Here is a 144,179-nt window from a genome sequence, read left to right as displayed (position 1 = left end):
TTTCTCCAGCTAACCCTTCCGTTCCCGTGCCTTCCCCATCTCTGCCTCATTTCCTCACGGCGCGGTCAGCACGCTCCGGTTCGCGGTTTGCACGCATGCGCGATCCCCTCACTGTGCGCACGTGTTCCCGTTCCCTGGTGTCCCATCAGGGGACTCACGCCCCTCAGCGTAGCTCCGTTTCCCTACCTGGTTCCTCCGCTCCTTCTCCCTCTCACACTCCCCAGCCGAGCACCTCCTCTGCGATGCTTCCCCCACGCTCTGGTTCTCGCGTACCTGTGTTACAGAGGGCACGCGCACTCGCTCTACTTACCAACCCTCCCCAGGCACTGGCTCCGCCCCCCGTAGGTTGCAGGCTATTCCCCTAGATTACCTCCCTGTCTCCTCCCCTGCTCTCATACAACTATCCCTGCAAGCTCCCAGACAAACCCCTGCTCCACCCCTTCCTGCTATTTGTCTTCCCTTCTTAATAACCCCAGTCTGTCATCTCATTCCTTGCTCTGCATAGCTTCCTGTAGCTCCTGTGTGTGCAGTGTCTATGCCTAGCTCCCTTGTCTGTTTCAGCACTGGTTCCTGTCCCTGCCCGTTTGGATTCCCTTGGTTTGAACTTGAACTCTGCTTTGGACTTTGACTACGCTGCCTTCTCCTGCCCTTGTACCCTGGCTTTCGGACATCACTACGCTGCTCTCTCCAATCCCTGGACTCTGACTCTTGGACAACACCTTCCGACCTCTGGCGCCCCGGACTCAGCAAGTATAACATTAACCCTTACTCACCAGGCCCGGCAACGCAACTACCACACTCCGGGCATGCCCTCACTGCTGTGGGTGCATGTTATACCCTTACCCACCTGAGTACTGGGGACTGGCCAGGTCTGCGGGCATATAGGCGTTACATCACCCATTTTGACCATAGCAGCAATTTTGTCCATTTTGCCATTCTGAGTAAATGCAGTATGAAAGATGCGTGCAAGAAGGATGTTTGTGCAGTTGCTCCTAGCAGAAATTAGCCCCCACCAATTCTCACAAATAGCTGACCCTTAAATTATGTGACGTATTGAGACATAAGCCATTTTCCTTATCTGCAGAAATGTTTAATGTTATTGTAGGAGGACGTGCGCAGAGGTATGCAAGGGAGACTTGTTAAGGTGAAATTAAATAAGGCTTTTATTGTACCTGTCGCTTTAAATACAGCAAAAAACAACATAAGAGAAATAGTGAGCCAAACAAAACCTGCTCCACTTTGGCATATATGTATCCTTATATTCCAGCCCTTTTAACTGGGTGGCAACCCAAGCTATTCATCAGCCCAAGTCATATAGATATAGATATATATAGATATATATACACATGTGCTGTGTGTCTGGCATTGATAGCTAAGTGTAAACAGAGGAGTGGTGAGGCTGGGCTGCTGCACAGTGATGACAGGGCTCCCATGCGCCTACAGTACTCCCGTTTTTAATTACAATCAGCTGGTTCTTGATTATGCACACAGGTGGGTGATGGGTATATATGTTTTCCTTGGGCAGTGTTCTCCAGCACGCCCCTGAGGAAGGTCCTATACAGGACCGAAACGTTGGATTTATATGTGCCTGCTTTTTTTCAAATACACTTTTGCAATATACCTTGAGTGCTGTTTTTTGTCTCCTTGGTTGGTGTGGCAAGACGGCCTGTAGCCGAGGTCAGGGAACAGTCCACACGTGCAGTTTCAGGATAAATGAAAACGTTCAGTGGCTTTATTTCTCCACAGCAACATAACATGCGGGTACACTGTCCCTTTAAGCAAATAAATCCTGCTCCACGTTGGGAGAAAACTGACTAACACAGCAGTCCTAGCTAGCAGGCTGGCTGGCTAAACCATACCCAAACCGTAAGAGTCTTTTTAAGCAGTCATGCAAACAAATGAAAGAAATCTTACCTTGGCTGCAGTAAGTAGTGTGCTGTATCCTTCTGGCTAGCAGCACATCTATCCATGTGCTCTCATCTCAGACAGACAGCTACTGCTGGTAACAAGATCCTTATCTACCTTGCTGGCTCTCAGGTGTCAGCTTACATCCTAATTAGCTAGCTTCCACCTGAGTTAACCCTTATGAGTGCTGGATGAAGCACTCAGACATATGTTTCCCAGGCATAACTGATAGGGGTTGACTTCACCCTGTCACAGTGGGACACCTGGTTTCCTGTCATTTTTGTTGAACAAGCACCTATTTCTTTGGAGCCTTTGAAGTGCCTGCTATTATCTTTATATATATTGTGACAAACAGCTTACTCCGGGGCTCCGCTGCTTGTCCGGGACGGTTAGAACACGGTCTTTTGGGGTAGGTTAAATGAGGAGGCGTCACGTACTGTTCCTTTAAACAGGCTGTGCCTGGTTTATTCAGTCCCAGGCACTGAGACTGCCACAGTGCATACAACAAAACACATCAAAACAAAAGCTGCTCACCTGAGCGATAACTTAACTTAGATTTCCCTAACTCAGGGTGGAAGTGGCTTTTCCACTTTCCAACAACAAAACAAGGTACTTTTGCAGAGTTAGCCAAATGAACAGAACAATTGAACCTGTGTGGGGAAGGGGCTTCTCCCCACTGTGTTCAGCAGCCTTCCAGGCTCTGGAGAAGAGACAAGAGCAAACAGGAAATCAGTCTTACATACCTGATTTCTAATTAGCATGACAGGTGACAGAAATCCCTCAGTTCCAGCGCTTGCCCAAAACTGTGGGATGGAGTGCATGTATTATAAGGCTGCACTCCCAGGCCAGACAGGATAGAAACTGTTCAGTATCCTGGGAGCCCTATATATGGAATTTATTACCATCCCCTGGTTTCTGTCACATATCCTCCCCCCCAGCTCAGACCCTGAGGGATGAGCGACCATGGATATTAGGGAGTGCATCCTTGACAACCCGTCAGCATTGCCATGTTTGTGCCCTGACCTGTGTTCCACAGAAAATTTAAAGGGTTGTAGGCTTAGGAACCACCTGGTCACTCTAGCATTCTTTTCCCTGTTTTGACACATCCAGGTAAGGGGTGCATGATCTGTGACCAACCGGAATTTTCTCCCCAACAGGTAGTATTTGAGCGTCTCTACAGCCCACTTTATTGCGAGACACTCTTTCTCTACTATGGAGTAATTTTTCTCCTGGGGATTTAGTTTCCTACTTAAATAAAGGATGGGGTGTTCCTCCCCTTGAGACTCCTGGGAGAGTACCGCCCCCAGCCCTACCTCAGATGCGTCGGTTTGGACTACGAACTCTTTGGAGAAGTCAGGTGTGACCAACACTGGTTGGGCACAGAGAGCTTCTTTCAGGCTTCTAAAGGCCTGTTCGGTTTCGGGGGACCACTTTACCATAAGTGGTCCTCTTGCTTTTGTGAGGTCGGTTAGTGGGGTTGCCTTAGTCGCAAAATTGGGAATAAACCTTCTATAGTACCCAATTAACCCCAAAAAGGTCCTTACTTGTTTTTTTGTAACTGGCCTTGGCCAACCTTGTATCGCCTCCACTTTGAGTGTTTGGGGTTTGAGTAAACCTCTGCCAATAGAATACCCCAGATACTTGGCCTCCTCCAGACCAATGGTGCATTTAGCGGGGTTAGCAGTTAGTCCAGCAGACCGAACTGCGTCGAGCACAGCTTGGACCTTTGGAAGGTGGGATTGCCAATCTTCACTATGGATTACCACATCATCCAGGTAGGCAGCAGCATACCGAGCATGTGGTTTTAAAATTTTATCCATCATTCTTTGGAATGTGGCGGGAGCTCCATGTAAGCCAAAAGGCAGCACCCTATACTGAAAGAGGCCGTCTGGGGTTGAGAAGGCTGTCTTTTCTTTTGCCCTTTCTGTGAGGGGAACCTGCCAGTACCCTTTTGTTAGGTCTAGGGTTGTGAGATATCGGGCTTTGCCCAGTCTCTCTACAAGTTCATCTACCCTGGGCATAGGGTAAGTATCAAATTTTGACACCGCGTTTAGTTTCCAGTAGTCATTACAAAACCTTGTTGTACCATCTGGCTTTGGGACTAAGACTATAGGGCTGTTCCACCCACTTTGGGATTCCTCAATTACGCCTAGTTTTAGCATTTTTTTAACCTCTAAACTTATAGCCTCTCTTTTGGCCTCTGGGATTCGGTACGGTTTAAGGTTAACTCGGACCCCCGGTTCAGAGACTAGGTCATGTTCAATTACGCTAGTTCTACCTGGCTGTGTAGAGAAGATTTCTTTGTTTCTGCTCACTAAATTCTGAACCTCTTGTTTCTGATGAACAGACAGGGTTTCAGCTATGCTAACCTCTGGGTCAGTTTCTTGACTCTCTGACGGACCTGGGGTTACTAGGGTTGACAAGACTTCTCTATCTTTCCAGGGCTTGAGTAGGTTTATATGGTAAATTTGCTCAGGTTTCCTCCTACCTGGCTGTCTTACCTTATAATTTACTTCTCCCACTCTTTCCAAGACCTCATATGGCCCATGCCATTTAGCAAGGAATTTACTTTCCACGGTGGGAACCAGAACTAGTACCCTATCACCTGGAAAAAAAATTCTGACCCTAGCACCCTTATTATACGTATTCCTCTGTGCTTCTTGAGCTTTCTCCATGTGTTCCCTCACTATGGGTAGGACTGCAGCAATGCGGTCCTGCATCTGGGCAACATGCTCTATTACACTTCTGTAAGGGGTAACCTCGTGTTCCCAAGTCTCTTTGGCTATATCCAGTAAGCCCCTTGGGTGTCGGCCATACAATAGTTCAAACGGGGAGAAGCCTGTGGATGATTGGGGAACTTCCCTAATGGCAAATAACAGGTACGGTAACAAACAATCCCAGTTTTTCCCATCTTTATCGACCGCCCGCCGTAACATGCTCTTTAAGGTTTTATTGAACCTTTCCACTAAACCATCTGTTTGTGGATGATAGACTGAGGTTCTGAGATGCTTGATTTTTAGGAGTTTACATAACTCTTTTGTTACTTGGGACATAAACGGTGTTCCCTGGTCAGATAGAATCTCTTTAGGAATTCCAACCCGGGAAAACAGAACTACTAACTCTTTTGCTATGTTTTTGGCCGAGGTGCTACGTAGGGGAACTGCCTCCGGATATCGGGTGGCATAATCTAATATTACCAATATATGCTGATGTCCCCTAGCAGACTTTATTAGGGGTCCTACTAGATCCATAGCAATCCGGTCAAATGGTACCTCTATTATGGGAAGGGGTACCAATGGGCTGCGGTACGCCTTGAACGGGGCGGTGATCTGACATGCTGGGCATGAGGAACAATAATTCGTAATTTCTGCCAGAACCCCAGGCCAATAGAAGCTTCGGAGAACCTTTTCTTTTGTCTTTTCCACCCCTAGGTGTCCCCCCAATGGATGACTATGTGCGAGGTGTAACACTACATTACGGAATGTCCGTGGTACCAACAATTGTTTAGTTGTAACTGATTTTCTTTTATCAACCCGATATACTAGGTCGTTCTCTACCTCGAAGTAGGGGTAAGCAAGCGACCTATCTGGTTGGCCAAGAGTACTATTCAGGTCCCGTATATTTCCCCTTGCTACCTCTAATGTGGGGTCCTCCCACTGGGCCTTCTTAAAACTCCCAGGACTGACCTCTAGGTCAGCGAGGGTCTTATCCGGTTCTGGGGTGGTAAGTGTCTGATCAACATCCTGATTTGGGGTATTCCCTACCAAAGTAGTGATGGGGAAGGGAATTTTACAGCACTCCTCCTTTTCCCCCTTCTTATTTGGGCCCTCGTCAACCTCCATTTCTGAAAACGGGAAAGGATTTATTTCTTCTAATACTTCGTTATGGTCCGCTATTGAACTCTGGGCGCTATTCTGAGCGGGGGACCACATTTTTAGAAAATGGGGAAAGTCGGTCCCTATTAACACATCATGTGCCAGTTTGGGTACAATACCCACCTTGAAATCTAAAGAACCAAACTCTGTTTCAAAAAAAACATCAACAGTGGAATATTCATGATTATCCCCATGTATACAACAAATTGCCATTCTTTGTGAACTGTTTCCCTGTTTCTTCTTAATGGGCAAGAGGTATTCGGACACTAGTGTGACCATGCTCCCAGAGTCCAGAAGTGCCCGAACCCTCCTACCATTAACCTTTACAAATGCCCACAGATGGTTATTCAAGGGGTCCTCTGGGCTAGGGCGCATACATTGGGACAACAGCGAATAAGGTTCCACGCTGTTGCATTGCATGGGCTCATCATTTAGTGGGCAGATTTTTGCTGTGTGGCCCCTCTCATGACAATTTACACATTTAGGTACATAGTCTGTGTCCCACTTAGAGCCTTTTCCCGGCTCCCCATGTTGGCTATTGCCCTTAGTGTGCGAACCACTGTTGCTGGTGCTGCGTGAAGGTGGTCGCCGCTCTTCAGCTCTCCTTAACCCCGGTACCCTTTTACCGTCTCTGGAAGAGTCCTGGAACCTCGGGTAGTGGGGTTGCTCCACGACTGGGGGTTGCGGGTGCTCTCCTGCTGCATTGTACCTTTCTACGAGGGCCACAAGCTCATCCGCATTGTGGGGGTCACTCCGACTGACCCAATGGCGTAAGGCAGAGGGAAGTTTCCTCAAGAACTGGTCCATGACCAACCGTTCCACGATGTGGCTTGCTGAGTTGATCTCGGGTTGTAGCCACTTCCGGGCGAGGTGGATGAGGTCATACATCTGGCTTCGGGTGGCTTTATCCATCGTGAAGGACCATGCGTGAAACCTTTGGGCGCGAACAGCCGTGGTTACGCCGAGGCGGGCGAGGATCTCGAACTTCAATTTTGCATAGACGTTAGCTTCGGCTGGCTCTAGATCAAAGTAAGCCTTCTGGGGTTCGCCGCTTAGGAAGGGTGCGATTAGACCAGCCCACTCAGCTTCTGGCCATCCCTCTCTCTGTGCCGTGCGTTCAAACGTGAGAAGATAGGCTTCCACATCATCCGAGGGTCCCATCTTCTGAAGGTAGTGGCTTGCCCTTGTCATTTTCGGAACTGGGGCTGCCGCTGCCAGTGGAAGGTTACTGATAGTCCCCCTCAGGATCTCGAGTTCCTGCTGTAAGCCCTGAGCGAACCGCTGTTGCTCCTCTCTCAGCAAGCGGTTTGTCTCTTGCTGGTTTGCATTCGCCTGTTGCAGGGCTTCATTCGCGTCTTTCTGGACAGCGACATTGCGTACCAGCGCACTCACCACGTCTTCCATCTTGTTTGGAGAGAGAGAAAAAAAACTTTTTTTTTTTTTCTTTTTTTTTTAAAGTTCTTTAACCCCCAGACCTTTTAGTGTTCTGCCCGCATTCTCCACCATATGTGACAAACAGCTTACTCCGGGGCTCCGCTGCTTGTCCGGGACGGTTAGAACACGGTCTTTTGGGGTAGGTTAAATGAGGAGGCGTCACGTACTGTTCCTTTAAACAGGCTGTGCCTGGTTTATTCAGTCCCAGGCACTGAGACTGCCACAGTGCATACAACAAAACACATCAAAACAAAAGCTGCTCACCTGAGCGATAACTTAACTTAGATTTCCCTAACTCAGGGTGGAAGTGGCTTTTCCACTTTCCAACAACAAAACAAGGTACTTTTGCAGAGTTAGCCAAATGAACAGAACAATTGAACCTGTGTGGGGAAGGGGCTTCTCCCCACTGTGTTCAGCAGCCTTCCAGGCTCTGGAGAAGAGACAAGAGCAAACAGGAAATCAGTCTTACATACCTGATTTCTAATTAGCATGACAGGTGACAGAAATCCCTCAGTTCCAGCGCTTGCCCAAAACTGTGGGATGGAGTGCATGTATTATAAGGCTGCACTCCCAGGCCAGACAGGATAGAAACTGTTCAGTATCCTGGGAGCCCTATATATGGAATTTATTACCATCCCCTGGTTTCTGTCACAATATATATATATATTTTCCAATGACTGTTGTATATATATATATATATATATATATATATATATATATATATATATATATATATAAAATATATATATATATACACATATACAACAGTCATTGGAAAATAAAGTCTTATCTGTTTGCTGGGTTGCTGCCTTTTCTCCGGATAATCAGCATCCCGGTTTAGTAGTCTTATTTGTCAGCTCCAGACATCTGTGTTCTCTCGCTCAGTCTCACCTGGGAGACTCAGGAACCTCTGCTCTGTTTCCTAGTTCAGCTCACATGTGAGCTAAGGAGCCTCACTTCCTGTCTCAGAGGCAGGCTTTTTCTAACACCTCTAATCAGCCAGGTGCTGGTCAATTAACCAGTACACTGCTGGATTAGAGACAAGTTTTCTGAACAGTTATATATATATATATAATATATATATATATATATATATATATATATATATATATATATATATATAAACTCTATTGGTCACTACAAGGCCCTAGTCATAAAGAGGAGTACCAAGTAAGCGTAATGTTCTTTAGAGAACAAAAGGAGGGATTTGTTAGGAACAGTAGGTAAGGCCAGAAGCTGCATTTGTGTTAAACCATCCATTTTGTCTGTAATGGCCTGCTAAGATTATATAGTCAGCCTTTTGCTGAAAAATAATTTCTTATGTATTCAGCTTCTGCCAAAATACATTTCCTCTTTCCTTGCTAAGATACTTTTTGTGTTGTCAGCTTCCTGCTGTTTTGGTCAGTAAACAATGGAATAGTTCTCTGAGAGAGGCAGAATCACCTCACAGAGTTGCTAGAGAAATTCAGGTTATTTTGATAACATAGACAATGAAAAGGTTATGTATTTCAGACAATGCCTGTATTGGGAGAATTACGCCCTGAGATCATTCCACTAATATGTCCTGCCCATAAATCACACCTCTAATCTAAATCACGCCCAGGTTACACCTAAGTTACGCCTCTAACCAAACCTTTCTTTTTTCTGTATAAAAATCTTTAAACTATGCTTAATAAATGAGACAAAGGAATTTGAAACCTGGCTTGTGTTTTGTTTCGTTTCCTTCGTTTCCCGGGCCCGTACGTTCTACCAGATTGGAGATCAACAGTGCCAGGGCGTGGTGCCAAAGCTTCTCGGGGAGTCTGCAGCAGTGTGGTGCTGTGTGTGTGTCCAGTCACAGAAGCCTCCAACCCTTTTAGTAGGGCAAGGTTCCTTCAGTCACTACTCTCTCATTGCTGTGTATTGATGCTCTGTCACTACTCTTATTACTGTATATTGATGCTCTGTCACTACTCTCTCATTGCTGTGTATTGATGCTCTGTCACTACTCTTATTACTGTGTATTGATGCTCTATCACTACTCTCTCATTACTGTGTATTAATGCTCTATCACTACTCTCTCATTTCTGCGGATTGATGCTCTCTGCCACACCTGTGCCTCACTGCCACACCTGTGCCTCACTGCCACACCTGTGGGTTTTACCCTTAAATGCCGGATTATTACTAGGAGCATGAGTGGGCTTTTTTCTCCTGATCTATTTTCTAGGGCCGCGTCCATAGTCCGTGTGACATTGCGGTGCAAACAAAAGGCCATACCTCAATGGAGGCCATAGACGCGCGCAGACAAAATAATTTGATTTTGTTGCGCGATGGCCGGGTCACGTGAGTGTTCCAGCCAATGAGGGCGAACCGCTCGCGTAACTTCACGAGCATGCCTCCCCCTTCCCGTCGGCCACGGATCGCCTGTGGGGTAGGCGCGCATGACGCCACGCGCTCCGTCGCACACTCGCGGCTACTATATCCACGGCCTAAGACAGAATCAAGACATATTGCACTATATTCTTTTTTCTTCCACATATATTACGGGAGATCATCTACTGCACTGGTGCACTACAATGAAGCATTGAATTGAGATTTAAATTTACTCATCTGTAAGGTTTCCTTTGGAGTGTGTGTGTGTGTGTGTGTGTGTGTGTGTGTATGTGTATATATATATATATATATATATATATATATATATATATATATATATATAATCAAAAAATAAATAGATGATACCGTTCTGTGGCTAACGAAATGCTTTTATTTGTGCGAGCTTTCGAGATACACTGATCTCTTCTTCCGGCGATGTTACAATGAATGTAACATCGCCGGAAGAAGAGATCAGTGTATCTCGAAAGCTCGCACAAATAAAAGCATTTCGTTAGCCACAGAACGGTATCATCTATTTATTTTTTGATTATTGAAGCTCGGCTAACACGGTACTGATACATATATATATATATATATATATATGTATATTCATATCTATATCTATACACATAATATTTGTATGTAGCTATATATATTTTGTTTCTGATGCTTTTAATCTCTGAATTTTATTGCTTTCTATGCATTTTATCCTCAGCTGTATAGATGTCTATGTTTCTGTAGCAGCTTCTAAAAAAAAAAAAAAAAAAACACACACACACTTTTGTGGGCATGTACCAGAAGTGACGTCACGGACTGGCTTCAAGCCCGGGTGAGCAGAACAGTTTCCTCTTCCGGGTTTGTTTTAGTTTTACGGTGCTTGTGGTTCGAGGTCCCTTGAGCCGGTTGTAGGATCGGCTCCGGTGAGGATGCTGTCCCCGGGGGGAGCGGAGGGAGAGATTGAGGTGCAGGGGGTGGCCGGGGAGCTGGAGGAGGAGCATGAGGTTCCACAGATGGAAGGAGCCGGGGATAGCGTGCTGGAATATGGAACGTGCCTGGTTTCTGACCGCTACCTTCTGTACAGGTAAGAGGAGCGCAGAGAGACACCCGGTTAAAGAGAGTACAGACCAGGGGTGCGGTGGTAATAGAGAGAATACGGGCGGAAAGTGGGGAGAAGTGAAGGAGCAGCGATATATAGTAATGAGAGGGGAGAACAGCATTGATACACAGTAATGAGAGTAATGAAAAACCACTGATACACAGTAATGAGAGTAATGAAAAACCACTGATACACAGTAATGAGAGTAATGAAAAACCACTGATACACAGTAATGAGAGTAATGAAAAACCACTGATACACAGTAATGAGAGTAATGAAAAACCACTGATACACAGTAACGAGAGTAATGAAAAACCACTGATACACAGTAACGAGAGTAATGAAAAACCACTGATACACAGTAATAAGAGTAATGAAAAACCACTGATACACAGTAATGAGAGTAATGAAAAACCACTGATACACAGTAACGAGAGTAATGAAAAAGAGCACTGATACACAGTAATGAGTAATGAAAAAGAGCACTGATGCACAGTAATGAGAGTTATGAAAAAGAGCATTGATCCACTGTAATGAGAGAGAAGTGTCAGATTATAAGTAATGAGAGAGGAGTAACAATGAGCATCAATGCACAGTAATGAGAGGATAATGACCGAGAGCATCGATGGTAATGAGTAGTGACAGGGAGCATCAGTAATGATAGATCAATGACCGAGAGCATCGATACACAGTAATGAGAGTAATGAAAAAGAGCATTGATACACAGTAATGAGAGCATTGATTAAGTAATAATCCCAGAAAAACAGGGCATTACTGGCCAATGATAAACTGTGCTGAGGGCATTATTACTATTATAGGCTAAATGTAGGCCTTATTTCATAAGACACTTTTGTATAGTTATATAGATTTTTTTTAAATAAAATGGTAAATACATTAAAGCACCTCCTATATACACTTACACTGCAGCTATCTGTATCCACACACTGCCGTCCCCTTGGTGTACACACTGCAGCTGTACGCACACACACAAACTCTGCAGCTGTGCACGCGCACACACAAACTGCCGCTGCGCACACACAAACTGCAGCTGCGCACACACAAACTGCAGCTGCGCACACACAAACTGCAGCTGCGCACACGCAAACTGCAGCTGCGCACACGCAAACTCTGCAGCTGCGCGCACGCAAACTGCAGCTGCGCGCGCGCAAACTGCAGCTGCGCGCGCGCAAACTGCAGCTGCGCGCGCGCAAACTGCAGCTGCGCGCGCGCAAACTGCAGCTGCGCGCGCGCAAACTGCAGCTGCGCGCGCGCAAACTGCAGCTGCGCGCGCGCAAACTGCAGCTGCGCGCGCGCACGCGCAAACTCTGCAGCTGCGCACGCGCACGCGCAAACTCTGCAGCTGCGCACGCGCACGCGCAAACTCTGCAGCTGCGCACGCGCAAACTCTGCCGCCGCGGACGCGCAAACCCTGCAGCCGCGCGCGTGCCCAAGCTCCAAACTCTGCAACTGTGTGGGCGCACAAACTCTGCTGCTGCGCGCGCATGTTGAGCTGCTGTGTCCGGTGCTGAGCTCTGTGCAGAGAGGGAGGGGGAGGAGTCACTGCCTGGCTGCTGCTTCCTGACCAATCCTCTGCCCTGTCTCAGAGCTGTTCTGACAAAGGACAAGCTAATTGGCTAGAAATAAAAACTTGGCAAGCAGCCACAAATTCCGGGCATAACTGAATGGTTAAAATTCAGGGCATTATTCAATCAGAGAGCAGAGATTTAAATAATGCCCAGAATTTTACAGATTTAGCCTATAGTACACAGTAATGAGAGAGGAGTAACAAAGAGCATTGATACACAGTAATGATAGATCAATGACTGAGAGCATTGATACACAGTAATGATAGATCAATGATTGAGAGCATTAATACACAGTAATGATAGATCAATGACTGAGAGCATTGATACACAGTAATGATAGATCAATGACTGAGAGCATTGATACACAGTAATGATAGATCAATGATTGAGAGCATTGATACACAGTAATGATAGATCAATGACTGAGAGCATTGATACACAGTAATGAGAACATTGATACAGTAATGAGAGAGCAGTGACAGAGACCATTGATACACAGTAATGAGAGGCGTGATGGAGTAATTTGGTGTGAAAGAGAGCCGGGCCTGATACTAGTGGTGCAGGGGGTGTTACATTTTTACATTATGTTTGTAGGTTGCTCTCATATATACAGCAACACGAAACTCAAAAAGTAGTTTCTCCACTCCTGGCTGACAGCGATATGGTGTAGATTACGAATTCAGTTATGACAAAGGACAGCGGTGCGCGAGCCAGCGCACAAACGGGGAGCGGTGTGCGAGCTGGGCGCACAAACGAGGAGCGGTGCGCGAGCCGGCGCACAAACGGGGAGCGGTGTGCGAGCCGGGCGCACAAACGAGCGGTGCGCGAGCCGGCGCACAAACGAGGAGCGGTGCGCGAGCCGGCGCACAAACGAGGAGCGGTGCGCGAGCCGGCGCACAAACGGGGAGCGGTGCACGGATGACCATATGTGAATTACCAGTGATGTGGGAATGTAATCTGTTTTGTTATGTAGCACTAACTGTACGAGGAGCTACGCATTCTGCAAATTTTGCAGGCACAATGAATCCCTGCCCAGAGGGGCCGGCAATCTAACTTATGGTGCCTGAGATACCGGGAGGTGTGACTTGCCCAGGTCAGAAGGAGCTGACATTGGGATTCAAACTGGGTTCACCCACCTAAAATGAGTCACTAGTGTGCGAGATACTGGCGAGCAAAGGAGAGACCGAGCTTGCATGGGTGGAGAGCGAGATCAAAATCAAAAGGGAGGCAGAGCTAAGTTAACAGTAATAAGAGAGAGCAAAATGTGAGAACATGACTTGCCGTGTATGAAAGGCTGGAGATAGGCATGTGACGGACTGGAGACTGACCATGCTTCTTCTAACTAAAATTCCTATATACAGGGATAGGAAAGAATGGGCTGATGTCACACCAGTACCGCAAGACGATGGGCCCAACCCAGTGGTCCAAATTATTTACAGTGAAAAGTGTAAGTTTTGTTAAATCCAGAACGCTATTTAGAGCATGTGCACACATTCACTGTTGCTTTGTATCACAGCATGTTACATTGAGTAATGTCTTTATAAAAGCCCTGCATGCATCTGAGAGGAGTTTAATCCGATAGTATATTTGCATTTTATTACCTCTAGGCCTGAGTTGAAAGAGCACACTTTTTTTTTCACCCTAAGGACATTTAATTATTTTAAGTGATTTTTATTTATTTGTTTTTAACTTAAGCTCAATGTTGCATCTTCTTTGCACCTGCTGACTGAATATTCAGTTCCTCCTCAGCAATTGTTCTATTGCTGTTATCAGCAATTTGTTTATGGGTAACACCTACAGATGTATCTCCGACATGAATAGAAATGTCTAATTTATGTTGAATGGCAATACCATCTTGCAGCCACCCTGATCCCTTACCACAGGGGTGCTCAACTCCAGTCCTCAATCAGGGGCACAGTCAAAGACTGACCCACCTGTGCTGAAGCAGGGATCTCCTGAAAACCTGACCTGTCGGGGGGGCTGGCTTGAGAACTGAAGTTGAGCACCCCTGCCTTACCACATACTGTAACTAAAAGTGATATTCCTTCTCCAGTCCGAGACACGTATGATTATTTCCGGGCGGTGCTTCAGCGAGATGAAAGGAGCGAGAGGGCTTTTAAACTGACGACCGATGCCATTGAGCTGAACGCTGCGAACTACACTGTATGGTGAGTAGCAATCATTACCATTCAGTGCTGCCTACTTCTCTAGTAAATGGTTTAAGGTACCGGTTCCTTTTGTTACACGTTACAAGGAAAGATTAAAGGAGCTTAATATGTGTTGTTTAGGTGAGGGATATGATTTGACCTCTCAGTGAAATGGTTAAATTATGCAACCACTGTTAAAACTGGAATTGAATGTGTTGCATGTCTGAGTGCTTTCAATTCACTGTAGCTATAGTGTGTGTTGCTTTGACGAACGTAAGGGCTTGTTGCCTGAATTAGTGACGACATGAGCATCCTGATGTCTTGTCTGATTCTGTCTGTGACTTAGGCTGCGATTATAGCGATAGTGACGTCACACTGCGGTCGCTGGAAAAATCAAATTGACTTCCAGCGATCGCGACCAAGCCGTCGCGTCGCTCCTACTATAAGCGCACCCGACGGCGACAACACATTTGTTTTGTCACCGTTGCCGGCAGTATAAGCGCAGCCTTCTTATTCCATCTTCCCATCACTGGTCATTCCCTTATAACTCAATAATAAATATTTTCTATGTAATTATAATACTGTATTTTAAACATTTTAGTTTATAATCGCCTATTACTGGCGTTGTATTTTAGGCATTACCGTAGAGTACTTCTGAAGTCATTGCAAAAAGACATACAGGAAGAAATGAACTACATCACCGCAATCATTGAGGAGCAGCCAAAAAACTACCAAGTCTGGTAAGAGTACGAGACCCATTCCCATGGCAGCAGTGATGGCACTTTCTTAGCAACTTCGAGTTACAGGTGTAGCTTCCTGAGATCACACAAACCAAAAGCAGGGACATGTATAAGGTGTTAAATCTAGGTTACCAAATAACAATGATGAGAAGCCTTTCCGAGTGCTATTTCAATCGTTTGAATTGTTTATTTAAATATGTACGGAGAAAGCAAAACACACGTTGAAGGTTTGGTGGGTATTAGAAATCCCAAACCTATTTCAAATGCAGTATCTATAGTTGTCTTATTATTCATAGCTGCTTGGCTGCATCTTGCAATATCAGCACATGGCTACGGTATTCTTGTGAACGAAGTTATACAGTTTTGACTGTTGTTTTGTTTAATGACTGCTACTGACCTCTAAATCAGCGGTGCGCAAACTGGGGGGCGCAAGATTATGTAGGGCGGCACGGGCTGCGTGCGGGGAAACCTGGGGGCGGGCAGAGCTGTGCACGGGCGGCCAGAAGCTCCGTGCAGAGGCTGCTTCCAGTTCCCTGCTGTGTCTGCCTGCAGGGGGCGGGGCCTTGCTGCGGGGTCTTCCCTGCACATAGACAAGCCCTCCACCTCCTGTCTGTTACCCGCCCGTTTTCAGCAGCACATGGGGGGACCTGAGCAGGCTTAGTTACTTCCTCCCTCCCCCCACCCACTGTGTGTCTGTGTGTGTCTGTGTGTGTCTGTGTGTGTCTGTGTGTGTGTGTATAGGGACTGCTGTGTGTGTGTTGGTTGTGATTGTGTGTGTGTGTGTGTGTGTGTGTGTGTGCTGTGCCTGTTGGTTGTCTGTCTTTGTGTTGTGATTGTGTGTGGGTGTTGTGATTGAGTGTTGTGTGTGTTGGTTGTGTGTGTTGTGATTGTGTGGGTGTTGTGATTGAAAGCAGCGGTGCACAAACTGAGGGGGGGGGGGGCGCCCCGGGCGCAAGATTATTTAGGCGGGGCGCTTGCGGCAAAACCTGGGTGCGCCGGCGGGCGGCCAAACAGAATAGTGCAGGTGGGGCCATGTGATTCGGAGGTATGGGGGAGGAGCACGCCCAGCGCTGTGATGTCAAATGCCCCTCCTTCCGGTGTCTGCCCTACAATAGCGCTGTGTTCCTGCTCTCCTCCGCTGGCAACCTGCTTCACTGCGATCCTCTGCAAGTGAAAGGGTAGGCTGCCACTATATCAATCATACTATGAATGTACAGAAATAATGTAAAAAAAAGTGTAAACACTTCCCCGCTCGTGCTTGCAAAATTATGCAGGACACTCTGTGCTCATGCTTGGAGAGTTGGTGATGTCACCGCTCTCAGCGGCAGGGTGGACGCAGCATAATTTTGCAAGAGCGAGCTGTTGAAGTATGTAAGTATTTAGGCAGCGCTTATAGTGCCGGCGACGCAACGTCGCCCGAAAACAAATGCATTGTCGCTGCCGCCGCCGCGTGCGCTTATAGTAAGCGTGGCAACGCGATTTTTTTTGAAGCCGGCAATGTTTGATTTTTCAGGGGCTGTCGCCTTATGTGACAGCCCCTGAACCAATCAATGGCCTGGTCGCCCATGCCGTCGCCGCAAAGCGAAATACATCTTTCGCTAGCGGCAACGGGTGCAGTCGCGGGCACTATATGCGCGACCTTAAACATATTTGTATTCACATTGTATACCGTTTAATAAAGTGTTTTTTTTCATGTGATTTTGATTACATCAGGCAGGGGGGGCCCGATAAATTTCATGGATAAAAAGGGGGGCTCGGAATAAAAAGTTTGCTCACCCCTGATCTAAATGATTCTCAAATGTTGTGCAGAACAACAAAGTTAAATTGGTTGTCTCCATGTTCTTGAGTTAGTCTGATAACATTTTTCCTATTTGGGATAGAACAACTTTGCAACTTGTGGGGATCTTTTAGCAACACAAGGTTGACATTTTAAATCCAAACCTCCTGTAACCATGGACTTGTCTCTTACCATAATCAGACTGTTATATCTTCGACTCCATGACTTTGTGATATTGCCCTGTGTGGTTTTGGCCAGTAAAAGTTGAAAATGACTAGATCGGTAATACAGAGCACAGCCTGAGAAATAACCCATTCACAATGAAACACTTATAGGAAAACTCAACTTTACCATCTCTAGGCATCATAGGAGAGTGTTGGTGGAGATGCTGAAGGATCCTTCCCAAGAGTTAGAGTTTGTTGCGGACATTCTAAGCCAGGATGCGAAGAACTATCATGCCTGGCAGCACAGACAGTGGGTTATTCAGGTATCCACTCAATCTGCAATTGACACACTATGATTCTAGGGCTGTATCTTTAAAGTACGGTAATGCCTCATGGAGAGACCATATTTTGATCTGTGCTCTAGCACCGGTTGTTGCAGAACTCGCTATGCAGCTGAGTGTGTATACTTGGGGAGGTAAGAGTACTCCTGACTTGGAAATGTGTATTTTTGTGCAGGGTTGATGTTACTGCCTTTTTGAAGCAGGTTAACCCTGTCCAAATCCCATTGTCGGCTCTCTTTGTGCCCTTGGGCAAGTTGCTCCCTGTGCCTAGGCCTCAAAATTAGATTATAAGATCTATGAGGAAGGGACACGTTGTGCCTGCACAATTCTGCATACAGCGCTGTGTACTTTGCTGCTTGGTAACACTTTTCACTTCAATGGGCTCATTGTGTATGGTACTTCTATTGTCTTTTGACAAGAGATGTGCCAACTACTCCAAATTTGTTTCGCTCAAAGTTTAGAAAAAGTTTGATTGGATTTGTATTTTATTTTTTAGCCGGCCACATTTTAAATGTAACAGTTGAAGCGAAATTTTAAATACAAATGTCGAATTTCACTAGATCAGAATATCCTGGAATATGGAGTGCTGGAAAGAAACACATTCCAGACTGCGTAGATATTTACTTACAAACTTTTTACGACGTTATATATTTAGACGTCGGACACAAATGGCACATTTTGCCGGGTTCGCAAAAAGTTTGTACTCCAAGTGTAGGAAATGGTGCACCAGTTTATTCTGTTATCACTCTCAATAAATATCACCTCTAGTCTTATTCTGTAGAACAGCAAGCTCACCGCCACATCTTTAGCCGTGTGTTATTCTGGCACATGGTATTGCACCTACTCTTTGAGCTTCTGACCTAAAAGACTTCACAGAGATGCGATCTTTTTCGCTGGCTACTGTTTCACTGCCAACACAATATCATCATAACAACATCATAACTCCGGATAACACATTTTCCATACATGTGTTCAAGCAGTATTGCTGGCACAGTATTTCACTATATAAATATCACAGTATATTGTGCTATAAGTTCAAATGGTATAGATGACCGTTTTTCAGGAATAAAATACAACCTTTTTAATAATACAACTTTTTTCATATAACAATTACAGTATAGCGCACGGTACGCAGCACATAGGAATGTTACAGACACTGTCCCTGCCCAGATGAGATTACAATCTATGTTTTTGGTGCCTGGGGCACAGGGAGATAAAGTGACTTGCCCAAGGTCACAAGGAGCTGAGACTGGATATTTATCCAGACTCCCTTGATTGAAACTCACTCTTTACAGGGTCAGTGTCTTTACTCACTGAGCCACGCCTTCCTTTTTACAGTACTTTCTTCATATGTAACATCTGTACACTGATTGTGTAGTATTTGTTAAACACACTAGCATGTGGTGTAGTCTGGACAGTGCAATGCAGCTACACTTTTTTTTTTTTTTTTTTTTTCCTTGTTCACATTTTTAACTTGTTTCAAGATTATTCAAATTGTTCTGCTTTTGATCTTCTGCAGGAGTTCAATTTGTGGGATGGTGAACTGCAGTTTGTCGACCTGTTGCTAGCAAGGGACGTCCGAAACAACTCCGCCTGGAACCAAAGACACTTCATTATTTCCAATACAGGTGGATACCACAGTCCCAAGATTCTAGAAAGAGAGGTCCAGTAAGTGAGGCAATTCCGCTCATAATTTATGTCACAGCCTAAGGCTGAGGCAATAAACGTTTGGAATACTTATAGAAATGATTGGTATGTTTCAAATGGCTTATTATCGGAAGGAATTTGAACAAATGCTATGAAAGCAGGACCCCTGGTTCAGTAACCCTTTTGGACTTAAGTTTGTATCATACAGCTCATGACTGTAGCATTGAGGGTCACATTGACTAAGCTATTCTGTAAGATGCGTTGTGTTTTTTTTTGTTTTTTGTATATGGGGGTGGGGGGTTACATAAACAAAATAAAAACACAACACAGCAAATTGCAGTTCTTTCAATAAATTTTACCGTTTGTTTCAGCTCTAACACATGTCCTTTGAGCTTTATTAGAAAGTACAGTAATAAGCATTGTGGCTGTTTGCTACTAAATAAAGAAAATTAAATAAAGAAGATGGTCTCTACACCTTTGCTGTTAATGAAAACAAATTGAAACATTAACATATCCTACCTTGTCTCCCTTAACTTCTTTATATCTCTGCTTTGTACAGGTAATTATAGTTCGTCATGCTGACCCATAGATCTTTATCGTCCATAGACCAATGTGTCTTTTTATCCCTACATCAGTAAATCGTCCATTCATGCCTGTTGTTCATGTTTAGCTCCTTATGTTAATCCCTCTCGGGGCCCCTGATAGAATGTCGAGCCTTGGATTCCCAGTCCTGCTTTCTCCTGTCCTTCTGCTAGGATGTCTTTTGCTCTCTCCAGTCTATTATCTCTGCGTCTATTCTTCTATTTAAACCTGCTTTCGGTATCTAGAGGTCGTTTGTTGCACCAAAACGAATGCATTGGTCGGTCTATTTTCGGAGTTAGTTTTGAGACACTTCTCCCATTCCTCCCAAGATGTTTTTGACCGATCTGAAAATAGTCAGGATCATTTCTTGACCAATTTTGCTCTCAACCCCTCATGTCCTATAATGGCATCCAGTCGGTCTATCTTGAAAACTTCAATCAATTTTGATTCTAGTGTAGGTATTATTGGGGATCTGTTATTTATATAAAGGGAGGTTATATATTTCCTTGCTGCCATTAGTATGGTGTCTGATTATAGGTATCTTTGTATCCTTAGAGCCTTGTAATAGAAGCAGGAAGCCGATAGGGTGTCTTCCGGTGTAAGCACTGTAAGATGCCTTCTAACACCAGAAAACACCCTATCGCCTATTCACTTGAACAGACTGTAAGGTGCCGGAAAGGTGTCTTGTGGAAGAGCATCGCTTGGTAAACATGGGCCTTCATTGTCTATGGTAATGCATATTACAGAAATAGTATTTCAATGTGAATGTACAGGGTCACAGCACAATAACTATAGATGTATATGATTGTTTTTGTTTTTTTAGCTAAATAATACTGGAGACTGAACTTTGTTATGCATCTATGCTTATTTGAATATTTTGTGAAAATAAATGGATAATACGAGTGCATTAATAAACAGAGAATGCAAGTTGGATTTTTTGGAAAGAGTAACAGCTCATGAAAGAAATGTAGTGATTCATAATGAATAGGCCAATTATCAATAAATGGTGTGATGAACAATAGAATTTAACTGGATTAAAATTATCATGTATTTATAAGGTGCCAACATATTTCTCAGCAAAGCTGAACGGGTGAAAAACTGTATTATAGAAAATGTCACTTTCAAATACTCCTACAAAAGTGGCTGAAAGGAACATATAACCTTTAAATTTTTCCACCCCCTATTCCCACAAACAAAATAAACGATTGCTTATTGTGGTTGCTTGGCGTGCTTAATAAAGCATGATTACTAATTCATCCTTTTTTTTCTTTCTTTTTTTTAATTGGCATTTAACATTGATTTATTTGGCCTACTAGGTATTCATTGGAAATTATCAAAGTGGCTCCTCATAACGAAAGTGGCTGGAACTACCTACGAGGGTAAGAAATGTTTGGCTCTTACATAGTTTTATGTTCTTACAGGCTTATTCTATATTTGCCAATTGGGCTGTTTTCAGCTGAAAAGCAGCCTGATTGTCGTTATAGCATTAGCTCCATAGAGATGCGTTTTGTACTGAATACTTTTACACGTTGGCGTGACTCGCAATGAGGGACTTTGCATACACCTTGGGCTGAGTCCATGGTGTGGGAGACCGCACTGAGGCGTCCGCATGCGGCGGGATCAGATTGCCTTAAGGCAGTGATCGCGCCCATAGACCATGCGGGCGGAGACAGGAGGGGGCGTGTGTTGCGCAAGGAATCAGTTGAGACGAACCAGCTCCATGACGCCCATAGGAATGCCCCCCCACGGCCCGTCCACCATGGCCAGAGAAAGCACCCGCTTTCCCGCAGGCTCCGAACGGGCGAATGCACCTTGGCCCGGGTCTTATTTTCATGCAAACTTTCTTCTCGATCCCCCAGCTACTTTTGACTGTTGTTTGCCATCTTCTGCTTCTTATTTTGCATTCACTCGGCTGATTCTCCATTATAAACACACGATTAGTTTATTTTCGTATGTATGATACCTTGGGTGTGCTTGCCATTTTTCAGTGTTTAATGGCCATTCAAGAGTCACTTTTTTATTTTTTGTAAACTTGTTTATTTAAATTTTTCTGTATAAAAGGTAGGGGATGGGATACAGAACGAGAAGCGAGTTTCGCGTTACTTTTAGTTTACATACATTTGGATACATGCCTATGTAATACATTTGATGGGGTAGACATTTAACGACATCACTGTTAGGACAGCGTATAAAATAACTAATATAATAAATCAACTAATAAGACTGGGTGAGGGGAAAAGAAAAAATGTAATTGCTTTTAGAATATTTATCCACATGCTAGCAGATAATAAATGCGTAGTAATAATCATACCTTCGTAGAATATGGAATACCCTCCGGATCCGCCACGATGTTTTATACGAGTTCAGGACCAATTGCACTGATATTACTTCAAGAGTTATACTTTTATTTGTTAATTTGTGGGTTTTTACGACTCCCCTACTGGGTTCCCCCAGTAAGATATCTATTTCCTATATAAATTCTCCATGGTTCCCATACATTTAAGAATGTCTGGACTGTGTCATTCTGTATCCCCGTCAAAAAAAATTCCGCCATAAGACAGACCCTCCATAGTCTCACTTTCACTGCATCTAGGGCTGGCTGTTGTTCCTGTTTCCAGGCCTTGGCTATTTCACATCTGGCGGCGGTACACGGGTCACTTTTAATTAACAATACCGGCCATTACACTTTAGTGGATAGAACACGTATAGAGTGATGTTGATTATGCTATTGTCATAGTAACATATCATATCTTGTATATATTTCAAACTGTCTGTGTGTCTCACTATGCACGGCCAAACTATAAGACCTAGAACAACCAAACTTGGAAGGATTTCTTTATGTATCAAAATAAGGTGAACTGTCATGGTTTGGATCCTCTGCAACACTCCAAAGGGGGTGTTGGCGTTATTACAATTTCTCAAGCAAATCAGCCACTGGGTCTATCTTGTAGGCTATATATCTGGCTCGTGACATCCTACTGAGAGTCAGATAGGTATAAAGTTTACACGGAAAGCAGATGAAGAAAGAGAAGAAATCAGTGGGCACATGAGGAGAAAGTAAGAATGCAGGAGACGGAGAGAGAGGCAGAAAGAATTGGGGACATCGGACATTGGGGTATTAAAGGAAAGTGATGGGGATGAGAGACGGAAGGAAGAAGGGGGTCTGGGAGGGATAGGGCTGGGATAGGGGAGGGGGGTCGGATAGGGGAGCGGGGTCGGATAGGGGAGGGGGGTCGGGTGGGATAGGGGAGGGGGATAGGGGAGGGGGGTCGGGGTGGGATAGGGGAGGGGGGTCGGGGTGGGATAGGGGGGGGGGTCGGGGAGGGACGAAGTTTGTTTCTTAGTCCCCGGCGTTGATCGGGAATTCTTTCAGCTAGTGTGATAGCTAATCAACAATCTGATTGTTTAAATATCAACATAAATAGCTTCCTAGTGCCAAGAGCTATAAAGCGTTAAAGCAATTACCCTGTTCATTGGGCAAAACACTTGTGTACTAATTAGGTAATTTATACATGCAGGACAAACAAAATCTTTTTTTTTTTTCTTAGCTGTTAAAATGTATTTATATTGGATAACTTAACTTACAGACCATGTTGCCTAACTAACTATTTTGTGCCATGCATGTCTTCAGAGAAAAAGTGTTTTTAGGTATCAAATATTTTCAGCTGGTCTATAATGATCCACTTAATGCGCCAGTACTGACTAAAATGAGCATGCGTAAGTAGTTTGATTTGGGAGTTGCCACTTGAGTGCTTGCAGCAAGTTGTTGATCACCTCCTAACTGTACTGTACCCAAGGACATACAGTACCGGGAAATATACCCCTGAGTGTATCCTTCCAACATGTGTGCAAAAACCTTTACTGCAGCCCCTGCTCTGTGATCTGGTAACAACCGTATATGGGATATTCCAAATAAATAGCACGTGGTTTAGAAGCCATGTCATACATTTCCCTTCCCTTTTTTTTTTTTTGGTTTCAGGATACTGCAGGACAGGGGCATGTCCGACCACCCCAACCTTTTGAAGCAGATTCGGGCCTTACAGCAGACACACAGTTCTCCATACCTCATTGCCTTCCTTGTGGACATCTACGAGGACATGTTGGAGAAGAAATGTCAGAATGTTGAAGACACATTAAACCAGGCACTGGAGGTTGACTTTTTTTCATTTTTTTTTATTTAGAGCAGTGGTTTTGGTTTTCAAGTATGTGAAAAGTTGGGGGCTTGGGGGTCAGGGGATGGGAAAATGAAAAGGGATACCCAACCAGTTAGTAAATATGGCCCTACATTTTTTTCCTAAGCGGTGTGAAGCTGCAAATGGTCCATAAGGTGGCTTACAGCTTTGCACTGATTAGGAAATATGGGCCATCATTTTGTCAGAGGCGGGCCTAATCCTTATTCAAAGATGGCTACCACTACTTAATGACTGCGAGCTAATTGGTAAAGTCATTACTTTGTCCGCAGCCATCTGTTTTTTGTGTTCACATCTGAGATGGATAAAGTTTAGCAAGCACAAGTGTCTAACATTGGCAGTTCCTCGTGTAGGACCAGCACCTCTATATTTAAAATAATCCTTTTACACCAAACGTTTTCTCATTCTGCTTTAAAACACAACTGTCCAGTTGGTCATGCACGGGCGAATGTTTCCCCTGATCCTATTTAAACACTGTTGGGAATCTTAAAGATACTTGGATATTAATTACATAATTACTGCATTTGTTAATCACATCTGTGTTTGCCAATGTCAGAATTCTTTAGTTGCATATTTTGTTTATACAGAGGTGATCACCTAATTCTACTGAACCTTTATCTGAGCTATTCTGTGTATAAATATAATCAGAATCTGTATGCCAATTTAGCACGTCCTCAAACTCACAGAAGCTGTTTGTTCTAAGTGTCGGGCGTTACAAGTAGGAGTTGCACAATGGAAGTCTTATCAAAATTAAGTCATTGAAACACAGCTGACAAAGTTTTAATTCATAAGTGGAATATGTAGAGCTTAGTAAAAGATGGTGCTCAAAATCACATGTGAACCCTGTATACAACATGTGTGAAACGTTCACATAAATCCTGGGTGCTTTAGTAGTTGTCCACAATGAAAACAGTCCATATATAAGGATAGCACAGAGGAATAAGCGCCTAGTGGTGTTCGTCTGGTACCCACAGGATATGGCACAATATAAAATCCTCTACACAATATGAAATGGCTTAGTGACGGGAGAACAAGGTAACTTGACTCTGAGCTTAAGCACATTAGCTGTCAGCCTCCCTCATAGGACAATCAAGTAACTCCAGGTCGTGCAATCCGTAAACGGTGATGATCAGGAAGAAAGGTGTGAAACCGGAGCGCAGCCAAAAAAATTCAAAGATCCAGGGCAACTCCAAATAATTGGTTTATTATAAAGCCCAGATGGAAAACACACCTACGTGTTTCGTGCGCAAGCACTTTAACAAGGTGTCTTGATAAGTGGATTATGCCATTATAGAAATAGAATTCCTTTCCCTAAGCCTCTAGTGCAGGGGTGGCCAACTCCAGTCCTCAAGGGCCACCAACAGGTCAGGTTTTCAGGATATCCCTGCTTCAGCACAGTTGGCTCAATCAGTGGCTCAGGGTTATCCTTAAAACCTGACCTTTTGGTGGCCCTTGAAGACTGGAGTTGGTCACCCCTGCTCTAGAGCCTCTGCTTTGCTCCATCATGATATATCCCAGACCAGAGAAAGTACAGTAAATGGCTTACACAATGGCTCACCATGAGATACCCCCTTACATTCGTTGGTGGGATGTGTACGGATATGAAATGGGGACAACGAAATGTGTGGCAGTTGGCCAGTTTAAAGGCAGGTTTTTTGCTTCTTCAATGTCCTGTTTCTTTCTCCCTGATCACAGCTCTGCGACATCCTCGCCACAGAAAAGGACACGATAAGAAAAGCGTATTGGCGATACATAAGCCGGTCTTTACAAACAAAGTACGGCACAAGCAGCACACAGGAAGAGGAGCCAATGAGTGTGCAAGATGAACAGCGGGAATAATACGAAGAGGAGTTTTTCACTTAACATTTTTCTTTGATTTATTTTCCACCCGCCAGTAAAAAAAAAAAACTAAAACGGAAAAGCGCTATCCATCTATTGTTCAAATCTCGCAGGTCAATGTTGTGCTTGAGCAGCTTGAAATGCTATCTGTAAGATCTTTTCATTGTAACACTTGGGACAACAGCGATACAACCAAAGGAACATGTCTTATTATTCCACTATCTGTTTCATCATAGCTGGGAGGAGGTTGGCAAAATGGCTAGACAGAAGATGTGATTCCTTTTTGTATGAATAAATGTATCCATGTAATATAGCAAATAATAATATAACTTGTGAGCATATTCACGTCAGTCAGATCTGCAACCCTGCGTTTCCCCATCTCTTGGCATACAATGCTTTCACTGCAGCCAGGGATTCTGGGTAATGCCATGCAAATGAGCACTGTCACCTCTCGCTTCAAACCCATTTTAACATGGACCCCTGTAAAAATCCATGGAATATGGATTTTATCTCTCTTGCTGCTCGAAAGCAATGCAGGCAGCAAAGTGGTTAATAAGGGGACACTGGGTGTTAATGGTTACGCAAAGATGTCTAAATTAACCACATCAAGGGCTCTTAGCAGATTCATTAGGCGGTGTAGATCCTTTTGGGCATCGATGGCGTTAAGGTGGTCCAGCTTTCATGATAATTGGAACGTGTCTGCTCATTGTTCAATATACTCCTATTTAACACATTGGTAAAATAAGTCCACGTCTGAAACACATAACAAGGAACAATTGACTTTTTACAGCACTTAACTTCTGTTCCTATTATCCTGCCCTCTAAAAAGAAGCTTTACCTACTTGGTTAGTCACTGCACATAACAGGCTTTAAATCACAGATAGTGAAGGAATTGGCTGCCTAATACATTGTAACATTACAACTGAAAGATAACTTTGTAACTGAAATAGTAACTGTTTTCTTGCAATAAAAAAAATGTAGAAATGTTGAAATGTTCTATTTCTGTTTTATTTAAGGTCGGGACAAATTGTCTGAATTATTGATATACCTTCACAAAAATAGGCCATTGAGAATTTGCAGTGCAAGCTTGTATCAAAATGTTCTGCTGCTCATTTTTGGGGTTGGGTTGGAGGATAGGAAGACATTGAGAATGTGTGTGGGAGGTTGGGTGCGTATATACTGTGTTCAGGAAAAAAGGGGCCCTTTTTGTTTTTCATCATATCTTCTATATTTGTCGCCCAATGTCCATGAAAATGTGCACAATTTTAAGTCTGCTATATAGATTAACACTAACACTATGCTTTTTATATAATGTAGACAATAAACTGATAACTAAATTGATGTCACTAAATTGTGACGGTGCTCATCGCTAACCAAGAGGCCGACCTGCAGGGCTTAGGCAGGAGGCATGGAAACTTACCACAGGCCTAGGGATTGAGTCTTGATCGAGGAGAATATCCAGGTCACAAGCCAAGGTTGGGGCATGGTTCCAAGATCTGGACAGGAGGTAAACGGGGTCCTAGTACAGACAGGGGTTCAGCAAAGCGTAGCATACCAGGCGGGATCCAGGAGCAGAAGCTGGTTACACCACCCTGGTTGAGGGTGGAATGAAGCCACTTCGGGCCTTCTTGGCTGAGAGCGAAATTCTCAGACGTCCGTCATATTGGTAGAGGCAAGGAGTTCAGGGATGTGTTGGTGCCGAAGAATCCGCCGTCGTGGCCGTTCCCCTGACATGTATTATGTCAACGTCACAAATACACTGTGGATGGTTCATGTTCATTAAACAATGAATACTTTTTTCCTTTGTAGCTAAAAATGTTTTAAAATATTGTAATCTAAACAAACGGTAAGATTACTAGATTTAGATTGAGTCTAAAGTGTGTGTTCAATATTTCCTCCTGCTGAAACGCACACCCGAGATCGCCACTGTCTGCATAATCTATAATGTGTTGATCCAGCTGCTCCCACTCCTGAATGATACATTGTTTTACAAAAAAAAAAGTCAGTCCTCCTAGGGACCATCCTTTATCAGGAAACATTTTCTGTAAGTGTTTGGGACCATATAGTATTCATTATCATGCTGTTGCTTCTGATAAGATGTATTGATAGCATTCACATGGACTTGTGGTTTCTTTATTGCATAAGATCAACATTTCAGTCCCTGTGTGGACCTTTTGTCAAGATACAGACAATATAAACCCTTGGCAAATTATACAAACTATTTGTAGTGCTACTCCTACAAGTGCCCAAGTGTTAGTGTATCAAGAAAATATTATATAGTGCTAAAAATAAATGATAGATATGAAACAACAGTGTTAACAAATATTTAAAGTGAAAATAGAAATTTAATCTCAGCTGGTGCAGCACTAATAATTTACCCTCCACACGGTAAAAGCAAAGTTCAGATAAATGCCAAAATAGTGCGCTCCTCGCTGGTGTGAATGACAAACAGAAACTCACATTTAACGCAGAAAAGGGACAACGTAAAAAAAAAAAAGAAAGGTGACGAGAAGAAAACAGAACGAATAGTGCAATATGTCTAAATGTGATATACTGTATTTGCTTAACATCCAATGGTCTCATTCACATGCTCCAAGATCTTTTAGGCTATGTATAACTTCTGGCAACTCTATTCCCAGCTCTCTCACTTCAGACTGCGTCCATGGACGGGCAGACCCTGCGTAGGCATGCGCACGCTGACCGATGAAACTGACCATTTTAAGAATAATTTAATTAAAAAGGTAAACGGATTAAATCGATCAAATAGAAAGCAACTAAAATCTATATCAATATTCAAGCCTAAGGGAGCTAAAGTGTTCATGGCATGAATCCATTGTGTCTCTGTCAGACACACCAGCGAGGAGCGCACTATTGTGGAACTTATAATAAATCCTTGGAGTCTGGGCTACAAAATATATTTTATACACTATTCACTTCTCTCTATCTTGACGAAGGTCCACTCCAGGGACCGAAACGTTGATCTTCTGTAACAACAAGGTAACACTGATCACAAGTCCATGTGAGTGCCAAAAATGCATCTTTACATACTATGCCAGCTGTTTTCTGGAACCATGTGCACCCGTGGCCAGGGCCGCCGACAGATTTCCTGGGACCCCCCACTGTGGTGGTGGCTTTGTGAGCCCCTTCCCCAACCCTTTCACACACTCTTGAGCCACCTCTTCTATTCCCTCTGCCCTACCTCCTTCTTGCACCCCTCTCTTCGCTATCACTTTTATTACCCCCCTCTCATTCAATCCCGCTTCCTCTCATGAACGGGCCCCAGCTCTCCCTCAGCTGCAGGCCTCTTCCTCACCTCTGTCCCACGCCGAGCTTCCGACGCTGACGGGCCTCTCTGACATCAGCGCGTCGGAAGTAAGCTTGGCACAGCTTCCGGTGTGTGCCGCCATGAGGGAGATCAGGTGTGCACTGACATCGGACGCTTGGTGTGGGACTGAGTGAGGAAGAGGCCTGCAGCTGAGGGAGAGCCAGGGCCCTGCCTCAAGAGGACCGGCAGCCGTGCTGACCAGAGGTCGGGCCCAACTTGCAGCGCGGCCGGTCGAGCCCCCCACAGACACCATGCCCAGCCTGACCATCAAGTCTGTATATTTTATATGTATTGGAGGGTGTATTTTTATATATATTTGGGGGGGGGGGAGGTAATTGTTATATGAATTGAGGGGTGGGCATAATGTTTATATTTATTGTGCAGGGGTAGTATATATATATATATATATATATATATATATATATATATATATGTATATGTATGTATGTATATGTATGTCTATATATGTATGTATATATGTATATATATATATATATGTATATATATATGTATCCATGTAATATATATTATAATATATATATATATATATATATATATATATATTTTGGGGGCCCGGACATAACTGTAGTATTTTCATTGAAGGTTCCAGTAGCTACGTCATTCTGACGCACTGTGCTTAGCGCCTCCCTCCCTCCCCCTCCCTCCCCCCCCTCCGAACGCGGACTATAATCGGGATTTTCTCTCTCTGCTTCAGGATATCAGAGTGCTGCACACAGCAGCCACTCTGATATGAACCTCTAGCTGGTCACAGTCCAACTCCACACTCCTTCCCAGAGTGTCTCTCAGATGGCCCTCTCTACACTCCTTCCCAGAGTGGACTTCAGATGCACTGATGAGCAGTGTTCCTTATATACCCTTTGGTGGCTATCCTTTAACATTGAGCAAGGCAGCCAGCCAAGAGAAACAGTGCCTGGGGCTCAGACCTGATAACTGATTAATTTAACTAATCCCCTACCTTTGTGCTGATCTATTTCTATGGAGAGCTTCAACTGAGTGAATTACTTAGTCTTTCTCCCTAGAAATTACAGTAATAGTGGAATATCTAATTTACTTTCTTGCATGTTAATTCCATCACCACACAATACCAGGTATTTAATCTTGGAGGAATGACTAACAGGCTTAAAATACAGACATAAAGTAATTATGTAAATGACAGGACTTATAATTACAGCTAGCCCAGATCACATCACAGAACAATGTTGATTCACTGGGGAATTGCATTTACAGGGAATCAAGAATACAGGCTTTGAAATACATTCCCTGTTCTCCCCCAGATATTAAATTACATTTGTCTGAAATAAGCCTTACATAGCTTTCCAAGTTACATGGATTTAGAGGTAAATAGCTGGGATTTCACTTTATTAGGTCCCCCAACTACCCCTACCATCACAGTGAGAAGCTGTAACCACAGAAGTTTCTCATACATGTTTTAATGCTTAAAAGAATTACTAGAATGTGCACTCACATTCTAAAAGTTTTTATTGATTCGAATTCCTTCTCTGTTATTAGGGGGTCAGGTGGTTTAATGTATGTATTTGGGAGGTGGGGTGGTTAGTATGTATGTATTTGAGGGGGTTGTATGTATTTATTTATTTTTATTGGTATTTGGGGAGTGGGTTTTTTTGGTATGTATTTTGTGTGTGGGCGGTAGGGGGATAGTGTGTGTGTGTGTGTTTCCGTGGGAAGAGAATGTGTGAGGAGGGGGGATGGAGGAAGTGAGATTGAGTAAGAGTGGGGTAATTCATGAGAGGAGAGGGGGTAAGAGTAAGACGGAGGGGAGAGAAATACATTGGAAGAGAGGGGGCTCACAAGGTGTGTAATTGAGGGTCTCACAAGACCCCCGACACGGGGGGAGGATAGGGTCCAGTCGTAACTCTAGTCCTGGGCCTCGGGAAACCTGTCTGCAGCCCCGAGGGAGAATACATAGTGGATTTCTTGACGTATGGATTCCACCTTTTTCTTGAAATAGTCAGCAAAGTCCTGAGATGAAATGGAGGAAGAAAAACCAGGTAGCACATAGTGGTTTTAGTAGGAAGTCAAAGACAGAGAAGAGATGGCGTGGGTTAGACGTGTGCGTGTTGAATAGTGAAGAAAAGTAATTTTGTTTAGCCTGGGAAAAGGCAGAGTTGAACAGGATAGCATACATTTGTAGTGAAGGAAGGTTGCGGGATTTCCTCTAGAGGTGTTCAGAGTAACGAGTGCAGGAACGCAGCATGCGTTTGTGGCAATTTAGTCAGGGTCTGGGGTTAGAATGGCGAGAACGGCAGAAAGAAAGAGGGGCAGCTAGATCGAGAGGAGGATAGGGCAGAGTTGTAGTTCCTGACCAGGTTGTCAGAATCTGGAGAGGAGCTGCAAGGAGAGGGAGGAGCGTAAAGTGGAATCAAAAGCTGGTAGGTTAATAGAGCACAGGTCTCAGATATGAGGGGGAGGTGGAGAAGGGGCGAAGAGAGAGAGAGAATGAGATGAGATGAGCAGAGATGAAAGGGGAAAATGGAGAAATCCGGGAGAAAAGGTTTGTGAAAACCAGGTCTAGATAGTGGCCATCCTTGTGGGTGCTGACAGCGGCTCATTAGTGACGGCCAAAATAAGAGGTTAGAGAGCTAAAGTGGGAGGCGCAAGGGAGAGAGAGGTCTTCAGTATGGCAGTTAAAGTCCCCAAGGAGAAAAACAGGGGAGTCGGAGGAGAAAGGAGAGCCAGGATTCAAAGTGAGACAGACTGAAGGGGGCCGAGTAGAGGTAGGAGGGCAATAAATGACCGCCACATGAATAGGAAGAGAAAAAAGCTGGACAGTGTGATCCTCAAAGGGGGGAGAAGAAAGAGGGAGGAATAGGAAGGGTTCGGTAACGGCAGATAGAGAGAAGGAGCCCCACACCTCCACTCCTGCCATCAGGGCACGGAGTGTGGGAAAAAAGAAAGGCCGCCATAAGAGAGGGCAGCTTCCAGTGCAGAGTCAGACTGAGTGAGCCAGGTCCCAGTTATAGCAAAGAGGAGCAGAGAGTGAGAGATAAAGAAATCATGCACAGAGAGGCACTTGTTAGAAAGGGAGCGAGCATTCCAAAGGGCACAGGAGAAAGGGAGAGAGGAGGGAGGGTGGCAGGGGATGGGAATGAGGTTAGAGGGGTTGACACCAGAAGGAGTAGAAGTTACAAGTGGGAGGACAGGTCGAGAGCATGTAGAAATAAGGCAGGGACCAGGGCTGGGAAGAGATATCCTCAGAAGCAAGGAGGAGAAGCATGGAAAGAAAGAGAATGTGTTGGGAGGATTTAGAAGGGGGTGTCTTAGTGCAGGGGGTATAGCTGTGTAGTGTCAGAGGGCACAGGAAGCAAAAGGGGTTCATGTGAACTGAGAATTGCAGAAGGAAGGAGATGGAAATATATGAATGGAGTTAGAGGAATAATGAGGCTGGAAAGATGTTTAGTTTGATAAGAAGTGAGGTTAGAGCAAATATAAATAGTATATGAGGCATTGCAGTGATAGTAGTGATAGTTTTGTGTTAAGAGGTGAGTGAGGACTGGGTAGTGAACAATACGTAAGGATAAGGATGAAGTGGAAGTTGTGTGAAGTGCAATTTATGAGTGGAGGCGCTCTAGAGCAGGGGTGCTAAAGTTTCCTACCTGCGACCTCCTTTCTCCTCTCCCCTTCGGCTCGCGCCCTCCCCCCCTCCCCTGCATGGCTCCGGCGTCATTTGCAGCTGGGTTGCCATGGAGACGCTCCGCTGGAAGGTAATTTAAAGTAAGAAAAAGGTTACGGAGGCCTCACGCGATCCCCGGCATTAATTTTAAATGCTTTCGGGGAAGCACAGGGCCTCTGTAACAGCCGTGCCCCCCCCCCCCCCAAAAAAAACTTTATGCACCCCTGCTCTAGAGTGAAGAGAGCGGCATATTCTTAAGTCTATGATAGAAAGTGTCCTGCTTTCCAGCACAGTTCAAATCCAGAATTCAGGGTCAGAAAGTGTCCTGTTGTCCACTGAGTCCACTCCTGTTGAACTCTATACTGCATGCCACTTAAAAGGGCCACTTTAAAGATGGGCTTCTTTACATGTAGGCTGCTCCCCTAGTCTGTCCCTGCTGAAGCTATATAGGTCTAAGTCACTTGACTCAACTAAGTTCTGCCCAGACAACTCAATTAGCACGTGAGGCACAGAAGACAAATGTTATTATGATTTAAAGGGATCACGTACATGTGTATAATTATCACATTATCAAGTGGATATTATTCACCATACATTATAATCATATTACATCATATTACATCATAATCATGTTGGAGCGCCATTTTATATAGGGTGTTGTGTCGAGATAATCTAAAGCTGCGGCCAGGCAGGGAGCAGTCGCACTGGCGCTCGTGCGCTGCGCCCTGCTCGGCCGGGCGATTTGTGGCCGACTAGGTGCACGCTCGTCTGGGGGTGCGGTCACGGAGCGACGTGGGCGAACCGCTCACGTGACGCACTTGCGAGCGGCAAATGTAATGTTGCTTGCTCTACAAGCAGCTAAGCGCCGCGCATGCGCTCGCTCACGCTGGCCACACACATTGCAACAATGTGTTCCATCGCGGCCAGCATGCGCGCACCCGCCCGCTCAGCGCCACCCTGGACAAGGCCTTATTGTAATGCCAGAGGCACAGGGGGGATAAAGTGACTTGCCCAAGGTCACACGCTGACAGTGGCATTTGAACACTGGCTTTACCTACTTCTACGGCAGTGACATTATTTATCACTAAACTACTTCTTCAGTTTACTGATGATTTCCTTATTCTTGTAATACTAATGTGTGAATTCTTTATCCTTTTGTTATATTATTATGTCACTATATTTCTACACATGCATATCTGAATATACAGGCAGTCCTCATTTTACAATGGTTCGCTTTACAACGAATGGCTTATACAACGCTCTGCAATGCATACCTATGTTCATTTTTACAACGCCAAAACGGCTTATCCAACGCTTTGCAAAGTTGTTTATGTGTAAATAATATATATATATAATATATTATACTATATAATATATTATTATATTTTGTTATATTATATATATATATATATATATATATATATATATATATATATATATATATATAATACAGTATAAACACTATATAATGTATGTGTGTGCTGCGTATCTTATTGCGTGCATAAAATATTTGGTGTATTTTAGTGTTAAAAATGCCTTCAGGAACGGAACCTTTCATTTAAACAGTGTTCCTATGGGAAAACGTGTTTCGCTTTAAGACGTTTCGCTATCCAACGCCATTTTGAGTAACACATTGTGTCGGATAACCGAGGACTGCCTGTATATGTAAAGAGAGACACACGTGACAGGACAAAAATTAAAGAGAAAGGGGAGAAAGAGAAAAATACGCTCCAAAGCAGTAGAGGGCGCCTAAGATTTTGTATGTAGTTGTGAATGAACATGAGGATATTTCCACAGCATGTCCCTGTGTTACTCTGACACAGGATGTTATTAATGAGACGGGAATAGTGTCAGCTGGAGAGGGAATCTTAAAGAGAAGAGACAGCTAGAAACACGGATAGTGTGATAGATTATGTAAGCAGGCGAGGCAGGAAACCCCAAACACGAACATATAATGAGAATAAGAGGAGAATAGCAGCTCATGAAACCACATGAGGAAGACAATGCTTTGCATGGCTTCAGCTTCACTCACTGCCCTGCTGTAGACAGGAGCAAGGGGGAGAGGGACTAAGCTGCAAGGGTAAGTCACAAGACGTGTGTGTGTGTGTGTGTGTGTGTGTGTGTGTGTGTGTGTGTGTGTGTGTGTGTGTGTGTGTGTGTGTGTGTGTGTGTGTGTGTGTGTGTGTGTGTGTGTATGTATGTATATATATATATATATATATATATATATATATGTATATACAAGGGCTTATTGTAAAGCGACATTAACAAGTATCATGGATTGGAGCAGGTTGCCCCCCAAAATCTATTTCATGTACAGCATTTGTTTAGTGTACAGCACATGTTGCACTGGCAGTGGGAGCTAGTAATCCTCTGGGGGGTTTATTTCATAAGACAATGGGAAGTTATCTGGCTTGTGTGATATGTATTCAAAATATGCGTGCAACCAAAAAACAAGCTGTCTTGTATAATTCATTACATTGCACTTGTACCCACCAATAATGGAATGGTTTCATAACATAAAGATATATTAACTATCCTAGCATAATGCTTCTGTGTATCCAGGTGAGAACTTCTTTTCAAAAGAAATAGCCACCTCCTGATATTTCGAAGGCCTGACTTTTGCAAATTCGGTGCCCTGTACGACATCAGTCTATTACAGCCTCCTCACATGTCCCTTCCGCCCCCTGCGTTGGCCTGTCCCCTCCGTGCCCCGCCCTGCGTCTGCCTGTCCCCTCTGCGCCCCGCCCTGCGTGTCTCACCCCCCAATCGTGTCTCACCCCCCCTAACGTGTGTCTCACCCCCCCAATCGTGTCTCACCCCCCCTAACGTGTGTCTCACCCCCCAATCGTGTCTCACCCCCCCCAATCGTGTGTCACCCCCCAATCGTGTCACCCCCCCAATCGTGTGTCACCCCCCCAATCGTGTGTCACCCCCCCAATCGTGTGTCACCCCCCCAATCGTGTGTCACCCCCCAATCGTGTGTCACCCCCCCAATCGTGTGTCACCCCCCCAATCGTGTGTCACCCCCCCAATCGTGTGTCACCCCCCCAATCGTGTGTCACCCCCCCAATCGTGTGTCACCCCCCCAATCGTGTGTCACCCCCCCCAATCGTGTGTCACCCCCCCCAATCGTGTGTCACCCCCCCAATCGTGTGTCACCCCCCCAATCGTGTGTCACCCCCCCAATCGTGTGTCACCCCCCCAATCGTGTGTCACCCCCCCCAATCGTGTGTCACCCCCCCAATCGTGTGTCACCCCCCCAATCGTGTGTCACCCCCCCAATCGTGTGTCACCCCCCCAATCGTGTGTCACCCCCCCAATCGTGTGTCACCCCCCCAATCGTGTGTCACCCCCCCAATCGTGTGTCACCCCCCCAATCGTGTGTCACCCCCCCAATCGTGTGTCACCCCCCCAATCGTGTCTCACCCCCCCAATCGTGTCTCACCCCCCCAATCGTGTGTCTCACCCCCCCAATCGTGTGTCTCACCCCCCCAATCGTGTGTCTCACCCCCCCAATCGTGTGTCTCACCCCCCCAATCGTGTGTCTCACCCCCCAATCGTGTGTCTCACCCCCCCAATCGTGTGTCTCACCCCCCCAATCGTGTGTCTCACCCCCCCCCCAATCGTGTGTCTCACCCCCCCCAATCGTGTCTCACCCCCCCCAATCGTGTGTCTCGCCCCCCCAATCGTGTGTCTCGCCCCCCCAATCGTGTGTCTCGCCCCCCCAATCGTGTGTCTCGCCCCCCCAATCGTGTGTCTCGCCCCCCCAATCGTGTGTCTCGCCCCCCCAATCGTGTGTCTCGCCCCCCCAATCGTGTGTCTCGCCCCCCCAATCGTGTGTCTCGCCCCCCCAATCGTGTGTCTCGCCCCCCCAATCGTGTGTCTCGCCCCCCCAATCGTGTGTCTCGCCCCCCCAATCGTGTGTCTCGCCCCCCCAATCGTGTGTCTCGCCCCCCCAATCGTGTGTCTCGCCCCCCCCAATCGTGTGTCTCGCCCCCCCCAATCGTGTGTCTCGCCCCCCCCAATCGTGTGTCTCGCCCCCCCCAATCGTGTGTCTCGCCCCCCCAATCGTGTGTCTCGCCCCCCCAATCGTGTGTCTCGCCCCCCCAATCGTGTGTCTCGCCCCCCCAATCGTGTGTCTCGCCCCCCCAATCGTGTGTCTCGCCCCCCCAATCGTGTGTCTCGCCCCCCCAATCGTGTGTCTCGCCCCCCCAATCGTGTGTCTCGCCCCCCCAATCGTGTGTCTCGCCCCCCCAATCGTGTGTCTCGCCCCCCCAATCGTGTCTCGCCCCCCCAATCGTGTGTCTCGCCCCCCCAATCGTGTCTCGCCCCCCCAATCGTGTGTCTCGCCCCCCCAATCGTGTGTCTCGCCCCCCCAATCGTGTGTCTCGCCCCCCCAATCGTGTGTCTCGCCCCCCCAATCGTGTGTCTCGCCCCCCCCCAATCGTGTGTCTCGCCCCCCCCAATCGTGTGTCTCGCCCCCCCCAATCGTGTGTCTCGCCCCCCCAATCGTGTGTCTCGCCCCCCCAATCGTGTGTCTCGCCCCCCCCAATCGTGTGTCTCGCCCCCCCCCAATCGTGTGTCTCGCCCCCCCCCAATCGTGTGTCTCGCCCCCCCCAATCGTGTGTCTCGCCCCCCCCCCAATCGTGTGTCTCGCCCCCCCCCAATCGTGTGTCTCGCCCCCCCCAATCGTGTGTCTCGCCCCCCCCAATCGTGTGTCTCGCCCCCCCCCAATCGTGTGTCTCGCCCCCCCAATCGTGTCTCGCCCCCCCAATCGTGTGTCTCGCCCCCCCAATCGTGTGTCTCGCCCCCCCAATCGTGTGTCTCGCCCCCCCCCAATCGTGTGTCTCGCCCCCCCCAATCGTGTGTCTCGCCAGCCCCAATCGTGTGTCTCGCCCCCCCAATCGTGTGTCTCGCCCCCCCAATCGTGTGTCTCGCCCCCCCAATCGTGTCTCGCCCCCCCAATCGTGTGTCTCGCCCCCCCCAATCGTGTGTCTCGCCCCCCCCAATCGTGTGTCTCGCCCCCCCAATCGTGTGTCTCGCCCCCCCCAATCTTGTGTCTCGCCCCCCCAATCGTGTGTCTCGCCCCCCCCAATCGTGTGTCTCGCCCCCCCCAATCGTGTGTCTCGCCCCCCCCAATCGTGTGTCTCGCCCCCCCCCAATCGTGTGTCTCGCCCCCCCAATCGTGTGTCTCGCCCCCCCCCAATCGTGTGTCTCGCCCCCCCCCAATCGTGTGTCCCGCCCCCCCCCCCCAATCGTGTGTCTCTTCTCCCCCCCCCCGACTGATTTAATTTTTAAATAAGAAACACATGTAGGATACTGCATCCAGACCGAAGACAACTTCCAGATTTGTTCTCATCCATCACTTAAAATGTAAAATGCATCCAGTGCATTTCAATGCTATATGTATATTTCAAAATGGCTGCATTCTCCTGAAAAAAAATCCCTTAGTGGCTGGTAGCCGTGCCAGGTAAATAGAGACCTTTATGCATACTTTGTTGTTCTATGGAATGAATAAATCCACTTTTGTTTTTAATTTCATTCTTGCCAGTGCCTGTATTTTGTGTATTTCTCTGCAAAAATAATCGACTTTCAACAGGAGAGATCACTGCTACACTGCAGTAGTGATGGCCTAATTAGTACAGGTACAGAGGGAGTCACTGTGCAAATATACACAAAGGCTTATATTAAAGTGACATTAAGTATAATGAATGGTAGCTTAACCTGTAAAATCATCTAGACTTTCTCCTGAAGTGTTATAGCTATTACACCAGGGGTGGCCAACTCCAGTCCTCAAGTGTCACCAATATGTCAGGTTTTAAGGCTATCCCTGCTTCAGTACACATGGCTTAATTAGTGACTCAGTTGTTGACTGAGCATCCTGTGCTGAAGCAGGGATAACCTTACAACCTGACCTGTTGGTGGCTCTTGAGGACTTGAGTTGGCCACTTCTGTACTACACTAATGAAACAATATCAACTTCCAAGCACCCTATAATGTGGTGTTCTTGGCCAAAAAGAGGCATTTCTCTGAAAGTTCTGATTTCAAAGAATGACATTATTGAAGTCTGAGACCACTGGTTATAACAATAGTGAGACTGTCTCCTCTAAAAAGTGAACTTATTTTAAGAATATTTTCTATTTCCAACATAAGCTTAAAAACATCCTAAATTGAATTAACATCAGAATGGTCAAAGTCGTAAATAATGGAGAGCATGCGGCGAGCTGCTGTTTCAGTCCCGTATGTGTGTTTGTGTTTTAGGATGTTACATGGTCTCCAAGGCAAAGCAGGATGGAAAGAAAACATCATGGCAGCAGAAAAGGTGGCAGCGTGAATTGTCTTCTGATGGTCCTGCTTCTGCTCCTCCTCACGGTCGTGTTCATTAATGTCATCCTCTACGTTTACCTTGACCATGTCTACGTGTCATCGAGATTCGGCCTCGTGAGTTCCAGTGTTTGTCCCCAGGGCTACTTCAAGATGGGAGTCATGAAGAATTGTACTCCCTGGCTGTCCTGTGAGGCCATCAAAAAGGAAGTCCGAAAACTGAAGCTCGTGGGTGAAGGAGTCGTTAAAAAGGTCCGTTCTTGCAAACTTATGAAACCACTCGTTCTTTCCCTCAGATATACACCAACTGGGGTGGGGGCCTGTGTCCACCGCCCCTGTATTGGAATGAAACTGTTCAGACAACACGAAGCGCATGTGTCTTTTGAGGCAACAATGCTTTATAGGAATATAGTTGTGAAGTCACACAATCTGTCCGTTTAGTGACCCTCGGTTCGGAGGACCCCAGATAACCCACAGATAGTATAGTACACACACAGGATCCTGACGTGTAGCTAGTGCTGCATTAGTGTCCCACAATGTCCTAAATACTATCCCTTTGCCGGCACGGCGGTGGAGCTCGTTGATGTAGTAAGGAGAGTTATAGTTGCAGGCCTGTACTTTAAAAAGGTATAGTTGACATGAGATATTTGTGTGTACATAAAAGGTACCGCAGGTTTGTAGGGCGATCCTCTGGACTCTTTTTCATCCACAGTACTCACTGTACCAGACCCTCTTGTTTGGCGGGATAGCACTACCGCACTCCCTGCTAGGGCACTTCTAGTCATTCCTCAGTCTGGAGATGGAATGCTCCGACACCACACTGTCCGTCTGCCTGGGGCTGGGATTTCTTCCCAGTTTCCCCTCTGCAGCAGCTCTGACACATTCACTTACATCCAGACCCATATTTTCCTCTTGATTTCTCCTCTTGTGTGTCATCCTTCTGATACCCAATCATAAGAACCCTGTAACGGGTTCAGTCAATGCCCAGTGTGGCCAGTCCATCACTCCGTAGACATTCCTGAAAGGAGGGTTACACTTAGGCTGCGCTTATAGAGCCGGCGACGTGACCGATGACGTCGCCATTGCGAAAGTTGTAATCCGGTTTGGAGACGTCGCTGGCTACAATGGGAGTGAAGATCAGCAAGGGGGGAGGCAGAGGGGCGTAGACAAGAGCAAGGGGGAAGGCAGAGGGGCTATGTGATTGGCTTAGAGGCAGTCACATGGGGAGACAGTCTCTGCAAAATCAAATTCTAGTAATTACAAGGATTTTGGTAGCGCCATCGCTCCGTCGCGTCCACTATAAGCACACGCGACGGCATCAATGCAATTCGCCGGCACTATAAGCGCAGTCTTACATAGCTGTGGTAACTAATTGTTTTCTTGCAAACTGCAATCTGCACTGTTCATTTTATTTTGATTTCCCCTTACACTTGTGTTAATGAATTAAAACAGGGCCTTCCGGAACGGGTCCCTTTGTTCCTCAGGTATTTATGTTGCACTAAATGGGAGCTGGGATCAGCCTTTGCTCTGGCACTCAACCGAGAGCCACACTGCATTGGAAGATGATGTCCCAACTCGATATCCGTGTCTCCACAGCCTTATGCTTTTGTTTTATCCCAAATATCTTGGGAACTGGAGGGCCTCTGGAGATCAGCGGACCACGGATTGGGGGGGATTATGGGGGTGGGGATTGCTACTTCAAAACCATTCGGTCCTGCACTTTCTTATACATTTGATTGATTTTATTAGGATTATTAATTATCTATAACTATCATTTCAAGGGAGATTTTATTTTTCCTCAGTCACAATATAAGACATTTTTGGGTTTAATGTCAGTTATCAGAATCTGGTTGTTAATTATAGTTACACAGTCATAAATGCAGGAGGTAGTTCGCCCCTCTCCGCTGTCCAAGTAAGCAGGTTTTCTTTTCATGCAGCTGGTTGCGACAGGTTCAATGCCAGGTTCATCCTTCCCCTAATTATAGAGGTAAATATGGATTTTAACCAGTTAGTGTTAGGGCCTGCGATATTATGGTCATGCCTTGAAAGTGGCTCGCAGGCTTATACGCTTTGGCCAAAGGGTTTACTAAATTACCCTTTTTTTCAAGATATATATATATGTGTATATATATATATATATATATATATATATATATATATATATATATATATATATATATATATATGTGTGTATGTATTTCACTGTGTATTTTTGTCACATTGGATGTTGCTCTGGACATCTTTGTTTCTTGTTTTAGGTAGTTCATATATTTAGCTTTTCCTTGGTTTTACAGATAATACAGGTATCTACAGACATCTAAATGTCTTCAAAGTTTTTATATAACCATTACATCCATGCAGAATTTAATGTTGTTCCATTAATCCGTTCCATTGTGTTGCAACCTTCAAAGAGCATTTTGTTTTCTCCATGAACAATCCAAATAATAACACCCTATGCAGTGCTATCTGGTTGTTGTTGAGTTTTGCTCTTTTTTTTATCGCAGGTATTCCTGTCTGAGTGGAAAGAAATGAAAGTTGCAGTTTCTCAGCTCACGTCGCCAGCCCTGCGAGATGACTTCCTTCACGGGTTACGAATGCTCCAGTCCCTGCAGAGCAGACACGTGGTGACACTTCTTGGTTATTGTGAGGAAAATGACAGTATACTGACTGAATACCACCCACTGGGATCCCTGAGAGACTTGGATAAAACCTTCGGTCTCCCCAAGTACCAAAGCTTCAACACTTGGCAGAATCGCTTTAGGCTTGCAATAGACTATGTGAACATCATCAACTATCTGCACAATAGCCCCCAGGGTACCTTGGTCATGTGTGATTCCAATGACTTGAACAAGGTGCTGTCACAGTACCTGCTGACAAGTGACTTCCGTGTGGTGGCCAATGATCTGGACGCCTTGCCTGTAGTGGATCACGATACAGGCATTTTGGTCAAGTGTGGCCAAAGAGAAATTGTAGGGCCATTTGTTGCTCCTGAACAACGGTGGCCCCATGGGCCCGATGTGGAGTTTGCAGATGACCTCATGCCCCTGTACGACGAGAAGACTGACATCTGGAAGATCCCCGCCGTGACGGATCACCTCCTGGGTCATGTGGAAGGCAGTGACATCGTCAGGTTCCATCTGTTTGACATCCACTCGGAGTGTGGGAAAAAGAACTCCTCTGACAGGCCCTCTGCTCAGACAGTGTTGGACACTTACAGAAGGGTCCTGGCATTGCTGGTGAAAGAGATGGCTGGGTCTGAAACAAGAGACATGCTGTGAAATTATTGCGGGGGGACTGTATATATTGAAAAGTAAAAGGAACGTACAATTCTTACAAAGCTGTTTTTTAGGATTCCGGTTATTTTCACCTCTGGCCCAACAACAAATGTAGAAAGACTGTATGCTAATATTTATTGTTCTTCTTAAGAGTGAACTTGGGTAGGAAAACACGTAAATCCCTGCAGAAATAATGCACTAAGTGTTGAAAATAAATAAAAACACAGCATGCTCCTGCTATTGCTCCACTTAGGTTCTTAATGTTGATTGTAGCAAGGTTGCTACTTTTTTTTTTACAATTTGTGTATTTGGCAGAATTTTGATTTCTTGTGCATGTAGAAATAGTCTTTTTTTTAACGGACCATTGTGAGTCTTTGTATGTTGGCTCTGAAGACTTCGCAAGTCTCTTTTTTTGTATACTGGCATACCCCGCTATACGGACCTTCACTTTACTGACTCGTGAGTACGGACATATTTACAATAGCACCATTCCCCTGTCTCCGTACGCTCGCTTCGCAAGTACAGACACTTACTCAGCCCTACAGACCGCCGTAGTTGTGATGCGCTGATTCCCCTCGCCCAATTGGAAAATGGCAGCTCACGCATGCGCCTGTGAGTAGGACACAGGAACGTCCTGAACAGCGGCAGCTCGCGCATGCGCCTGTGAGTAAGACACAGGCACATCCTTGAACAGCAATAGCGGCTCCTTACCTCTACCGAAGCGAAAAAAGGTAGTGCTTCACTTTAAGTACATTTTCGCTTTACATACATGCTCTGGACCCATTGCGTACGTTAATGCTGGGTATGCCTGTAAGTCTTTGTATATACATTTAAAGAAGAGTCTGGCTACCTCTTGCATTTATGACTGTGTAACTATAATTAACAACAAGAGTCTATTTTAGAGCAGGGGTGTGCAAACTTTTCTGTTTGCGCCCCACCCTTACCCACTTCCTGGCATGGGTGGCGTTGGGTTGCCATGACACTGCGTCGCCGTAGAGCAGGTAAGAGAGTTACAGAGGCCTTGTATGCTCCCCCAGCATTTAATTTAAATGTTGTGGAGAAAAGTACAGGACCTTTGTAAGCGCCGCGCCCCTCCCCCCCAGAAAATCTTGCGCGCTCCCCAGTTTGCACAATTCTGTTTTAGAGGCTTTGTTATTCGATGTTATGTATGTTATGTACATATGTTATGTATGTATGTTACGTGAAGAACTTTCATAGCAGCCTATTGAAAAGTATCTGAATCTGTAATGATATTTAGCTAACTCCAAGACAAATATGGTTTTTGTAACTATTTTCAATTTTATGTGGTAAGTAGGGATTTTTTTTTTCTTTTTTCTGCTGTTTGGTTGTAAACTTTACAATTGTATTTGACAAATACTTTCTGTGTGATATAGTTTGTGTTACTAACTTGTATCAAATAATGATTTTTTTTTTTTTTTTTTTGCTACTTGTACTATGTTTTTATTAAAATGATTGAATGTGGATTTCACAATACCACTTAAAGGAAATACACTTTTGCATTTTTTTTTTTAAAATAGATGCAGCAGTTGCTTCCCTTTAAGGAAATGTAATTACCTAAGCTGTCGATCGATCCGTTTACCTGTGGTCGATCGGCAAAGATCCCTCTTCCCAGGACTGACACTACGGTCGCCTATTTGGAAAGAGGAAGTGCTGTGCTTTTGTAAATGGTTGCTATAGCAACCCAAGGACGGTTAATACATTAAAACTCCTCCAAAAGCGGATAAAGAGTGGGGAGGGAAATAAACACAGTAACTATCATCTAATACTATTCATCTGATTAAAAAAAACAGGGTTTGGCTGTTTTGCTGCTGTATTTATTGGTGGTGGTGCGATAGATTTATTTCACAGACAAAATTAAATCTGTCCTAAACAGTTTGATACAATCAATAATACCCATAATAAAGCAGCAACAATTATCATTAAAAAAAGAAAATGTATGCGGTGAAACATTTTTTTTTTTTTTTTTTTTTAAAGCTTAGACAAATTAAAGCGATTTAAGCACTTTTTAATGTCTCCTTTTATTCAGTATGAGAATTAAAATAATAAAATAACATTATTAGTTGGAAAACTACTGGTTCCAATGGCAGGCTCTGTGCTGACATGAAAGTCTGAAATATACATGTGGATATCTTAAGTATGCTATATAACTGGCTATTTTCTTTCTGTACTGTCAAAAGGATGTTATGATTGAGAGCAGTAAATCACAATCATATCCTAAGGAATTAGTAAATGTTATTTCACATTTGCATAACATACCCTCTAACTGTAACTATTTAGCAGTTACTGTGCATGGGTTTGTCATGTACCTATTAACCCTTTGAGTGCCAGAGAGACCTCGGCGCGAACACCTGATCCGTTTCGTACACCTGATCCGTTACGTCCTCCATTAAGATTGCATGTGCAGCGCTGAACGCGATCTCTTCTAGCAAACGGGCAAAACGCCCATGATGTGCCAGACCTCCTGATGGGGGAAGCAATGTCATTGGGCATGCAAAGGTTTCAATCCAGCGATACCTATTTCTGCTAGTGGTTCAGACGCCGAGCCTTCAGCTAATGAAAGCAGCTGGGGTTGGATGGCTGACACAGTTACATAGTAGATGAAGTTGGAAAAAGACATATGTACATCAGCTTCAACCTATGCTAAATTTAGACGACAGATACTTTATCCTATATTCGTACCTATAGTATATTGATCCGGAGGAAGGCAAACAAAAAAACCCAGTGAAATTTCATCTGATCTCATAAGGGCAAAAATAAATTCCTTCTTGACTCCAAATATTGTCAATCAGATTGCTCCCTGGATCAACATCCTTCCCATGTTTACTTATTAGTTATATCCCTGTATACCTTTCTAAAAAGATGTATTTCTAACGATGAGCTAGAGAGGAGTAATTTTATTACCATTACTATTATTTATGTGTGTATATATATATATATATATATATATATATATATATATATATATTTCCATTTGCTATATATATATATATATATACACTTTTTTTTATTGGCAATATGATTTTTGTGTATAGTAAATTGCTTACGTTACAGTGCCTTCTAAGGAGGTATCACTTGCTTGAAAGCTAGTTTATCCCACACTGTAGCATATAAAGTGAGCCAATTTTCCTTTTCCAAATGTTGGAGGGTCTGACTTACACATGAATGAAAATCGTTTGGTTATACCCCAAATAAGATCAGCAGATACCAGAAACCAAAGTTGGTTAATGGCTGCAATTTCTTCCTGTTGGTAATGAGACCCAAACTCTGTCAACTAAAGCTGCGCGTATAGTGCCCGGGACGGGTGACGTCGCCGTCGCCGCTAGCGAAAATTATATTTTGTTTTGCAGCAGCGTCGCGGGCGTACTGGCATTTGCTTGGTTCAGGGGTTGTCACATGAGGCGACAGCCCTTGAAAAATTAAATATTGTCAGCTACCAAAATTTGCGACGCGACGTCGCATTGTTGCCGTCGCGCTTACTATAAGTGCACGCGGCGGTGACAATGCATTTGTTTTTGGGCGACGTCGCCCGTCGCGGGCACTATACGCACGGCCTAAGGAACATTGCCTACTCGCTGTATTGTACTTGTGAATGCTGAAAAGTTTAGACTTCCTCAAAAATCCATGTTCATAATATCTGATTGTCCTTCATAAAAGGTGGTTAAAGAATAAGGTGTGAGTGACCCTCTATAATAAAGCTACCCCACTTCTAAGAGGTGAGGTGCCAAACTGGGGTGCTTCTACAGAGCCAAAGAGTGAAATCCCTTCTATAACTTAACCTTTTTTAAACAGCTGGAGATTAAAGGGGACATTCTATATCAAGGGAGGCCAACTCCAGTCCTCAAGGGCCACCAATTGGTGAGGTTTTCAGGATGTCCCTGCTTCAGCACAGGTGGCTCAGTCACAATGACTGAGCCACCTGTGCTGAAGCAGGGATATCCTGAAGACCTGTTGACAGCCCTTGAGTACTGGAACTGGTCACCCCTGTTCTATATAATCTGAAGCGTCTGTTGAGATTTAAAAACATTTTTAATGGGGATATTCAAACTAATGCGACTGCTTCGGACTATATTGAAGATGGGCCTTAGTGGTATTGTTTTGTTAAGTGTTTGTTTCTTTCTCCATATTGATGTTTGGTGAACATTTGGAAAGGCAGGAAGCTGAAAGCTCTTAGCCCGCGCTTATAGTGCTGGCGACGCGACTGATGACATCACCCGTTGCCACCCGTGAAACTTCTAATTTAACTTTCAGCGACGGGGTCATTGATTGGTTCAGAGACAGTCACATGTGCCGACAGTCTCTGAAAAATCAAATTTCCCCGGCTTCCAAATTTTTGGTCGCACTAGCGCTTACTATAAGCGCTTGCGACGGAGTCCATTGTTTTGTTTTGGAGCGACATTGTGTCGCCGTCACGGGCACTATAAGCGCAGCCTTAGGAAGGTTGCTGAACATTGCAGATTATTGGGACACATGCTTGAAGAAAAGCCTGAAACTGAAGCATGGTTCTCAGGGCAACAAGATCCACCCAGAATCACTGAGAAATAGCAAACCCCGAAATCTGCTTAAAATAGTTAATTAACATTCTGCCGTTAAAAATATTTACTTTTATATATATATATATATTTTTTTTTTTAAGTGGTTTAAAGTCTACAGGAATAATACATATTTGTTATTAAGCTGTTGCTGGTGCTAAAACATATAATCCATTCAATGAACTCCAGTGGACCTGTATCAAGATGACACAATTTGCTCCGTGAAGCTGAGCAAACATTTTCATTTGCAATGTTTTATTTGAGTGGTAATAAGTCACGAAAGCAGAGGATTTGCATATCGCAAAGATAAATGATAAGTATGCCATTTACAGGGGTAAATGTTAAATCCATTATAATCTAGTGTAGAGCAACCCCGCCTACCAAGGAGCAATCCAAACGGGCCATTTAAAAAAAATGTATTTAACATTTTTTTTCCCCCATAGGTTTGAGGCAGGAAGTCTCTGGAGCTGAACCCATTAATTTCAGCTCTGGGGTCCCCCTGCTTCTCAAGATACAGACCTCTGCTGGTGCTGCCAGTATCTCCTGCAAGTTTAAACCGCCAACATTATGTGGGTCAATAGGAAGCCACACCAGATGACATCACAGCTTCCTATTGACCCGCAGGACGCGGGCGCTTTGAAAACCAGCCATTATATGAACCCCACCTAGCGAGCAGGAGCAGCTAGTTAGTAACTTCAGAAGCAGGGAGCCCCCGGATCTGTAATTAATGAGGGTTGGAGACACCTTGCTTCATCCTATGTAAAATAGGGGGTAACGACCCACTTGAATTGCCGCTCTTCGCCAGAAACAATGAAAGTACCTAAACTTCTCAGGAATAGTGCAGCACATATAATGCTAAGCACCTTCATACATTGATGCAAACTGGCAAAATAGGAAGCTGACATCATACTAGCAAACCAAAGACTGTTGAAGCTTGTCCCTGGGAGTAAAGATCAAGAGAGCCAGCTTTCCTATTAACGCGAGCATCCCTTAGTGACTCAAGCTATAGTTAAACAGATTAGCACCACATGAAACATACTATCCAGCTGTAATGGCGCATTTATACTGTTTTTGTAATACGTTGTCCATAAAAACTGTTGATTTGCTTTAAATCCTGTGCCTGCGTGTGTTTGATTGCTCCAAGGCCATGCAATATTTCACCTGTCGCTTCTTGTCATGAAAAAGAAAAATTAAACTCCTCTTAATTTTGAATGTGTTGATTAACCCATCCTAGCAGCTTTTAACCCTGGTATCCGCCCACCAATTCATCTGCAGTTCCCAATTCACTACTTAGCACACAGTTAAAAAGAGAAACGTATATTCTGGATTTGTGTACTGGTATTACACTACCTGGCTGATAAATTAGAGCCTAGTGGTAATTGTATGGCATTCATGATTTTGTTTCAACAAAATTACCCAGCACATACAGTAAGGGACAAGGTCAGCTAATTTTTAAATATATAAAAATATATATATAATTTCTATATGTTCCTAGTTTTTGCTTAATGAAATATTTTAAGATGTAAATTATAGAACTATAATTCTTACTAAAGTTACTAAAGTCTTCTGGCTGCGAACTGGAGTGAAACCAGTGTCAAAAACATCATTACATTTATCAAACATATTGATAAATCTGGTGCAATTAATTTACAGTTGTTTTCCCCCAGCCTTTAGCAAACAACCCCCAAGACTACATCTGAACCTGCCAGTTGTAATGAGCTAAATTGTCACTCAATTTGTGAAAACACTGCATTGCTGAACCCTAGAAATTATAGTATTTGTAAAGCATATCGCATATTTTTAGTGCAAACCATCGCAAATGGCTTATTTAATCACTGCTATTAAAATGTAAATAGCTATATAGCATCTTTCAGACTGGAAGCCCTAGCATGATGTAATCGGTTGTGCGCTGATTGGCTGGCTTCGCACCCCACCCATGGTCTGCCTGCATTGTTATTGGCTGCTAGGTATAGGAGGAGCACCGGCTGCTGCAGGGCAGCGCTGATCCTGTTTCTGCCTCTAGGGAGGAGAGGAGGGCTGTAGTAGTATTAAGACACAGACAGAGAGTACAAATACTGTACAATTTACAGTGAGGAACAATATTAGGGGCAGTGGATGTGTAAGAAAAGAGGTGTCCCTAGTTTGGGAAGGACCTATAGAGACAAGGGACCGGGAGGTAAATAATATAAAGGGGTTGAAGAGCTGGAAAGGAGGAGGCAAATACAGGGATACATAGTGTGCTGGAAGAGGCAATATAGAAAGGGAGCGGGGCTCCAGATAGGAAAGGGGGAAAAAAGAGGGCTTGAGGTGGAAATAAAAAATACCGTGCAGGGACAGGGTTGGAGGTAATCCCAGAGGAGGCACACTGATTAACCGTGGGGTAAAATAACCAGGAGGATTACAAAGTGACAGGGGAAGAGGCGGTGGTGAGAGGAGAGCTGGCAACACTTGTCTCAGGAAAGCCCTGGAAAGCGGAGAGGAAGTCAGAAAACGGAGGGGGAGGAGGAGAAAGAGGTGGAAGCGAAACAGCAACAACGGAAAGGAAAGCAGAGGCGGCGGCGGCGGCAGCACTGTCCGGAGGATGGGGTTGGCCTGGCCCTCCTGCACCATTGTTTCTTGCTTCTTCTCCCTGGGATCTGCCCTGAGTCTCATCCTGCTGGCCAGCTGCACCAACTCCTCCATCAGCACCGAGCTGCAGGCAGAGCGTAAGTCCACAGCAGGACAGCACTGTGCTGCAGGTGGGGCAGCTTGTCCTGGCCTGAGAAGAGGGGCCACCTCTCTCCCCAAGTAAAGGACAAGTGGGACACCTTTTTTTAAGTAGTAAGAGACGAGTGGGGTGCGCAGGATCGCTGCTTTGTTTTTTAACATGTATACTTGGTTCTTTTTCAAGAAATGTTTTCTTATTGTCAGACCTTTTTTTATTGGCTGTCATTGGAGTATAAATACTGAAGGAATCCGTAAATGAGGTGCTGGGAGGTTTGCCCTCATTGATCAACAGGTGTAGAGATGGTCTTGATGTCAAGAACACCACCGCTTAATACACCACTTAATACATTTCATTCACTGCTTGCACTTGATATTAAAACTATTCCCTTTTATCTCTGGGTTCCTGAAGTTCCCTCACCATCCCTCAATATGTCAGTGGAATATTTAGGCAGGTCTCACTTTCATCCCACTTTAATTGATGGCAGGTTTAATACTGTGTACAGTATTAAGCCTCCCATCAATTAAAGTGTACGGTATGTTGGAATATATAAGGAAGGTCTAATAATTAAAATGGTCAAGTGATGTCTTGTACCATGTTGGCATCTTTTTATCCCATGGATTTTCTAGCATGTTATGGGGACATACTCTGTCTGTTGTGTTACTTTGAAGGATATTCTATAAATGTGCCGTAAGTAAGGTTGAAAAGTAAAGTGAGCCACTGTAACGTTGGCACAAGTATTTCTTCCTTAATTGATGAATCTTATCAAGTCTGATTTTTAGTTGGTGACCACATGCTTGCATATTAATAGGAATTTGCTTTCTACAATGGAAGTGGTTTATATCTTGTAGACATGGAAGGGTTATTTGTAAGTTTAGGTGGTGTGAAAAAAAACAGTAATGTAAAAGTCTGGAAAGTATCATGTTAGGATACTTAAGTATTCATCTATTATTATTATTTTTGTTTGTACAATATATGGTGTTATTTTTATTAATGGTGTGTGTTTTAAAAAAAAAATTTTTTTTTAAAGTCTCCCAATACAAAGCCGGTTCAAGTACCAGGCCCTTGGATATCAGAAAAAATATATACTTTTAAAAATTGTTAGTGCTTTGTTTTTGACACTTAAATACAAAAAATAACTACTCAGTGAACTGTAAAAATAAAATCTAAAACTGTAGTCTTGACAAGTTTGTGCACGAACCCATGTGTTCGAGAATTAGAATTATATATAATTTTACAGTTCACGAGTTGTTGTTTTTTTTTTTTTTTATTATTTAAGTGTCAAAAACAAAGCACTAACAATTTTTAAAATTATATATATATATTTTTTTCTTATAACCACGGGCCTGGTACTTGAACCAACTTTATATTTGGGACACTTCAAAAAATAATACTTGAAGGCCAGATCCTCAAAAGGGTGCTAACCTTTATCACACCTTTACTTTCAGTCACATGGATGGGAGTTTAGATGTGCTGAAGCTTGCCACCCTTTAGTGGGCATAGGCTAAAGTCTGTATAACAAAGCATTCTGTAAACTACAGTATAATCTGTAACCTTTTCCCTCATGTTTATAAATGCATATCTGAGTTATTGGTTTCTAAACACTTCTGTTGATCCTTCTAGTGTCCCCTGTGTATGCAAAATAGCATTACAAAACCATACTGGGATTGTGGCTGAGGTAAAATGCCAACCTAAAGCAGGTGTACGTTAAAGGGACGTTTCCATGGAGGGGGTTATGTTTAGTTGTATTACTAGGTTGGAAGGAGGGCGTATCTGGAGCTGAACCTCATTAATGTCCGCTCCGGGGATCCTCTACTTCCCAAGATACATACATTTGGGTTATGCAGGTAGTAGCCCGACTGGGCGAGTAATTTGGCATTTTAAGGATCAAGCAGGCCAATAGGAAGCCACAATGAGTCCCCCGCATGAGATACCGGCAGCACCTGCCAAGGTAGGTATCTTGGGAAGCAGAGGTTCCCCGGAGATGACATTAACGCGGTTCAGCTGCGGAGACCCTGTGCTTTCCACCTAGGGGAGATTCCCTCTTGCTCTTTACAAAGCTTTGACACATGAAGTTCTGCATATGACCACAGCATACAGTATGACCACAGTATGGGCAATATACTTGGTTGTTTTTAGGGAAGTTAAATTGGCTGCCATCTAGACACTGCCAATAAGTTTTTCTAAGTGTCAGGATATGAAATCTGTGCTGCAGATAAGCTAGAGTGGAAATCCTCTGTGCTGCCCTGCAGTGCTTATTGTATGGAGAAGGGAAACTGAGAGGGGCAGAGAGATACACCACAGGCTGAATGCAAAACATCATCCCACAGTGCAGGGGGCACAAACTTTTTTTTTTTTTTCTTTGCGCCCCCGCCCCTCTTACCTTCTCACAGGCATCGGTGGCGTCATTTGACGTGACGTCGCATTGCCATTTGACGCCGTGCCGCCAGACACTGGTTGAGCAGGTAAGAGGGAATTATTCCTCTCGCGCTCCTCCCAGCATTTAATTAAATTGTGGGGAAGAGTGTGGGGCCCTCTAAGTGTTGACGCCCCCCAGAAAATCTCACTCCCTCCCCCCCCCCCCCCCCCCCAGTTTGCGCACCCCTGCCTTAGAAAGATTATTGTGGTAAAGCAGTTGGGCTTTTCACTTCTTTGTTCACGCTATAAAATGCAACCTATCTGCTGATCTTAAATGCATTGCAAGTTTCTCCTTCAGCAAAGGGCCTTATTCTATAAAGTCTGAAGTTACCGTTAAGACATTTGTTGGCAAAAATCCCCATTTTTTTTTGTTTGTTTTTTTAAATGGAGATTTTAATTAGAAAACTGCTGAGCGGCTGCTTCGGACTGTAGAATGAGGGTTAAATGTAAAGTGCGCCCATATAATAGCTTCTCTCGGTTTAAACCAGAGATAATGTGTTTGAATGTCAATAGTATAGATCTCCTGTCCTGTGACCGAGGGAAGTGCTATGCATTAATATGCACCCAAATACTCGCATCTGAGGTAAACAAAACAGGGCTTGACCTTTTATTAAGAGTCTGGTTAACCCCTCACTGTCACAGACATACAGGTACACATTCGCTATTAATGAAGGCGACGCCCTCATGCTGAAAAATTTGTTTTTCCACTTCTGAAACCCCCTATTTATTTCTCGATCAGCAGTGCGCAAACTGTTGCAGAGGTCCTGCGGTCTTCCCCAAAGCATTTAAATTAAATGTGTTGGGACCACGCGAGGCCTCTGCAACCTCTACTTACCGAGGTTCAGCCTTCTGCATGACCATGGTAACGTGATGTCAAATTATGCTGCGTGGTCATGTGATGTCACCATGTTAACTGCTGCGGGTCACGTGACATCACACGACCCTACGGTGCCATTTGACACCGCGAGGTAAGCAAGGGGACGCCTCAAAGGATTAGAGCAGGCAAGTGGGGCGCACCAAAACAAGTTTGCGCACCTCTGCTCTAGATGTATTAATATGTAGATACTAGGGCGGGGACCTGAGTCCAAGTCCCATGTACTTAAGAGAGTATTCAGCCGGCTGAGGTCAGACAATGCAACAGGGCACGTATCTTTGACTAACATTATGTATCTATCTCTGTACCGCGCACACTTTGCGCAAGGCACGCGCACACTTTGCGCAAGGCACGCGCACACTTTGCGCAAGGCACGCGCACACTTTGCGCAAGGCACGCGCACACTTTGCGCAAGGCACGCGCACACTTTGCGCAAGGCACGCGCACACTTTGCGCAAGGCACGCGCACACTTTGCGCAAGGCACGCGCACACTTTGCGCAAGGCACGCGCACACTTTGCGCAAGGCACGCGCACACTTTGCGCAAGGCACGCGCACACTTTGCGCAAGGCACGCGCACACTTTGCGCAAGGCACGCGCACACTTTGCGCAAGGCACGCGCACACTTTGCGCAAGGCACGCGCACACTTTGCGCAAGGCACGCGCACACTTTGCGCAAGGCACGCGCACACTTGCTCGCCTATTACTTCCCAAAGAAGGGCGGTAGCTGTGTACTATGAAAAGGATGCAGAAGTGTCGTGGGGGCAGGGCCGGCTTGATGGCAATACCATCGGTGTCTCTGCACCCAGCCCCGTGTTTACAGAGGCCCTGTGCTCTTCCCCACAACATTTAAACTGATTGCCGGGAGAGAGCGTGGGGGCATCTGTAAGCTCCAGCATCTTGTGACAACGCAAGGTAACATGACGTAGTTGGAGGAGATGCCGGAGAAGGTAAGAGGCACCGCGCTCTCCCCCCAGCACAGAGCCCTGCTAAACTCCCAGCCGGCCCTGCGTTGGGGCGACACCCTTGATGTGTTTCCACTTGGTCTACTCACAGCTTTGGGACCCTCCGCGTACACAGGTCCCCTTTACACAGAGAACGTTCTCTCCTGGATCTTATCCGCTACCTCCGGTATGTGCTGTTTTGCCAGCCTAGGGCAGGGGTCTCCAAACTCGGTCCTCAAGATGGCTCTTGAGGCCAACAGGCCAGGTTTTATGGATATCCCTGCTTTAGCACAGGTGGCTCAATCAGTGGCTCAGCCTTCAATTGAACCATTGATTGAGCCACCTGTGCTGAAGCAAGGATATCCTAAAAAGCTGGCCTGTTGGTGGCTCTTGAGGACTGAGTTTGGAGACCCCTGGACTAGGGGGCTGTGTCGCCGCGCTGTGTCTCTTGCCAGACTCCTCGGGACAGGTCCTTGCTCTTTTTCTCCGCAGCTCTCTACCTATATCGCTCCTAACACCTCCTTATGTGATTCATCTCATTCTTTTTCTTGGTTCATAGTCGTTAGCATGTTACACTTCCATCAGTCAATGGAAAGTAAAGAGATCTCCCCAGGATAGAGATTTCCGATGCTGGTACGTTTAACCCAGTTGCTGCCACCTAGGACTGCCATGCATTGTGACCGGGCCGGAAGGTGTCGTATGTCACAGCGCAGTTTAGTGAACTTGGCCTTCAACCCTCCCCACCTAATAGATTGGGTTTACCAAATTGCTTCTTGTGAAAAATGTATTTGTTTTGCACTTCCCGGATATCGATTTGATTATTAATGGCATCATAATTACTTGGGTCTTCTTGTACAGCAAACAGTCTGATTGCCAAAACACATTAGATATAGATTGTTGAAACTCTGAAAAGCATTTGTTTACCATGGAAATGTTAGAATTAAAAAAAACTAGAAATGTATACTTTCATTTTTTTTTTTTTTTAGCTAAATTTGACCTATTAAAAATGCCTTTATTGTTGGTTCACGGACACTTTTTTGTAATAAGGACAAACTCTTTAAGAACATGTAGAACTACAAGCCACTGAGACAAAATATATGAACTATACGCATATGCGTTTTCGTTTGGTTAACTTCTGAGATGGCTTCAGTCAAGCTATGCTCCTTTTCTCCTTCATCGATGCCCATAAATGTGTATCTCTATTTATGCAAATGCAAAACAAAAAGCCATTGAACCCATTCTGGTAACAATGGAGTAAACCTTTACTGTGCCTGGGGTTCCCTGACACCAGCCTGAACTTAATCACTATGTATCATGTGATCACTCCAGGAGCGACCACATGAACCCAACTGGTGCCCGGATGCTGAAAGTGGATGGGCAAGCATGATCACCCCTTGAAAACAAGCAGGTACCTCTCTCCTTGCTGCAAGAGATGCCTCAAAATATTTTACAACAAAGCATTACAGGCCTCTCTGAGAGCAGCCCAAGGTTTACATTCGTTTTTGTTTGTATATGCAGATTTAGCCGTCTTCATTGTTCTTTCCAGTGTGATATACTGGAACATATTGTGATGTTCTGCAGCAACAATTGCCAATGAAGCACATGCAAACTCTGTGATATATTCTGAGTTATGCTTGGGATTATTGTGGTGTTTTGGGGACAATGTCACATGCTACAGTACTTCTGTAGATGTGTCTGAGTTCCGGAATGACTTGTTTGGACAGATTAATGGTTCAGGTCACCATTCAGTCACTGGACTTGTGCATATAGTGTGTAGTTCGATATGATTTTGTATGCAGCCATGGAAGTGCCTGAGTTTTTATCTGCAGGATCTACCCTTTCACATTTTGGGGGTAATTTTTTGTATAAATAAAGTTAGGAGCTTTTAATATTATCAAATATTAAAATGTATATGTATATATTATCCCAGATTTTCACCAGAATGTGAGGTATACCTCAAAGAGCATGTAATCATTTGCGCGATCACATGACTGCTCCTCAAAGCAGTTGTGATCGAGGCGTCCATTGAAATGGAAGAAGAAGCCTTTCATTGTCTCTACTCAACAGATTGTGTCCTGCTCTCCATAGTCACGCGGCCCAATAGGAAGCTGTGACTGATGTCGCGGTTTCTTGTGTGGTCCATGTTAAAAAAGCCTCTACTCTATTTTATAATCAGGAAACCTGGTTCAGTTCCAAAATCGGCATTCTTTATTATTCATTCTTCAATCAGCTTTCATGTAGCAAGGATACATATTATAAGATACATCTGTATGACTTCTGTATCTAAGAAGGTAGCAACGTATGGTTAACATTGCTCCCTTCTTAGTCCGCGCTTATAGTGCTGGCGACACGACCGATGACGTCGCCCTTCGCCAGGGTTGTACTTCAGTTTTAGGCGACGTCGCTGGCTGCAAGACCAGCGACGTCATAAAACGGGAGGGCAGAAGCACGGAGAAGCTCCTGACTGGCAAGAAGAGACAGTCGCCGAAAAAATCAAATAACAGTAACTGCCAAATTGTTGGTCGCACTGTCGCTCCGTCGCTTTGTCGCCGTCGTGTGCACTATAAGCGCACGCAATGGCGACAATGTATTTGTTTTGACACGACGGCGCCGTTGCGTCGCCGCCACTATAAGTGCAGCCTTATACGCTCAGGACAAAGACGTTAATCACTGACTAGCTACATTAACGACAAAATTACATACTGTACTTGTTTCTCACAAAGCTAAAACACACTGATTTTTCTCAGGAAGATAAAGAATTAAGAAAGATATATCTATATATCTATATATCTGAGCTAGGAAAGAGAGACATCAGAAAATATAACACACAGACAAGAATCCTAGGGAATGTTTAAATAACTAGACAACCCTAGGAACGGCTATAAAACAGGGTCACACCTTTCAGAATATACATTTATACCTTCGATAATGTATGGGGAAACCAGGAAAGGAATCTTATCACTAAAAATGTCCTGTCACTGTTTCAAGTTGCCCTTGATACTAATACATTGTATACCATTAGTTTCAAGCTACCCATAAGAATCCTTTCATAAGAAAACTAACTTATAAGGAAACAGTTTTAACCTATTGTGATTATATCGATATATCTATATATCACCTCCTACTTAATATAGAAAATATATCGCCACAAAATTTCAGTCAGTGGGACATTGCAACCTTCATTTTGTTTCCCCCCCGGAGAAGACCATATCTTTTGGCACCTTCTCCAGTAAGTGCAACTCCAGTGACTCTGTCTCCTATACATGTGTGTTTAAAAAAAAAAAAAAAAGGGTAGAAAGTTAGTAGGGGGCACAGACGATTTTAAGACTCTGGTGTATCTGTATTACTGTGTTAACAGAATAAAATATGAATGAATTTATTTATTTTTGACTATTTAATTCTCTGTTTGTCTTTTACCAGTAGGCGATAACTAATATTGCTGCTTTAAAGAGTAAACTTAAAGAAGAAAAAACAAGGATTGATGCAGGGGGTCTCCGGAGCTGAACCGCATTAATTTCAGTTCCGGGGACCCCCTGCTTCCAGTGATACTTCCGTAGGGGGTGCTGGTATCTCTTCTGAGTTTAAAGGTGCAGGTCACGCGGGCCAATAGGAATCTGCATCGGCTGACGTCACGGCTTTCTATTATCCAGTGGGACATTTAAGCTGTCCTTAGATTAAGGAACACGGTTTCTCTGCATCCGATTAGGTAATCCATAATGGATAAAGTACTTCTCCCATAGTACTTTGGTTACTGTGAGAGCTTTCTGGTCTTTGGTAGGCAAAGTGTATCGGTGTAATGGTCTGTTACTATGAGGACCTTCCTCGATGCAGAGGAAATCCATGCAGACTAGGTCCATGGGACCAGAGGTCTTTAGGGCTGCGGCCCATTGGGGCTGCGCGTGTAGGCAGTGTTTTTCCGCTGTATGCACCGCAGACACCTCCGGCAATGGCGCTCCACCGATTCCTGCATCTTGGGCCAGAAGAACCTATCTCTTACTAGTCCGAATGTTTTGTCCACTCCCAGGTGTCCGTGATCATCGTGCAGAGATCGTAGGACATGGTACTGCAAGCTCCTATTGGGATGGTTGTGGTTGGGGATAACTCGGTAGAGGAGGCCACAGTCTATGCGGAACTTGTCCCATTCCCTCATGATAACAGCGACCGTGTCGGTAGGAGTTCGCTTCACTGAGGGGTTGTTTCCTTGGATGGGCCAGCGTATGGCTGTAGCCACCGGGTCTCGCATCTGGTGTATCACCAACTCTTTCTATCTCATTATGGTATCTTGCATGATGGACATGCCTTCTGTGTGGCAGTATGCTGCAGGAAGTGTATTCGACTGACATCCCACTGAGTTCGGAGAAAGCGACCTTATCCTCCACTATTGCCGTGGTTGATCACATTGCCGAATTTCAGGGCCAGGTATTTCTTCCCACTGGCCATCGCCTGGTGTTGAACTCAGTCCAGGCCGTCTGGACAGAGCATTGGCTCTGATGTTCAAGGGACCTGACTTGTACTTCAGAGTGAACTGCTAGACAGGGCAGCCAACCATCTGTGGACAGTGACATCCAACTTGGCGAAGGTCAGGATATATGTTAAAGGGTTATTGTCAGTTCGCACTTCGAAGGAGAGACCCCATATTGATGATCGTGTAGTTTATTCATTACAGCACACTTGAGCGCTAGAAATTCCAGTTTGTGAACTGGATAGTTTTGTTCACTTGGCGTCAAGCTGCGACTCGCATACACGGGTGGGTGGTGGTTCCCTCACGCCGGAGGATTCTGTGACATGTAGTCCCGCGGCTGCATGTGTGGAGCTATCCCAAGATGGTGCCCACCTCCTGCACTGCGCATATGCACCTCACCACACTGCGTATGCATGATTTGCAAAATGGCCACCCCCACCTCCCAATCACATGGAGCTCCGGGGAACCACTGAACAGCTCCCCCGCACTGGAGGCAGGACAGGGGGACTCGTATGTATTATAATCTCAAGTTAATACGTATGGGTGGAGAGAAACTCTGTAGGGAGTCTACAAGTTGAGTGGTGAGATGAGCAGGAGCTTGGTGTGTGAGTGGGTGAATAGCGGAGGGGTGAAGAAGTGTCCATCTAGTATGCTCACATTTTCTCTAAAATGTGGGTAGGGTGTGTATTATACAACAAAAGGCAGAAAAGCCCAATGCTACATCCAATAGGACAAAAATACACTGTGAATTATAAATATATCTATCTCTCTTGAAAAAGGGTAATTTAGTTAAACCCTTTGGCCAAAGCGTTATAAGCCTGCAACTCACATCAAGGCATGACCATTAGCAGGTCCTAACATTACCTGATTACAAGATGTTGGGGTTTCTTGAGCTTGCTGGGATTCTGTGTGTTTATAAGGATGTGTATTATATATACCATGTTGCCATGAAGCCCGTATCTTGATTTAGGCAATTACCGTTTTTAGTCCAGAAGCAGAGTGTATTTTCATTCCCACGTTCTTCATTCCAGTGTATTTCTTATGTTTCCTTTGGTGAATATTAAGTCCCATGGCGTGTTATCTACTTGGGGAAAGTGTTTTCAAGGTGGTGGTTTTTCTTTTTTTCTCTCCTTTTTTTTAAAGAAAATTTAAGAAACTATATAAACAGACAAAATATAAATTAAAAAAAAAACATAATATATTACAAATAAAATAAAAACAATGTGCTTAAAACAATACTGCATGTAACATAAAAGGAAATCCGCTATAAAGGTGTACAAAATGCAGAGAAAATAGGGCAGCTGCTGCTTAGAGTAAATAATTGAACCAGTGACAGATTTACAATAGAAAGTAATTTTTTAAAACATTCATGTCAAACTGACCAAATTGCTTGAAATGTAGTTCATGTGGATAATTTAGTTGCTGCTACTCTTTCATATATACTAAAAGCACTAATTTCCACCAACCAGCGGGCGCGAGAATACAATGCTTTCCAATTGATAAAATTAAATCTTATGGCTAGCAAAATGCTATCAGTGGTGGTTTTATTTGTTTATATTTTTTCAATAGAAGGGACTGGGATATCTTGTTAAGATGGCCCATCTATAAATAATGTATTCAAGTTTTAGTGGAATTTGTAATTCTGTACAAAATTGTATTCCACATTAACTGACAATATAATGTTGGGGCAATAGAAGATTAGATGAACTGAAGACACTAACATGTTTCTCAAAGTAGATTTAGTTTTATTTAAGCCTCAGCAAGCAATTTGGATTAATAGAACAGCTCTGTTCTCGTGTGAAGACGAGCAACCTCTCTGAAAACACCAGTACAAAAACTGTCACTTTACTTCATTCTCTAGTCATTCTTACTCATGCATACGCCATTTTTCCTGTGCCCCTAGCTAATCTTCTGTCCACACTTTTCTGTTTTCTTTCTGTGGCTTAGTGTAGGGGGCTAGGTGGTCTTGTTCCTATGTTAGCAGATATTTATTTCTATTTTAATATAGGATTGAAGCAGGGGATCTCTGGGGTGGAACCCCATTAATTTCAGCTCTGAAATTAAGGGGGTTCAGCTCTGGAGACCCCCTGCATCCTACTGATGTTGAAAAATTATTAAACTTTTTTTTTAAAGTATGAATTTTCTCCTTTAATCAGTAAACCTCTATCGTCAGGCAAGGTCAATTATCACTAGATCTTGTGCAATTCTTGCAAGTTTCATGCAACTGTGTTTACTTAGGTCTTGATAAGATTTTTGCTTATTTCCTTCAATCTATCCCTTTTCTGCAATAAAACCCATCCCTTGCTGGCTCATGATTGCACAGTCTCAATATTGCTCAGTCTCTTATGGTGGTCTCTTATGGGAGGGAGTCTTACAGTCCAAAGTGCAACAAGTGCCAATGTTCTTGTTACAAGACTAACATAGATTAGTCAGGAAGACCAGTTTGATACAGGTTTCTGGGACTCCAGGCGACGCTATGCTGAAAAACATTGTGTGGGAGAGATGCAGATTTAAAACTTTTGTCTGCATCAACAAAAATACTTTCCCATATTTAAGTAGTAATAGAACAAATAATGTGAGCAAATTCATACAGGTCAGCAACCCTGCTTTTTACCATGAATAGAGGAGCTTGTATCTTTTCCACAGCTTTTAATTCTACCAATATGACTATATTTTGTCTAATGTAGTAAAACATTTATAAATCTGAGGCCTTGGATAAAATGTTGTTGGTTTTTTTTTTTTTTTTAACTCCTACAGAATTTACATTTTTGGAATTTAGACTATTAAAGTTAGGGAACTTTTATTTTTCAGTTTTAAATAAAATGTTATCCCATGTAGGTAATGGTAAAGAGTTGTAGATATGGGATAAAAAAACTTTTAACAACATCCGATAAAGCCTTATGGGAGGCAATAAATATTGGGTTGAATCTTGCTTTTATAGGTAATAATATTCTATTCTGCCCCACCATGTTGGTTTTAAAGGGAGACAATTTCTCACTAGATAAAATATTCTCTGAATTAGCTTTTTAAGGTATCAAATTTGAGAAGGTGATGCCCAAATATTGAATTGATTTTGAATTCCACTTGAGATTAACGATTTGACAGAAGGCAAAACACTGAAATGTTATTTTGTTTAATGGAAATACCTTGGTTTTGTCTCAATTTATCTTATATGTTCTAGCTGTGTGATTTAGTATATAGGATTTGTATGTATTTAGGTGATCACACAAACCATGCCATTGTAGTGACAGAAGATGTCTGATACGGTTAATCTGTTATGATTGATCCTGGTTTGAAGGGCCATGCTTGGTTTTTCCTACATCGTTCATGTTGTAACGTTTCCTACATTCTGTACGAATAACCACATTGTTGAATTTGCAAGTGAATGATCCTTGGTTTTTTGAGCCTTTATTTCTGTTGCCTGGTAGCAGGTCAGTCTGTTAATAGTAAGTACGTTGGCGAGTTTAGTAGGCTGCTTCTATGCCATCTTGGTTGGCTGTTGGAATGTAGTTTTTAGTCTTTTTTTTTTTTTCTTCCCAGAGATCATAGGTTTGTGGATCTTTGATATGATTGGGTTGTAAGTTATGACTAGAGGTATCCATTCAGTCTTCCTTTTTCAATTGTACTGTAGTAACCTTCCTTTTGGGACCTGTATGGCTTGTTCCATTTCTCTCTTTATTACCATATACAGCACATATTCCCTCACCTGCTGTCTCTGTAAGTCTCCCATCATACCACTTAGATTGTAAGCTCTTTGGGGTAGGGATTTCCTTTCCTATTGTCTGATTTTGCTGCACTTATTGTATTGGCGCTATATAAATAAGAACGTACAATATAAGGGGTTCAAGTCTTGGGGGTGTTGGGGGGGGGGGGGGGAGCGCGCTCAGATCATGTGGCTACTTGCTTTCCCGCGTAGCCATATTCATACAGCTCAGTAAGAGCACCATGTGACGACAATGATTTTCATTGGGGCTAAATTGCATTTCTTCTAGTCTTTACCGGTTTTAACCAAGACAGTTAAAGCCGGAATCCCAAAATATAATCATTAGAGGACAGTGTTAATAAGGCACAGGTTATTGCAGCTTTTTTGCTCAGTTCCCTTTATTGTAAGATTTGTTTTTATTATTTACAAGATCGTGTTAATTGTTCCTATATTGTACTTCATAGAGCACTGAACATACCAGCAGTAGTATTGTTACATACAAGAATTGATCTGTGGGTACCGAATTTGATAGAAGACATGATGTAATTTATGAAGGTCTCTGTGCCACGACTGCATTGTCTTATTTTTGTTTGTTTGCTTTTGCTAACAGATTTGTTTAGAAAACCAGTGCTTTTGAAAATGGACCAAGCTTTGCTCCAAATCCACAATGTGTTTCTTAGTGAGAGATTTATCGTCTATTGGCGTTCTGACCAGTGCTACCAGGTAAAGCGATTCAACCCTTCCCTCATTCTAATGGCTTACCAACTCCCATCATGTATTGTTACAGCTCAGATAAACTTTTTCAGTACTAGAGTGACAAAACACACAACCCCAGCAAGCTCTTTTTGGGAACTCCTGAACCCCCACAAAGTGTGTGTGTGTGTTCGTTCGTGTGTGTTCGTTCGTGTGTGTGTGTGTGTTCGTTCGTGTGTGTTCGTTCGTGTGTGTTCGTTCGTGTGTGTGTGTTCGTGTTCTTGTTCTTGTTGGGAAATCCTGAGCCCCCACAAATTGTGTGTGTGTGTCAAAAAGGAGAGCTATTCAGCGTGGCAAATGTATACAACAGACGACAGAGAATGTTACATCCAACATAACAATAATACACAGTAAAATACTTATATATTCTCTTGAAAAAGGCTCATTTAGTTTAACCCTTTGGCCAAAGCGTTGTAAGCTTGCGAGCCACAACAAGGCAGACACCTGTTCGCAATTCCTAACACTACCAGATGAAATACTAATATACCTCTATTAGGATTAAAACTAAATGACCCTTTTTCAACAGAATATATAAGTATTTTACTGTGTATTTTTGTCATGTTGGATGTAGCATTGGGCTTCTCTGTCGTCTGTTCAGTACTAGAGGGATAAGAACATTAAAAAAAAAACCTGCAGTTTAAAGCAGAGTTGAGATCTGAACCACACCGTATTTAAGATTGCCCTTTCATTTAATGGCTTTGTTTCTTTGGGCTTCTTTGTAAATTGAGAACACTTTTTGGGTGAAAAATGGCCACACATTTTTTTTTAAAAGACGCATTTAAAACCGTGAACTTTACTTTTTTTTTTTCCCATCAATTTTTGGTTTACTAGAAATGCACCATTTCATATTTCTAAGAGTACAGCAGCTCAATGTCAATATCATTGCATTTTTAAAGTGGGTGATCTCCGGTGTCTATTAGATTCTAATCTCTGATGGACTTGTGCCTACAAAACTCTGTGTACAGTGCTGTTTACATTGTCGGCACCATCTTAAAAAAGGATATTGTCATTATAGTGCAGCAATGGGTCTCTGAGGAGTAGACCAGGTTTCCTCAGAGACTTAAGTGATTGTACCTAAAGTCTTTCAAAATTCACTGCCGACAGCTCTCCCTGCTGTATGTGAAGTTTCTATGACTACTTCACATACCGTTTTAATATACAGTATGCAGTCTTTTGCAGTCAACTAATTACCTAAGCTGCCGACCAATTTCGTTCTCCCGTGATCGGTGAGAAAAGATTCTGCTTCCCGAGGTTTACTTAATTTTCGCCTTTCAGTTTCAATCAATCCTTCAGTCAGTGTAACTCAGCAGCTACAATGTATCCTCTTATCACCAAGGTAACATTATCTACTGTTACCGTTTGCAGCACAAACTGCGGGGAATATTTACAACAAATTATCACGAGCAGGAAAGTGTTAAAAAGATCTTGCGCTGCTGGGGAGGTGTGCTAAAACCTGCTATAGAAATCATCAAAGGATGCTCAGAATAGTAAAACTCAATAAAAATGGCATTAAGAGTTGAGGGATTTTTTTTTTTTTTTTTATTTTTTTTTTAAATTTTTTTTAAATTTTTTTTTTTAAAGTAAGTATTGTCTAATACTACAGAACTGGTTTATTTAAAAAAAAAAAAAAAAAAAAAAAAACACATGTAGGATATTGCTTGGATTGCTCCCAGCTGTTTGTTTGCCAACATTTCTGAAATCTCCAATGTTATACTGTACATACACAAATCTATTGAACATGACCAAGTGTATTCATGGTTTTCCTCAATTTATTCACACTGAACAATATATTAACAATGGAAACATTTGAAGTCACTTGATCTAGACCTTTGAAACTCTGGTGACTATATAATAATTTGCCCAAGTATCTCTGATAAACCTTTTGCTTGCTTTACTTTTTTGACAGTGCCTGTATCAAACTTTAGTTGGCGTGGACACAGCTGGAGCAAATGTAAGTGTTGCAGCTGCAGTAGTGGACACCCGGCACGCCCTTACCCTGCAGCTGAATGACACCTCTACAAAACGTGAGCTCTGTCGGTGGGTATAAAAATGACACTTGTATTTGAAGCTTTATACCTCCTAGGAAGTTAGCTTGTGTATTGCAAATCTTTCTGTGTGGTAATGAAAAAGACCACTTATTAGGTCAGATTGGTCTCCAAACCTGCTTACCCCATAATACAGTGCTTCCACTGCAGCCAGGGATTCTGGGTAATGACATGCTAATGAACACTCTGTATGTCACTTTTTGCTTTTCCTCCACTTTAACATGGATCCCTTTTTAAGTTTACTTGCGGTTTTCCACCAAAGCCTGGGATTAATAAATGAATGGTCAGCAAGCCCACTCAGACAGCTGTTTCAAACTTTTTTGGGTCACTGCATGCTGTGTGATTACTGGACAAATCAGATTTGTGGACCTTTCTGAGCACATTCGCACGTCTCAGACGTGTTCTTTACCATCGCTGTATGGTGGAGGGTTTTTGCGACCCCTTTTTTGTATTCATCATAACTTATTTGTGTGACTGTCACATTTTTATCATCATTGGCTCATTACATGGTGTATTCACTGTGCCGTTTTAGATGTTCAGTGTTTTGTTCGTGCTAGACATGTGCAAGTGTCGTCCATTTCACATGGAAATAAAAAAGATAATGCATGAGGATTCCGCTCATTGTGACTATTTTGTCCTTACATTGACACTGGGCAGTGTGCGGCTCGTAACTCTTATTGTTACTGCATCAAGTGCTCTGCATCAGGAACTAGATTCTGACCGCGTCACTAAGAACTTAGTAGCACCACATAATGTAATCAGAGAGCCGTTTTTATAAAAGAGTGTAATTACTGGCTTTATTTAACAGTATACGCATTGATGTGGGAAGAAGGCTAATGAGTGGGCATTGCATTTTATCTAGCGTGTACTGTTGTAAGCTGCAAATGTCGAGTTACAATGGGCCCCTGTTTTAAATGATAAATGTTGGCACCTGAGACACAAGTGTAGTTGTGGTTGGTCCGGTTTACACGCTTCATGTGTAACACAGGGTGGGGGTGTCACTAGTTGGCTCTAAATCAGATCAATTGGAAACCAGGTGCAGCAAAATTATCTAAAACACTGTTGGGCCTTCAATCACTTTGAGAGCAAATTATTTTTTTTTTACTTCTAGAAAATACATAAAACGTTTTTTTTTGTTTTTTTTTCAAAAGGTAACATATGCTTCATATTATTATTTTTGTTTGAGAAGCAGGTGTATTAAACTGATTATCCCTCTGTTTAATCCTCCTTTCAACAAGCAATATATTATTAAATGCCGTAGTTGAAGGCACATTACCACACCCAGCATTTTATGGCTGTGTGAAGACCAGCTGCCTTTCTCTTCCCCCTCCCACCCCCTAAGAACTTCAGCGTGCTGTGTAATGTCCCAGAAGGACAAAGCATGAATACAGCAGACCCTGGTCCGTGCATTACGTGAAAAATCTAGAAAAACAAAGAAAAGAAGCGCTCCCTGTGGTAAAGTGAACAATAATATTAGAAAGGGTTGGTGACCAAAATAAACTAACATGACAACAGTGATGACTGATGGTGTTTTTGTGAAAACAAATGAGAGAGGGAGAGTGAGATCCCACATTGCGTGAGGATCAAAAAGATAGAAAAACAGACCCACGAGAGACCAGTACTTTTAACACCAAAGAAACCTTCCAGGATAACGATCGCCATGCACAGGACAAAGTAATTGAATTAATGGGGTTTATTCTGGCAGGACCAGCAAATACCCAATATAACATACTCACCACACTGGAGGACCTGGGTGAAGACTCTAGCCTTGACTAGGTGCAGGGACCTGCTTCAGTAGGTTTACCCTGTCTGCTTCTTCTTTTCCAGGTGTCCAAAGTGCTAGTGATGCAATAGCAACTTTGAATCTGCCGCCAGCGGTAGTTCCGTCACGCACGTAGGATCCCTCTCTGAATCCCACTAGTTTGTTTCCGTAGATAGCCGGTTTCTACCTTTTTTTTTCTTTCCGTACATGAAACTGATCTGCTGTGCTACCCAGCTCCTTAAGCTACATCCACGCTGCAGCTTACCGTGCTTGGCGTGGTCAGCACAATCAATTTTAATTTGTACGGCCACACTCGCGCGGCGCGCGCTTGCTCATGAGCATTCACGGGCGCTCACGGGCGCTTGCCAAGGCAAATTAAATTGACTTTCAGGTGCGCTGAGGGGTCACATGACCTCAGCCAATCAGCACCAGTCAGTGTTTTGGCCACGCCCCCTGCTCGCGCTGACAGAACTTGCTGGACGCCTGAACACTCATGCTTGTCGAGTTGGTGACGTCGCCACTCAAGCATCAACCTGGTCCACGGCACGGGGGACGCAGCCTTACACTGCTCTCCTGAGCTATCTGTGCCGCCGTGCCTGCTCCATGTTAATCGCAGCGTAAGCCGGTACAGGGCTCAACAGAGGCTCGCCTGGCTGCGCCTATCAGAGGAGGGGGAGGAGGAGGGGGCGGGCTTAGGTACTCAAGACCGCCCCGTGAGGATGAGACTGCTTGGAGTGCGGGGAATTTAAACTGGCTCGCAGAAACCCATGCCTGCGGGGCTCAGACCCGGCAACTGATTACATTAGCCAGTCCTTTACCTCCCACTGGGTAGGCACTTCAGAGTCTGTGGAATACAATGGGCTCTATTCCGCTGAGCCCTATTCCCAGATTTGATCGGCTGCCTTTCACCACTCCCCATAAGTCCTGGCACCTCAGCCGTTCCCCACCTTTGTCCTTATCATATAATTTCTATGGAACAGCTCAGCTAAGGGAATTGCTGAGTCTCCTTCCATAGAAAGGATACTTGCAGACATATCGCACAATTTACAGGGCTGACACCCAAATGGTATCCCAGTGATTACACACAGATCACACAACACTTAACATTACTGGATTCACTAAACTGGGGGGATTGATGCCACAGGGAATAAAAAGCTTCACTAACCATATCTTTACATGTATGTGATTTTACGTTCCCACCCCAGACATTAAATACATTTGGTTGAATTAAGCATTGACACAACCAGTTTGCACGGTTTTAGGGGTAGCTAGCTGGGCTTCACCTTTTTGTTTTGTGATACCAGCTACCCCTACCGTCACACTGACTATATAAAACCTGGTAAACCCTGTGTGAGTTTACGGAGCAAAACACTTTTTTTTTCCTTCACTTTTTCACTATATCGTATGTATGTATGTATGTATTTTTTTAAAAGATATTATAGATGTATTTGTCACAATGTTGGCGCTCCAACAAACACCATTTTTTTTCTACCATTACGTGCACACTGAAGAATTGTTAATGCACCTAAGAGAGATCATAGCTACCAGCTGCAGAATGAGACTAACTTGTATTGTGGTTGCAGAAGCGTTCAGTACAAGTGAGGGATATTTTTACGAGGTTATGGTGACCCCATTGGGTCTTCATTTCACGACAGTTAAAGGGGCAATTTACGTAACATTTGTTCCTTTATTTTACCCATTTTAAATCTGAGTGTCATGATGCATTGCTCGACATTGTCTGGGTTCCAGACATATATTTATTATTAATATTTTCTATATACCTGGAATATGAAGAAAGAATGGCATCCGAACTTGACAGTTGCCATGAATCAAAAAATCCTATGTAGCTGCTTTACTACAGACATGTTCTAATGTGTATTAGAAATGTATTTGTCTCGTCATTTTCCAACACCAACCTTTCTTAACGTTTACCGGGATTTTTAGCACGTATTCTGTTGAGAAAGTGAACCATAAAACCTGTCCCGCTGACTTTGGTTTAGTGTGCTACGATACCAATAACACAACACTAAAACATCGCACCTACAGCGGCGAGAAAACGTTTCTGAACCCCTTAAGATGTTCACACATTTCAAACCTAAAATGTTATTAGATTTGAATCTGTCCTAATAATTGATAAAGATAACCTGATCAAACAAATGACACACAAACATGATGCATTTATTTATCCACAAATGATTCAACATTCAATATCATTGTGTGAAAAAGTATGTAAACCTTTAGATTCAGTACCTGGTGGCACCCCTTTGAGCAGCAATGACTTAAACTAAGCGTTTCCTGTAACTGCTGGGCAGTCTCTCACATTGGTTTTGAGGCATTTTGGCCCATTCTTCCTTCTAGAAAAGCTTTAACTCGGTGACATTTTGAGGGCTTCCTTGCATGGACAGCTCGCTTCAGGTCCTGCCACAACACTTCGATGGAGTTTAGGTTCTGACTTTGATTAGGCCATTCTCTAAAACAAGGAATTTCTTCTTCTGCAGCCATTCTTTTGTAAATTTGCTTGTATGTTTAGAATCATTGTTTTGCTGCATAACCGACTTTCGCTTCAGCTTACGAACGGATGGTCTGACATTCTCCTCCTAGAATCCTCTGATACAATGCAGAATTCATGGTTGTATCAATGATGGCATGTCATCCAGGATTGTGGCAGCAAAGCAGCCCCAAACCATCACACTCCCACCACCATGCTTGACGGTTGGGATGAGGTTCTTCTGTTCTAACTAGTGTTTAGTTTTTGCTAAACATAACGTTTCTCATTTGAGGCCAAAAAGTTCTACCTTGAGTCGTCTGACAAGAGAACATTGTTCCAGAAGTCTTGTGGATCATCTATGTGCTCTCTGGTGGACTTCAGACGGGCAGCAATGTTCTTTTTAGAGAGCAGTGGTTTCCTCCTGGCTATCCTTCCATGAACACCATTCTTATTCAGTCTTTTTCTGATAGTTGTCATTTAAACGCACATTAGCCAAGACTAGTGACCTGCAGATCCTTGGACCGCTCCTGGGTAGAGTGACTGTGGTTTTGAACTTTCTCCATTTGTAGACTGTAGATCTGTCTGACAGTGAATTGGTGAATCCCCAAATTCTTAGACATGGTTTTGTAACCCTTTTCAGACTGAGCATCAATAACTGCTTTGCCGAGATCCACAGATTTCTTTTGATCGTGGCATGATGTGTTTTCACACACCTATATGGTGAAGACCAAATTTACAGTTTCTGATCTTTTATATAGTGTGTAGTCTCCCAAACTCGCCCTGAAGATCTACCTAATTATTTAAACGTCTTTAATTTAACTGATACAACCAGGGTTTCACTTTTACACATACCCTGACTCTTAATTACTCATTTTGTCTAATTCATACTTTTTTTTTTCTTTTTTCAAAAGACATGGAATTGGTTAATATAAACCCTTTTGGATATTTAAGAAATTCTTGACTCAAAACCCAGTGTTATCATGGAAAAAACTATGCAATCTCTGTAATCGTCATCTTAATGCACAACATTTCTCATCCTAAACCATGACGTGCTTGGTACGCCATTAGGGCACTAAAAAAATATTATGATTTCCCAGGAGGGTTTGCTGCTTTAATGTGTGCAGTAAAATATTACCAATGTATATTTCTCGTAGTGAGAGTTTTTTATTTTTATATTTTTTATTTATTTTTTTAAAAAATTTTTTTAAGGCATATGGTTTTCTTTTCTCTGGTGGTCTTTTCCTTGTATTGTTGACTAAAGTGCCAGTACAAAAGGAGTGGCTCATCGTCTATATAATTATGAGGTCCTAGCTCGGTGGGCCCATTTTCTGTCTGCCCTGATTCACAATCTATACAGAAGGAATTGTAACATATTGTGGGATGATAAAGTGCACATTTGTAAATAACCATAGTGACACAAACCCTCCACCGTGCAGTGTACAGCAAATAAAAATATCACTTGTGAGCATATTCACGGGTTTGCAACCCTTCCTTTCCCCATTATCTCTTAGCATAGTGCTAAAGAGCTGTGTAATAGGGCAGGCATATGCTTATAGGGGGTCCTTGTTAAAGTGGACATGAAATAAAAGGTGACGTGTGCTCATTTTGCATGTCATTACCCAGAATCCCTGGCTGGGCGGAAGCATTGTATGTTAAGAGATGATGGGGAAAGACAGGGCTGCAGACCTGTGACATGTGACATGTGAATGTGCTAACAAGTGCTAATTTATATTTACTAAAAATAAGTAATACTGCTTGCTCATGAATACCACCACAGCGTGGTCAAACTTATCCGGAAATATAAATAAAAATTCTGCATTTATGATCTAAAGAACCAAAAAAAAAAGTAACCATATTCCCCTTTATTTATTTTCCTTTGTGTTGTACAGAATACACTACAGTTTTGGCGAATTTGGAAACTACTCCTTGTGGGTGAAGAACAACCAATCTAGTAGCAAGGAAGTAACATGTCAAATAATCATCAACAAGGGACCAATCAACAGCTACCTCCGTATGTAACCACTTCGTTTCTACCTCCTGTATGCCTCCGTTTAATTACTATCGTTCATATGTAGAAAATACATTCTTGAGATAATTAAGGGACAGGCCCTTTATTTATTTACTAGGCTGAGCTATGCCACAAGACTCCCTCCTGTGCCAGAAAACACCTTTTACAGCCCATTGCCTTGAATGGTATAATAATAGCCATAACATAACTTCCAGTGCTGGGAGGTGTCATGTGGAATAACACCACTTGGTAAATATGGGCCACAGTTCCTTAAAACTACTTATGTTCTTCTCAGAGTCCTATTTAAAAAAAAAAAATGCTGCATGGAATAAAAATATTATCAGAATATATTCAAACGCCAAAAAAAACATTGTTCCAGTGTTGCGAAGTGGACCTTTATTAACCCTAACAAACAATATGCTTGGAATTTTTATAATGAGTTAAAGCAATAAATGCAGTCATTTTAAAAGATAGATGTACTTGTCTCGGTGTATGATGTATATGTTAAATTAGTCTCAATATTGGGCATTTACTCCCACAAATAGTAGGTATGCGCTATGTTGAGATACAGGGCTTCTGGTGAAAGAAGCTTGAGGAGACCGTGAAGTCCTATGGCCCAGTTACTGACAACAGCATTGCTTATAGTATTTCATATACTGTACGTGTTTAACGGAGGAGGTAATTCTATGAGTTGCACACTGTCTTGTTGGAGTCCTCCAATAACAGTCACTATGGAAGTGGTGTGGAACAGCCGTACATTCAGCAGCAGTTCCATGTATCCATTTCTTTGTTTAAAGCTCCTGATACTGTAGCTACTTTACATATGGGTTTCATTAACAATTTGTTACATGTTTTAGTGAGATATTTAGCCACTACCCCCTCCCACCCCCCAATTGAGATGGGAAGACCAATAAACGGAACCATTTTCATAACCTGATGCAAAGTGTAATATCACCTGCAACAAAAAAAATGGGGGGTGGGGGGGAGATGAAGCAGTGACACACAGCCACCAATTAATTAATGAATGTACCTATTGCTTTAACTTGTCACATTTTTGGGGATTTTTTTTGTTTTGTTTTTTTTACCCCTTTTCTTTTTGCTCAATACTTAATCTATTTGTGATATCTGCAATTCTGTTTAACCTACTACAGATAATATATTTTCTTTCTACTTGTGACCATGACATTGCCAATATAGGACGTAAAGGTTTACTTATTAAACCGTGATAGTGCCGTGGGGGGCACTATTGCATGGAAACTCCTGTTTCCTTTGCTAGACATTTACGTGTCTTAGAGGTTAGATCTGCAAGCAGCAAAACATGTTAAAAAAATAAAAAATCAATTCTGTTGTCTTGGTACATACTGTATTTTTTTGTAAGTGACTATTCAACATTGTTAATGAGTTTTAAAGTTGGAGTTCAAGCTGCCGTTTAAAATAAATAAATACATTCAATATGTGCATCAATAAAATCTGCACCAGTGCCGTAGCTAGACATGAGTGCGCTCGCTCTCGCGCTTTCTCTCTTTGGTGTGTCGTATTTCTCTTGTACTTCATTTTCTCTTTTGTCTCCCCTTTTTCTGTCTCCCTTTCATGTCTGTTTTTACCCCTGTGATTTAACCCTTCCCCTCCCTCTCACCTTTCCCAGCCTGTCTCTCAGGCTGCATTACTTGAGGCCCCGCCCACCTGCAGAGGAAGGAATTTCCCCTCTGTCCTCCCTATGGCATCTCAGGGCCCCGCCCCCTGACCCAGGCCCCGCCCACCTACGGAGGAAGGATTTTCCCTCTGCTACCTGCCCACTTCAGGGAATTAATGTGCGGGTAGGGGGCCGGGCTGCTGACATGGGGGAGCGGGCCCCCAAGAGCACGGGCTGCCCGGGCTATAGCTACGCCCCTGATCTACACACTCACAAGTGATTAGCTAAGTTGCAAATCGATCCGTTCTCCTGTAATCAATATCTTTTACTTTACTGTCTCAGAAGAGGGGAGGGGTGTGACTTTGTAAATGGTTTTTATAGAAACAAAAATGCTTGCTACATTAGAATACATAAAAAATTTCTTTACATTTAAAAAAACGAAACAAAAAAAACAAAATCACACATGCAGGATATTGCTTGAACTGCAGCTTTAAAGCATCCTTTGATTTCTATAGCAGGTTTTAGCCCACCTCCCCAGCAGTGCAAGATCTTTGCAACACTTTCTTGTTTGCATTTGTATGTCTTTATTTATATAGCGCCAGTAATGTACATAGCGCTTAGTTTGTGATAATGTGTTGCCATTATTCCCAGCCGTTTCATCTGTAAACTGTGTAACAATAGATCATGTTACCTTCGTAATATAAGGATGCATTGTAGTTGCTATGTTGGGCTGCGCTTATGGCGACGCTGATGTCACGCTGCGGTCGCTGGAGAAATCAAATTGATTGAGTGACTTCCAGCGATCGCGACCAATCCGTCGCTCCATCGCACCTACTATAAGCGCATGCGACGGCTTCAATACATTTGTTTTGAAGCAACGTCGCTGTCGCCGCCACTATAAGCGCAGCCTTACACTGACTGAAGCAGCCATTGTTAGTCACACTCAGGATTTTTGCAGATTTATAACAGGCTTCACACAAAAAGGGGGAAATGTAGTATTGCTGCCTACAGTAAACACAAAAGTTAACCCTGTGTCCATTTTTCTTTTCACAATTATTTCCTCCTTGGGTTCCTTTTTATTGATGTATCTTCCACGAGGGAAAAAAAATCTTAAATTGTGAAGCAAATCTTAAATCCGTGTGTTTATTTTTTTCCCTTTAAAAATGAGTTTTAATTTGGTATTTTCTCTTTCCTTTATAGCCATTCTTCTAGCACTCGCTACATATATGGCCATTATTATTGTTGTGTCCCTGGGATTCTTTTTGTTAAGGTAAGTATTTGAAGAGGTCCCGTTTCTCCTGGGTTTATTTTTCCCCCTATTTTTTTGTTTTTTGTTTGGGACCGCTTCATGGCAACAAAAAGATGGTCTTTTAAAAGACCTATATATGCCCCTTGCAAAGCTAGCAACAAGTTCTCAGTGTTGGCAACACATGAATAACTATCTAAAAGCAGCTGGCTTATTTATAGGTGAATCATGCGTCTTTAAACCACTGTCCTTTGACCAATGCAAACTTATTAAGCAATAGAGGCGAGTTCTGCATTAAATGAATCCTTGCAGATCATGTGCAAAGATATCAGAAGCTACAAAACAGGAACATACTTCTAAAAAGAGATCAGTCAGCAGTTTCTTTTTCTTCCTTCTCCTCCTTTTTGCAGCTGCCCTCCCCAACGTTGGGTTATCAGTGTTCATATTGAGCCAGTGTTTTCATCCTTGTCGCGCGACTTCCTGTCGCACTTTGCAAATGTTATTTTGACACGGGCTGACTGTGACTGCACGCTCTTGTATCTTGGCAGACTCGACGCTGTGCGAAACTGGCTGTGTAAAAAAATGAACCCCATTGAAACGGACCGGCTGATTAACTCTGTGAGTTGGAAAGGCAGCGAATTTTCGTTGATTAATTCATCACTTAGTGCTGCTTTCACACTCCTCAAATGTTCATGCATTTAAAGTTGCTGTGATTTCAGAAATGCTTATGGGACAAATGCAGGAAAATGATGTACTCCTAAAATATTCAGTATTACCTGTCTTTTTTTTTTTATTTTATTTTTACACAATTCAATATGTACAGTGTCACTGTTTTAATCAGAAATACTACTGCTATCCATCTAAAGCATGCTACAGCATATTTGAGTGTAGCTAAAAGGAAAGTCGCTGTAATGAGGCTTGTCAAAGGTGAACCTAAAATGTGCTTTTTAAAGCTCCATAGCAGAAATTGTACCTTTAACCCAGGGGTTCTCAGAACAAGTTCTCAAGCCCCCCCCCCCCCCTAACAGGTTAGGGTTTAAGGATATTTCCAGCTTGAGAAGTGCTGCCTTTAACCCCATTTGCTTCCATAAATAAACAGCAGCACACTTCTCTGCTACAGGCTCTTGGTCTCCTGCACAATGAAGGGATGAAGTGAAGGCTAGTTTTAATATATGTTTTTTTGGTGGTTTATAGGGGTCACCATCATATTAAAATAAAAGAAGTTTTAGCAGGGTCTCCTATTTGTTTTTCTAGTTTTTCTAAAAGCTGCATTATGACTTGGCCTAGTCCTGTTGTACAACTTGATGCAACTAGAGCCCTCAAAGTTAGCACGTGTGTGTGTACAAAAACAAAACATAAAATTACAGCGCCACACAAGTATAAATAAATGATTCAATCAGTATGTGAGAGGACAATTACTATGTTAATTTGTGCCAGTAACAAACCACATAAAACCTTTCAGACATACACCATATAAGACAAGGGAAAAGGATAGGGTAGGGGAATGGAAACAAATAGGAAAAAGGGGAAGGAAGGGAAAGGAAAAAGCCGAAAATAATAAACCTAATAGATCAAAAATAAACAAACACTGGAACTCCCAAACAGCTATCCGCAGGATCAACAACCTTCCTCGATCTTCTATAAAACAAAAAGGGACAGTGCGGGCTCCATAGTGTAAATTGTAAAAGGTTTATTACCACAATACTAAAATCAATGCACTCACAACAATTCAGTAGAAAAAACGCCTTGGATAGAAACTCTGGAATTCTGTTCCCTTAGTGTATGTCGACACAATGGTGCACCATGTGTGAAAACGCTGTCTTGGCTGATCCTGGAAGCTATTCTTACTGTTTACCTGCCACTGTGCAAGAGAGCTGAAGCAAGTGGAACCAGAAAGCGTAGATACAGTACTAATGTGCTGGGGGACCATTGTGTGGACGCACACTAAGGGGGAACTATCCGACCGTGTATATAATAAACTTGCTGTTGCTAATCTTTCATTTCGTGTGTGTTCATTTCTTTTGGTTAAAAAGAACAAAAAACATTGCTCTTGTATTAATGGTTAATAAACTGTATTTAACAATAAAGGAGCTGGGATCCCCCAACAGAGAAGATCTCTCTATCCAAGAACCCCAGCCACGGACATGGAATTCCTCTGCCCCGAGACTGCGTTCTCTCGACACTTTCAGAGGGTAACTATCAAGCTGTACCTCTGTGGATTTTGTTTTTACTTTGAATCACCTACTGCTAAAGCAGTTGTAACTTACAGGGTCCTCCTAATGCAAGGGAAAGTCGAGCTGTAACTTTATTTAAATCTTTCTTCCAACTAAACTTGCTTTTTTAAGGGTTATTTTGAATGAATAACTTTTTATTTAATATAGCACTTTTCTCCCAATGGGACTCAAAGCGCTTCACAATTACAGTATAGCGCGCGGTACGCAGCACATAGGGATGTTACAGACACTGTCCCTGCCCAGATGAGATTACAATCTATGTTCTTGGTGCCTGTGGCACAGGGAGATAAAGTGACTTGCGCAAGGTCACAAGGAGCTGATACCAGGAACAGAACCTGGCTCCTCTAATTCAAACCCTGTGTTATTGCTTACAGAGTCAGTGTCTTTTCTCTCCTTCAACAATTGACTGTGTTGTTATTGTGCCAAGGGCTGTGTTAAGATCACTGTATATTCACCAAGTAGCAAAAGCCATTATCACACTGTTTGACAGCCATTTATGAATGGGATTTGTCCCTTAGCAAGGCTGAACAGGAACATGGAGGAACGGAGTTATGGCACTGGTATTGGCAGTGGGAACCTGATACTGGCAGTTCTGTTTTGGCCTCAGAAAGCCCATTCATAGAGAAGATGGAGAGGGCAAGCAGAATGTCTTGTCCCTCAAGTGTTAGTTACTGCTGCAGGATCAGGACTAAGTTGGAGTTGAGGTGTGCAGGAGGGCTAGGCTTGTCCCGAGCTCTCTCTTTCTTTCTCCTGTCTTGGTGAGCACCGCGGCAGGAAGAGGTGTCCACCGCGCACACTGCCCCTGTCTCGCTGCCCCTTTGTTTCTGTGTCAATGCCAAAACCCCTCCTTTGTAGCAACAATGGTAACAATTGTACTTTCTAATGAAGCCGGACTAGTCGAAGGTTCATGACTGGTTTTTCTCAGTCTGGTCGGGGACAGTGCATTTTTAAATGTGCTAAAATGGCCTGGAAGTACCTAACACACACAGTTGTCAGTCACTGCAGTTCCATCCAAAGTTGCGCGTCACTTATTTTTTAGGACTTTAGTGCTGCCTCTTAAACTATACCGGACAAAGTGAAATCTGGTGATTAGTGATCAACCAACATATTTTTATTAAGTTTAAAAACCTGGGGGGGTTTTTTGTATTAAAGTTATGATCCTTTCTTTTGTATTTGAAACAAAAACCTGAAAAAAACGGCTTTGAAGCTCAAAGTTGCATTATTTTCTAGAAAGAATCCTATGTCATTTGTTCCTCTTTGTTAAACCACAGAACTTTCAGGCAGTAAGAGCAGATGGTCAAACTGACTCATGCATTTTGATAAACTTTGCACACGTCATATATAATTCTCATTTATATCTACTCTAGTTTAACTAGAGATTTTACTGTACAGCATTTCTTTAAAAACAATAACAATCCTGTTTTGTTTTGTTCTTAAAACGTAAATACAGTACACAGTTGCCGTACGCAGTAAGAACTTGATTATTGGCATGTGCGTTTCTAAATGTTTACTTAGGATTTAAAGCACAAAATAAATTTTTGTTTAGGAAAAAAAAAACTGTACAAAATAAATAACGGGGCAAGGAGGATTCAGAGATGATGCCAATATGTTATGTTTTAGGTTTGCTCTTATAATCATGGTCTTCGTTAATTACGGTGGAGGAAGCTACTGGTTCTTCAAACATCAGAGTTGGAATGGTAAGGTATTACTATAATTAGCAGTATAATATAACTTAGTCTGCTGATGTCCATGTTTATAGTGACATAATATCACTTATTAAACTTAGTTCCCATTGAATGTCCCTTCTAAATGGTATGGGGTCAATGTGTATTGAAAGTCTAACAGCGTGCACAGTTGGACTGATCTTCTACATTCCATGTCAGAGAGTTCTTGGAGGCATTTTTCTGTCTAGAGCTTATATTGCCGGAAAGGTGATATGAAATACAAAATATACAAAAATAAGACTTATTTGTTGCAAGAAGCAAGCAGTCCTATTTGAGCTACAGTAGTGACTGAGTCTTCAAATCAATTTATTTTTTATCTTTCTGATTGTAGGGTTAACGCTGGCTGACCTCGTTTTTCCGTGGTAAGCATTTTATGTTACTTCTGAGTTTTTAAGAGCGTTTGCTGCGAGTTTGTTAATAACAGATTGCGGGACCATACGTTTTCTGTAGCACTGAGCGTGACTGTCTTGTAGGTTTGTGTTTATCATGGGAACCTCCATCTCTTTGTCTCTGAACTCGATGCTACGGAAAGGCGGCTCCAGGTGGAAACTGTTTGGGAAAGTCCTGTGGAGGAGTATTCAGCTATTCCTCATTGGATTATTTGTGATCAATGAAAATTATTGCCTTGGTCCGCGTGAGTAACATATTGTTGAACTTGCTAAACCACATTATTTGTTGCATTACTTACTGGTTCACATCTGTTTCCTAAATCTTGACCATTGCCTTATTCCTTGAAGTGAACCACTTGCTGGATCTTTTATAATTTAATGTCGTTGTACTTATGTAATGACGTCTACATAGTTCAAAGAGAATATTAGTATGCAGTGAAGTACATGTCCCTCTAAATGCCTCTAGTTTTAGGCATCACGTACAATGTTGAAAAATGAATGTGTTCACTTTTGGTCTTTTGGTCTTTTGTTTTCTACAGTAGATTACAAACCAGTAAAGTTGTCTGACCACTGTAGTATTCTTCTCTGGTGTACGGTATGGACTGTGGGCATCTGAAAAGTGTGCTAATGTTGGGGGTCTTGACAGCCTCCCGCGAAACGTAGGTCGGCATTGGACGTACTGACGTCAGTGGGAGCGGTCACAGACTACCTGTCCGCTCCCCATACTTAGTAATTATATACAATACTTTACTTTGTTTTCTACCTCCATGTTTGGAGAATAGACGGTGTATAGATTTAACACGTCTGGATATCAAGGAGGGGGTTAATGGCGCCTTAAGCGCCTAGGGTATTTTGAAGTGAAACTTCTTTAGTGGCACCTATTCTCATGGGGCAAAACTGGAGCGAAGGAGCCGAAAATGAAACGGAAGTGACGTGACTCCCCCTCCCCCCCCACGCCTGCTGTGACATGCTCGCCCGTCCCCCAACACCCACCCCCCCCCACCCGCTGTGACAAGCGGCTCCTAACGGCCGCCGTTACCCCTAGACGTGCGCAGAGCCTCCGGTACTGTGGGTGTACCAAGATGGCGGAAGCCCCGCAAGTCCTCCGGCTGTGAGAGGAGGAGCCGCTGCTCAGCCTCTCTCCTCCCTCTTGCTTCCCCTTCCCCGAGTCCCGCTGACTGAGTGCCGCCGGTGCTGGAGGAGGAGAGGAACCCCGGGATCATGACGGCCGCTGCGCTGTCAGCATGTGCCGCGCATGCGCGCACAGACATTATCGTGCGCTCCTGGCTCCTGCTCGGGTAACGTGGGAAGTGAGGTACAGGGAGATGATGCGAGGTGCAGGGGTTTGATGCGAGGTGCAGGGGTTTGATGCGAGGTGCAGGGGTTTGATGCGAGGTGCAGGGGGGTGATGCGAGGTGCAGGGGGGTGATGCGAGGTGCAGGGGGGTGATGCGAGGTGCAGGGGGGTGATGCGAGGTGCAGGGGCGTGATGCGAGGTGCAGGATGGGTGCGCATACATCACGCACACACACAGTCACGCGCACACCCACACATTCACACGCACACACACACATTCACACACACATTCACACGCACACACACACAGTCACACGCACACACACACAGTCACACGCACACACACACAGTCACACGCACACACACACAGTCACACGCACACACAGTCACACGCACGAGGAATTCACGCTTAGTGCAAATAGCAAATACAGGGGATGTGTGCCGAGCACGCACATTCTAAGTCCAAATTTATTTGCGTTTTGTCAAAGAAATTGTATTTTGATTTTTAATTAAAACATCACAAACACAATTTCTGTGACAAAAGTCAAAGAAGTTTCACTTATTATGCGCGTGCACAGCACACACAGCTTTTTTATTCATTACCAATTGAAGACCGAGCAGTGCAGTGTAAGTCGTGATATTTAGAGACACTGTGATATTTAGAGACACTATATCAGACACTTGTAGCCTGCTACTCTGTCCAGCCACGCAGCGCCTAGGGTAATTTTTATTCCCAACTGTCTAAAATTTACAACTGTGATTCACACAGTGACGAAACGGGTCTGTCACTTCAACCAGAAGTATAGTTCTCCAGCAGGTTCATATCCGTCTTAGAACACAACAACATACAGCCATGTGGTTCAATAAGTGTGACCTTTTTCAGGTCTTTTGGGCATAAGACGTTGTCAGCAGTGACATCTTGTCAGACTATACTAGTCTGTCAATTTGTCCGGGCTCGCGGCCCTGTGAATACCACACACCCACGTATGTTTATAATTGCAATCCCCTTGATCATCTGACACAGGGTATACTGACGGATATACATCTGCTAAGGCAGGACATGACGCTATAATAGAAGCATTTATACACTAAGGCTTCCGTATCTTACCATTCCCAATACATTCAATTGACTTATGTGCCCACTCTATGTACGAGTTTTCTCTGTGAGGAGGGCGTGAGACAATGTGAGCCAGCCACTCTTAGACCGATATTAACTTGTATCACTGTAGTGCCGAGCTTTTCAGCCAGCCACACTAGCCTCTAACAGATACACACGGCTCGTGGCTCACTTCCACTATCCCGTTTTGTTTCCCACACAGCAACTAAACACTGGTTATCCGTGCGATCGTGAGCCCCACCGTTTATAAGTGCGGCCACTCGCCCTCCATTTACCAACCTCCTTTATTTTAAATTCGCATTTTGTTTTAGGTACGCCTCATACCGAGGTTTATTTACCGATCATTATTTTAATTGAGGATTTCTCCAAATAAAGTTTATTTTAATGTATTCATCATTACAATTAGTTTAGTCTCCTTACTTTCTTTTCTAGGTCTTGTGTCCGGTAATATCACTTCATCAGCCATTTCAGAGTGCTCTCAGTATAGGGGTCCTTTTTTCTTTGTTTAGTTGCTCAGTTATTTCCCCTGATCGCAGCACCTATAGCCAGGCTGTAGCGAGGGTTCTCCTTTCCTCCCCTATCCCCTTGTTTTCCCTGGTTGCGCTAATGCTGGGGGTGCAAGATTTTTTTGGGGGGGCACGGCGATTAGAGGCCCCGCGCTCTTCCCTAAGGAATTTAAATGAAATGCCGGGGGACCGCTCGTGGCCTCTGTAACTCACTTACCTTGATTCAGCCGGCTTTGGGCGAGGCGGCGTCATGTGACATCACATGAACCCGCTGCGACATTTGGCGCTGGCACAAAGGTAAGGGGGGGGCGCGAGCACTGGGGGAGAGCAGGCAGGGGGGCACAGCACCAAACGTTTGTGCACCCTTGTGCTAGTTATCCCTTGACTCAAAGCTGTGAAGATTTAACGATCCCAAACCAACTTGCTTAAAAACAACCACATACTGTACATCAGGTTAGTTTGCGTAAGGTTGAGGTGGAGATGTCTTTAAGTCAGTTGGTAGTCCTAGTGGGCAGAACCATTTTTGTTCATCCTTATGACTTGGAGTTAGGCAGTACTTGTGATCTGTGCTATTTATTAATATGCAAACTTCGTTGCATTTCTTGTCACACTGTTGAATAAGAGACCTGTTGTGTTTTTCCTTCCTCACCGTCTGCTCTGTTGCAGTGTCCTGGGGTGATGTTCGCATCATGGGTGTTCTTCAGCGTCTCAGCCTGACGTACCTGCTGGTTTCTGTCTTGGAATTGCTCTTTGCTAAAACCTTTCCAGAGACACTGCCTGAGGTAATACATTTGGCTTGTATTCTTACTTCATATAGATCAGTAGTTCCCCAACTCCATTCCTCAAGAACCCCACAACAGGTCGGGCTTTAAGGAAATCCCTGCTTCAGCACAGTTGGCTTAATACAATGACTGAGCCACTGAATGAGCCACCTGTGCTGAAGCAGGGATATCCTTAAAACCTGGCCTGTTGTGGGCTTCTTGAGGACTGGAATAAAGAACTACAGATATAGATCAACCCAGAAATGTGTACATTAATGTGACCCGTCCTGTGTCTTTCAGATCCTAGCAATGTAATAAAGGTCACTAACAAGATGACAAACTGTTCACTACATTTTTATTAACACCTGACTATTAACATTTACACAGCATATATTTTCTTAAGTAATGGTGTTTGTACCCGCTCCGGTGCAACAGTTCAGAGAGAAGCCCTTTATTACGGAGCTTTATGTTTGCACATGAAGTACAAAGAGTGACGAGAAGTTGATGGTTAACCTAGTTTGCATGACACGCAGTGCCTCTTTTCAAAGACACTGTGCAGTAGGGACCTCTTTTTGATTTAATATAAATAATTAATAGGTGGCTTCTGAACCTGCGTTGTAAACGAAGCGGGATATATTGTAGTTGATGCATTTCACGTGCATGTACACCCACTATTTTGAACACACTTTTTTTTTTTTTTTTTTTTGCACTTTATAATAAGTTTAAAAATTTCATCACAAATAACAAGACTGTTACTCCGTATTTTTGATGCTTGACAAACTGCTAAATGCTGTAATAACCGTTACAAAGTTTCCACTATTGGTTGGGGCTAATTAGTTTCTAACTTGAATGACTTCTCGGACATGTTTATAAGAGTTCCCTTAAAGATTTATCATTATCTGTAAAACACACTGGAAGATTTTTTTGTTTTGTTTTTTGGACCAGGATGAAAAAAGTTATTCGCTGGCTTCATCTTTAAATAAAGCTGAAGTAGTGTACAGAAGGAGACCCCAAGGGCAACACCAATGATTTTCAGGGGTGGGGGGAGGGCAATTAAAATAAAAATAAAATAAAATGTATGTATGTATGTATGTGTGTATGTGTATGTATGTATATATATATATCTATATATATATATCTATATCTATCAGAAAATAGCCGTGTTAGTCCAGTTGCGATAGTGCAGAATAAATGAGTTCTTCAGTATTCGGTGATACCTTTTTTTATTGGACTAACAATTTATGTCATAGGACAAGCTTTCGAGAGTTATCCTCTCTTCAGGTCAGCTGTTAAGGACAACCCAGCCTTGAGCACAGCATATGGCAGGAACATATAAATGTACTTGGTTCACGTTTTGAGTAGTTCTGATTTGGCTCAGGTGCAGTGTGGGGAACAGCCTGGTCCACTGCCCTGTTCTGGTCAGCATCGCCATAGTCACTGACTAATTATTGTGTTTTTCTAGTATTTCTTCAGTAGTTGATATGTCGAGGTTTCTTTTTTGTAGAACCGTACCTGTGTCCTGCTGCAAGACATAGTTGTCTTCTGGCCTCAGTGGATTTTAATATTGGCTCTTGAAGCGGTTTGGCTGTGCCTGACTTTCTTGCTACCAGTTCCTGATTGTCCTACGTAAGTAATAAAGTCAAATCTTTTCTATTTATTTTTCCCCCCACTCTTTGTTACACTCGGAAGGTGTTGGAACACACACTGTTAACAATGTAGCTTTTGTTGTTGTGCCAATTGAGCGTTAACGCACAAAAACCCTAATTCAGGTCAAGTTTGTTAATGGATGTGGTTGTCGCCATATACCTTCGTTTTATGTATGTAAATAGTGTTGTTTTTATCTTCATTTTAGGGGATATTTAGGTCCTGGTGGAATTGGAGATTACGGAAAATATCCTAATTGTACAGGAGGAGCAGCGGGTTATATTGATCAGTCGATCCTTGGTAAAGAGCACATATATCAACATCCAACTTCCAATGTGAGTGACTGGGACAGGGCTTTCACAATATGCAGCTACCAAGGAATTGTAGGGCTGCAATTATTCTGTCTACACCTTGCAATTGTTTATACAGCAGCTTCTATATTGTTTGTCTATGATCCCTCCCCCTCATTCCTACACTGGTCCCTCCCCCCTCATTCCTACACTGGTCCCTCCCCCCTCATTCCTACACTGGTCCCTCCCCCCTCATTCCTACACTGGTCCCTCCCCCTCATTCCTACACTGGTCCCTCCCCCTCATTCCTACACTGGTCCCTTCCCCTCATTCCTACACTGGTCCCTCCCCCTCATTCCTACACTGGTCCCTTCCCCTCATTCCTACACTGGTCCCTTCCCCTCATTCCTACACTGGTCCCTTCCCCTCATTCCTACACTGGTCCCTCCCCCTCATTCCTACACTGGTCCCTCCCCCTCATTCCTACACTGGTCCCTCCCCCTCATTCCTACACTGGTCCCTCCCCCTCATTCCTACACTGGTCCCTCCCCCTCATTCCTACACTGGTCCCTCCCCCTCATTCCTACACTGGTCCCTTCCCCTCATTCCTACACTGGTCCCTTCCCCTCATTCCTACACTGGTCCCTCCCCCTCATTCCTACACTGGTCCCTTCCCCTCATTCCTACACTGGTCCCTTCCCCTCATTCCTACACTGGTTCCTTCCCCTCATTCCTACACTGGTCCCTTCCCCTCATTCCTACACTGGTCCCTTCCCCTCATTCCTACACTGGTCCCTTCCCCTCATTCCTACACTGGTCCCTTCCCCTCATTCCTACACTGGTCCTCCCCCCCCTCATTCCTACACTGGTCCTCCTCCCCCTCATTCCTACACTGGTCCTCCTCCCCCCCCTCATTCCTACACTGGTCCTCCTCCCCCCCCTCATTCCTACACTGGTCCTCCTCCCCCCCCCTCATTCCTACACTGGTCCTCCTCCCCCCCCCTCATTCCTACACTGGTCCTCCTCCCCCCCCTCATTCCTACACTGGTCCTCCCCCCCCCTCATTCCTACACTGGTCCTCCTCCCCCCCCCTCATTACTACACTGGTCCTCCTCCCCCCCCCCTCATTCCTACACTGGTCCTCCTCCCCCCCCCTCATTACTACACTGGTCCTCCTCCCCCCCCCTCATTCCTACACTGGTCCTCCTCCCCCCCCCTCATTCCTACACTGGTCCTCCTCCCCCCCCCTCATTCCTACACTGGTCCTCCTCCCCCCCCTCATTCCTACACTGGTCCTCCTCCCCCCCTCATTCCTACACTGGTCCTCCTCCCCCCCCCCCTCATTCCTACACTGGTCCTCCTCCCCCCCCCCCTCATTCCTACACTGGTCCTCCTCCCCCCCCCCTCATTCCTACACTGGTCCTCCTCCCCCCCCCCCTCATTCCTACACTGGTCCTCCTCCCCCCCCTCATTACTACACTGGTCCTCCTCCCCCCCCCCTCATTCCTTCACTGGTCCTCCTCCCCCCCCCCCCCATTCCTACACTGGTCCTCCTCCCCCCCCTCATTACTACACTGGTCCTCCTCCCCCCCCCCCTCATTCCTACACTGGTCCTCCTCTCCCCCCCCTCATTCCTACACTGGTCCTCCTCCCCCCCCCCTCATTCCTACACTGGTCCTCCTCCCCCCCCCCTCATTCCTACACTGGTCCTCCTCCCCCCCCCCTCATTCCTACACTGGTCCTCCTCCCCCCCCCCCTCATTCCTACACTGGTCCTCCTCCCCCCCCCTCATTCCTACACTGGTCCTCCTCCCCCCTCCCCCTCATTCCTACACTGGTCCTCCTCCCCCCTCCCCCTCATTCCTACACTGGTCCTCTCCCCCCCCGGCCTCATTCCTACACTGGTCCCCACCCCCTCATTCCCACTCTGTCCATCGTCCGTCATTACTAGACTGCCCATTGTCTGTCCCCGGTCCTACACCATCAGTTAAAGTTGTTTTTCTCTGAAAAAAAAAGTACGTTTGTGCTATGTCCTTTTCACCATATCTAACTTAACGCTTTTTCGTGTGTGTACGTTTACTATAAATGTACTGTGTACAGTTAGGTCCGGAAATAATTGGACACGACACAATTTTCATAATTTTGGCTCTGTGCGCCACCACAATGGATTTGAAATGAAACAACCGAGATGCAATAGAAGTGCAGACTTTCAGCTTTAATTCAAGGGGTTGAACAAAAATATTGTTTGAACCGTTTAGGAATTGCAACTATTTTCATACACAGCCCCCCTTTTTCAGGGGCTCAAATGTAATTGGACAAATTAACATAATCATAAATAAAATGTTCATTTTTAATACTTTGTTGAGAATCCTTTGCAGGCAATGACTGCTTGAAGTCTGGAACGCATGGACCTCACGAAACGCTGGGTTACGTCCTTTGTGATGCTTTGCCAGGCCTTTACTGCAGCTGTCTTCAGTTGTTGTTTGTTCGTGGATCTTTCTGCCTTTAGTTTTGTCTTCAGCAAATGAAATGCATGCTCGATAGGGTTGAGATCAGGTGATTGACTCGGCCATTGCAGAATATTCCATTTCTTTGCCTTAAACTCCTGGGTTGCTTTCGCAGTATGTTTTGGGTCATTGTCCATCTGTAAAGTGAAGCACAGTCCAATCAACTTCGCTGAATTTGGCTGAATCTGAGCAGACAATATATCCCTATACACTTCAGAATTCATCCGGCCACAAAAATAGGAGCGCATGAAAAGGAGAACCAGAAAACCGAAAATACATATATCTTTATAATATAAAACAAAGATTACCACAAAAAATTGTATCACAATGAGAATCATAAGACACTACATTCAAAACGATCCAATCGATCGAAGGTCGCCCGTGACACCCACCAAGGATAGGGTACTAACACCCATATACTAGAAGAGAACCCCCCAGATGGTATAGGGAAAAGGGAGCACTAAGCAGCCTAGTTGGTTTAAAACAGACCTAGTAACTCCAGGGAATCTCCTAGTAGCGTCCTGGGGCAGCAGCACGGAAGACTGTCGTCACGGACGTTATGTCGCTGCGTATGACGTCACCACCTACACGTTTCGTGTCAAATGACACTTCTTCAGGGCATGGTCATGTGATCACATGGTGATGCATTAACCTATGGCGGTATTTAAGTATCACCATGCGATCACATGACCAAGCCCTGAAGAAGTGTCATTTGACAGGAAACGCATAGGTGGTGACGTCATATACGCAGCGACGTAACGTCCGTGACGACTGTCTTCCGTGCTGCTTCCCCAGGACGCTACTAGGAGATTCCCTGGAGTTACTAGGTCTGTTTTACACCAACTAGGCTGCTTAGTGCTCCCTTTTCCCTATACCATCTGGGGGGTTCTCTTCTAGTATATGGGTGTTAGTACCCTATCCTTGGTGGGCGACATTCGATCGATTGGATCGTTTTGAATGTAGTGTCTTATGATTCTCATTGTGATACATATTTTTGTGGTAATCTTTGTTTTATATTATAAAGATATATGTATTAATTTCGGTTTTCTGGTTCTCCTTTTCATGCGCTCCTATTTTTGTGTCTGTATGTGCTGAGTATGCCCCGCTGATCACGGGAGATTGGGAGCTGCTGGGGAGACTGGATTAGTTGAGGGAGAGCAACTGGAGGGACAGTGCACACAAATAACCCCTTTTTCAGAATTCATCCGGCTGCTTCTGTCTGTCACATCAATAAACACTAGTGACCCAGTTCCATACTTTTTTCTTCCCATCATTCTGGTACAGGTTGATCTTGGTTTCATCTGCCCAGAGAATGCTGTTCCAGAACTGTGCTGGCGTTTTTTAGATATTGTTTGGCAAAGTCTAATCTGGCCTTTCTAGAGGCTTATGAATGGTTTGCACCTTCTTGTGAACCCTCTCTATTTGCTCCCGTGAAGTATTCTCTTTGTGGTAGACTTGGATAATGATATGCCTACTGCACCGACACACTTTATTCGAGCAAATACCCAGTATGTACTTGGCAGATACCTGGAATGCGCCGCTCCTTACCTCTGACAAGCCCCGTTGCGTTTGCCTTTCCAGCCTGGGTTCATGCCTGGCTGACGGGCGGCTGATCTGTTAAATGATAATGATTAGGATTTAATAGGCTGCAATGCTTCGCGTGTCTACCAGATGGCATAAATTCATGAATTGTAATGCAGTATATATATATATATATATATATATATATATATACTGTGCAGTATTGCAGCCAGTGGGATTAAAATGCTTCAATCCCTGCCTAGAAAATAACCCAATGCACTCGGGCAGAAAACAGTCACAAACCTCAATACACCCGGGTATACCCGAATTCGTGGGACTAGCCGTGCTCGAATAAAGTGTGTCGCCAGTGTACCTCCTGGAGAGTGTTCTTCACTTGGCTGGATGTTGTGAAGGGGTTTTTCTTTACCATGGAAAGGATCTTACGATCATCCACCACTGTTGTCTTCCGTGGACGTCCAGGCCTTTTTGTGTTGCAGAGCTCACCAGTGCGTGTTTTTTTTTTTTTCCCCAGAATGTACCAAACTGCTGATTTGGCCACTCCTAATGTTCCTGCTATCTCTCTGATGGATTTTCTTTTTTTTTTTGCAGCCTAAGGATGCCCTGTTTCACTTTCATTGAGAGCTCCTTTGACCGCATGTTGTGGGTTCACAGCAACAGCTTCCAAATGCGAATGCCACACCTGGAATCAACTCCAGACCTTTTACCTGCTTAATTGCTGATGAAATAACAAAGGAATAGCCCACACCTGTCCATGAAACAGCTTTTGAGTCAATTGTCCAATTACTTTTGGTCCCTTGAAAAAGAGGGGGCTACATATTAAAGAAATGTAATTTCTAAACCCTTTCTCTAATTTGGATGTGAATACCCTCAAATTAAAGCGGATAGACTGCAGTTTAAGCCCATATTCATTATTTAACTGTAACTTGAATTTATTTTGGTACACAGCCGAAATAACAAAACTTGTATTGGTGTCCAATTATTTCCGGACCTAACTGTATATATTACATTTGGTTTTGCAAAGATTACATTTTAACTTGCTGCAATTATTGAAATATGGTTGTCACCCGTGGAAACAACTACATGTACATTTCTGCATTGACGGTAATATCTTTTAATCAACCTACATGAAACTTATCATGCTAGAAGTTTTTCATCTCCAGCCAGAAGAGGCATATGGCTAAAATGTGAGGCTCACGCGTAGGGAATATTGCAAAAGACTGTCATTGGAATATAATTACATCATGTTTTTTATCTATATATTTTGTAGGTGGTGTACAAAACAACTGTGCCTTATGACCCAGAAGGAATACTGGGGACTATAAATTCTGTAGTCATGGCGTTTTTGGGACTTCAGGTATGATGGACATACATAAATCAGACTGTCTCTTGCTTTGCAGATTTAAATTCCTGACACGTATGACTATCCCATACCAGCAATGTTTTGATTTGGAGACCTGTGTGCCCTGTGACTTAGGGTCATATTTTGCTATGTGGAAATATGTAAAGCTAAATTTATGAAGGGTTTTCACTTAGTTGATGGAACATAATTGCAATGTGGTAGTTTTTTTACTACCAGGAATCAAGTAGTTACAAGGCGTTTTGGTAGCCTGTTCTACTAATTGTGGGTTATTCCTGTTGTGTTGCATCATTGGTCTTGTTTTAGCATGTTGTGTTTTTATGAGCTCTACATGTGACTTCTTGTATTGTAGGTCGTAGAGGCCAAAACTTTATTCTTTTTATGCGAGTGAGAAAGTCGAGCCCTTGATGAAAATGAACTCTCGTTGTCTGTTTACTTAACTCTAGAATAGCCTTGGCACACAAGTGCTGGTATTTGAGCCACATTTGCTTGTATAGTGTACCCCGTCCCCCACTGACGTAGAGGGGTCTCTCTTCCGTTGAGGTCACGTTCACCTTTCCATGAGAACTGAATTCTATAACGACAAAACGAGCATAAGTGGCGTGATGTTCTCAAGACCTCATAAGGGTCACTGGCATGTCGGTTCCTGTCAGGTTCTGAGAACATCAAAGAGCGAGCAAGGCATTGTCAGGGGGTTCCAATTTGTGTTCCAAGGAATGTGGGAGATTCCGGAGTCCAAATTTGGTGATGGAGAATATTTCGTGTCTGTCTCTGTCTCTCTGGTACTATAAAAAAAAAGTTACTATATTTTCAATAAATATATTCACCACACACACCACATTGTTTTAATCTACATGTCTACTATTTTGAGCAAATGTTAAAAATATATATATAATATATATAATATATATTTCTTATATTTGTTGTTTGCATCTATTGCAGGCTGGAAAAATACTTATATTTTACAAAAATCAGCACAAGCAGGTGATCGTGCGTTTTTTTACATGGAGTGTCCTCATGGTATGTATCTTCTATGGCAAGTTTCTTTGTTTATTTTACTATACTTGATGTTAGAAGTAAAAAATAAATGTTGGCAACATAAAGAAGCAATGCTCATTATTCAATAAACAAAAAAAATGTTTTTCATTTTCAAAATACTTACTTTACCAATTATTGGGTACAGATTGAGTGCTGATTCAGTCTCCCAACTGCAAAGCCTGTGCAAAAAAAACACCAGCTTTCAGATGAAAAAAACCCAGTAGTGCTAATGATTAGTGATTTTTTTGTTTGTTTTTCACACTGCAAAGCATTAATTGGAAAACCATAAACTTGTCTTGAAATGTTTTTGTTGTTGCGAGGAACCAAGTGTTCCAGAATTGGATTACGATATATAAATAAAAACATCACTTGTGAGCACATTCACATGTCTGACAGGTCTGCAGCCCTGTGTGTACTGTGTATATATAAACATTTCTTCTTTGAATACTCAAGCATCCTAATGAACATGGTACTTTTTGTATTTTTTTTTTTTACATTACTGGCAACAAGTGAAAAATTACCCAAGCAATCAGTGCAGACGACTGTACTGCACCGACACACTTTATTCGAGCAAATACCCAGTATGTACCTGGCAGATACCTGGAATGCGCCGCTCCTCACCTCTGACAAGCCCCGTTGCGTTTGCCTTCCCAGCCTGGGTTCATGCCTGGCTGACGGGCGGCTGATCTGTTAAATGATAATGATTAGGATTTAATAGGCTGCAATGCTTCGCGTGTCTACCAGATGGCATAAATTCATGAATTGTAATGCAGTATATATATATATATATATATATATATATATACTGTGCAGTATTGCAGCCAGCGGGAATAAAATGCTTCAATCCCTGCCTGGAAAATAACCCAATGCACTCGGGCAGAAAACAGTCACAAACCTCAATACACCCGGGTATACCCGAATTCGTGGGACTAGCCGAGCTCAAATAAAGTGTGTCGCCAGTGTACTCTAATTACTTTGGTATCTGCTCAACTATTCAGAGCTTAACATACACTTTTTTTTGTCTGTCAAGAGTTCTTATGGAAAAAATATCCAATGAGTTCTCTGACTTTGTTTCTTCATGTTTCTGGTTGATGGTTTCTCTGCTTTTCTGTGACACAAAGGTTAAAAGCATTTTGACATCTTTCAACTCAGTATATCAGAGTTGCGATTGCATGCCTATTGAGCAATAAAGAGGGTAACCCCGTAATATCAGTTTGTATTCCACCTTACCATGTTCCTGATATGTATTTACTTTCTCTCCCACTTGGCTTTTCTCTTTTTAGGGTGTCGTGTCAGCAATTTTAACAAAATGTTCCCAAAATGAAGGGTTTATTCCTGTGAACAAAAATCTATGGTAAGGGAAGAAAATGCTTGGCGTTGAATTTAAAATGCTAAACCGGGGGCCATCCTGTTCTGCAGCACGGTAGCGTGGGAGAGGCCTGTGCCTCCTGGGCCTAGAAGAGGAGAAGGAAACGCAAAATAGAGTGGTGTAGAAATACTGGTATGGCTTTGGTTCTACGTGGGTTTTCTCTTCCGATGGGTGACAGGTATGGGACGGAGGAACGGTTCAGGAGGGTTGTAGGAACGCTTAATACATTTTTTAAAAAAAATGTAAACACCTTTTTAAAGAGGAGATGGAGACCCAGTCTCTAGATTTGACAAAAGCCACGTGGGTGACACTGAGAGCCATGTTATGCATGTCCACACAGCACGTCCTGCATCATATACAATTAAAGTGCACTTAATTGGTGTTCAGCTGTTGGAAGAATGCCCTTCCTTTTTTTTTTTACATTGTATTTCCTAGATCTAGGTTCCTATGTTTCATGTGCTTTCTTCTTAACTCTGCAGGTCCCTCTCCTATGTGACAACTCTTAGCTGCTTTGCCTTCTTTCTTTTGCTGCTCACATATTACTTGGTGGATGTGCAGAGCCTCTGGTCAGGCGCTCCGTTTTACTATCCAGGTAAAAACATCACGCTCACTCTGCACACACTGTTTTAATAAACCTTTTGGTTTTGCACATGATATCCATTTACATTATTGTCACGTGCAATGTCCATGAATAAAGCACATGGGGCTTTTTGTTTCATCAAATATTTAACCGGAATAATAATGAGATGTACAGTAATACTCCGTCTTTTATCAAATATGTTCTGGGTACAGAATATTGGAATTACATTATTTATTACATTACAGACTCGTTTAAAGTAGGGAGTAACCAACCTCACGTTCAGCCACTCAACTTGGGGAGGGGGCCCGAGCTACGTGATAAACAATCCCTGTCCTTAAAAATTTACAGGGGGGTCAGGGGGAGAAAAGAGAGAGAGAATCGTATGTTGCTATCTTTGATGCAATTCTAGGGGGAAAACTACACCAGATTTCAAAAGCACGGTAATCATATTGCTTTCTATGGATTTTTCTTTTCTTTCATACATCCAGTTAACTTTTTTTACACCCAGAATTGCTGCGGTTTAGTACAGATAATACAGTGACGTATAAACTCCTTAGTGTTATCTAATTCTCTTGGAATTTTTCAGTTCACTCCAATATATAACAAAAACAAATTTATTCTTCCATAGTGAAGACGAGGGGGCGCGGCCATGACGTCACCCGGCAGGTTCGCTCTCTGGCTGAACCGCCGGGGGGTGTGGCCAGCGCTCCGTCGCAAGTCCTGAACACAGTTTTCCTGTCTTCAGAAAATCTGGCCGCACTGCGGCCAAAGTAGGTAGAAGGATCGGCCCATTGAGGGGTGGTTCCTGTCCCTGGCATGTGCTGCAGCGGGGACCTAGCCTTAGGCAGCATGTCCATAGCCTCACATTCTCCACTCTCCCGCATTATAGCCGCAGACAACTGGAGGCACTTCTACGATTTTTATCACTTTCAAATGTTCTAAGGGACATTCAGGGTTAACTTAACGCATCTTTAATTGGTGTTAACTATGGATGAGTGACAGTTTCAGGAGATGTACAATATGGGCATCTACAAGCCTCCCTTCCATTTGGGGGAAGTACAGGGAGGTGCTCAGACATGGAGAGTTACGGTGTTTGAATGGCTGAAGCTGTAACTCGACCTTCATGCTTGTGTATTCAAGACCAGGATACATAATGTTTTTCTCCGGTCTATATAGACAACCCTTTGGTTGAGCATTCTGGAAAATGTTGTTCTAAGGAAAATAAAATGTTGGATTTTAATCTTTTTTAGGAATGAACTCTATACTGGTTTACGTGGGACATGAAGTGTTTGCAAATTATTTTCCCTTCAAGTGGAAGATGCACGACAGTCAATCACATGGAGAGCACCTCGCCCAGTGTCTGCTAGGTACTTCCATCTGGGTGCTGATATCATACATTCTCTACAGGAAACGAATATTCTGGAAGATTTGAGAGCACTTCCAACTTGGCATCTATTATTGACAGAGGTGAAACCACAGGAAATGCCATTTAGAGACCCTGCCTTTCCACCCTGAGGGTTTAAAGTGGAACAACGTGGACTGTTTTATTTTCATTAGCAATATTTCTGTAGTGCTGACATACATAAATGGAGTTCATTTTTTTTAGAAAAAGAAAAAATTACAATCTCTAACTTGATGCAACACTTTATGCATTTTTAATTGTATTTATTTCTGATTCATTCTTTCAGATTTTAGGATCTTGTATTTACATTTGCCTTGAATGCAGTTTTGTGCATGTGTTATTTAGGCAGGTTTTCTCAGCCAAGCATTTGTGGAAAAAAGAAACTTATAATGCAGCAAGTTAAAACTTTAGGGTAGATTAGAAAATAGATTTGCCGATCCATACCCTGCAGTGTCCGAACTCGATGTTTTAGAGACTGCAACAGGCTCGTCGTGGAATCTGTAGATGTAGTGTCGATGGTGTGTTTTTTTTATTTTTTTTATTGTCTGTTCATCACCAACCACCCTATTGTGTTACTTCAGAAAGCGAACGAAAGTTCATATCTGCGCTTGCACAATGAACACATTTTGCATATCTTTTGATAAATGAACCTGTATCCGCTTAATGTAAACCAGTCAGCTACTGTAGTGGTAAAACTGCTTCATGTAGATTTTAATTCAAGCAAGGTTATCAAATTTTACCTATATTGCTCAGCAAGTTTTCAATTGATTTTTTTTTTAAATTGCTGTTAAAATAGCAAACAATAATTGCATCCTTGGTTACATGTTGTGCATTTACAGCAAAAGTTGTGGTTTCTAGTATCACGTACTGTTTGATAGGGGCATTTAAGTACGTCGGTGGAAGAAATTGTTTTTTCCCGGTACTCATTAGGCTGAGAGGGTGGTGACGAGAGGACCTTCTACCCTTTTACCATCACCGTTCAAAAAGCCTTTTTAGTTTTCAAATATTAAATTGATCTACAATTCATGCTGGAATTGCACGGTCATGTTTCATGTTCTGTGCATAATTTTTACTCGTTTTAAATAAGATCCATTTCTTTAACCTACAGTTATGTGATGAGCTTGAGCATTCCTTGACTACATATACTGTGTAGTCAACTTTTGTTTCATTTTCCTCAAAAATGTAATGCCACATGCAAAGTAAGTCCCCTTCTCACACACGAGGCGGCTCGCTGGTCCTTACATCTTGATAACGTGCAGATGATTCTTTGACGTTGGTTGCCAAAGAGACAATGATGGTGTCGGCAGATCAAAAAGCAGGATCCATCTGCTCAAGCCCATGGAATAAGAATAAAGGGTCGGGTTTTTTTTTTTTAACAGGAAAAGTGCAATCACTGTAGCCATGCAGTGCTGCAAGGACACAGCAAAACCTTCTAGTATTAGATTAGGGTGTAAAGTAATATTTGGTGTTTTTCACAGTGCTGCTAAAAGTTAATTTAGATTCAGGATGGGTATTTGCTGGCTACAGGGAAGCTTTGCAATGTACTTGTATGTTTTGAGAGAAAATGTGTTTTCTGTCTAGATTTTCAGTGCTTTCTTCATCACTTTGATATTCTAAAAGCGCGTGCTGCCCTGTTTGAACATGGACAATTCTTAGTTGGGACTAGAAGGTATTTATCGTAGAGAAATATTTTTCATAATGCCCCACTTTGCTGCTAGGCCCATGCTTCAATGCAATAAGCACATCTGGAAGCAGATACATTAGGCGTTTGTTAACAGAAGGCAATCCGGCCTTCAAAGCGTTGAGATGTACTGATTTTCTTGCTGTGCAGACACTAGGCCCGGGTTTATTTTTCACAATTGAATTCACTACTGGGTAACATGGCTGCAAACCTTTTTAGAAAAGTAATGTCACACACTACTGTACGTGTACTACAAATATTTTTTATTTTTTGCTAGGGCAGCATCGGCTAAACATTCACGTTGCTTCTGAACGGCAATTAGAACAAGCTTTATGTTTTTTTGTTTTTGTTTTTTTTTAATCTGTGGGGATTAAGTGTCATACATGACCAGATTATAAATTTAATAAGGGAATCAAGAGTTTTTTCACTGCAAGTTGTATATATGTCGCTTCTCCATGGAGCACAACGGTGGTAAAATCAACCCCCAATGTGGTTTTAATAGTGTGTGTAAGCTGAACCCAAGAAGGGTCACAAAAGGGAACTTGTATATATTTGTTAATAATGTTGAGTACTTCTTATATCGTAACTGACCGACTTCTACTTCATTAATAATGTTGCAATCATAGTTTTGAATAAAGTACTGCACACACAGAAAACGCAGTTGATTTTATAAAATGGTATCTCCCCGTGGCAGGCCAATAATAATAAATTGCATCCTGAATTTCCTCCAAGCTCCGGTTAGTGCACCCAATCTGGTTTTATGGGAGTTAACGGAGCTTGATGAATCTGTCCCCTTTTTAAAGTGCTTTAATTGGTCAGTTCTGACTGCAACACTGCTAATGCTGTAATGAGATGCCAACCTATTGCCAAATGAATAAAAAAGCTGGTCCACTCTTGGACAGCTAGAATGACGTTATGAATATTGTGGGGCAGTCCAGAAAAGACCCATATTTACCAGGTATTCTTCTGCCAAAGACACCTTCTGGTGCTTGAAAGATTCACCTGAATGGGGGACTGTAGGTTGTATTCCAGCGCTACAAAGCGCCCTATGGCAAAAGACTGCTTAGTGAACATTGCCTGCAAAGTGCCCTTCAAGTAGTTCTCTACATGATATTTAGAACACGAGGCACAGAAAGGGAATGTCAGAATCCTGGTTCAGGTTAAGTACAGCCAGCACCAACCCTGTTGCTGCCTAAAGGAACTGCGATGGTTGCACTAACCCTTCTGGCAAGAAACCTGTTAATATTTCAAAGATTGGTAATATTTACAGCTATTCATTGGTGATATCTGTAGTCCTTTTTAAAAAAAAAAAGTTTTTATTTCTGTTTAACCTGGTCCAATGGTAATCAGTGTTGTCTTAAGCAAGCTATGGCAGCTTTGCCCATAATGGCTCTGGATTCTCTGCGACCAACATGTGGGACCCAAATAGAAGAGACAAATGTGCCGTTCAGAGGGTGTCCCCATTTAGTGGCCTTTTCTGTGGTAGGGGGAGCAGTTCTGATGCAGTACAGGAAGGGCCTTTGATATTCAAATAGGCTAAAGCCAATCCTGGCACCTGTATCTCTTATCTCTGTGTTACAATATGTTTTGCATTAATAGAAAGTTACTCAATTGTATTAATTATGTCACTCTGCATTTTTTTTTTTTTTTTTTTAATTTCATGCAACGAAGTAATATTGTTTTGAACATTCATGTGGTCTTTTTGGTTTTGGAAAAAAATAAATAAAAGTGAATTTTATCTTTTTGTGTCTACCCTCTAATTGTATTCTGCTTCTTTTTGTTCGAAAAAGCTCAAGTTAGTTTAAATCCGCGTTGAATATTTTGAGGATGTGCTTAATTTTATTACAAAGAAAAAACGGAATGGAGCACACAGGCATAAACTCTATAAAGAAAGGTAGTCATAATGAGATTCTCCGTTTTAATAGTCTTACGTTTGTCCTGATTTTCTGATGGTATTAAAATGTATTTTAATTGCGAAAGTATTGGTGTACAAATATCTTTAGTGGCTTTATAAAACCCTGCCCCGCCCAGCTAATAATCTAAGTGCCTGACTGCACTACGCTCCGTTACGCTATTTATCCTAATATTAACCAAAGTCCTATTTTGCTAGAGTTTAAAGATATAGATGGATATATAGATATCTATATCCCCCAACTATGCTAATGACTGGCAACCCATATTTCAGGGTGTAGACAAGGTAGTGCTGAATGAACCTAACGTTTAACTCTATGCTAATGAGTTAAATGATGGACATGGTTATCTTGCTCCCATTCGACCCTAAGCTATTCTTGTTAAATAAACCGTTACAAGATCCAGATACACATTAATTAAAAAAAATCACACACACAGCCACTACTACATGATGCTCCATTGAATAAACCTAACTTCCATCAATTACAGATTGAGGACAGACTAGTTTCTTAAATGATGCCTGTTTTAAATTGCTGAAAACCTGGCCACCATGAATCGCCTACACCAGCGGTGCGCAAACTGTGGGGCGCGACCCCCAGGGGGGCGCGACACTGCCGACGGGGGGCGCGGGGTTTACAGAGGCCCCGCGCGCTTCCCGAAGGCACTTAAATTAAGTGCCGGGGGAGCTGCAGGGCCTCTGGAAACCTAACTTACCGTGGCTCCGGCGGCTTCCTCCCTGCGGCGCCATGGCAACGCGGCGTCAAAATGACGCCGCGAGGTCATGTGACGTCACGTTGCTATGGCAACGTGACGTCATTACGCCGGAGCGCGGGTAAGTTGGGGTTGGGGGGGGGCGCGGGAGCGAGGGGACAGCCATCAGGGGGGCGCAGGGAAAAAAGTTTGCGCCCCCCTGGCCTACACATCAGTATATGAACATACCCAGGTTAAGTCCTGAATCCATTTTACTCCAAGTCCACATTTTTTTTCACACACAGTATCACTTAATGGACACCAAGCCTCATGCATTGTCTCACAGATCGCTAGGTCGAGCACTCTGGCCGACTAATTCTGTGATGAGGGTACTGTAGTAACAGAAAAAGTGGTGCACTGCTGTGGTAGATAGAAATTTCAACCAAGCGCAATCATAGAAAGATAGAAAATGTAATAATGTGAGCTAGACATACACATAACTAACTCTGCCGCGTTTCGTTCCAGTGTGAAACTTGTTAACAAAAAAAAAGCACTGCTTTTTTTTTGTTAACGACCTACTTCCGGATATCTCAGCTGGAGCATGCTGTTTTGGATCCGATCAACAAACGGCTGTTACACAGACGAACAAACATTACGCTGTACCTTCTTACCGACAGGCACTGGGACACAGGGTTGCGGTGCAGGGATTCGGGTGTTTGGCGAGGGATACACCTTCATGATGGGTTTACCGGCATCTCCAGGTCCTTTTTCCGCTATATTCACCCCCCCCCCCCATCCCTCCCTGTTGGTTCATTATCACCTAGCACACAGCACTTTCACTGCAGCAAGGGATTCTGGAAAATGACATGCAAATGAGCACACAGTGCCACCTTTTTGAGATGTATAAAAATTGAAAGTGCCCCTGTGTGTAATTTGTGTTGACATTGATGGTTCCTATGAATTGCTATTACATTTTGCTTGATTTATGTTGTTGCCGATTACCTGTTCTATTTACAGATGTAATAAGACAATGTTTTACGAAGGATTGCAAAGTTTTGCCTTTTTGTCTGAGTTGCTGGGCAGAGAAAGTCTTGCTACATCTATCAGTGTGTACACTCGTTATGAAGGGTATTGCCACAGTGCTCCTATATCTTTTTGTTTTGATCACATGGGTTTCTTTTTTTCATGTGGTGTATCAAACCTTTTTCGTCTTGCGTATTTCTACGGCGAGGCAATGAGTGTTGGATACTTCATAGGTTGTCATCTTCTTATCAGACTGACATCAACTGTACAAAATGGTCTTGTGCAAAAATCTTTCCAGGCTGCAGAGGTCTCTTCCTCTGATAAAGACCTCTGCCCTCTGGAACGGTCATGCACAAGACCACCTTGTACAATTGGTATGTTGGTCCATTCAAATGTATCACAGCCCACAAAATATACTTTTTCAGGGACCTCTATGCTGAAGTAGTTTTTTTTTCTTTATTTGCAATTTTTTTTAAATCAAAATTTAGATATTAAAACTATGAAGCAGTGAAAATATGTGAATCTATTTTTGTTTACATGAGACATTAATCATCTAGTTTTAACCCTTTAAACATATGCCTGTCATCAATTCAGTTTGATGAGCATAGGTCTTGACCTGAATGTTAGGATTATGAGATATTACCAGTTGTTTTGTCACAAACTATATAAAAATTAGTTGTTTTAAGTAGTGGTGTTGTCACATGTAACCCCCTATGGGATTACTAGGGCCTTCGGGGGGTTAACTGTGGGCTCAGAGTAGGCATTTTTATGGTCACATGGTGCTGGGGACTTGGCAGAAGTTAAGTGTTGCCCCTTTCTGCCTGGAGACAGTTACATCAGATGGGGGTAGTGAGGGAGTAGTTTCTAGAGCTCAGATTCCTGGAGGACAGAGGAGAGGTGTCAGTGTATATAGTAAGGGTTCATGTAAATGGATAAGATATGAGGGGATCCCCTTTTTATTGTTTGATAGTTGGGAAACTGTCCCATTTAGATAGAGGCCTTTAGAATGGTTTATTGCTACTCTGAGTTCATATTACAGCTGCCTATGCCCTGAGGGGGCTCAACAGTGCACAGCCCTTAGGGCTAGTTGGGCCTATCCTATTGGAGGGTCCATTGCTGGCCCCAATACAGGTCACCACGAAGTGGCAGGCAGTGCCGATAAGAGGGACACTAATCCCAGGCAGAGAGCAGCACAAGGCCTGTTACAGGCTCTAACGGGATGAAGCACAACCCAGGCCACCCAGATGGTTTAGTTCAGTAACTAAAGCGATCAAGCCTCCGCACTTCCCTAGCAGGCCTAGAGAGGGAAGACAAGATTTGGATAATGACTGAGAGAATCTCAATACCAAGATCCCTGTGTAAGACACTGCAATAATAAAGATGCTGTTGAGAATGAATAAGGTTCCTGGCACCCATCACTACTATATCACCGCCCAGCCTGCACAGAACCTACACCCTAAACAAGGTAATACATCCCACGTAGCCAATATTACAGAAACTGATGTAAATTCCCATAGAGCTGGGCAGGGAGGGTTACACTTGTATCACGGTTCAATTAGGCCTCTAAAGTGAACTTTCTTTTGGCTATCAAAGCTGATAAGCTGTTCAAAAATGGTAGAGAATTGGTGGATTTCTGCTCCATATTACATATTTTAGTGTAAACGAGTAGCCCCTCTATGCATACTCTATAGAATACATCTGTTTTCCAAAGGGGCTCAATCAGAAATTATTTTGAAGGGACACTAGCATTGCAATGTCATTTTTGGACACATTTAAAGACTTACGGATTATACTTATACATGTTTATATATTCTACAGATAATGTAACATTTTACAATGTATATTACATTGGCTTACAAGTGAGTTTGTGTGGGGACTGCTCTAAAGCTCTCCTCGTGCTGCCAGTAGAAGAGCACTGGACTCCATACTGACGGGAGAACCTGTTCCCACTTCCATTCGAATACCAGGGATCTCATCGGGTGGTTGGATCACAGTCATTAATTTAAACACTGCTTATGCAACGTGGCTAGTTAATAATACTGTATTAGAGTTGCCAGATGTACTGAGCCTGTCGCACCTTGTTTTTTGTTTTTTGTTTTTAATTTAAAGGTAGGGACAGATTGAGAACCACTTCAACCATAGCCAAATGCATTGCCGTCTAAAAGAAATACCCCGCTTCCTTAAAAGGGGCGGTCCCACATAGCAGGTAAATATAGCACTCCTAAACATATACAACACCCTGTTACTTTTTTTCTTTCTTGTTTTGACTAATTGAAAATGCTTATTTAAGCATTTATCTATCAAGCTTTATTCCATTGATTTATATGGGGAAAATAGCAGCCTTTCTAAATTGTCAAACGTTTATAACTTAAGGCTGGTATCTCTGAATTACAACATCATAAAAATTAAAGAAAATATCACACACACAAAAAAAAATACAACACTTTTTTTTCAGATTGAGATAGCAATTTAACAAACTAAAATGATTAGTACTCAGGACTGCACGTTTACATGTGCCTTTTTACAGAGGACACCAATCTGAAAGTGACACATTTTTATAAAGCAGGCCAAAAGTACAGGTTGCAGTATTCACAAAACCAGTAAAAATACATTTGGATCTCCCTGAATCTGTGCTGTATTTGGCAAAAATATTTGTGTTCTCCTCTGGATTCGTACAGACACTGGTGGCTGCTGCAATCAGACATCCACTCGCAGAGAAATGTGCACACTCGAGTATACATACTTGGAGGTGTTACTTTGCACACACAGATTACTCAGAACGATGATTGCGTTTATAATTGATTTATTAGAATATTATCCTTTATAGGCTCCTTTTTGCTTCTGTTAATGAAGTGGCATCAACAGTTGTACATATTTCAGGAATATTTAATTAGCTGGGTATTCAATAAGTTTCTCTCTTTCTCCACCCCTCCCATAGTCTTGTATTCTTGGAATCACGTGTGTGCTGTGGATTGTGCTTCTGTATCAAAAACAACTTGCAGAACAGTGTCTTCTGGGACACATTACTATCAAAGTAACCACACAAATACAAATCTCTAAGGGATTTGGGGCAAGGCACTAAATTACACGCAGGTGGGAGTGACAAATATTCATATTCGCTGGTACCTTTTTCCATGTATATATTGAATCATCAAAAAGAAACAACTCAATTTTACAGCATTGTACATGTTTCAAGTGCCAAAAACAAGAGATACTACAAATTTGACCACTTTGAATGTAGATACATTTGTCACAAACTATTGTATGAAAAACATTTACTGTATGAAGAGGATAAATGAACAAATATTTCAAAATATTTACAGTGTTTTAGATCCCAGTAAACATTAGCCCTTGGCCACCACAGGGGCCCCAAACGCATTGCCTTTTTTTTTTCCACCCAAACCAAGATCTGTAGTAGCCTCCCTCTTCGAAGATGATTATTTGCTCTTCAGCGATGTCAGGTCAGACACTGCAGTAGTGACATCTTTTCATTTATACAAAAGTGGTGCAGAACAATCATCAGATTCTCAGCACAGCGAGAGACTTGTCGTTCCATGGCTAGTCGGAAATCTTCCTTTGCGCCCTTTGTAATGCCGCGGGTCACCGTGTGATGTCTGAGACAGAAAGCAAAGTATTATGCAAAGCTGAAAAGGACATTGCAGTTTCATCATGAAGATTCTACAATATGTACTCTGGCCATGCCAATAGGCATTTTATATGACTATCATCTGTAAAAAAAAGTTCTTTTGATTGCTGCTTATTTGAAGGACTTGACAAATAATACTGCATAGGTACAGTCATTGACTTTACTAGCAGATCAACAGATCCACCCTTTCATTTTATATTTGTCCTAAATGCTTCACTTCCTAACAAAAGGAGGCATTTTACAGTTTAATTTACAAGTGAACAAATTGGATGTACACAAATTTTTCAAAAATGGATTTATATTGTATCACTATTGTAAAAAGGGGTAACATGTAGTCTAACAGAAGTATTTTAATTTCTAAATAATCATAGAGATAATGGTTAACATCAAACACTACCATTTGGTGATAAATATGTCTGCCTTGATTTTGCTTGACCAACTTAGTGTGAGTGTGTAAATGATTTCCTATCTGATACATACATATGTATTACTGTATGTGTCCCATCTTGTCAGTATACAAACATTCAAAGCAACTCTATGTTGTCACAGGATTTCTTAATGGATGGTTGTTCCTTTAGGATTCAAAACCATGTTAACATTCATGAGATCACCCCATAAAAAAACCCCATTAACTAAACCGCTCTAACAGTGACTGAAGTAGTTCGGCACAAATACTGGACTTGACGGTTTCAAATAGTCTCTCAGTGATGATGGAGTTTGTAAAATACTATCCTAATCTCCAATATTAAACAGCCACTTTACTAGGACCCATTGTAACTTTCAGAAGAGGCAATAAAGTTAATGGGGGAAAGGATATTGTCCAATACATATTAGGAAATCCACGTGATACTGTAGCACAAGCCCCAATGGCTTTCTAAGGTAATTGTCTGCAAGACTGCAATCATGAAAACACGAGGCAGCATTGTGGTCCACACTACATCATAAATGTGCTCAAGAGTACCTGGATTCACAGCTGCAGAGGTACATGTTTTATGGTCCAGTGTGGCAGAGAGTCGTAGGACTTCACAAACCTGGACTGAAACCTAGATTACAAAAGGCTTCACCTTTCTGTGAACATCTTCAAAAAGATGTCTAAATTGTTGTTATTCTGCAATGAAACACAGGACTACCATTGTTTTTACCACACTCTAACCACTTAATAGCTGGAACTACTTCCCGCACGCGGCAAAACAGTCTCTCCTGCTGATATGTAAATTGTCAGGAAAAAAGGGGATCCAACGCTCTACGGTTTTGATTATAATGTTAATTTATTTGTGCCACACAACGTTTCGACCTAAATAGGTCTCAAGTGACTAGGCACCTATTTAGGTCGAAACGTTGTGTCGCACAAATAAATTAGCATTATAATCAAAACCGTAGAGCGTTGGATCCCCTTTTTTTCCCTGAGTATTGCCCTGGAATTACTCTGAAAGGTACAACTTGAACCAGCAGCACCGGTAAACTGTATGTATTTATTTTTCATTGTGGTGTGCAGCATACTCCTTTATTTACATTGATATGTAAATTGTACCATACCTCTCGGATATCTGCAACATTCTCTATCACTACAGTAGGTGTTTACATGCAACTCGTCCAAAACAATGGCAGGCTGCACTTATTCAAGAAACATCTTCTGTTACACTGACTGTATGGTGGATGAGCACAATCTAATAGTTAAACATGATGTACAGGTGTTGTCCACTGAATGCAAACACCAGCCACTCATGGGAAAAAAAAAATATATAGAATGTCACAATATTACAGCTATGAGTTTTGTGAAACAATGCAGGAACAAAAACATGAAAAGAAAAAAATATGGGTAAAAATCAGACGTTAAGCTGTAGAAAACTATGGGCGGTGAGGAAAAATGTTGACTGACATAGCGCACTATGAGCAGGCTTCGCTTTGTTGACATGGTACCTGTCAGCGGTTGCTATGCTGGGCTGTAGGACAGGTAAGAATTCCTGCTGCAACAACCCCAGGGAAGTGCTAGAGGTCCTTCAAAAACAGCAAACAGCAACATTCAAAGACCTAAACCAACTCATCCTGAGCTGCAAGACAACACTACAGTAAAATACAGTTTCAAAAGATATTTGGAAGGAAATCTGATACGGGTACTGTAAGCTTATGGTGCTTTTGGAAGGGTCGTTTAATTGTACTTGCTGACGCAAGGGCATTACAAAGTTTTCCATATTCAAACAGAATAATATTATTTGCTTATAAGCCATGCAGCAGAAAACCAGGTCATACTAGTCAGATGTTTTAGTCTGCGTAATTTCAATCTAGCCCCACCCTAAAACAAATGGCATTGTGGGGATCTTCAATAGCTAATCACAGTACTGCTGGAGAAAAGAAGGATATATCAGAAGGTATTATTTTAAATATTCGAACATTAAATAAAAATTAATGGCGTCCCTGATTTGTGTTTTTTTTTTTTTTTTTTAAATCGTGCAGAGATTAAAAATAGAAACCTTTTGGCAGGTGCTGAATAGAAAAAGTGCCATACAGGCATACCCCGGTTTAAGTACACTCACGAGTAAGTACATCTCGCTCAATAGGCAAACGGCAGCTCACGCATGCGCCTGTCTGCACGTCCTGAACAGCAATACCGGCTCCCTACCTGTACCAAAGGTGTGCGCAAGTGGGGAGACTATAGAGCCTGTTACAAATGCCTTATTTATATCAGTTATGCACGTATATGACGATTGCAGTACAGTACATGCATCGATAAGTGGGAAAAAGGCAGTGCTTCACTTTAAGTACATTTTCGCTTTACATACATGCTCCGGTCCCATTGCGTACGTTAATGCGGGGTATGCCTGTATTTACCAAGCGGTGCTATTCCACAAGACACTTTATGGGTAATTCACTTGAATGGGCCATACGGTATCTTTCCAGCACGCTGTGACATAGCACCGCTTTGTAAATATGGGCAAATATCCGTTTTGCTTGTTGATTACAGCTTTGTTGATCAAGAACTTAAAAAAACTGCAATAAAATCACCAATACATTAATAAACTTGAGTTCCATCATCATTGTTGTACAGAAACAGCAAAATGATGATATTCTCCTAAGTAGAACGATAACATTTATAACACACACTTCAGATGTAGGGGGGAGGGCACAACAAAATGGGAAAGGCAGTGGAACGAGAAAAATCAGTGAATTGACTGTTCTTAAAAGGCACTGCCACAACGTGCCAAGAAACCGCAGCCGGATCTGGGGGTAGACTGAGAAGCACTACATTTGTACATGATCTCAGCAAAACATGTGGAAGACCTCAAAAGAGTTTTCGGAAATCCATTAATAACCAAACACTCTGAAGAGGACATCCACGTCTCGCACAGATTCCCTACAGCGTGTTCCATTCTCCATCACACAGTGGATGCAGATCGAGTGAGAAATCAAGTGTGTTGATTTGTATTCGTTCATGTGCCATTTTATTTTCTCCTATTCAGAGTAGTGCAGTTTGAGGAAATCCTAGCTACAACTGTTAAAATAAACAAAACACCCTCAACATTTACTCTGGATAAGTTGTCAGTGATTCTAAAACTGCAAATGCTCACTTCCCAAGTTGAATTATTTGATGGTCAACAATGTCTTGGTCTATTTCGTCATAAAAAAGCCATTGGTTTTTTGTTGTTAGTAATCAGGTGCTTAAAAGCTGCAAAATAGGGAAGAGAATGGTTTTTATATCTTATGCCTTCCAAAATAAAGGTTTTTAGACTCCTTCCATTTTTTGATGTTAAAATTACACCCACATGCTTACACAACTCATGCACAAATTAAGTCCAGTTGCCCTGTGTATTACTACAGCAATTCAAAGAGAATAAAATGAAATGCAAAAAAAATAAATGACTTACTTGATTAGCACTCCTTGATTAGGAAGAATTTCCAGATGAATCTTACCCCCCTCCTGGGTTCTCAAATAAGCAAATTCCTCAAGCATGTCAATGTCTGCAGGGGCAGTTAGGGAAGAGGACTAAAAATTACAAGGGGCAGTTCAACTTAAGGGATATCTATCTATCTATCTATCTATCTATATATATATATCCCTTATTTAAAAAAAAACACAACTTCGTATAACTGGCTTTCTTAGCAGGATTCCTTCACTATTGGAGTAACAATCTTACTTCCCTCTTGTGGAAAAGTAACATTATTGCTTCTCCTTGGGAACGCTGGATTCAAGCGCCTCAGCTACTTCTGTTCATCTTTTTTGACCAAATGATGGCACCGTGATTTCTTTGCAAACAAGAACACAAAGGCAAGGAAACAATGTTGGTAACACGATTTGTCAGTTATTAAAAGAAAATAGACGAACATTGTAAAGCCCATCTAAAGCATTTGCTTACCATGGAACAATGACAATATTAATTTATTATTATTTGTTCGTAAAAAAAACGGCTTGTCCGATAAAAATGTACTTTTTATTTTATCGCCTAAATTGAACTTTTTCAACATGCCCTTTTAGTTTACAGAACTCAAACAGGTTTGATAACCATGTGTAGTGCTGTCCACTGGGTCAGGGAGCAGAGCAGACTTTTAATCTTAAAGGAGAACTTTAAATGGAACCATAGCTTACAACAACCAGCGTGTAAGTACATGCAGCCACACGACCAACTTGGAAAAGTTGACCAAATGATAGCAATGTTTTTCTTTTTTTCTAATACAGGTGACCATCATCCAACCCAGATGACAAGGAGGAATTGGATACGACACCAAGAAGATGAATTGTGGCTCACTGAGGTCTCAGCATCTCTCAAAGATGCCCAAGATATATATTCAATAACATCCCAAAGCCAAATAAGCCCTCCATGTGAACGTGATTCTAGTTGATCTTGAATCTATTTGATTAAAAAATTCAGAACGAGTGATTGCATGTACACAACTATTCTGGACTTAAGAGCTAAAAATATGTAACCTCTTGCAGCATCAAGGTGGCCAATGTTAAGAACAGTAATTAAGTATGTACCTAAATAATAAATATTGCACTACGTACTGGCTAATTACAAACGCAAAAAGGATACTGGTTACGTAGTTGAAAAAGTTTTCATACTGAAAGTTTCCTTGCTGACAGATCTTGTTAATAGCTTTGAGGAACAGGTTCTCTCCTTTGGGCCAATCGTGCTGCAGTAACACAATCACATGGCCCAAAGCCATGTCGTCTCTGTTATCAGTGAAAGCTCTGAGCTAATGAAGAAACAAATGGTCATTAAGACATTAGCAAAAATATGGAAGGACTCGATGAGTCATCCAACATTATCCTCAGTAGATGATACAATGGTCGCTCCTTATTAGTCCAATATATTTACAAATAACTTTAAACAGTAAATACAAATCCCACTTGTGAGCACATTCACATGCCTGCATCCATGCCTTTCGCCATGATCTCTTGGCATGCAATGCTTCCACTGCACCCAGGGATTCTGGGTAATGACATGCAAATGAGCACATAGTAACGTTATAGAAGTCAACAGTTATTTACTACTCTGTCTAGCAAAAAAGTAGGAAAATTATGCATTCATTCCTAATTAACACACTTTGAACCTATTTAGGGCCTTATTCTATATCTGCTGAAGCGGCCGTTTAGGCGTTTTTTTTCCAGCACTGAAATAGGTGTTTCCAAGCAAGTACAAATGATCATTACCATAACTCCAAGACTGCACTCACAACTACAACATGTGTTAAGGAAATAAAAAATACAATAAAGATATCTCACAAAGAAAACTCATAAAACCCTCACCACTAAAAATGGAAGTTTAAAATGGTGGTTGAAACACAATTACATTATAGTCTATAAACTGAGACCAGTAGACGATACATTTGGCAAAATCTCAGTGCCTCCACGGAGGAAATATATATGAGAATGGGCCCAATGCGAAAATTCATCATTGGAGGTCTCAGCCGTCCGATTTTATGTTGCAAATGGCTGCCCAAAATGCCGATCAGAGCAGCTGTATCAAAAGATTAGTGTTGAGATAAGGCGATTATTCCTTTTATTGGCATTTTAAATGCGCAGTGGGGCTCGCTCAGGGACATTTTATATAGGTTTAGGTTTATACTTTTAAAGGATCTGGATTTTATATCAGTTCTCAGTGATGGACCAACTATGGAGAGTCAAAGATTGAAAAAATCTGTGTGATACAAGTAGTCCCTAGCATTCTCCCAATCGTAAAGCAATCACGGATACGATCTATGGAAATCATTCACTTTAAGGATCTACTAAGCTCCCCCCCACCCCCCACTTTTTATTTTATCTTCACAGCTCAAAACACAGACATAAAAAACTAAAAAAAATATTTGAAAGTGGCAGTCCTGACGACACTTTTCTTTTGCGAGTTTTTGTTTTCCTTCTAATAAGTTTGATGTAGAGGGTTCCCTTAGCTGAACTGTCTTGATTTCAGTTCCAGGGACCTCCTGCTTCCAGAGATACTCACCTCTGCAGTGGCTGCCGGTAGCCATGTTATGGCTGCTTTTCAAAGCTCTCGGGTCCTGCGGGCCAATAGGAAGCCGTGACGTCACCCGGTGCGGCTTCTTATTGGCCCATGTGTTGCCTATGGTGGTTTAAAAGTTTTGCGTTCCTCGAATCAATAGAAAGCTGCAACGCCATCAATTGTGTCTTCCTTTTGGTTCATTTGACACGGGAGCTGTAAGCTGGGGAGACATCCCGGCATCCCCTTCTTGGGTATCGCTGGAAGCATGGGGGTCCCCGGAGCTGAAAGTAACACAGTTCAGCTCTGGAGACCACGTGCTTTAATGTAAATTAATCTTTTTTTTTTTTTTTTTAAGTATCGCCAGGAGCACCTCTTTAAGGACACTTTGGACTGGATATCAGCACCCTGTCCCTAAACATACCGACTACATTTTTGTGTCATGTACTCCTAATATTACCATTTACGTCTAATGCTCTATAAATTGTATCTGTATATTCTTGTATTTGATGTTACACCAATATGTAATGTACTCTATACTCACCTTAAAGCAAGCTAACATTAACTGAAGGCAATACGGCATTAGAGCCTTACTTGTACAAGGCAAAAGTTTGAGGTCAGAACCTAAGAAGCAAAGCAAAAAAAAATGTAAACATCTCTCTCATCTTGTATATACTTTGGTCATAGGGGACAGTTTAGTGAAACAATAGTAGAAACTATTAGTAGTTATAGTATAGTAGTAGCAATAGTAGAAATGTGTTAGAAATTGTGAAGCTTGAGTGGACACACCTTTCCTGGACTTCGGTTTTACTTTGGATGGTTCCTCTCGTATCTTGGACACATCTTGAGTTGGAGGCACTACACAGCTCATTAGCTCCAGGACCTTTTCACACGTCAACTGCAGAAAGTCAGAAAAATACAAATCCGTTCATATAACATGCATTAGTCTTGTCTAAACTTAAACTGTAAGACATGGCTTTTATCTCCACGCTACCCTCCCAAACAAGTCAGCGGTCTTGTAATTTTATTGACCTTTCAATTTTTAACATTACGGGTGGTTTCGAATGCCCTCTACACCATCATTTAAACTATGAAGAACGGTTGATTCCTGAAAAGTTATCAAACCGTACAAAGAATCTACGTGTCGCCAGGACCGATACAACCATTAGGACTTTGAACGAGACTTCCCAAACACAACAGAAAACCAACACAGACCCCAAATTGCAAGTGCACAAATTCAAAGGGGGGGTGTTTCCATTAATGTTTTATGATGCCTTCAGTGCCAGATTGTTTGCATGACATTGCTTCCATACTGCTCCTTAGATTTGCCCCCCAATGCTAAACGGATCATTTTCTTTTAGAAGGGATTAACGATCAGGCAGAATGCCTTTTGTTAAACTGATATAACTCCGTCAAGTTTCATACAGACATTTTTTCTGTACAGATGAATGACCCATTACTAAAAAAAAACAACCAGTACAGAGCTTTTAATCTATTATTTTGAGTGGCTTAAATATTCTGCATATTTCTCACAACTGTTTGGAGTTTGTAATTACCCTATACTCTCCAAGGGCAAAGTGACAAGAGGCAAGCTGGATCAGTGGCCTTTGCTGCTCCAATGTTCCTTGGCCAATGATCTGTTGTGTTGGAGAATGAGGACCTTGTAGAGCTGCCAGGTGGTGTAGGCTGGTAATGGCTTTCTTCTGCTGACCCTTTTGTAATAGTAATAACAACAAATTGATGTGACAGAGATATACAGATATAGCAAGACTTCGTGTTTGTGTTGTCGCGACCGCTCTCGGTCTGGCAACGATCCCGGCCAGGACAGATTAACTATGCGGAAGCATGGACCACCCACGGTGCCATGGACAGCCACTTTAGTGAACCGTTGTAAGAGTTTTGATGGAAGAGAATCCACATTCGCGCGCGCACCACACACACACACACACACACACACACACACACACACACAATTTAAGATTAACAGCAAATACCAGAGAATATAAAATGTACACAGCTACTTACGTAGTCACACTTAATTTATGGGGGGGGGGGGGGGGGGAGGAGAAGAAGGGTAGTTATTTCAAAGATGCTGTGTTCAAGGATTAAAAAAAAAACAAAAAACCATTATTAAGAATCACCAAAAACATTACTTTCCAAAAACCAAAACGCAACACTGACTGAGGATGTGACGATCAGACGTGATTTGGATGAAAATAACGATTAGGTGGAGCTCCATCTTCAGGACTCACCAACTCCGGTTTGCCTACCTGGTAGATGATCATATCTGTAAGGAAGATCCTTAACCACAGCCACGTGTCAGTCTTCCATGACAAGCAAACCCTGGAGAATTCTAGGTATGCAGATACAGGACAGCAATCGGTTATTTTCATATTGAATAATGGAGAGCAGATGACATTTCTATGAGGAGAAACTTTTCAACACCTTTTTAAAACCGTTTATTAAAATTATGATCCACATTTTAAAACCAGACATTATTTAATGCAATGCCTAAAGCAGCATGCGACATTTTTTTATCGTGTTATTTTGCAGAGCGAGTTTTACATGAAAGGAGAGACAGACAGAGACACAGAGATTCTAATGAATATCAGGTGCGCAGAAACATAGAAATAAGAAACATTTCTAAACAATGCAGCCCCAATGCTGGTTTTGACATAAAACATCGTCATTCATCGATAATCTTTTTTCAATTTTTCCTACGTTTATGTGACGAATTATATACGTGTCACAAGCTTGTCAATTGTTTCAATACTGATATATTTCAGTGCAAACTTATTGTGTATATTGGATAGAAATACAAGTATCCAGCTTTCTTCCATATTACAGTCATATAAACCCTTCTATAATTAGATTGTTAAAATTGTTACATTTCTAAGTTGCGACACACACTCCATTTTCTACATGGGGGAAGAATATACTTTAAAACAGATTATAATGTAGCCATCTACATACATAAAACAAACAACAAAAAGCGGTGCAGAGTAAGGTTTCCTGTTACAAAAAAAATCCTACATACAGGATAATAAGCAATCTAATCACTAGTAATAATCCTAACATGGTGTAATCAAAAAAGGAAGAGTAGCGGCTCCACGGATTTTATAAATGCAATAATTTATTTTAGCCAAATAAAAAGTGTCCAACGTTTCGGCTGTCAGAGCAGCCTTGTGACAGCCGAAACATTAGTCACTGCGTTGGCTTCAATAAATTATTGCATTTATCAAATCCGTGGAGCCTCTTAATTCTTTGTGTATTCTGTACTTGGATTGCAGCAGGCCTTCCCCCTTTGAGTTAGAGAGAACCGTTATCAGTATCTTATATTTATTTTGATTATTGGTGTGCAACATTTTCCAACATTACATAGCAGTGTAATGACACGCTGCAATTTTTTTTACCTTTGTCAAGAGACTCTATGGAATGCAGCAGGTCCCAGCATTCCCTCGCTATCTTAAAACTCTCCAGCACTTCATTTGGATTGGTTAGGTCATTCTTGTTAATCACAATGTGCCGACTTCGGCCTTTGCCAGAGAGATCTTCATCGTCTGAGCTCTGAAAACGCAGAAGCGCCATCTTTAAAAATATGCCGATATTTCACTATACAGCTACATGGGAGCATTTTGAGTGACAACTACATCACTGAACACGGAGACTTTCTCATCTATTATACCGGTAATGTTCTAAAACAATGGTTACAGTATTTCTGACCTTATGACATTACAGTGCTAGATCACTAAGGTATTAGTAGGGATAACTATAAAAAGCAATGGCCTGTCAAATGCTGCACTGCATTATTTCTAAGGTTGAGTTTATAGTGGCGAGTGGCCATGTTCTCCAGCGCTGATGCTCATCTCCCGCATACCAGGCAGCTGCTTTTCATGTTCTTGGCCCTCAGGCAGAGCGTGTGCTTATGTATGAGATATATATATATATACACACACACACACACACACATATATATATACATATACAGTGTTCGACAAACCTATACATTTGCATGCCCCGGGCGAGTGGATTTAACATTGTGGCGAGCTCCTATTGGGCCAAGCAGCACACGTTTGGTACGACCACTATATATATATATATATATATATATATATATATATATATATATATATATATATATATATATATATATATATCTCCATGGATATAATGGATATTTATAATATATATATATATATATATATATATCTCCATGGATATAATGGATATTTATAATATATATATATATATATATATATATATATATATATATATATATATATATACACAGTGTTCGACAAACCTATACATTTGCTCGCCCCGGGCGAGTGGATTTAACCCCCGGGCGAGTAAATATTGGCCCAAGCAGCACACGTTTGGTACTAGGTGGCGAGTAGATTTTTTTGGTGATTTGTCAACCACTATATTATATATATATATATATATATATATATATATATATATATATATATATATATATATATATATATATATATACACACACCGAATTTAAAAATAATAAAAAAATTCTATTTTTTTTGTACACTGCACACACACTGCACACACACTGCACACCATTTAGTTTCAAGAACTTTTGTAACTATTAAGGCATAGTCTACCTTTTAATAATTAAAAAAAGCAAGGGGAGTGACGTCAGCAAGGGGGAAGGCAGAGGGGCGGAGACAAGAGCAAACGGAGATAACAGCAGAAGGCAAAACGGAGAGTTGTGTTTTCTGTATGCTGCCAATGTGTGCTATTTAAACACAAACTGGAGTTTGTTTAAAGTCCAGGGGTGGGGAACCTTTTTTCTGCCAAGGGCCATTTGGATATTTATAACATCGGTCGCGGGCCATACAGACACAGACAGGCAGGCACACTGGGGATCGTGTAGGGCTCCTCCCGATCGGCGGCCATTTTTTTAAACCCCGGTTGTAGCAGTTGCCTTAGCAGGGCCAGACCAAATGATTTCGGGGGCCTTGTACGGCCCTCGGGCCCGACGTTCCCCACCCCTGGTTTAAACCTATACTTTACACAAATTGATATACAATATACAGCCATATTGAAGCCATCTTCCATCTGCCTAAACTGTGTTAAACACATAGTTTATATATCTAATTTTGGTTACCCAATGTCGTTTCAAAACCATAATCAAAAATAATGGCTTTATATAATGCTATGTACTATACTCTCTGATTCGGTGCAGTAGAAGCTATCTGATTGGCTTATAGGCAGTCACATGGTGAGACCGTCCCTGCAAAAATCAAATTCTAGTGACTACAAGGATTTTGGTAGCACCGTCGTGTCCACTATAAGCGCACGCGACGGCTTCAATATAATTGTTTTCAAGAGACATCGACGTCACTATAAGCGCAGCCTAAGACTTCCACAAAACCTATTATGGTCTTGCATGGTTTGCACAGTAGGTTGGGTACATAGTGACACTTTATATTCATCCAACATGAAAATAATACATAATTGATCTCATGCTGGCCCTATTAAGAGAAGACACCAGCATCCGCAACTAATGGAGTGCGAGATAAAAACACAGGCTCAGTTTACGCGGGTCATTAATTAAACTGAGACAGTGCCAATGTGAGCGCTACTGCACAAAAACTCCCATTGGCTTCAACGGGAGTTTATAAATACACAGTTACATACTATAGCAGATGAAGTTGAAAAAAATAAAATAAATAATGCTCCAGCCCCACACTGCATTACTTGAGGCCCCGCCCACCTACGGAGGCTCTGCAGAGTCAGGAATTTCCCCTCTGTCTTTCCTACGGCATCTCAGGGCCCCGCTCCCTGACCCCGCCCACCTACGGAGGAAGGTATTACCCTCTGTGCCTCTTGACCGCTGCAGGGAATTAATGTGCAGGCAGGGGGGGAGAGCAGGCCCCCGGACTTTGCCCGGGCTATAGCTACGCCCCTGTATCTATTGTATCTGCCATCAGTCTCCATGGGTAGTGAATTCAGCATCTTAACCACCCTTATGGTAAATAACCCTTTCCTTTGTTGCTGGTGCTTTATTTTGTACACTAATCTCATGTAGCACCGTATTAAAAGCATTTCCACATTCTAAGTAGACCACATCAACTTCATTGCCCTGGTCTAAATTCATACTTACCTCCTCAAAGAAAACTATGAGGATTACTTTGTCACAACCTATCCCTCATAAATCCATGCTGACTATTATTAATAATCTTTGTTACACATTAGGTATTCCTGAATAGTATTCCTTACTAGAACTTCAAGTAGCTTCCGCATTATTGAAGTCAGGCTTACAGGTCTGTAATTCCCCGGTTGTGATCTAGCTCCCTTTTTAAATATAGCCACCTCGTCTGATTTCCACAAATCTTGTGAAACTGAGCCTGTGGAAATGGAGTCCTTGAATATTAAATAACAATTTTGCTATTAATGAACTTAGCTCCTTAAGAGCCCTTGGGTGCATGCGATAGGGGCAAGGTGCTTTATATATATATATCTTACATTTTATTAAGCCGCCTTTGAACTTCTTCCTCTGTTAACAAAATGTTTGGGGGTTGTGGCATCCCCCGTGTTGCAATACTTTTGTAATTGACTCTTCAGTGGTAAATACAGAGGCAAAGAATGTATTGATTACCTCTGTCTTTCCTTATCTTTAATTATTGCCCTGCCCATCTCACACTGAAAGGGTCCTATATTATTTTTTTATAATCTTTGTTATTAGGGTACTTAAATAACTTTGTAGGGATGCTCTTTCTATTGCAATCCTTTTTTTGTTTAAAATGTTTGTTAATTTGATTGCCCTTGTGTTACATTCCTTATAATTCTGATATGATGCCTCCGTCCCTTCAGACGTTAAGAATCTAAATGCCTCACTATTCCTTTCCTACCCTACCTGTTTATTTAGCAACAATGGTTTAGACTTATGTCTTTTACATTACCCAACGGTATTCACTGATGTACTTATCTAACAAGGTTTTAAATTAAAAACTGCCCCTTTTTCTTCCATATTTTCTCCTGCAACAACTACATTCCAATGTATTGATTATAAAAATTAATGCCGTTCAGCACTGGAGAACCTCTTTTTCCCTACATAAGATGGACACTTTTTTTTCCCCTTCAAAAAGGCATATATGCTTTAAGATTGCTACCAGTGTGTGTGATATTTTTTAGATTATCTGCTTTCTACTTCCCTTGATTTTAATATGGGTGCCTCCCTAATTCCCCCTCCCTTAACCCCACTCAACCACCATGACCCATAGCTATTTCCCCATTCCTATGTAATCCATTACCACTTGCTGTCCCTCCACCGTCATTCCTAGTTTAAAATCTTCTCCAAACTTTTTAACATCCTCCCCCCTGGCACAGAAGAACCCTCTTCGTTGAGGTGCAAACCGTTCCTACTATAAAGATCGCACCTATCAGAGAAGGAGTCCCAGAACTCTAAAACCCCAAACCCCCTACACCACTTTCTTAGCCATGCATTAACCTACCTAAGCTCCAACTGCCTCCCTAGGGTAGCATGGCACTGGTAGCATTTCTGAAAATGGAGATCCTTGCCTTAAGCCTGCGGCCTAGATCCATTAAATAATTTTTTAGAACAATCCATCCCTTTTTAATTTTGCCATTGCCTACAAGTACCAAGACCGCCGGGTCAGTCCCAGGCCCTCCCAACAATCTGTCTCCAACCGATTTACAATGCGCCACCCGGAAGACAACAAACTGTATCCCGAGACACCTCTGTGCTGGAGGGACGATTGCCCTGGATGCTAGAGGAATCAGTCTCCCCCCATCCTTGCAATTCCTGTCCTGACTCCCCCAATATCTTCACTCAATCTGGCATATCTATTAAGATGGGTCAGCTCACAACTGGCCTGAGTTTTCCTCCTGTTCACCATTACCCAGCTTCCTACCTCTTCCTGGTCCTCAATCACAGCTCCACCATCTGCATCCCAGTCAGGGCATGCTCAGTGAGCAATAAACTCCTTTCAAGATTGTCAAATGTTAAAAGTTGCCTCCTCGTATCAACATAGTAGAATGGAGGAGGTGGCGAGCGCACATATGAAATAGATATATAAAGATATATGATACAATGTCAGTCAGGCAATGTTGAATACATAAAACACTGTTCAAGACTGTAACAGTCCTGCAGTCAGCAAAACCTCACTCAGGGATGATGGGATGGGTATATAAGTTTATAAACATATACTCACACTGCCATGTGTGAGCCCCTTCCTAGGAAATTGTATCTTGCTAACACTTTGGGAACTGAAGATCCCTGAAAAGATACAATTTCCTAGGAAGGGGCTCACACATGGCCGTGTGAGTATATGTTTATAAACTTATATACCCATCCCATCCCCTGAACCCTGATTGAGGTTTTGCTCACTGCAGGACTGTTACAGTCTTGAACAGTGTTTTATGTATTCAACATTGCCTGACTACACATTGTGTCATATATCTTTATATATCTATTTCATATGTGCGCTCACCACCTCCTCCATTCTACCAACATTTGAGGATCAAGGGATGATCCTCTCCAGGTTGAGCTGCAAAATTCACGAAGGGCTAGTATCACTACTTTCATTTATTTTTATTTTTATTGTTTTGCTTGTGTAATACTGTGATTTTACTAAATAGTCAGGACAGGGTGGTTACCCTCATAACTTGTGAAGGGAGCGCTGTAGTATTCTTCATCTCCTCGTATCAACAATTTGAGACTGCAACGAAACCACCCGCTCACACTTCCCACAGCGGTATGTTCCCTGGAACGGCTGCTCCAAGTGCACATACATGTGGCAACATGTGCAGAGTGACATTCTCAATCCTGCTCATTATTGCAACGATGGAGTCAGGCCCGGCTGGGTTGTTTGCAGGGCTCGGAGCACGGACATGTGCAGGGCCTCGGTTCTCACCGTCTCCGGTGGCATCATCTGACGACTGGTGGCATCGTCTCTCCCCCTGCATGTTCCCGTCATTATGGCTCTGCGACGTCATATGGCGACACGTTGCCATGAGGTGTCCCGTTGTCATGGCAACTCCATTTGACATCGCGGAGCCATGGCGATGGGACCATGTAGGGGGAAGATGCCAAGTGATGCCGTTGGAGAAGGTAAAAGTAAGAGGTCCCGCACTCTGCCCCTGCAATCAGTTTACTTGTCATGGGGGAGAGCGCGGGTCCTCTGTAACTGCACAAGCAACGACGGCGCCACTGTCACGCCGGCCCTGGATGGAGTATAGAGTGGTAACAAACAGATTAGATAACTAAATTAACTACGTTGTTTCCAAACTCCTTCGTTTTAACGCCTTCTGGTAATAACTCCACACTTATGTCTATTGCATCTCAGTACTCACAGGTTCGATAATAATAACAACAACAACAACAACAACAACATTTGTCCTTATATAGCACAGACAGTGAAGGGAGCGCTGTACATAGAGTTTGTCACTGCCTTGTAGACTTTATAATCTAATTTTGGTGAGAGATAAAGTTACTTGCCCAAGGTCACAAGGAACTAGCACTTTGATATCAACCTCGCTCTCCTGCTTTTAAGTCTGTATTATTGTTTTCAGAGTAACTGAACAACTCTTTAACTTACTGATCCCTTCTTCAGTCTCCATGCATTAGTGCCCCGATCTGCACGATCACAGATTAATGAATAAACCTAATGTGTTTGCCTATACCTCATCACTTATGACCGGCATGAGTAGTCCCAGTGCCTCAATGTACCGGCAGTCTTCTGTTATCCAACGGAATCTGGTCTGGAAGTAGCGTTGGATAGTGAAACCTTTGTAAAGGGAGTCCCAGGTTAATCAGTGGCGGTGATCGTTGGATAACGCATTCCGGCGTCAAAAACAGCCCCTAGGGTTGCCTTGTAATGCGTTGGATATGCCCTTCGTTGTAAAGTGAAACGTTGGATAGCGAGGGCTACCTGTAATGTTCATAGACCAGAAAACTAACATACTGTACTACTGAATATACTGGTAGAATTACCATTGTTTTTTCTCGACTCTCCGCAAGTTTCCTCCTTTTGTGGATGTGCTTGCCAGGTGCAAGTTCAACTTCACTGTAAACATTTGACGCATCTTCCAACAGAACAATAGGTACTTGGCTAGGAGTGTTCGGTCCTTTAATGCAAAAATGGCTCAAATAAACATTGGCAACCTTGGATATTTGTGCTGCTCTAAACTGGCAAATACAACAAATAGAATTAGCTACTTAAAACACATTACATTTAGCTTTTAATATTACAGAAATTACATCCAAGAAATGTATCAAGGTATAAACCTGATATTTTATATACATTTCATCACCTGGCAGGACATTCCTCAAACGATATGCTCATGATAAGGATAGCCTTATGAAGGTCTTACAAGGACACACAAGCTACGCTGAAATTATTAAATGAATAGCCCCCACCTTTTTATACAGAATGCTCTTCTGCTTATGTCATATGCAGAAGTATAAGATGTTATATCTGTATATAAGCACAATGCCTGTCACTTTATTGCAAAGCTGTGTCTAAAATGCACAAGACTGGCTCATAAGTTGATGAAATCAAATCAAACTCTGGACTAACTTAATACCAGTGTGACATTAACGAGATCCAACAAATAAGTGTCATTTTATGGTAGTAACTCAGAAGTATTGTTGCTCGCCATGCAAATTAAGATAAAGAACATAACACAATGGAAAGATATTTTGTTGCAATAATGTTACTCGCTAGATTAAAAAAGGAACAGCGAAACAATAAAATGACACATAATTTAATCCTCAGCGAATTAAATATATAGCTGCATATAGCAATATATACAAGCCGTGTCCTGAAGGTCTTGCGTCTAATTGGTGTCTCATGCACAGGGAGACAGTGACTTGCCCAATATGAGAACGAGCTGGCACACTATTACACTAGGACACTCCTCACATGTTTGGAGAACTAACAGCATATTTCTGCTAAGTCTTTATTTTTATAGCAAATATCCTGCACTTGGGGAAACCTCAGGCCTTTAGGGAGGAAATGAATGAACTTGCACATAAATCCGTACAAACCTTGGAAGAGGGATGGTTGAATGCTGCTGATGTACTGGAAGACATTCTTGAAAAATACAAGCAGAGTAGAATAAACGACTTGATTTTTATACTTTGCATGGGCTTCATTTTCAAAGTTGCTGATGTACCTGCAGAGGTCTTTCATTCGATGCAAAATGTCACCAAAACTCCTAAGTGAAACCAATGTATGACTATTCTTACTAGACATTTACACAGTAAAAGACAAACATAATCAAGCTCCTATATGCAAACATACGGCATTTTACTTAAGTGTTGAGCCATACTCATACATACAGATCTTTGTTGAAAGGCAAAGATTCTAACTCTCTAAACAATCTTTTACCCTTGAAAATTCTGCATTTGCAGCACTGGGTAAATCTATATTAGTATTAACCGATCAATATGATTTACATTTCTTACTACTTGTGCGGATAAATTCTGTTTCAGAGCACTCATGCTGTACACTTTCAATTAAAATGTGGTACGAGTGCTGTATGCTGAGAAGATTATTTATACTACCCATTTTCAAGAGTTTTTCCCCAGTCAAGTTCGTAGCAAAATTTGAAATGCTGCAATTAAAGTAAAAAATGTTTAGAAGTATTCACTTCCAATCATCCAAAACATATTCCCTTTATCTCAGAATAGTAGCCGTTTATGTCAAGATATAGAGCTGATCATCACTATGCCATTATGCAGAGACTGACTGCAAAACATGAAGTGTTGCTTTAAACAATAGGAAGCATTTTTTTTGTATCTACACAGCAATATTTAGGATTAGTAATTTCAACAAAGACTTAAAAACACCAATGCCTTACCTGGTTCCCTTATCCATCTGCCATTCGCATCTCATCCCAACTACGGACAAGATGTTAAACAGTCTTTCCCAAGGGTCTACTATCTGGGAAGACTTCTCAGTCAGACCTTCAATAATGTATTTCTGGGAGCTGCGTTTTGTTGGAGACAGAAGGTCAGGCGTGTCCTGTGTACCTAGATAGAAAGTTTCAGCTTAGTGCTACACCAAACACTATGAAAATCCAAGAAACTAATTTAGCATGGCCTCCTTGCCAAATAATACCGATAGCATTCTCGGGAAATAGTAGTCTCACTATATGGTTAAGAGGGTTTTCCTGCAGTGCAAAAATACTGTATTTTTTTATGTGATCGCTAGACAGATGATACAAAAGTGGGTGCTTTCAGTTCCTAAAAACATGACAATTTGGGTTTCAAATAAAATAAGGGAAAAAGCAATAAAAAAACATTATAGGGTGAAAATAAAGAGATAAAGCTTCCTTCTCATCATTAAATTCAGTTTGCGCTTCTAAATATGGCCGATGGGTTCATCAATATAAAATTATGGTCTAAGGTCCCACCAATGTAACAACTCATGTGAGAATACCAATAGCAGCAACTCATAACACAATTGTTATTTTTTATTGTTGTCGTTTAAATTGACAATTGAACCAGCTGAAAGGTAGCTTTTAGTACAATGATCATACACTGTAAAGGCGTTGGTAAAAGAAGTATGGCACGTCTGGATAGCAAGCAATGTTTACCAACGCATTTCACAGCCAGGAGACGTTGATACAACAGCCCCTTCGGTCTCCAGGATATCTTGATGATATGTTATTTAAACTAATATTTAGCATTTTTAGCAGAATTGGTATTTATATCATATGCCAATGTCTAGACAGCCATCTCCATAACATTAAAGCATCCCGATCAGTGACAATCTCGTTCACAAGACAGTTTCAAAGGTTTATAAATTTGACAGGCTTTTTAAAATTTGAAATCAGGGCAAAAGGAGCCATAAAAAGAGACAACACTATTGCCGAGATCTGCATAAGGTATTGGCTAAGTAGTTTGCTTAAAGTTGTATGTGAAGGGAAGATGGCAGAAAGTGCAATTAGTGTTCATCCGATATCCAATTAGAATCTTTATAAAAAATACATATGGCTGTAGTCTTTACACATGTCCCACTTTTTTGTTAGCATTTAATCTGGAGCATTGCCCGTTTTCCAGCTTTGTCATGCTCCTAGAGCGAGCACATGATGGGCCTGGTGCCTGGACACTGAAAACGCAAGTAGGAGGTGCTCCACTTCCATTTAGATCCAGTCAGTTCGATATACCCCTAGGAAACAGGCGAGTGCCCATGACGTACCTGGTACATTATACGGGCACTCTAAAGGTTAAGAAGATTCTTCCTATTCTTAGGTAGCGGGGCCATCTATACAATGCAAAGTAAACGGTATGTCCACAAAGAGGAGAAAACCCTCCACGGACCAAAGTGTACTAATGGCAGTAACCTGTTTAAGGGGTTATACCTGGGCGATTCATACTTTCTCCCCCTTCATAATAGGACACCTATATGCAGAGGCGGAACTGTAGGGTCGTGCGAGCGGGGCAGTTGCCCTGGAAGCAGCCACTTAGGTGGCGCAGGTCAGGCTGGTAGTGAGGCCGGGGCAGCAGTGGAGAAGGAGGATGGGGGCAGCTGAGGAGGGCGGAGCCCGTCCCAACGGTAAAACTCAGAAGTTGGTCACAACTTCCGGTGTCTTCCGCCAAGACAGGCTCTGTTCCATCCAACAGGCAGGGACTGGGGAATTTTTAGCTGAGAGATGGGGTGAGGAAGGAAGAAATGGATGGACAAGGGGGTGGGGGTGCCAGAAATGGATGGACAAGAGGTTGGGGGTGCCAGAAATGGACGGACATGAGATTGGGGGTGCCAGAAATGGACGGACAAGAGGTTGGGGGTGCCAGAAATGGACGGACAAGAGGTTGGGGGTGCCAGAAATGGACGGACAAGAGGTTGGGGGTGCCAGAAATGGACGGACAAGAGGTTGGGGGTGCCAGAAATGGACGGACAAGAGGTTGGGGGTGCCAGAAATGGATGGACAAGAGGTTGGGGGTGCCAGAAATGGATGGACAAGAGGTTGGGGGTGCCAGAATTGGATGGACAAGAGGTTGGGGTGCCAGAAATGGATGGACAAGAGGTTGGGGGTGCCAGAAATGGATGGGCAGGGGGTGGGGTGCCAGAAATGGATGGACAGGGGGTGGGGTGCCAGAAAGGAATGGAGGGGCTGTGGGGGAGCACAGATGGTGGAACTTGCCCAGGGCGTAAAAATACACAGTGCCTCGGCCTATATGTATTTAAAACAATATTTCAACATTGGTTTCTAAGACTTGGGTGGGGCTTGATTTCCTCTGGCTACTCTCTTTTGTTGGACGTCAGTGTGTGTTCAACAAGAGTTTCCACTGGCCAAACTTTGTTTTCAAAAATAATCTTCTTTCCCCTTTACTTCCATTTACTTCTCATGGTCAGATAAGTAGGTAAACAACCCCAAAATATTTGAAAGCTTGTAACTTTTTCACTACTTGTTGGTCCAATAAAAAGGTATCATACGACCTGCTCCCTCTCCCTCCTTTGTTACTACATGGTCAGATAAATGTAAAGAAACACATGGTTAACAAACACTAGCATATGCAGAAGCCCCCGATGAAAAGGTATATGTGCTTAATTTCCAAAGCAGCCAAATCTTATCTTTCATCAGGGTTACATTTCTTATGGAAGACATTTCGATTGGCAAATTCTTGACAAAACGTTAATATTTGGTTAACTTCCAGTTATTGCACCAATAAGTGGTCACGTAGATAATATAGGTATATTACATGTAAAATTAATTTCATTAAACAGGAACACAAACAAAATAATAATGATGATGTTTTACCTTGACGCTGGCTTTCTGCCTGTGGAGATCGCGTTACATAATTGATATAAAATTCAGCAGCTTTGTTTAAGTACTTATACAACAGGCTGGCAGGCAGACGAACATCTAGGTTATTAATAATGAGTGGGAGAACATCACAAACTGTCAAACAGAAGAAAAATGTTCGAGTCATAACGCATGATAAAGATAAAAAGTCCAAACGCAGTATCAATGCTTAACCCTTTCATGGGGGCTTGCAATGAATGGACTTAAGAGACCCAACACAGATAACACGTACACCCTATTTCCTCCATTCTAAGACGCACCTTTTTTCCGATATTCACATGTCTGAAATCGGGGTGCGCCTTAGAAATCGACGTATTTAAAAAAAAAAAAAAGTGTCTACAGTACTAACCCCCTCTTTTCACTTACCATGTTTCAGGAGAGGTCCCATGTCGGCGGAGGAAGAAGCAGACGGCAGGAAAGGTCCCACGTCTGCAGTTAAATGAAGATAATAAGAGCAGGAGCACACTGTAACCAGAAGTCAGACACCGGTCAACTTCCGGTGTTAGGGTGCGCACCTCCCCAGCCGTTCCCCTATGCCGCTCTGCTCCTGCTCAGCTCTCCTGCTATTAAGATCTCCTACTGCCACCGCCCGCCTTCTGTCCATCTTCAACTATCTGCATACGTGGGACCTCTCCTGCCGTCGCCGCCCGCTTCATCCTCTGCCGACATGGGACCTCTCCTGAAACATGGTAAGTGAAAAAGTAATTTTCCTCGATTTTAAGGGCCAAATCAATGGTACGTCTTACAATCGATGGCGTCTTACAATCGAGGAAATACGGTAATGGTCACAGCTACCACTAGTTACAAAATCAAGCTCTGGTCACCTCGTTTGAGGGAAATGGTTACGACGGACAAGGTCCGTCAGCGTTTCACATGGGGAAAGACGATCACATATTTACCACTTTGCAGCAAGAAAACGGTGTGTCACGAAGGAATCCCGACTTCCTTCACTTCTATTCCTTAACCCACCCAGTGTCCCATGACACAGCTTATGCAACATGGGGTCTGGCACTCCAGAGGCCCCAGTGACAGTGGCTACGTCATGGGCTTCTTGCTCGTTTCCTCCTGTGAAGCGCTGAACGTGCTTTGACCGGATGAGGAATGGAAAAGGAGACTCCTCCACTGTTCTGTGGTTAGAGTCACCCGATCACCTCTAGGAGCGATCATATGATCGCAATGTGTTGAGGGGCTGTGGCACTCTGGTGCCACCGTTCCTCAGGTGTTCACAGGGTTAAGAGAACTGCCAAGCACATGGAGAGCGGTTTCCTTATTTACACCGTGGTCTTCTTGACAGGGCTTGCGTGCGCGTATATAAAAGGATTGATCGCTCCCCTCACAGGAGCGAATGGTTTTGCCACTAAACGAATACGCTTTTTTAGTATGCCAATTCTAAGAAATAAAAAATATGTATTGACCATATTTTCAGTGTACTTTATGCATTTTGCAAAGGTTTTTGAGAATATATAAAAGTCTAAAAAGTGGGGCTTAACTCCAGTCCTCAAGCCTCCCCAACAGGTCAGGTTTTAAGGATATACCAGCCAGCTTCCGCACAGGTGGCTCAATCAGAGGCTACTTCATTATTTGGACAATTCCCAAATCTGAACTAAACTATATCATTGCCTAAACCAAATAGTTTGATCGTTCAAATGTAGATATTTAGCACAAGTGCTAAAAGCAGCACTGACACCGAACCCTTTCCCCCCCCCCCCCCAGCATGGGAACCACATTACTTCCAGCTCCACTGAGCCTCACTCCCCCCACTTACCCAGACATTTACTGGCATACTTACTGGTGTTTAAGCGGGGCATTTTAATATCCAATAGGAAGCCCACGGATGTCATTGCAGCAACCTATTGGCCCGAGGGACCACAGACGTTTTGGTGGCATTTTAAGTTTAATTAGAAACAATTATTATTATTTTTTTAAAGATCACACTTCTTTTAGTACTCCCTGTACCGGATCAAATGAACAGTGGTTCACCATATCCATGTCAGGGGGTCTGTCTGATCCTATGGTAGATCCTGTGGTGTGAATATAATGAATGGTAGGAAGGCAGCGAGGCACTCAAAAGTTGAAGAAAATGTTACTGTATTGAAAATACATATTGCTCTGACGCGTTTCAATCACCACTGGGACAGAAACGCATAGAAGGAATATGTATATTCAATAAAGAAACCTTTTCGTCAACTTTATGCGTGCCCGTTGCTTTCCCACCATTGAATTCACTTACAGTTTCCTTCAGCGAGCTTCAACACTGGTAACTAAACTAATACATATCTTGTGAGTTGGGGGGTGCGGGGTCCCCAGAGCAAAAAAATAATGTGGTTCAGCACCGTAGAACCTCCTGGCTCCCATGCTGCAATACAAAATAAAATCCACGACAGGCGGGATTGTTACTTTATTATAAACGTTTTAAGAAGTTTAAAATCGCTGTTGTTGGAAATGGGGGAGCACAAAGGAACCACACACAGGAAGTTTTGTTTACATTTTACTTACCAAATAATTTTCTGAAACAGTTAACAGGAGATTCCTGGTCTTCCATATTCTCCGCTTCTAACAACGTTTCCCCTAAGCTGACCTGGGGTTAAAAAAAAAAAAAAAAAAAAAAAAAAAAAAAAAAAAAATGAATTTGGACTGAAGCGAGACAAAATTGCCATAGAGAAATACTCCACTTCTTTAGTATAAGCAAATCACAGAATTTAGATACTGAAAGTAAATATGTACATATAAATTTGAAAATCAGGCACGCTCAGGACCAATAGATATAGAAAAAAAAACTTTTTATTTAAACAGGATCAGCGTTTTGGCCCCCTCAAGGGCTTTTCCCATGTAAGGAAGTCCTAGAGAGGACCGAAACATTCATTTTGTTTAAAAAAAAAAAAAAAAAAAAAGGGCCTGATTTACACGCAGACGCAGTACCTGGAAAATCATTGGACGGGGGAGGCCCACATCCAGCAGTGGATTGACAAGGCCTGAAGATGATGGTATAAACACACATTAAGAAAAGGAAAAGTAGGATTTCGGCAGCTTTTCCTACCCCATGTTGTACCACAGTTTCCGGGAAGCGTCTCAACAACAGAAGCAGCATCTCTGCCCGTTCCAGTGTATTAAAACATTGCTCTGTAGCTTTTAACAACATCTCGCATTGCACTCGACCAGGAAGAGTTTCAAACAAACCTGAAAAATAAAATGAATTGATAATCCTCAGAACATTATCATAGCATCACACCTGGGTGCATGGACTTTTTACGCCCGTGTTGTGCAAACATAACTCACTAATGAAGTGTTCTGTATGAATTTGTCTTTACTCAATATACACAGATGTAGCCGCTGTTATTACCGCCATTAACGCGTCTTGTCTCCTTAGCCATTGTTTTCAATGGCACTTCCGGTAAATAACAGGCCGGCATTAATGCAATACATATCAAAGGGTGCAGTAATGTCTGCCTCATCTGTATAAGAAAAACCCTGTCATGCAAAGCACATTTTTTTTTGCCAGCCTGTCACAGTTCACACCAGACGAGTGCCAAGGATGCTGGATACAAACATGGAATAGAAAACAAGACGTAGACGCCCTTAGTATTTAACTTTATAATCTATGCAGTTTGTGAGAGTTTAAGCCTACAGAAACACAACTGATCCTGCTCCGTAGTATTTAAGGGCCGTTCTATAGTGTGCGCGCTTGCTGCGCCATGCGCACGCGCGGCATTTATAGTTGGCTGAGGTTAGTCAGCCTTTCTATAATAGGACCGCGCGCGCGGCAGGGAGAGTGGAACCGGCCGACAGGGGTGAAGATGAGAAAAATAATGAATTTGCGCCGCTGAAATGTGTATGTGTGTGTGTGTGTGTGTGTGTGTGTGTGTGTGTGTGTGTGTGTGTGTGTGTCTATATATATATATATATATATGTGTGTGTGTATACAATTAATAATTTATTAACTTATTTACTTCAAACGTATTTATAACACACACAGTACCTCAGTCGCTCACAGCATACACACAAAAAGTGTGCGTCACGTGCACGCGCGTTCACACAGTATATTACGAGCCCACATACATCAGGACCGGAAAGTTGACTAAACAATGGATACTGAGGAATAACAAAATAAGAACCGATTGTGTATCCGTGAAGTAGGGAGAGTCGAAGTTTCAGTCCACACATCTTAACAAAGGTCCATGTGAGGACCGAAACGTAGATCCCTGAATAAAGCGCACTTTCTTTATTTTTTCAAGCCCACAGGCGTGCGTGCATTTGTTCTATTTCGGTGTATCTATGAAAACAGTTTGACTCGGTGACCTATTTCTGAATGATCTGCGCACCGGGTATCTGTTCTCTGCTGGAAGCAGTATTGTGACTGATCGATATATCAGAGATCAGTGCGCTCAGTCCTTATCTCAGCACATACAGTACCTCTCAAAAACTGAGTCTGCTTATCCTGCGAGTCATTCCGGAGGGCTGCAGTAATTACACCAATTTCCCTCCACACTACTGGCTGCTCAGGGAAGTTCACAAACCTCAAGAAAACATTTAAAAACAATAACATTATGTGTTAACATCTGCAAAAGGCAGGGGGGAAGGTACATTTTTAAGTCAACAAGTGGGTTCAGCTTAGGTTTGTATCTTACACATCTAAAACAATACATGTTAATACATTAAATCCCAAGTCCTAAACTTGCATCAATGTTGAAAAAAAGAAATGTGTTTCTTTAAAATATTAGCTCCTCCTCCAATTGCATATCAGTTTTGCTTCTATTTTCACAATGAATAATTAAACACAGGCACTAGGAATAATAAAAAAAAAATGTACAGAGGTTTATATATTGTAACAACGGATTTTTCACATAAATACTGAAAAAAATATTGTTTTAAATAAGTTTCAGTAGTTCACTTGCTAACTGAAGTTTATGGTCATTGTCTTTGATTCCACTTTAGTTAATTTTTCTGTAGATCCAATAACTGGGAATGTTTGTAAATACCGTACTAATATTAAGGAGCCGGAGGTCAGACCCTTCTTTCTTTTCCCCCTGGGACAATATAATAACATTTAAGTGTTTTTATTTGAATTGTCTGTAAGGTTTGAGATGGGTGATACACTGGTGTGCTGTTTCTTCACTTGGTGGGTGTGGCTGGCAGGTTATTTACGGTCTCACTGTGTGGTCTGTAATTGCTCTTGGAAAAGGTTCCATCAGGAAGCCAAAGCACTGAGCTAGTAAAGACACATTTATTGTACCATTTGGTGTGCCTGCTTTTTTTGACATCTAGACAATATAATATCTGGATGAGGTGTTATATCTAGAATAGTGTGATATATACTACTTACATGTCGTATAACAGTCTGCCAGCCGATGCTGTTCGTTCCGCATTTCTTTCAATACTGTACATCTCGTACTGCAAAAAGAAAACCAAAACTTTTGTTGTTGCACTTATTGTGCTGTCTATCTTGTAAAGCGCTGTATACATTGGCAACCCTATATAAATAAAAATGTACATACAATAGTCTCTATGTGATGCATCTTTCAGTCTCACTTCGTGGACCATGGCATCACTCCTTGAACATCTGGTCTTATGGACTTCAACTATCAAAACTTATTTACATAAAACAATATTTTATTTTCATAAATCCAAAACTCGGCAGCTTTTGTAGTGTCATCCCATTGCAGTACCTGATCATGCTTTAGTGGGCTGTACAGCACTAGATTATATTATACTATTTTTGAGCATTATGTGCAGTGTTGTATTGAGCTGCGTACTGATGTGCAGTGTTGTATTGTGGTGCATGGAAAAGTACAGTGCAGTAATGCATCTCTTTCCCCCCACCCCCTACGTTATGTGTCAGTGCAGTAATGCATCCCCCCCACCCATGTCATGCATCAGTGCAGTTATGCATCTCCTCCCCTGTCACGTACGGCACCCTGCTAGCACGTGACCTGCATACGGGACAAGGGTTAATACTCACGCTCGCAAGTGCTCCCATTTTTCCCCTCTGCAAATGTCCCTCAAACGAGGTATATATCTCCTCAATCCGTCCCAATATACCACCGCCACAAACAGAACACAAGTGAGCACGTGACAGATATGCAACCAGGGTTAATACACACGGCTACTCTAGCCACCCCACCTTTCCCCTCCGCAAGGAACCAATGAGTTAATATTAACCCCTACTCAATTGCAAATCATAACTATCCACTGCCACCCCGAGGGGATGAAAATATGCAAAAAGATATCAGACTAATATTTGCCAGGGCTCCAGGTTCCTGTTTATTATAGGAAAAATGATGCACTTTAACACACCAAAATCAGTTACAGCAAAAATGTGTCCGTATGGTAATTATTCTCCCCAGAGCATGCAATCAGTTCATTCAGAGTCCTAAGCATTACTTATTAAATGTTTTAATATAAATAAAAATAGTGTGTTTAGATTACAGAAAAGGTATTACAAAAAAAAAAAAACCATACAGTTACAAGCTTCTTAAAAATAGAAAACATAAAAAGAAAACCTATACTTTACCAAATATCATAGATTTTCCCCCAGAGAGGTCACTAGTAAGAGACGATGAAATATCCCATATCTGGTCTCAAATACGCCTCTGTGGACATCTGATTTTCATAATACTTGCTCAAACTTAAATACAATTCTTTCCCATTGAACACAACCTAGACCCAGCCCCTGTCGTAAACCAGTGGTGAGATTGACAGTTTTCGACAGAGCCAAACACCTCCCACCACAGGACGGTTAAAACTCCTTTTCCCTATCTAAATGTACTCATAACTACAGATTCCTGACAAGAGACAGACCACACATTTTGTATTTGAACCGCAAACCCCAGAGGGATTAAAATACACAGTATCTCATGACCTTATCATGACACCCCATGTCAAGCATCAGGGCAGTAATGCATCTCCCCCCCCCCCCCCCATGTCAAGCATCAGTACAGTAATGCATCTCCCCTCCCCCCATGTATTGTATGTCTTTAGTTATGTAGCGCCATTAATGTACATAGCGCTTCACAGTAGTAATATACGTGGTAATCAAATAAATAACAGATCATGGGAATAAGTGCTTCAGACATAAAAGTAGCATTAAGGAAGAGGAGTCCCTGCTCCAAGGAGCTTACAGTCTAATTGGTAGGTAGAGAGAACGTACAGAGACAGTAGGAGGGAGTTCTGGTAAGTGCGTCCTTACCAGACGCACTGGTCTGGGGCCAAGTGCAGGGGGCCAAGCTTTATGTATCATGTGTTCAGTATAATCCACAGTGCTATTCATATGCTTGTTTAAGCAAGTGTGTCTTAAGGTGGATAGAGTCAGTGCTAGTCGGGTATTGAGGGGAAGGGCATTCCAGAGGTGCGGGGTAGTCAGTGAAAAAGGTTTAAGGCGGGATAGGGCTTTAGATACAAAGGGGGTAGAAAGAAGACATCCTTGAGAAGAACGCAAGAGTCGGGATGGTGCATAACGAGAAATTAGGGCTGAGATGTAATGAGGGGCAGAAGAGTGTAAAGCTTTAAAAGTGAGGAGAATCGAGTGTGAGATGCGGGATTTGATCGGAAGCCAGGAGAGGGATTTCAGGTGGGGAGACGCGGAGACAGATTTAGGAAAGAGCAGAGCAATTCTGGCAGCAGCGTTTAGGATAGATTGTAGGGGAGACAGGTGAGAGGCAGGAAGGCCGGACAGCAGGAGGTTACAGTAATCAAGACAGGAGAGAATGAGGGCCTGAGTCAGAGTTTTAGCAGTCGAGCAACAGTGATCTTAGTGATATTGCGGAGGAAAAAGCAACAGGTTTTAAAAACGTTTTGAATGTGAGAGGAGAATGTAAGAGAGGAGTCGAGTGTGACCCCTAAGCAGCGTGCTTGGGCTACTGGGTGAATGATCGTACTTCCAACAGTAATGTGGAAGTCGGCGGAGGGCCATCCAGGATGATATAATAGAGAGACATTCAGAAACTTTGGTTTGTACAGCAGGTGTAAGGTCGGGTGTTGAAAAGTAAAATTTGTGTGTCGTCAGCATAGAGGTGATATTTAAACCCAAGAGATGTTATTAGGTCACCTACAGTGAATGTGTACAGAGAAAAGAGAAGAGGTCCCAGTACAGAGCCCTGGGGTACCCCCACAGAGAGATCAATAGAGGAGGAGGTGGTGTTAGCAGAAGAGACACAAAGTACGATGGGAGAGGAGATCCAGGATAGAACTTTGTTCCGAATACCAAGAGTATGGAGAATGTGGAGGAGAAGAGGATGGTCCACGGTGTCAAATGTTGCGGATAGGTCGAGTAATATGAGCAGAGTGTAATGACCTCTGTCTTTGGCAGCATGGAGGTCATCAGTTATTTTAGTGAGGGCTGTTTCCGTGAAGTGAGCAGTGCAGAAGCCAGATTGTAGAGGGTCTAGGAGAGAATAGGTGTTGAGAAAATGAAGCAAGCGAGAAAATACAAGACGTTCAATGAGTTTAGAGGCAAAAGGCAGGAGGGAGAGAGGTCGATAGTTAGAAGGACATGTAGGGTCAAGCTTGCTGTTTTTGAGTAATGGTATAACTATTGCATGTTTGAAGGAGGAGGGAAAGGTACCAGAATAGAGGGAGGTGTTAAAAATGTGTGTGAGGGTAGGGGTTATAGTAGGACCAAGAGGTTTTAGGAGATGGGAGGGAATGGGTTAAGAGAGCAAGTGGTAGAGGGAGAAGAGGAGATCAACGGAGACACAGCCTCCTCTGAGACAGTGGAAAAAAGTCAAGGAAGGCAGGAGGAGAGTTAGGAAGAGGTGTAGGATGGGAGGAAGAAACAGGGGGATCTTCTGACGTATGGATTACACCTTTTCCTTAAAATAGTCAGCAAAGTCCTGAGCGGAGATGGAGGAAGAAGAGGCAGCTGAGGGTGGTTTGAGTAGAGCGTCAAAGACAGAGAAGAGTCAGCGTGGGTTAGACTTGTGCGTGTTGATTAGTGAAGAAAAGTAGGCTTGTTTAACTTGTGAGAGGGCAGAGTTGAGACAGGATAGCATAAATTTGTAGTGAAGGAAGTCTGCGAGAGTATGAGATTTCCTCCAGAGGCGTTCAGAGGAACGAGTGGAGGAACGTAGCATGCGCGTGTGGGAATTTAGCCAGGGTCTGGGGTTAGAAGGGCAAGGACGGCAAAGAGAAAGCGGGGCATGTAGATCAAGAGAGGAGGATAAAGCAGAGTTGTAGTCCTGACCAGGTTGTCAGGGTCTGTAGCAGAGCTGAGAGAGGAGAGGGAGGAGCGTAAAGTGGACTCAAAGTCAGGTAGGTGAATTGAGCACAGGTTTCTGCAGAACTGGGGGGTAGATGGAGTTGGAGAAGGGGAGAAGAGAGATAGAGAGAATGAGATGAGGTGATGGTCAGAGAGAGGAAAGGGGGAAATTGAGAAATCGGAGAGAAGTTTTTAGTGAAAACCAGGCCGAGGTAGTGGCCATCCTTGTGGGTGCTGGCTGCAGTCCACTGTTGAAGGCCAAAAGAAGAGGTTAGAGAGAGAAAGCGGGAAGCCCAAGGGAGAGAGGGGTCATCGATGTAGCAACTGAAGTCCCCAAGGAGAAGAACAGGGGAGTCTGAGGAGAGAAAGAAAGAGAGCCAGGATTCAAAGTGAGAAAGGCAGAAGGGGAATGAGTAGGGGAAGGTGGGCGATAGATGACTGCCACGTAGACATGGAGAGGAGAGCAGAAGATCTGGACAATGTGAGCATAAAAAAGGAGGGAAAAGCAAGAGAGGGAGGAATAGGAAGGGTTCGTAACGGCAGAGAGAGGAGAGCAGGAGCCCCACACCTCCACCCCTGCAATCAGGGCGTGGAGTGTGGGAGAAAGAAAGGCCACCATAAGAGAGGGCAGCTTCCAGAGCAGAGTCAGACTGAGTGAGCCAGGTCTCAGTTATAGCAAATAGGAGCAGAAAGTGAGAGAAAAAGAAGTCATGCACAGAGAGGAACTTGTTAGAAAGGGAGCGAGCATTCCAAAGAGCACAGGAGAAAGGGAGAGAAGAGGGAGGGTGGCAGGGGATGGGTATGAGGTTAGAGGGGTTGACACCAGGAGTAGAGGTTGCATTTGGCAGGGGAGGACGAGAGCATGTAGGAATAAGGCAGGGACCAGGATTGGGAGAGATATCCCCAGAAGCAAGGAGGAGAAGCATGGATAGAAAAAGAATATGCGAGGATGATTTGTAGGGGTGTGATTTAGTGCAGGCAATATAGCTATGCAGTGTCAGAGGGCGCAGGTAAGAAAGAAGTTCATGTGAACTCAGAAGTGGTGAAGAAAGGAGAGATGGAGATATATGAATAGAGTTAGAGACATAATGAGCCTGGTAGAAGGAATTGTATAATTTGAGAAGTGAGGCCACAGCAAAAATAAATGGAAAAGGCAGCATCACAGCAATAGTTAAGTTCTGGGAAGTGCAGTTTGGGATAGATAATATCCTCCTTTCCAGCGTTGTCCAAATACAAGAATCAGGGCCAATAGGTGTTGTCCACTTCTTCTTCACTTCTTTTGAACTTCCTTTTAAACTTCAGTTGTCCTGTCCTGCCACTTGCCATGTCAAGCATCAGGGCAGTAACGCATCTCCCCCCATGTCATCAGTGCAGTAATGCATCTCCCCCCATGTCATCAGGGCAGTAACGCATCTCCCCCCATGTCATCAGGGCAGTAACGCATCTCCCCCCATGTCATCAGGGCAGTAACGCATCTCCCCCCATGTCATCAGGGCAGTAACGCATCTCCCCCCATGTCATCAGGGCAGTAACGCATCTCCCCCCATGTCATCAGGGCAGTAACGCATCTCCCCCCATGTCATCAGGGCAGTAACGCATCTCCCCCCATGTCATCAGGGCAGTAACGCATCTCCCCCCATGTCATCAGGGCAGTAACGCATCTCCCCCCATGTCATCAGGGCAGTAACGCATCTCCCCCCATGTCATCAGGGCAGTAACGCATCTCCCCCCATGTCATCAGGGCAGTAACGCATCTCCCCCCATGTCATCAGGGCAGTAACGCATCTCCCCCCATGTCATCAGGGCAGTAACGCATCTCCCCCCATGTCATCAGGGCAGTAACGCATCTCCCCCCATGTCATCAGTGCAGTAACGCATCTCCCCCCATGTCATCAGTGCAGTAACGCATCTCCCCCCATGTCATCAGTGCAGTAACGCATCTCCCCCCATGTCATCAGTGCAGTAACGCATCTCCCCCCATGTCATCAGTGCAGTAACGCATCTCCCCCCATGTCATCAGTGCAGTAACGCATCTCCCCCCATGTCATCAGTGCAGTAACGCATCTCCCCCCATGTCATCAGTGCAGTAACGCATCTCCCCCCATGTCATCAGTGCAGTAACGCATCTCCCCCCATGTCATCAGTGCAGTAACGCATCTCCCCCCATGTCATCAGTGCAGTAACGCATCTCCCCCCATGTCATCAGTGCAGTAACGCATCTCCCCCCATGTCATCAGTGCAGTAACGCATCTCCCCCCATGTCATCAGTGCAGTAACGCATCTCCCCCCATGTCATCAGTGCAGTAACGCATCTCCCCCCATGTCATCAGTGCAGTAACGCATCTCCCCCCATGTCATCAGTGCAGTAACGCATCTCCCCCCATGTCATCAGTGCAGTAACGCATCTCCCCCCATGTCATCAGTGCAGTAACGCATCTCCCCCCATGTCATCAGTGCAGTAACGCATCTCCCCCCATGTCATCAGTGCAGTAACGCATCTCCCCCCATGTCATCAGTGCAGTAACGCATCTCCCCCCATGTCATCAGTGCAGTAATGCATCTCCCCCCATGTCATCAGTGCAGTAATGCATCTCCCCCCATGTCATCAGTGCAGTAATGCATCTCCCCCCATGTCATCAGTGCAGTAATGCATCTCCCCCCATGTCATCAGTGCAGTAATGCATCTCCCCCCATGTCATCAGTGCAGTAATGCATCTCCCCCCATGTCATCAGTGCAGTAATGCATCTCCCCCCATGTCATCAGTGCAGTAATGCATCTCCCCCATGTCATCAGTGCAGTAATGCATCTCCCCCCATGTCATCAGTGCAGTAATGCATCTCCCCCCATGTCATCAGTGCAGTAATGCATCTCCCCCCATGTCATCAGTGCAGTAATGCATCTCCCCCCATGTCATCAGTGCAGTAATGCATCTCCCCCCATGTCATCAGTGCAGTAATGCATCTCCCCCATGTCATCAGTGCAGTAATGCATCTCCCCCCACACCTGTATGTTGAAGTCCTGTGGGTACAGTGTACGCGCGGTGATAAGCCAGGACCTGGCCGCGCACACGTCATCCTTCACCAGCTCACGCGCCCTCCTCACCAGGAACTCGCAGTCACCGAGACCCGCCATTCTCCGTGAGCATCTCCCAGTGGGACTCTGGCGTCACCTCCTGAGCGACCACTAGAACTTGTGCAAAAATTCTGCCAACCAGCTTCTGCCAACCAGCTTCGCGTGCGGACGTCATAGAACGCGACACAGGAACCCAGACCATCCCTCAGCAGGCCTGTAGTGATGCCTACGTCACCATGGCAACAGAGCAGTGTAATCTGCAGACTGATACTGTATATATACTGGGTTATCTGTATATATACAAGAACTTTATCACAGTTCAGGAGGGGCCAAACTGCCCAAATAGGGGCAGCTCTAAAAGCCCAAACCCTAGTACTTTATTTAAAATAAAACATAGATTTGGGGATTTAAACACGTTTTGTACGATATCATTCTTTCTAACCAATTTTGAGCTTTTTGATTGACCTGTGCAGGCTAGGATATATGTATATATATATTTTGTCAGTACCATTTTTTTTGCAAAGCTAAAATGTAAGTATCTATCTATCTATCTATCTATCTATCTATCTATCTATCTATCTAGATAGATAGATAGATAGATAGATAGATAGATAGATAGATAGATAGATAGATAGATAGATACTTACATTTTAGCTTTGCAAAAAAAATGGTACTGACAAAATTATAGGCCATTTACTCTATTCTGTTTAACATGCATGATTACTCTTCCATGCATTGAGTATACTTAGTAGTAGTTCATTGTGATAGTATTAAGAGCAGGCCTTTCCCTAGATTATATGCCGCCCTTACGCAAGTGCTATTCTTTGACGTCACCCAGTTCTGCCACCGAGCAGCATAGTGATTATACCAAGGAGAGAGCAGGCAAGGTGGTGTGGTGGAAGCGTGGCCGTGAGTGGTTCGCCCTCTGGCTGGAACCACTCACATGAGGCGGCCGTCGCCAGCCAAGAACAAATCTGCAGATCGCGCCAGGAGATAGCCGCCTTGCAGTTCCATGCGACGCGCACACCGCAACTAGGGTTGCCAGGTGGCTTGTCAAAGAAAGTTCAGTCCGCGCTCTTGCTTCCTAGTGTTGCAGAAATTGATTCTTCTCCCTCTTGCTGCTCCTTTGACTTGAAGTGTCTCCCCTCACTCCAAGAAACGGACTCCGGTGGAAGACCCCGCCGGTGAACCAAACGACCAAGAAAAGAAGCACAGGAGCGTACCAAGGTAAGGATGATTGTAAAATGTATTTAATAACAAAGCAATAAAATAACTTACATGTAAGTAAGGGTAAGTGCATGTCCGAATCTACGAAATGTTCAACAGATCGGCACCATCATCAGTCAAACGGGGGCAGTTGCAGTTCCGTTTATGTGGAGATCCTGCGCGCTGGGACTCACTCTGTAGCACTTGCTGCAGGAATCGCCTCCGCGTGTATGCGGGTAGTGGCGTAGTATCCAGAGCTTGTGCGCATGTGTGGAAGGTAAGCCCCCTGTAGACGTCTGTAGATGCCGGTTACGGTAGAAAATCGTGACCGGAATAGGTACACAACAGTGTAAGCTAGCCCCCAAGGATGGAATAGGGAAGCTAGTTACACAGTTCACTCGCGACGCGTTTCATATAGTCAATATACTTCATCAGCACAGCTCATCCTGGTCCCCCCCATCAACATTCAGCTCATCCTGGCCCCCCATCATCTCACCTCATCCTGGCCCCCCAAATTGTGTCCTTACCTTATTTCCAGAAAGGACCTGGAAACTTCTTTGGGCTGCCGGGGTGTGGGCTCCGCCCCCGCTGTCCTCTGATTTGCTGTCCGCTCCTCCAATCATGGACAGGCTGCACAGACACTCACGTGTGCTCTTGACTGTGCCCGGCCACCGTCCGCGGCCCGCCCCCACCTCCAGTCTCAGTACCAGGCCAGCACTTCCAACCGCGCCTGCTGCCGCATCGCCCTCGCGCTTGCGCTGCCAGCCCACCGCTGCCGCAAAAACGGTCACACATAGGTGTCCGGTATTACCTCCGATTTTATACCGGACAGGTATCGGAATTACCGGCCTGTCCGGGTGAAAACCGGACACCTGGCAACCCTAACCGCAACAGGAATGCGCACTGCTATTGTTTTTTTTTTTAAGTTGTTTTCAGGCGTGCGGTGTTGCTACACGTGGCGCCATGAGCGGTTTACTGTATGTTCTCTTCTTGTGTTTGAGGAGGAGCGCTGAATATTTCCAGTGATATATGAAATATAAAAGGAGCAAAAATAGTGCAGATGGTATGTGATAATACTAAGTTAGTCTCAGGATCTAGTAAGGTTGCACTCACAAAACTTCCTGTAGTTATGGATATGTCAGATATTCTTCTCTCTCTGACTGGAGCCCTTTAACAGATGACTGGTGTAAGACAGGATACCCCTCAGTGTATATGGTTCGTGATCGCCGATATGCATTAGGAGAGAAATACCACAATAGTGTATACTATTTCATAAAATTGTATTAGTAGTACAAAGTAGAATAGGCACACTCACATTTTCCAATAAAAAACTTTCATGGGAGAGAACCGCCGATGGGATAGAGTAATTGACCGGTAGATGCTGCTATGTGTCTCACTCGCGTCTTTGCTCTGCCCTCCGCATACGTCACTTCCGGAGAACGTCACAGGTAAGGGCGGAAGGTTGTCTTGCCTGTAGACACAGCTCCGGTTGCCAGTATCTCTGAAACCCCCAGTTCTCGCGAAGCTAGCTCTGACTAAACGCGTTTCACTCTCTGCTTCTTCAGGAGTCATCCCTTTCCCGTTTTACTGTATGATCACGGCCAAAGGTTGCTCCCCCCCACCCCCTTTCTTTTAGGGATATAGGTTTTGGAGCACAGTTTGAAGTGTGTTAATTTCTGCTCCGGGAACCCCTGCTTCCTGAAATACCTCTGTAGGGTGTGCTGGTAGAAGCTCCGGTTTCAGCTATGTGGGTCTATCAAAATGGCATCTGAAAAACTCACGTGGGGCAATAGGATGCTGTGACATCATCCCTTCCTATTGGCCCACGTGACGGAGCTTTAAACCAGCGGACCTGCTACCGGCACCCACTATCTCAGGAAGCAGGAGGTCCCAGGAGCTGAAATTAAAGGGGGTTCAGCTCTGGAAACCCCCTGGTTCCCACTTAGGCAAAAAATGTGGGAAGCATTTGCTCCTTTAATTATCACTCAACTCTTTACATTTTGCCGGTGCCTTACCTGCTTACTGCCTAGGGACGGGCCTTAATTTAAGGGCTAAGGCATACCACTACTTTTTTGTTTTTATACCCAGAGTACCACATTTAAAAAAAAATAATTAATTTTACAAACAAATATTTCTAAAGGAAAAAAGATTGCTTCTTGAAAGCAGCTCTGCTTTCCTATTTTTACAACATAAACATTGCTTAAACTTTCCTACAATATAGTCCACGGAAATTAATAACTAGAACTTTAATCAGACACATTACCACTACTTTTTTAAGCCACTTTGATCACTGCTTATACCTGCCAAATAATTACAGATCAATAGTTTGGAAACCCCCAAATCTCACTAAAATATTGGTGAATATTTTGTATTGTGAATGAAACACTGTTAATGTTACATTAAAGATACACAAAACACACCGATCCTCCTAGAAATATTAGTTCCTAATTAAAGGAGCAATCCAAGCCATATCCTACATGTGGTTTAAAAAAAAAAAAAAATGATATATATATATATATATATATATATATATATATATATGTCTGATTATAGTGTTTTAATTGCGCACGTAGTTATTCTATATTATAAATATATATATATTTATATATATATATATATATATATAATATAGAATAACTAAGTGCGCAATTAAAACACTATAATCAGACAATGTACCATTAAATGCTGCCAATGTGTTAATACTATACACAATAGTAATGGAAATATAGACAGGAGAGAAAAAACACAGACGCAAATAGTGATAAGTGAAAACTGTTGCAAAGTATCAGGGAAGAATTAATAGCATATGAAACCAATGAAGATGAATCTGAAATAGCAAAAAAAGAAGCAAAATATGGTGAAGTATGCTTATATTCTTCAGAATGCGCAAAAGACAAAAGGCTACTTACAAAGTAGCAGATAAAACAGGCATGTAGGATATCAAGATCCTCTCCTCACTGCTGATCTGTATGGCGGCTAGTTGGTTCTGGCTCCACGTGGAACGCAGAAGCTCCGCACAGGCTCAGATGTGTCTGCAGCTGCCTCCAGTGTTGTCCTGGCTATCCCTCCAGTCTTGCGGGATTGCGAGTATGACGTCAGCGCGTTGTTGTATCCGTTGACAGGAGGAATCGGCATACACTGTCCAGCTAATACTAAACCAATCTTGCCAGATAGAGCTAAGAACTCAGAGAGTCAGGGAGACCTTAAGGAAATGCTATTCCAGCCTCCACCCTATGCGAATCGTCTTGAAAAAGACTTCATCAGGGTGATATATATATGTATCGTGTTAGCCGAGAGTAATAACCAAAAATGAATAGACGATACCGTTCTGTGGCTAACAAAATGCTTTTATTTGTGCGAGCTTTCGAAATACACTGATCTCTTCTTCCTACAGTGTTTCAATGAATAAAGCAAGCATACGATACGAACTGCGATCCTCTGTCAGATCCGATTACTGCCGGAACTCCGTGAAGGCGGAATATTTCTTTGATGAATATCTCTGCAAGTTTGGGAGAACTAGGCAGGCCTTTGAGCGGCCCAAAATGTGATTTGCTTGGAGAACCGATCTACTACTACAAGAATAGTGTTCATACCCTTAGATACTGGTAAATCCACCACAAATCCATGGACAAATGTGTCCATGGCCGAACAGGAACAGGTAATGACTGAAGTAAGCCAGCAGGAAGGTTTCTGGAAGTCTTAGTCCTGGCACAAGTTGGGCACGCAAGTACCAAGTCCTTAACATCCTTCTGCATCCTAGGCCACCAGAAGGTCCGAGAGATGAGATCCAATGTCCTTTTTGCCCCGGGATGACCTGCCGATTTGGAAGAATGTCCCCACTCCAGGACTTGTTTGCGCAATGGAGGGAAAGTAAACAGACGACCCTCAGGAACCGTGAGATTGTCAGGAATCTGATTTTGTTGAAGAACGATATCCTTTAGAGCTTCAAAGTTCGTGGAAGAAAGAATAAGTTTAGATGGAAGAATAGATTTGAGTTGGTCCTCCGAATTATCCTTGAGCGAGAACTGACGAGACAGAGCATCCGCCTTGATGTTTTTTTTCCCAGGAAGTGTGAGGATTCGCTGTTCTGGTGCTTCTGTCCCCTTAACCCTTACTTGCCCACCTGAGTCCCATGGCACTCAAGAGTGGCAACCTTGCATGGGTACTTACGGGCGGAGCGCGGGTACTGCGCGGGTCCCGTCAGCCTCTTCTGTCTCTGGGCGCAGGGAATGCTCCCGTTCCTCTGGCCTTGACGCACGGCACGTGCGCGGTGCACGTTCTCCCCCTCGTTCCCGCCCCCGACCCTGATGTCAGGACTACTCCGCGCTCCGTCTCCGTCCCTGTTGGCCCCGCCTCTGGTCTCCGCCCCCGTACTGGCACGGGCTTCGTGGCGCGCTATAACGACGCACACTCTGATGCGGTCGCAATTGGCTGTGCAATAGGACGCACCTGCATGATCCAGCAGCCTATCAGGAGCCGCAGCCCCACTTCCTGGGTGCATCCCATTGGTGGGAGGTCCTTTAAATACATTGTCTGAACTCTCCTTCCTTGCCGAGCATAACTCCTGTTTGTGTGACGCTGAACCTCACTACCTTGTTCCTGTCTGCCTTTTCTTGCTGCCTGACCCTGCCTGGAACTTACCTTGTGATATTCTCCTACGCTGACCCTGGATTGGATATGACGACTCTACTCTCTCCTGCACTGACCCTGGCATTGGATTACGATGACTCTGCTCTCGCCTGCACTGACCCTGGCTTTGGATTACGACGACGCTGCTCTCTCCTACACTGACCCTGGCTTTGGCTCTACGACTACTCTACTCCCTCCAATCCTGACTCTGGCTATGTACCCCGACGATCTGCTACTCTACACTCCTGGACCCAGCAAGTATCATGTTTACACTGTCTTCTATTACCCTTATCCGGCCTGCAAGACTATCATACACTCTAGACGTGCCCTCGCGGTTGTGGTCGGCGTTTTATACCAATCCCTACCTCAGCCCCATGGTGGCGCCTCGTTTGTGGTGAGCTACGCGTAACAGTATGCTCGGCCAAACAAACTTCGACCCCACTGAGGTAGGAAGAGTCCAGAGCACGCACGCCAACGCCCTGTCAAGTCTTGAAAATAAATAGGAGTCTAATGACCAAAACTTGAGAACCCTCCGGGTGGACTTTAGAACTCTATCCGTCCATCTGCAAGGGCCACTCACAGATCCTGTGCAACCGGTCACTAGTATCACCATCATGCCTGCTTATCTGTCCGAACTGCATCTGCCCACGCCCAATCGGTATGGGGGAAATCCTCACGAGTGTTGGGGTTTCCTTAACCAATGTTTCATTCAGTTTGAGAGGAATTCTTCCCGCTTTTCTTCTTCCCGTTCCAAGGTAGCCTACATAATCTCTCTCTGCATTGATGATGCTCTTGCCTGGGCTTCTCCCATCTGGGAGCGAAGATCCGACCTCAACCAAAGCATTGGAGCTTTTACCAAAGAGTTTCGTAGGGTGTTCAATACACAGGTCGTAAGGTATCTGCTGCTTCTGCTCTGTTCTTTATTTCTCAGGGTAACCGCTTTGTTGCTCATTACGCACTTGAGTTTAGGACTATTGCCGCAGGTACGGATTGAAATGGAGAATCTTTGTCCGCTTCATTCTGGCAGGGATTATCTGAGACTGTGAAAGATGAACTTGCCACTCATGATCGGCCTACCGACCTGGAGGATCTCATTGCGGTCTGCATCAAGGTGGATCATCACCTCCAGGAGAGAAGGACTGAGCGACGACTTCATCGCATGACTTCTTCCAGTATAAACCCCAACCAGGTGGGTCAGTTTGAAGTTCCTGTTCCAGATTCTTCTGAACCTATGCAATTGGGAGTCACTGCGCTCTCGTGCACTGAGAAGCAACGCCGCATAGATGCTGGACTTTGTCTGTATTGTGGTTGTCCTGGACATTTCGCTTTCTCTTGCCCCAAAACGCAAGGTTTCCATGAGGCCTAGGGGAGTTTCATTGGGAATGATCTCTCTTTCCCCTATAGCTAATTCTAATCCCACAAAGATCCTTGTGCCTATGTCCGGTGAGGGATTCTGTCTCCACATTGGGCTTTCTTGATTCAGGTGCTGGGGGCAACTTTATTGATCAGAGTTTTGCAGAGCACCACAAGATTCCTTTAGTGTGCAAGAAGAGCACTATCGCCTTAGATGCCATTGATAGTAGACCACTTCAGCCTGCATTCATCTCGTTGGAGACCCAGATTATTCAGCTAGGGTCTGTAAATAACCATGTGGACGATATTTCTTTGAATGCCATTCACACTCCCTCTATTGCAGTAATCTTGGGCCTACCCTGGTTACAGGTCCATAATCCACGGATTGATTGGTTGAGCAAGGAACCTATTCAGTGGAATCCCTACTGCATCCAAAATTGTCTGGAAGGCTCAAATAGCGTTTGTGCAACTACCATATCGGGAGAAAAAGAAAGGGTACAATTGATAGAGGAATACTTCGACTTCAAGGATGTCTTCGACAAAGTGAAGTCTAAAATACTTCCTCCGCATCGTCCTTACAATTGCCCATCGAATTACTTCCAGGTACGACACCGCCTTGAGGAGCCTCAAATCCTTTGTCTATGCCAGAGACTAACTTACTTGCTGCATGGTCACAGCTTAAACCTGTAGGGGAACCATGTTGAATGGTTTTGAAGCAAAAGGCGGCACTGTGTGCTCATTTGCATGCCATTTCCCAGAATCCCTTGCTGCAGTGGAAGTGCTGGGTGATAATTGTGAAAGGCGGGGTTGCAGACCTGTCTAAGACATGCAAATGAGCATACAGTCATATTTCCATTTGCTATATGGTTTGCTGTGGAGGGTTTTTGTCACTTTTTTTACCCACCATAACTTAACTAAGTAAATATATATATATATATATATATATATAT

At 43.2% G+C, this 144,179-nt stretch overlaps 4 protein-coding genes across 6 annotated transcripts; 3 read left to right on the top strand and 1 right to left on the bottom strand.

The window, feature by feature from the left end:
• The first annotated feature begins 10,401 nt into the window (after positions 1 to 10,401).
• On the top strand, positions 10,402 to 26,667 carry FNTA (farnesyltransferase, CAAX box, subunit alpha). Its single transcript, XM_075605363.1, has 9 exons — positions 10,402 to 10,647; positions 13,610 to 13,695; positions 14,302 to 14,416; positions 15,031 to 15,135; positions 17,273 to 17,399; positions 18,937 to 19,085; positions 20,963 to 21,025; positions 23,626 to 23,797; positions 25,532 to 26,667. The coding sequence occupies exons 1-9, from the start codon at positions 10,493 to 10,495 to the stop codon at positions 25,673 to 25,675; spliced, it is 1,116 nt and encodes a 371-aa protein (XP_075461478.1). The 5' UTR covers positions 10,402 to 10,492; the 3' UTR covers positions 25,676 to 26,667.
• A 7,763-nt stretch (positions 26,668 to 34,430) lies between these two features.
• On the top strand, positions 34,431 to 44,213 carry POMK (protein O-mannose kinase). The gene is made up of 3 exons (XM_075605350.1): positions 34,431 to 34,732; positions 38,917 to 39,231; positions 41,484 to 44,213. Exons 2-3 carry the CDS (start codon positions 38,947 to 38,949, stop codon positions 42,255 to 42,257), a joined length of 1,059 nt encoding a protein of 352 aa, XP_075461465.1. The 5' UTR covers positions 34,431 to 34,732; positions 38,917 to 38,946; the 3' UTR covers positions 42,258 to 44,213.
• A 4,587-nt stretch (positions 44,214 to 48,800) lies between these two features.
• HGSNAT (heparan-alpha-glucosaminide N-acetyltransferase) lies at positions 48,801 to 97,020 on the top strand. The gene is made up of 18 exons (XM_075605338.1): positions 48,801 to 49,509; positions 62,519 to 62,631; positions 64,568 to 64,698; positions 70,846 to 70,967; positions 73,798 to 73,867; positions 74,392 to 74,461; positions 75,932 to 76,035; positions 77,698 to 77,774; positions 78,133 to 78,163; positions 78,275 to 78,435; positions 81,775 to 81,890; positions 83,374 to 83,495; positions 83,722 to 83,848; positions 89,119 to 89,205; positions 90,151 to 90,228; positions 91,530 to 91,600; positions 92,095 to 92,207; positions 93,446 to 97,020. The coding sequence occupies exons 1-18, from the start codon at positions 49,386 to 49,388 to the stop codon at positions 93,625 to 93,627; spliced, it is 1,899 nt and encodes a 632-aa protein (XP_075461453.1). The 5' UTR covers positions 48,801 to 49,385; the 3' UTR covers positions 93,628 to 97,020.
• Positions 97,021 to 101,333: 4,313 nt separating this feature from the next.
• Positions 101,334 to 136,154, bottom strand: INTS10 (integrator complex subunit 10). Of its 3 annotated transcripts, none has more exons than XM_075605306.1 (18): positions 135,973 to 136,154; positions 129,099 to 129,166; positions 128,189 to 128,292; positions 126,816 to 126,955; positions 126,275 to 126,356; positions 123,734 to 123,874; positions 120,827 to 120,998; positions 120,012 to 120,181; positions 118,956 to 119,089; positions 112,393 to 112,546; positions 111,250 to 111,332; positions 110,536 to 110,691; positions 109,769 to 109,877; positions 109,524 to 109,603; positions 107,576 to 107,738; positions 106,412 to 106,505; positions 104,469 to 104,546; positions 101,334 to 102,516 (listed from the first exon to the last, which is right to left on the bottom strand). In XM_075605306.1, exons 1-18 carry the CDS (start codon positions 136,099 to 136,101, stop codon positions 102,360 to 102,362), a joined length of 2,214 nt encoding a protein of 737 aa, XP_075461421.1. In that variant the 5' UTR covers positions 136,102 to 136,154; the 3' UTR covers positions 101,334 to 102,359. The 3 variants fall into 3 exon arrangements, with proteins under 3 accessions (XP_075461421.1, XP_075461439.1, XP_075461430.1); XM_075605324.1 differs by having other exon boundaries at positions 136,072 to 136,143; XM_075605315.1 differs by lacking the exon at positions 104,469 to 104,546 and having other exon boundaries at positions 135,973 to 136,153.
• Positions 136,155 to 144,179: the final 8,025 nt, after the last annotated feature.

Source organism: Ascaphus truei, chromosome 1 (genome assembly GCF_040206685.1).
Source record: "Ascaphus truei isolate aAscTru1 chromosome 1, aAscTru1.hap1, whole genome shotgun sequence".
Taxonomy (NCBI): domain Eukaryota; kingdom Metazoa; phylum Chordata; class Amphibia; order Anura; family Ascaphidae; genus Ascaphus; species Ascaphus truei.
This window is presented reverse-complemented; position numbering and strand designations above follow the sequence as displayed.

What these genes read in the sequence shown, in the direction of transcription:
- HGSNAT (XM_075605338.1), top strand. Translation starts at nt 49,386, where the DNA reads ATGGGGTTGGCCTGGCCCTCCTGCACCATTGTTTCTTGCTTCTTCTCC. An exon ending in TGGCGTTTTTGGGACTTCAG is followed by an intron (nt 89,206 to 90,150) that starts GTATGATGGACA and finishes CATCTATTGCAG; the next exon opens with GCTGGAAAAATACTTATATT. An exon ending in CGCTCCGTTTTACTATCCAG is followed by an intron (nt 92,208 to 93,445) that starts GTAAAAACATCA and finishes AATCTTTTTTAG; the next exon opens with GAATGAACTCTATACTGGTT.
- POMK (XM_075605350.1), top strand. Translation starts at nt 38,947, where the DNA reads ATGGAAAGAAAACATCATGGCAGCAGAAAAGGTGGCAGCGTGAATTGT. An exon ending in GTGAAGGAGTCGTTAAAAAG is followed by an intron (nt 39,232 to 41,483) that starts GTCCGTTCTTGC and finishes TTTTTATCGCAG; the next exon opens with GTATTCCTGTCTGAGTGGAA.
- FNTA (XM_075605363.1), top strand. Translation starts at nt 10,493, where the DNA reads ATGCTGTCCCCGGGGGGAGCGGAGGGAGAGATTGAGGTGCAGGGGGTG. An exon ending in ATTCTAGAAAGAGAGGTCCA is followed by an intron (nt 19,086 to 20,962) that starts GTAAGTGAGGCA and finishes TTGGCCTACTAG; the next exon opens with GTATTCATTGGAAATTATCA. An exon ending in CATTAAACCAGGCACTGGAG is followed by an intron (nt 23,798 to 25,531) that starts GTTGACTTTTTT and finishes CCCTGATCACAG; the next exon opens with CTCTGCGACATCCTCGCCAC.
- INTS10 (XM_075605306.1), bottom strand. Translation starts at nt 136,101, where the DNA reads ATGGCGGGTCTCGGTGACTGCGAGTTCCTGGTGAGGAGGGCGCGTGAG. An exon ending in CACAGGACTTCAACATACAG is followed by an intron (nt 129,167 to 135,972) that starts GTGTGGGGGGAG and finishes TTCTTTTTGCAG; the next exon opens with TACGAGATGTACAGTATTGA. An exon ending in TCAACCATCCCTCTTCCAAG is followed by an intron (nt 119,090 to 120,011) that starts GTTTGTACGGAT and finishes TTTGCATTAAAG; the next exon opens with GACCGAACACTCCTAGCCAA.